We start from the raw sequence: 144179 nt of genomic DNA on the forward strand, positions 1-144179 counted from the left end.
CTGTCTAATTGTATGCATAGCCGGGATTAGAGCCATATGTGGATCACGATCCCGGATAGACTAAAACAGAGGGGCACAGGTGTGATGTTAGCGACTTATACTAAGTTACTGGAGATAGCCTCAGTTAATGGGCAGCACTGTGGCTCAGTGCTGGGGTCCTGGGTTCAAATACCACCCAAGACAACATCTGCAAGGACTTTGTATGTTCTCCCCGTGTTTACGTGGGTCTCCTCTGGGTACTCCGGTTTCCTCACACATTACAAAGACATACTGATAGGGAATTTAGATTGTGAGCCCCATCAAGGACAGCGATGATAATGTGAGCAAAATGCTGCGGAATATATTAGCGCTATTGAAAAATAAATATTTTTATTAAAGGAGGTTTTATGCTGGAAAATAGTGAGGTGATAAGTGATTGGGAGATATGTTATAGCGCTATATAAAAATAATAATTTATTATATGGGTTATGAGAAAAATGATTGGTAATTGAATGTAAAAATGTGAAAATATAAAAATTAAAAAAATAAATATTGAAAATAATGGAAGGGTATAGATGGAAAATGAAGGATAAATTACAAACAATTATTGAATCATGGGAATATGGTAAAAAACTGAGACTAAAGGAATAACAAAATATGCAAAAATAACAAAGTTGGAGAATCAATGGGAAAAATAAAATTAAAGAAAAAGTCATCAACTTTGAAAAGATTATTTTTCGAAAAAAAGGAGGGAGGAAAAACCATACAAGTAAATAAAGAAAAATGAAATAAAAATATAGAATAATGAAAAATAAAAAATAAACTATAAAATGAGAAAGAAAGTTAAAAATAAAAAAATTAAAAAGATAAAAATAATGAAAAAAGGGGAAAATATGAAATGAAAATAAAAATTAAAAAATTAATGTTGGAAAAGATGGATGGAAAGGAGACGACATGTCACTTACCCACTGAGAATATATAAGAAATTGCTCTGGGTGTCAGTCTGAAAAAGTGAAAACCAGGTTAGCAAGAAAAGAAAGGTCAGGCTCACTCACAACTGTACATATCCACCACATGATGTATAGAGTAATATGTAACTTCATTGTAAATTTTACCAGTCATATGGTCCATGGAAGGTTATATAGACCGAGTATTCACGAAATTCGAAGAAAAAAAAAGTGCACAACTTATACCAAAAGATCCAATTCCTTGTTGAGACCCCTAGGAGAGAGGGTTTGTAGTGTGTGTATCCAAAAGGATTCTCTATTCCTTGAGTAATCTCATATGATTGCCACCCCTTCTAGGTGTTTCCACTTGTTCCACTACTTGAAATCTTAGTTGTGAAACCAAATGATTGGCCACAGAGAAATGTGTGGTAGAGGAAGCTATGTTTTTTTTTGCATGTGATCGAAGTCCCAGATTACGGAACTGAAGTAATGTAGGTGGTTCTTGAACAGGTGTAGTGAGCTCAGGCAATCCACTGACAGGAACAGCTTGTTACATTTTGATAGCTGTCATCCACCAGCAATAAAATAAAACTCCATCCCTAAATCTCAATTTAATAGGGTTGACAGAATAGTGTCAAATAATACCTCTAAGACATTGAGGATGACTGAAATGGAGAAGAAATTTCAGGACAGGGGCTATCCTAAGGCAGTCCTGTCTAAAGGAAAATGTAGCTGTACATCATCCAATAGTAAGGATAACACTAAACGGATTCCATTTGTCAGCACTTACCACCCTTTTTCAAAATTAGCACAATCCTCTATTAGGAGACACTGGGGCCTTTTAATTAAGAGCTATCCCTACATTCCAGAGTTCCAGGTTCCCTTTCTCCCCTGTTTCCGTCGTGCCAAGAATATTAAGGATAAACTGGTAAAAGCTGATTTAGGGTCTAGAATGATAGTACCTAAGCAAATATTCTTGCAGACACCGAGGCGGGGTTCTTTCCCTTGTCTTGGGTTCCTCCAATGCAGTAATGTACAAAAAAGGCCCAAGGTGTTTCATCCTCCTTTGGGTAAGGGGATACCCATTCATTGCTTCTATACATGCGAATCTTTGTATGTGGTTTACGTTATTAAATGCCCTTGCGTATTGGCATACGTAGGAGAGACCATTCAAACCGTAAGAGACAGAATCTCTCAACATAAGTCCAATATCAGATGTAAAAAGAATTCATCCTCCCTTACCCTACCACTTTCATGACAAAAATCACAACATCTCACAGCTGAGATTTCAGGTCCTTGAACAGGTCGAGGTGAATAGGCGAGGCCTCAATAGGGTTAAAATGTTGAAGAAGAGGGAAGCTTTTTGGATATTCACCTTACAAACATTAGCACCTCGGGGCCTCAATAGGGACTATGATGTTGCAGCTTTCTTGTAATTAATACATGTCTTCATTGCAATGTTTTTTCTAGGTGGTCACTAACTCTCTTGTTCCCTAGAACCGTTAATATCGCCATCACACTTTGCACTGGGCACGTGCGGCATTTTTTATCGTATAAGTATACACTGATGTCTTGTCTATTTTTTTTTCTGCACTTCTCTTACATTCACTCCTACTGGTATCTCATCGTGTATACTCTACTATAATAACAAATCCCTAACTGGATATATGAGATTTCAACCTTATCATTACCCCCTTCCCATAGTGGACAGCAGCCAATAGTCACCTTATAGTTCACCGTACAAGTTACACTTCCCCACTATGGCCACATCATGCCAGGCTCCTTATTGGAAACAATCGTTTCCTCCCCTCTTTCTTCCCTCCCCCCACCCCCCTTCTGCCCATGATTTAACAGCATTTCCATTGTGCAGCCACACTTAAGCAGCTGGTACACATAATGCAGGCGTACTGGGGCTAGTTCGTCACGTCACATGACTGCAGGGAGGCAGCGGTGCCATTTTCCATTCATTCATGAACACACATTACCGCAGCAGCACGGCTGTGATTGGTTCATGCACTGCTCTTAGACCAGGCAGTGTTCCCCTGCCATTCAGCGTTTCCACGCAGAGCAGCACATATCTCCTCCAGGTCCCGACTTAGGCCTGTTTCACACTTCAGTTTTTTAAATCAGTCAAAATCCTCCACAAAAAGTGAAAATGGCAGATCCGCAAAAAATGTGTAAAAACGAATGCAAGCTGATAGTACAGATCCGTTTTTTTACGGATCCGCTATTCTGATTTTTGTATGGATCCGTCAAAATGCGGATCCGTTCCATCCGTTGGCATCCGTTTTCCCATCCGTTGGATCCGTTTTCTTGCGGATCCGTTTTTCCACACCTCCAAAATGGGATGCTCCCAAATATGATTGGCTCTTGGAGAATGCTCCCAAATGTGATTGGATACTGGAAACTAGGGAAAACTATTTCTAGGGTGTAGTAATTCAATTTATTTGAAAGTTTTTAGAGCTAGTGGCAGCGATGGAAGGAGTTAGTGCGAGTGTGGAAGGAGTTATTGTGAGTATTGACAGCTTCTGTGTGGAATTTGATCTTCACTGCAATCGGTTGGCAATTATTGCTCTCCAGAGGGAGAAAAGAAGAATGTGAATCCTGCGTCTGAGGAGACAACGGCAGTGAATTCATCCGATTAATGCTCAGAGGTTTAGTCGTGGCGTGTTTTCTACACTATACCTGGAATTGAAGGATAACCCTGAAAAGTTCTTCAACTATGTGCGCATGAGGCAGGAATTGTTCGAGATATTGGTGGAGCGTGTTGGAGAACAAATCCGGAGAAGGGACACTTACATGCCATTTTCTATATCACCGGCGGAGCGTTTGATGGTGACCCTTCGGTAAGTTATCTACTTTTTAAAATGTTTCAGATTCTGCAGGCTTTTATTGTTATGTTATGGCTTGTATTTTGTATTAATTTTACTTTTTCCCTTTTTTTTTTTAACCAGATTCCTGGCAACTGGAGAATCCTTCACCTCCCTCCATTACCAGTTCCGCCTTGGGATTTCAACTATTTCTGGAATTGTACAACAGACCTGCCGGGCATTGTGGGATTGTCTACAGGAGGAATACATCCCACAGCCAACACAGGAGAGGTGGCTGGAGATTGCGGAAAACTTTCAACAAATCTGCCAGTTTCCAAATTGCATTGGTGCCGTGGATGGCAAGCATATTCGGATTGTGAAACCCATTGGATCTGGTTCACAGTTTTACAACTATAAGAAATTCTTTTCTATTGTCCTTATGGCCATTGCGGATGCAAACTGCAAATTCATTGCCGTGGACATTGGTGCATACGGTCGTTCAAATGACTCTCAGGTCTTCAAGATGTCCGCTATGGGCCGTCGTTTGTATGGAGACAATTTTGACTTCCCACCTCCAAGACCACTCCCTGGAACAACAGGCCCACCAATGCCATTTGTGTGCGCTGGTGATGACGCTTTTCAGCTTTCCAAACACCTACTCAAGCCATATGGTAGTCGTGGATTGACACACCGCAAAAAATATATAACTATCGATTGACCAGAGCGCGAAGAGTGGTGGAGTGTGCTTTTGGCATTTTAACTGCCAAATGGGGAGTCCTGTTAACGGCCATAAAAATGAAAACTGAGACTGTGGATGAGGTGGTGAAGGCGTGTGTCATCCTGCACAACTTTGTGCTTTCAAAGGAACCTGTTTCCATAGAAGAAAATCTGTCTGAAACCACCTTGTGGGATTATCAGCAGCCAACTTTTCGGAGTACTGGGTCAGTGGCAAGAATGAGGGACACCTTTGCAGATTATTTTCTGACACCAGAGGGACAACTTGACTGGCAAGATGACATGGTATAATTTTTTTTTTAATATACCAATTGTGGGTAATAAGTGTTGTTTTTTTTACCTTTTACACCACTGGTGTACTGTGAAATGTTACCAAGTGTTGGGTTACCAAGCTTTGTGTTAAAGTGTTGTGTTACCAAGTGTTGGTTTTTTTTTTGCCTTTTACACCACCGGTGTACTGTGAAATGTTACCAAGCGTTGTGTTACTAAGTGTTGTTTTTTTTTTGTTTTTTTTTTTTAACTTTTACACTGTGAAATGTTACCAAGTGTTGGGTTAGCAAGCGTTGTGTTACCAAGTGTTGTTTTTTTTACCTTTTATACCACTGGTGTAGTGTGTACTGTGAAATGTTACTAAGTGTTGGGTTACCAAGCGTTGTGTTACCAAGTGTTGTGTTTTGCTTACCTTTTACACCACCGGTGTACTTTGAACCTTTACCAAGAAATAAAGAACAAAAAAGAAACTACATAATAAAGTTCTTTGAAAAATAAAAACATTGTTTATTAGTGGAATTTTTCAAAGTTATTTATTTTAAACCTTTTTTTTGGTATATATGTAACTTTTTTTTTGGTTAAATTTTTTACAACTTTTTTTGGTATAGATTTTACACCTTTTTTTAAAAAAAATTTTTTGGTAGAATTTTTTTTTTTTAACAAACCAAAATTAACATTACAAATGCTGATACTGTTGGGTGGAGATACTATTGGAGGGGTTAACAGGGTTGACCACATCGAGGGGGGGAGGACTGAGAAGGGAGTTGATGAGGATCAGAAGTGAAGGGGGGTTGAAAACATGAGGTTGGGACGGGAGTGGATGGACAGACGAGGTTTGTGGGTACATTGAAGGTGTATGTGGGGGTGGGTATGGTGAGGGCATTGTGGTATAATGCAATGGTGAAGGAAGGTACTGGGAAAAATGGAATGGGGAACTAGAGAAAGGAGAGGGAGTGGTAGGAGGAGGGATGGTTGTATGATGGATGGTGGTGGAAGGATGGACAGGGGAAGGATGGACAGAGGGAGGATGGGATAGGGGAGGATGGACAGGGGGAGGTTGGGATGCTTCTGACAATACTTCCACTAGAGCATTGTGACAGGCTTGCATCACACGCATCTGTTGGTGAGTACTTAAACCTTCCATTTGCCGGACAACGGATTGAAAAAGAATATGTCTCGGCGTCTGGTTTGACTCTAAATTCATCTGTTCCATGTATCTTCTGAGTTCCATGATACTTTGATCATGGTCAACCCAGAAGATAACTGTTGTCCATAAGTGTGGAAACCATGCTGGACAGATGAGTTCAGACTCAAACAGTCAGACAAGGTCATCCTTTCCTGACTCTTCAGACGCTGCCGGCCAGAACCAAAAGTTGGTCGAGATGTTGCGGCAGTGTCTGAGGGGTGGGGAACAGGGTACAAGTCGTCACCAGCAGCTTCATGTGATGAAGTCTGCCCTGCTGCTCCAGTGCTGGTGGAGGGGATAGAGGGACGAGACAAGAGGGAAGGTAGAGAGGGGTCTGATACCTCGATGTGGTCACCGGGGGGCGGTCGCACAAGGGATCACTCCAGAGGGAGGCAACTCAGATGCAGGCTCCCGAGTGCTGCAGATGGTGCTAAAAAAAGAAAAAAATATATTAAAGATAATGATATTTAACTGTGCTGAAAAAAAAATGGTTAAACATGTAAACATTTGTACTACAGAAATGGTTTGTGGAATATTTACCTTCTGGACACCATTGTCGACTGGAGGAACCCCAGGGCTCTGTAGTTTTTATACTGGGTTCCCCGGCATTATCCCGATCCACTCGGGGTGTGGTGTGGTGAAGAAGGGCGTGATGACATGGGAGGTCCTAAAAAAAGACCGCAAACTGTCCTGGGTCTCCCCTGCCTGAATTACTATGCAATGGCAACATGGCCCACCCCCCGAGGGGTTCGGATACTGGCTTGGTATGGAGGAGCTGGAAGAAGACGCCGCCCCAAGAAGGAGGAGCGGAAGCCAGTGGCGGGAAAAGGGCCAAGACAGGAAGAAGAATGCCAGAACACCATCTTGAAAGGAGAAGGGAGGAGGCCTGTGGAGCGCGAGGAGGTTATGCTGGACCTCCCCGGCGCCATGGCTGAAGGCTCCTACCCCGTGTCCGAGATGAACTGCCAGCAGTTGGAGGACGAAATAGCCCAGCTGACACACCGCCTGCAACTGAGGCAGGAAGTGCTATGGACCTTAAAGCTGCAGCGCGCCCAGGAGGGGTCTACACCTGCGGTACCTGCACCACCGGTACCAGCCGCTGCTGCATCGGAATCTTTCCAGGCAGACCTTGTGTACAAGATTATTGGCTTTACACCAGTCACATATTCTTTCCACCTCACTCCGATACAAGTCTTCAGCATTTCCCCTGATTGGTCTCATCAGGGGAAATGCTGAAGACTTGTATCGGAGTGAGGTGGAAAGAATATGTGACTGGTGTAAAGCCAATAATCTTGTACTCAACACTAAAAAAACTGCTGAGATGGTTGTGGATTTTAGGAAAGATCAACATGAGATACTTTCAATCTACATCCATGACGAAGTGGTTCTTAGGGTCACAGAGACCAAATTCCTTGGTGTTATCATCTCATGATCTTAAATGGGGGAAAAACGTGGATGCTGTTATAAGAAAAGCACAACAGAGGATGTTCTTCCTGCGTCAGCTGAAAAGATATGGTTTGTCTAAGAATCTGCTGATCTTATTCTTTAATGCTGTCATCAGATCTGTGATTTGTTCCTCTCTGATAGTCTGGTATGGGGGAACCACTGCGCATGACAAACTCCGCTTACAAAGGACTTTCAGAACAGCAGAGAGAATTATAGGCTCCCCCCTGCCTAAAATCCAGGATCTTTATGATAAGAGTATTCGATCCCACGCATTGAAAATTTCATCCGATCCCTCTCACCCGGGACACTCCTCATTCCAACTACTCCCTTCAGGACGTCGCTTCAGAGTCCCCAAATGCAGTACCAACCGCCATATGAACAGCTTCTATCCACTCTCTGTTCAACAATTAAATCGTCATGTGTAGACTATATACTGTATCTGTCTTGTTAGATGTTACTTGTTGTATCTGTTGTTATATATTATGTTGCCTCTTTGCCACAAAGAATTCCTTGTATATATGTAATATGTACTTGGCGATAATAAATTTGATTGATTGATTGTGGAGTCTGCAACCGCTGCCACACCACCGGTAGCGTATAGTGTACCCTCTCTGCCGCTACCACCAGAGGAGTTGTACACGGCCCTGGGAGCCGAAGCGGAGGAAGAGAAGTCCCCGTCCGGACCTGACGTGGCCGCGCAGGTCCCTCCAGGGACCCCTGCAGACCCGGAGCCGCCATTAGCTCCTCCACCATGCCCTATGGCAAGCAACCAGTGACAGGATGAAGACATCCAAAGTCCAGAGACCCCAGGAGGGGACAACAATTAGTCAAGATGCTTCTTTAAAATAACTCGTCACCCAGGAGGGTATTTGCACCGTTGTGCCTTGTTTCTTATTTTGACCATCATGGTTTAGTTTTGTTTTTTCCAGTTGTTGCCCAGTTGTATTGGCAGCTTCCCCACTTGAACTGTAGAGATCATGAACGCTGAATGGTCCAGAACTGTTATTGTATATATTTTGCACCTCTTTAGGTGCTCTCTCTTGGTTTTACATAGGAATCTCTCCTCTTGAAAGAATTACCTCAGCATAAGAACATTTCCAGACATGTTGGCCAGACCCGTGTCTATTATTTGCACTTATTGATAATGGTTAATATATTTTTGAAACAGAAAGCTAGAAAGTGGTAATGCTTAATGACAGATTTTATAGTGAATGTTTTACAAATGTCGAAGTTTAGTAAACGGTATACTAGAGAAATTTTGAAGTCCAAATGCCTTGAATGTGAATAAAGAATTGAAGTTACAGATGATGAATCAGACACCAGCAGCTGTCATGTAAGAAAGTAAGAGAATGTATAGAGTAACAGAACAGAGATGTGTTGATAGAAAAAGGTGAGTTGATATTGAGTTGCTTCCATAGCACTATAAATTAGGTAGCATAATTTTGAATTTAGATAGCTAGTTAAATCTGTTTGCAATGTTCAAGAAACCGTGCCTCCCACATTGGGAAGTTTAGTATAAGAAATGTTTATTCAGCATTACAAAAATTTGTATGTTCCTGTATTGTCAACTTTGTTTGCCTTGCAGTCCGCGGACATGCTGTGTTTAACGGGGGGAATGTGGCGCCCCTGAGGCTCAGTCGCCACAGAGGTACTGCACCTCCTCCTGAGGTGTGGTGTGCCACCATCCAGGTAAGTTGGAGGATCCTGACCACGCTCCAACACCTGCATCCCACACAACACGGTAGTTCAGCAAAGCCACATTGCGGCTCCCTGCTTGGAGTGTAGCAGAGCACCTTTGGTGGCTCCCTGCTTGGAACACGAAACATGCTTGGAGGCGGGTGGAGTTAGAATACATAAAAGAGCGGGAAGGGTTAGGATTGCGGTCAAGGAGTCAGGGAGTCACTCGGAGAGGAGTGAGGAGAGAAGATCCCGGAGAGAGGGATGGAGGAAGGAGGTGCTGCAGCAGATCTCAGTGACCTGGGTCTGCTGGCTCGGGAAAGGAAAGAAGGAGAAAGACATTGAACTGAAACCTGATCTTCCATAAGAAAGGAAGACTAGTACGGAATGAAGGAGTAAAAGGGAACAGAGGACGTGGGTTAGAGGAAGAACCCTGCCTAGAAGTTCTAAGCGCAAGGCCGGGGCCCGGTCCCCGAGGTTGTATGGATACTAATGGTCCTACAGCAGACACCGGCAGAGTAGTGGGCTGTAAATGCACTACTCCCATCTAAGACTTGGGGGCACAACAGCAACTTGGATAGTGAGCCGGGACTCTGGAGTAAGGAGTCCCCGAAGCAGGTTACAGCTGTCTGCCATACAAGTAGAGTTCTTGGGAACATCTGTCAGGAGGCAGTGATGTGGAAATTTATAGTTGGGTAAATTTACCCCTGTGCGTACTGTGGCCTGCCCAAATTAGACAGAGTCTTACTGAGCGCTCAAAGAAGGAAAGACGCCAGACTTGGTTGGCAGCAATACCTCCCAGCAAAACTCTGCAAGTTTATTGAATATACTTGGTTTTATCAGTTGTACAGAAAGGAGTGGCTACTCATTAACATAGAGGCTTTACTTCTTAGCTAATTGGTCAGTTTTAATGCATAAACATATATGGGCGTCGACCTAAGGTGACTTAAGCATCAGATGATATACTGCTCTTTGTCTTACAATGTCAGCAATGTTCTGATATCGGCTGGCACATCTGGCCTAAACTTCCTCTTTCTATGTCTGGGACAAATATCACAAGACAATGCTATCATAAGATACCATCTGCTCCCCAGACTATCTCATGGGGGGGCAGTAGGTCATTTCCACCAACTAGTTACAAGGTTCAAACTGTGAATATGTATTTGTGTGCATATAAGAATATATGAGTACATGAGTATATAGCAGTATATGGAGTATATAGCCTATAGCAGGCAAGTGAGATCTATATGAAATACATATACATATATATTTCCATAACAGCAGTCCAGTGTAACTCAGTACTGGAAGTACTTCACACTTAAAGGCGCTGTAAGAGGAGACGTTAAGAAAGGCACATGTTGGCGGAGCGTTGGAAGGGAGCATTCCATCTGACCTGGAGGTTAACTGAGTTCCTGACCCGGAGGACACGGCATGGAGGCGGGCACCTGTCTGTACTACAGACTGTGAGTAAAGCTTTGGAACTATAAGCCCTGGTGTCCCCCATTGATTCTTGCACCAACACACCCAGCACCGCTACATCTGGGTACCAGTTTCTACACCGCTTGTGGCTCTCCTCTACCCCCTACATCTACACTGCTCTGGGGCTACAGCTCCACCTGTGGGGAGCTTCACCATCTTGGCTGCAACACACCACCAGCCCCAGAGGATCTGCACGCAGCGCCGGCTCAACATCTCACTTGCCGAACACCACAGGTGGCGTCACAAACTATTCCATATACTACATTCTACCATTCAACTTCCCCTGTTAATTGGGCGCCCAGGGCCACGGACCGGGTCACCGCTGCTGTGACACCTCCCGCCGACACCGGCCCGGTACCGAGTACCTCACGGCCCTGGGAGGGCGACCCACCGGAAATCCGTTTTAACTTTTCGGTTGATGGGGCTGTGTGAGGGCTTGAACTTCTGTACCCAGAGCCAATGTTTTTATTGATACCATTTTGGAGTAGTTGAGATGCTTTGATTACCTTTTATTTTATTTGTAGTGGCCAAAAAAAAGTAATTGTGGCATTTAGAATCATTTTCTTATTACAACATTTAACGTTTCGGTTAATTAATGTTATGTTTTGATAGATCAGACTTTTGCAGTTGTAGCAATACCACATATACAGTGTCGGACTGGAGAACCCAGGGCCCACCAGAGAACATCATTTTTGGGGACCACCATACATTTACTATCGAAATAAAAAAGGCTAAAGTTTGCAATATAAAGGAGGACAGCACTGTGTGCATTAAGATAAAGCATGTGAAAGTGAATATTAGAGATTTCTTTAATTTTTCTTATCTATATATGTATATGGACTACATTGGATTTGATGGATTACTTTGGGCCAACACGGGATCTAGTCAGTTAATAAAATGCTCAAAGGGGATGACGTAGGGTAGACATTTTGTTTATTTTTTAACAACGTATTTTTATTTTTTGTAACACTTTATTATAGCATTAGTAATGGAGGCATCTGACAGTCATCTTTAAATTATTCGTGCTATGATTTAATGTCAGCGAGTATTATAATAATAATACATTTTATTTCTATAGCACCGACATATTCCGCAGCACTTTACATTTCAGAGGGGACTTGTACAGACGATAGACAATACAGCATAACAATCACATAGATCATAACAGATACCAAAAGGAATGAGGGCCCTGCACGCAAGCTTACAGTCTATGAGGAAGAAAAGGTAGACACGAAAGGTGGGTGATAACAACAAGGACTGGCACAAGGTAGAGGCATCGGTGTAACGATTGGCGAGGAATATGATCCTGACTGCAGCATTCAAGACAGATTGGAGGGGGGAAAGTTTGGTAAAAGGGAGACCGATTAGAAGGGAGTTACAATAGTCCTGACGAGAATGAATAAGAGAAAAGTAAGAGTATTTGCGGAGTCAAAGGTAAGAAAAGGTCAAATTCCAGAAATGTTTTTGAGATGTAGATAACAAGAGCAAGCCAGTGATCGGATGTGGGGGGCAAAGGAAAGCTCAGAGTCAAGTATAACCCCAAGACAGCAGGCATGTTGCTGGGGAGTAATAGTGGAACCACACACGGAAATGGTAGTGTCGGGTGTAGGTACATTAGTAGAGGGAGGAAACACAAGGAGTTCAGTCTTTGACAGGTTCAGTTTCAGATATAGTGAGGACATGATGTTAGACACAGAGTTTAGACAATCGCTGGTATTTTATAAAAAGGCAAGCGTGATGTCAGGAGAGGAAGCGTATAATTGGGTGTCATCAGCATAGAGATGGTACTGGAAATCAAATCTACTGATTGTTTAACCAATAGGGGCAGTGTACAAAGAGAAGAGGACGGGACCTAGAACTGATCCTTGAGGAACCCCAACAGTAAGTGAAAGATGAGGAGGAGGAGCCAGCAAAAGATACAGTAAAGGAGTGGTCAGAGAGGTAGGAGGAAAACCAGGAGAGAACGGTGTCCTTGATGCCGATGGAGTAGAGCATAGTGAGGAGGAGCTGATGATCCACCATGTCGAATGCTGCAGAGAGATCCAAGAGAATTAGCATGGAATAGTGACCATAAGATTTAGCTGTTAATGGATCATTAGAGACTTTAGTAAGGGCAGTTTCAGTAGAGTGTAAGAGCGGAAACCGGATTGGCGAGGGTGGAGAAGAGAGTTATGAGAGAGATAGCGGATCAGACTGGAGTGGACCTGGTGTTCCAGGAGTTTAAAGATGTAGGGAAGTTTAGAGACAGGTCTATAGTTAGTGGCACAGTTTTGGTCGAGGGATGGTTTTTTAAGTAGTGGATGTATGATGGCATGCTTAAATGAGGAGGGAAAGATACCAGAGAGAGAGAGAGGTTAAATATTTTAGTTAGGTGAGTGGTGACAGCAGGGGAAAGGGACTGGAGGAGATGTGATGGAAATGGGTCACTGGTGCAAGTGGTTGGGCGAGAAGATGCAAGAAGCCTGCTTACTACTTCTGTGACTGGTTCAAAATCAGAGAGTGTGTGTTTTGTTACCACAAAACTTGACATCCCCTCACTATTATTTCACTGCCTAATGCATAATGTAATCTGGGAAGGAGTTGGTTGCCTCCAGAAACAGGCCATCCAATGTGATAGTTTGTGCCTAAGACAACTGCAAGCCATTATTTTTAGATTAGGAAGTAATGAGTAGCTAAAGACCTTCCCATTCCAAGAGGATCAGTTTTCTGGTGTTGGTTTTGTGTTGGGTGGTTATGAAAATGTGCGGACCAACAGAAAAAATTAGCAAATAGACTAAGTTATTTCACATTTTAACATTTTATCCTGTGCTAGTCTGAAAGGTAAGCAAGGGCTCAAAAAGGAAAAACTTACATGGTTCTTATAAAAACATTAAAATAGATGGCCCCAGTATAGTGGAATACAGACTGCTTGAGTGCATATATGAATAGTTGGGTTAAAATGACTGCAGTAAACTGATACAATCAGGATGGGAAGGTCCATAGATATTGGTCCCTTCACATCCTAAAAACACCAGCCAGCAGTCAATCCAGAGGTGGCCTGTCACATTGAATCATCCAATTCTAAGGGTAACTCAGCTCTTCTCAGTTCCCCTTTGTATGCGTAGTTAAAGAGGTTATCCAGGACTTTTTTTTCACTATGGGCCTAAAAATTAACATACTGTATATATGAACATCTTTATGATGCACAAAATAAAACTACTCGTAGTTTATTGAGAGCTTCCCAACATTTTTTAACTGTTGTAATGGTGATGTCATTGCTTTTAAGGTAAACGTTGTTGAAAATATTCCTCCACAAAAAAGGGGAGGTGACTGATCTCGAATTTTAGAGTGTAAAGAAGCATCTACAATTCTCCAATTAAATACTAGAGTGCCAAATGGCTCGAATATTAGAACAGACTTATCTTAAATCTCTATTATAAAATGATGATCTGTCATATGTCATTGCCTGTCCATTTACTATATAAAACAACCCTTTGTTCTCAAGCATTCATTACAAACTATGACTAAGAACGCATAGTTGGATACGAGTCAGTTTGAGCCCATGCACATCCCAGGGACATGCTATTTTTAAATGCAATTGCAATTTTTAAGATTTTCTAATAAATTAGTTGTTTTTAAAGCCACTGGATTTGTTCCTTGATCTCTCCACAGACAAAGTTGTCTTCATCCTGCTGCCCACACAGGCTCTAAGTTCTGTGCATTACCTGAGGATCACACAAGTGAGCTGGATATATTCCTTTTTTCCCCAAGGGAACAAATGATGTATCTACTGTACATTTTCTGTGTTAGCTATTTAAGTAGAAATGAGGGGACAAAATTGTATATTTATTAGGGTTGAAGGGACCAAGTTATGGATGCATTTATTTGTATATTAAGACAGGAAGGAGGAATGAGGAGATTAAATTATTGTTATGTTTATTGTGAGGCAGTGACCGGTGTCACAGGTAGGGTTCGCTGTCTGTTCTCCCCAGGATGCACCCCGAGGCGTGTTGAGGTCATGACGGGGCATTGCAGTCGCAGGTGTAGCTGTGATTGCAATAGTGAAGCAGTGACCGATGTCACAGGTAGGGATCACTGTGTGTTCTCCCCAGGTTGTGCATGGAGGTGTATGAAGGCCATAGGAGTGCATGGGAGTCACAGGTGTAGCGGTGGCTGCAATGCAGGCTAGACATAATAATAAAAGTAAATGCTAGTCTTGGACATGCTAGTGTCGAAGGCAGATGTAGGGAAAACCTGCTCTTGGATGTTGCGTTGTGAAACAGACTGCAGAATGGTAGTTGTGCAGTTCATTTTATTCCAGGCCTGGGTTTTCCATGTGGCTGGAGGCCACAGGTTTCTTTATTAAAAGCCCTGCAGTGAAAGATTTGGGTGTGTCAGGGCCAGTTTCAGTTTGGTGTAGGTGAGAGCGCAGAGCAGAGGCTCTGCAGACCTTTGACTGTGTAAAAAGACACAGGACAAAGGGAAGCCAATAGCCCTGGCACCCGCACCATACACATCGGTGCTGTCATCCACGGTGACGGGTCTCTGAAGTGGACTGTCTTGTGCCCGGAGGAGAACTGGAGGTAGACTATCCTGTGCCCGAAGGAGGGCTAGCATGTTTAACGGCTGCAAACAGGTGGATATGGTACCTGGCTGTAATCCGGAGGATGTCAAGGACTGTGTACAGCTGTGAGTAAGAGACATTGACAAGGCGGTTCAGTCGACCACGGCCACTGGTAGCAGGGAAGTCCAGCGTGTTGAGTGACTGTAAACGGAAGGATGCTGTGTAGTATATAGTGCGGTGAAATGGACACTAATACTATGCACTGAAATTATATGCACTTATGTGAATTTGGACATTTAATTGCTGTGAAGAAACACATTAAAGGAGTTTTGTGTTTGAACTTTGTGGGTCAAAGCCTCCTCACTGCATAAGTGTGCTACCGCTGTACTACATTATATAGAACCTATACAACGGAGTGGAAAATAGACCACCTCATTTATGTACGCCATTGGTATAAAAAAAGAATAAACTATTTTAGAGAGAATAATATTTGAGGTTTCTCTTTCCCCCATGACGGCACCACTGAGAGAGAGGGATCCGCCCTGAGGGACAGGAAACCTACAGATGAAAAAGGCGGTACCTCTCTCCCACATCAGATGGTTTCCTGTCCCTGACGGGGAATCTACAGCATGTACCTGGAGTCGTCGGAGGATCCGGGGACCGATCCAGACCGGCAATAGGCAGCGGAGCTCTCTGCCTCGGCTGGATCGAGGCCTCGAACAGGCTCCACCATCGGGGTCGGCGGGCCTTGAGGGTGAGTGGGGAAAGGCAGTGAAGAATCCTGGAAGCCTGCTGATCCCAGGAAAAGGGAAAAAAAAAAAAAGGGGGGGGCCTCCTGCAGTTAGTGACGGCGGTCACTACAGGAGAGCTCAGCCGATCTGTCAAGGGGCCGGGCAGATGCCGGCGGTCACTGAGGGCCATTCAGCAGAACCTGCCATACCAGGGAGGTGGGGGCCCACCGAGGACCACGAACCGGGCAGGCCTCTGCAGCACACAGCAAGGGCGGCGGCAGCCACCGGAGCCAGGTGTGCAGCGCCGGGAGGCCGCAGGAACCGGCGCGCGGTACACCGGGGGATGGGCGCGCACTCGCGCCATGTTGGCTCCCTTAAGGGGGCACGTGCGGTGCACCACTGGGTAGTCTCGCGGTGCGCATGCGCGAGACTTCTGGTGGGCCGTGGTACTTCCGGTGGAGCGCAGGTATCCCTGGGAAGGGGGCGGCGGCGCGGAATTTAAAAAAAAAAAAAAAAAATTTTCTAAAGCTTAAAAAAGAGGGAGAGAGGAAAAAAGGAAGCGGTCACCATGAGTGGGAAACCACAGAAGGAGACACGGAGGCGGTCCCCGAAGCAGGGACCTCAGCAAATGCAAGAACAGCGCCAACAGCGCCAGCGTGACTCTTCCCAGCAGCACAGCAGCAGCGGTCACACGAGATCGCGACGCAGCCAAAGCTCCACCATGGTGGCGCAGCCAGAAGTGGATGCAGCAGTGGAGATAATCCCTACGCCTGAGACGGTATCATTTGTTCCACAGGAGGGTGAGTGATCTCCGTGAATGCCGTCTGCTAAATTGCAACTATTAATTTTTTTTTTTTGCAGGGGCGCAAATGCACAACCAAATCTAAACATGAGGAACTACCCCCTAAATGGGAGAAAAAGCTCTGTGCGGCTTGCATAGAGCAGACAGTACTGGAAGAATCCCCAGGGTTTGCCTTAGACCTCAGAACGTTAATAAAAACTCAGGTAAAGATGCCCTTAAGGGCGCCAGGACCTCAAAAAAGAAACGCCGGTCCAGGCATAGATCCCCAGAGTCGAGCACCAGTGAGTCGGAAAATGAACTATCCGACTCAAGTGATTCATCATCCTCCCAATCCTCTTCATCATCATCAGAAGGGGGACGCAGCTGCTTTCCCATTGAGGAGACGGACGCCCTGGTAAAGGCCGTGAGGACAACTATGGGGCTGGTAGACGAACGCCCCAAGAAAACGGCCCAAGATATAATGTTCGGAGGGCTAGAGCAAAAGAAACGGAGAGCTTTCCCGATTAATGAGAAAATCCACTCCCTCATCAAGCGAGAGTGGAAAAAAACAGACAAAAAAGTCCTCCTAACACCAAAGAGGAAATACCCCTTTGACGACCCGGCCTGCTCCTTTTGGAGCAAAGCTCCTAAGTTAGATGTAGCGGTCGCAAAGGCCTCTAAAAAGTTTGCCCTGCCCTTCGAAGACATGGGCACCCTGAAGGACCCAATGGACAAGAAGGCTGAAACCTTTTTAAAAAATGCTTGGGAAGCCGCAGGAGGGGGGCTAAAGCCAGCCATAGCAGCTACATGTACAGCACGGGCCCTGATGGTATGGCTGGACCACTTAGATTCTCAAATAAAGGAGAAGGTCCCGAGAGAAACGATGCAGAGGTCAGTTTCCGTAATGAAGGGAGCAGCAGCATTTCTGGCGGATGCTTCGGTAGAGTCAACCAGACTGGCAGCCAGGACAGAGGCCTTTTCAAATGCCGCAAGACGGGCCTTATGGCTGAAATGCTGGCCAGGAGATTTGCAGACAAAGGTCAAATTGTGCGCAATCCCGTGCGAGGGGGAATTCTTGTTTGGCCCAACACTGGACGACATCTTAGACAAGGCCGGGGACAAGAAAAAATCCTTTCCCGGGTTCCCCAGCCAGTCATACAAACGTCCCTTTCGGAACAGGAGGTTTATGTGGCGGAAACCCCCAAAAGGGAACAAAGAAGTTTGGGAGGACAGAAGGAACAAGAGCAAGGGATTTATGTTTAACAAAAATCCCGACAGCAAGAAACCACAATGAAGGTATTCCCCGGGTCGGGGGAAGATTATCACACTTTCTCCAGGCCTGGGAGAAGATATCCGCAAGTTCTTGGATACTGGACATAATAAAGGAAGGCCTGAGGCTAAAATTCATCTCCCTTCCAAACAACTCTTTTGTAATAACCCCTCATAGGTCGTCAGAAGAGCAACTGGCTCTTCAACAAGAAATAGCGAAACTAAGGGAGAAAAATGTATTACAAGAAGTCCCCTACCAAGACAGGGGCAAAGGCTTCTACTCCCCTCTTTTCCTTCGCAAGAAGCCAGACGGTTCATACAGGGTGATCATAAATCTGAAAAGGCTGAAGAAATTTCTAGAAATTCAGCACTTCAAAATGGAGACGATAAAATCTTGTATAAAAATGCTTCCCCCAGCTTGCTTCATGGCCGCATTAGACTTGAGGGACGCATATTATCACGTGCCTATTCACAGAGACCACAGGAAATACCTCAGAGTGGCAGTGACGATTCAGGGGGAGTTAAAACATTATCAGTTCAGAGCCCTCCCCTCCGGGCTAGCCATTGCTACAAGGGTTTTTACAAAGGTAATGTCAGAAGTAATGGCCCACATAAGAGAGCAAAACATTCTGATAGTCCCATACATGGACGATCTCTTAATAATAGGGGTTACCTCTCAACACTGCAAACAACAATTGGACATAGTAATGAGGTCCCTAATGAGCCTAGGGTGGATGCTGAACTTGCCCAAATCCAAACTCATACCAGGTCAGGTGCAGGAGTATTTGGGGATAACACTAAATTCAATCGAACAGAAATGTTACCTGCCGCAGACAAGGTTCAAAAAATGACACAAATGACGTCCCAAATGATAACTTCCACAAACACTACCCTAAGAAAGGCGATGTCACTGTTGGGATCCATGACAGCCTGCATGCCAGCAGTTCAGTGGGCTCAGAGCCATACTCGGGACTTACAATGGGAAATACTAGATGCAAACAGTTCCTTACACGGAAATTTAGACACGCAGTTAAACATCTTACCAGAGACAAAACATTCCTTGAAGTGGTGGACAAATCCAGCCAACCTAGTCAAAGGGGTTCCTTGGGCATTGACAGCAACAAAGATCCTAACCACAGACGCAAGCCCCTGGGGGTGGGGTGCATATCTAGACAACCAAGTGGCACAGGGGGCTTGGTACCAGGGAAGAAAGTCCGCTTCCTCAAATATGAAGGAGCTCCTGGCAGTAAAACTAGCTCTCATTCATTTTCTGGACTCCCTTCGTTCCCATCACATAATGGTCTTCTCAGACAACCAGGTAGTGGTGGCATACCTAAACCACCAGGGGGGAACCAGATCTCGACCACTAATGGCGGTAACAAAATCCATCTTCCACCTGGCAGAGCACAATCTACTATCCCTGACAGCCCTTCACATAAAAGGTGTAGAAAATCAAACGGCAGACTTTTTAAGCAGGACACGTCTAAAACAGGGGGAGTGGGAACTAAGCCCATTAATCTTCAATCAGATTGTGAAACTCTGGGGCCGGCCACAAATAGACTTATTTGCGAACAGTCAGAACCGGAAGCTGGAAACCTTCAGCTCGATCGATCCCTGGGGGGGGCCCAGTAGCGCTAGACACTTTCACGATACCCTGGGATTATCATCTGGCCTACGCCTTCCCCCCAATATCTCTCATTCTCTTAGTACTGAGGAAAATACTGGAAGACAAGGCAACGGTAGTGGTAATAGCGCCCTTTTGGCCATGGAGAATATTGTTCTCCTGGCTGAGAAGAATGTCCGTAACGGATCCCTGGGTGCTACCAGAAACTCCAGACCTGCTATCACAGGGACCAGTGCATCACCCCCACATAAAAAACCTACACATGACAGCTTGGCTTTTGAGTGGGAGCTCCTAAGTAACAAGGGCTTCTCGTCAAACTTGGTATCCACACTACTAAAAAGTAGAAAGCCAGTAACCACTAAAGCATATGGCAAAGTGTGGAAGAAGTTCATGTCAGTGTCAGGCTCTTACCCAAAGGGCGAAATCCCTGTAGTCAAGATTTTGGAATTCCTACAGAAGGGGTTGGAAAAGGGGTTAGCTACCAGCACCTTAAAAGTACAAGTGGCAGCCTTGGGGGCTTTGTATAACCATGACCTAGCCAAAAATAGATGGGTTAGGAGATTCATTAGAGCCTCAAGTAGGTCTAGGCCGATCCCTCTACACACCACCCCACCCTGGGATCTAAATCTGGTGCTAAACGCACTAACCAAATCTCCCTTTGAACCCCTAGAGAAGTCTCCCTTATAAATATTGTCGCTTAAGACTTCCCTCCTAGTAGCCTTAACTTCGGCCCGCCGCATTAGTGACATGCAAGCTCTGTCTGCCCACGCACCCTTCACGCAAATTCTGGAGGATAGGGTAATTCTTAAAACCGACCAAGCATATCTCACCAAGGTGTCTTCACAGTTTCATAGGACCCAGGAAATCTCCCTACCCTCTTTCTGCCCCAATCCCAAAAACAAAACAGAAGAGGCGTTGCACACTATAGACGTAAAAAGATGCCTGGTCCAATATTTAAAAACCACAAGGGAGTTTAGGAAGGATTGGGCTCTGTTTGTCTGTTTTCAGGGTCCTCGGAAGGGTCAAAAAGCATCGAAGGCCACACTGGCGAGGTGGATAAGAGAAGCCATCACCCTATCCTACTCCTCTTGCGGGGCGGCCATACCAGAGGACGTAAGGGCCCACTCAACCAGGGCAGTGGCATCATCCTGGGCAGAGAAAGCTGGCGCTTCAATAGATCAGATATGTAGAGCTGCCACTTGGTCTTCCCCCTCTACATTTTTCAAACATTACCGTCTAGACTTGACCTCCTCTTCAGATCTCACCTTTGGGAAAAGGGTTCTGGAGGCGGTGGTCCTTCCCTAGATGTACTATCTTTGTAATTCTCTCCGTGGTGCCGTCATGGGGGAAAGAGAAAATAGTAGTTACTTACCGATAACGGTATTTCTCTGATCCCATGACGGCACTCGTACATCCCCTCCCTTTTCACACACAGGTGTGCACATTAGAGTGAGTTAGTTAGCTGTAGTACTTAGCCACACGGTGCCTCTATTAAGCTTAAGTTGAGTAAATTTGATTAATTTTGGATTTTTTATAACCATTTGAGTTGCAGCTGAGAGTTCTGTGTAATGCTCTGTAAACCAACTGATGTGGGAGAGAGGTACCGCCTTTTTCATCTGTAGGTTTCCTGTCCCTGAGGGCGGATCCTTCTCTCTCCGTGGTGCCATCATGGGATCAGAGAAATACCGTTATCGGTAAGTAACTATGATTTTTTTTTTTATATGAACAACCAGCCAAAGCCACTGCATCACCTCTACATCACCTCTACATCATCCCATTCACCTTTAGTCCTCCTTTAAAATGAGTATTCAGTCTAACTATATTATCATAGTTATTAAGGTTGAAGGAAGACTTTAACTCCATCTAATGTAGTTCAACTCATATCCTATCCTAACTTGCCCTAACATGTTGATTCAGAGGAAGGCAAAAAAAAACCCATGTGGCAAACCGTAAGCTTCACATTGTAGAAAAAATTCCTTCCACATACGGCAATCAGACTAGCTCCCTGGATCAACGCAATATTAAGGAGACTATGTATATATCCTGTAATATTATACTTTTCAAGAAAGGCATCCAGTCCCTTCTTAAATTTTAGTAGAGAATCACTCATTACAACATCATATGGCGAAGAGTTCCATAGCTCACTGCTCTTACAGTAAAGAATCTGCGTCTGTGATTATGCTTAAAGCTTCTTTCCTCCAGACGTAGAGGGTGCCCCCTTGTCCCCGTTCCATGTCTGAGAGTACAAAGATAATTAGAAAGGTCTTTGTACTGTCCCCGCATATATTTATACATTGCAATAAGATCACCCCTAAGCCTTCGATTTTCCAAACTAAATATCCCCAAGTGTAATAACCTATCTTGGCATTGCAGACCCCCAGTTCCCTAATAACCTTGGCCGCTCTTCTCTGCACCCGCTCCAGTTCAGCTATGTCATTCTTATAAACCGGAGACTAGTGATGGGCGAGTCCTAAATTACTCAGAATCGCTTGACTCTAGCGAGTCCGAGCCCGGGACTCGCTACTCGTTGCAAGTCTAGCGAGTCCAATGTTAATGAATGGGGAAGCGAGTCTTAGCGAGTAATGTGCGATTTACAAATCGCAGATGTGTCTCGGAAAGCGCTTGCATTGGCGATTTGTAAACCCCACTCGCAACAGTTTGTTGCTGCTGTGTCCGAGTCCAAACTCGCATTTGTTTGTCTTATTTAGCGCCGATGAGGCGAGGGAAGCGATTTTCTCTAGCACACACCATGCTTTGAGCAAACAGGAAATAATCCGAGTCGAGTTGACATACGCACACACACACACAGCAATACAGAGCAATCATGGCCCGTGTCACTGTCAACACGCTGCAGTTGATTGATCTGGTGGAGGCTCGGCCCCTGCTTTGGCTCCCCACTGACCCTGCCTATGGGCATAACATCCAGCGGACTACAGCCTGGAGGGAGATCACTCAAGTGATGTTCCCTGCACTGCTACGGCCACGACCTCGTCCCTTTGCAACCTCTTTTTTGGGAAATTGTGGTTTTTGTGACATTGTTGACAAATGCACAGTCACCGAGATGGAGTTAGGTGGTGCTGTAGGCGTCACTTGCTGGCGGGGTAAGTGTGTGTGCTGACACCTAGTAGTGAAGCTGCACACTAGTCCCTGCACTGTGCACTGCACTGTAAGGCTTGATCCTCCCTGCCTGCCTACAGTCTACACAGTACTCCTCTGTCCTCCTGGTAGCTCTCAGAAGAGCTGTTTGGGTTTAATATAAGGAATCTTGAAGTTTCCCTACACTAACTGACAATCCCTATGATCTGCTCAAGCATCTACCTCACCCTGCTCTATCTCAGATCTCTCAGGAATGTAGAGGAAATGGCGGTGGAAAAGGCTTATATACAGCCTCGCCTCTCATACATGACATTGGCTTCTGTCCATCGTGATGCCTATCATAGTCCTGCCACAACCAACATTACTGAATATGATTGGCTAACATGCTTGTCCATCTAAAAAAGTTTTCTGACCTAACACGCTAGGCTGTCTCGGAAGCTTTGTAGGAACATAACAGATTCTATATTTGCGAGTCCCGAATCCAGTATACAGGACTCGGGATTCGTAGACTCGCTCAGACTCCCTCACAATCGCTGTGTGTTGACATAGGATGTCTTGGAAACTTGTAGGAACATAACAGATTCTGTATAAGCGAGTCCCGAATCCAGTATACAGGACTCGGAATCGTAGACTCGCTCAGACTCGCTCAGACTCGCTGTTGACAGCGATGTGATATAGCGAGTCTAGCGAGTGAGGGAAAAAAAAACTCTGACAAAACTAGGATTGCCATTGACTTGCATTGGACTCGTTACTGTGCGAGTAATCACTGGGAGACTCGCCGAGTAACGAGTCCAGCGAGTCCCTTACTATTCGCCGAGTAACGAGTCCTAGCGAGTAGACTCGCCCATCCCTACCGGAGACCAGAACCGTGCACAGTATTCTAAGTGTGGTCACACTAGTGACTTGTATAGAGGTAAAATTATGTCCTCCTCATGAGCATCTATGCCTCTTTTAATACGTCTCATTATTTTATTTGCCTTTGCAGCAGCTGCCTGACACTGGCCACTAAATGTGAGTTTGTCGTCCACCCTTACACCCAGGTCTTTTTCAGTGACAGTTTTGCCCAGTGTTTTACAATTAAGCACATAATTATTCATCTTGTTTGTTCTACCAAAGTCAATGACCTTACATTTATCCCCATTAAAGCTCATTTGCCGTTTATCAGCCCAAGCTTCTAGTTTACATAAATCCTCCTATAATATAAAATTGTCCACCTCTGTATTGATTACTCTGCAGAGTTTAGTGTCATCTGCAAATATTGAAATTCTACTCTCTATGCCCCTTACAAGGTCATTAATAAATATGTTAAAAAGAAGCGAGCCCAATACTGACCCCTGTGGTACCCCACTGCTAACCGTGACCCAGTCCGAGTGTGCTCCATTAATAACCACCCTTTGTTTCCTATCCCTGAGCCAGCTCTTAACCCACTTACACATATTTTCCCCTATCTCTCATTTTGTGTATCAACCTTTTGTGTAGCACCGTATCAAAAGCCTTTGAAAAGTTCATGTACACCACGGCCACTGCACTCCCTTGGTCCAGTCTGTAACTTACCTCTTCATAAAAGCTTATCAGATTAGTCTGACAGGAACAGTCCCTTGTAAACCCATGTTGATATTGGATCATGAGGTTATTCTTCAGATACTCCAGTATAGTATCTCTTAGAAAACCCTACAGGATTTTACCCACAGTTGAGGTTAAAATTACTGGCCTATAATTTCAAGTTCAATTTTTGTCCCCTTTTTGAATATTGGCACCACATTTGCTATACGCCAGTCCTGTGGTACAGACCATGTTATTATGGAATCTTTAAAGATTAAAAATAATGGTCTATCTATGACTGTACTTAATTCCTGCCATACTCGGGGGTGTATCCCATCCGGGCCTGGGGATTTGTCAATTTTAGTGATTTTTAGACGCCGCCGTACTTCCTGCTGGGTTAAGCAAGTGACATTTAATGGAGAATTTTCATCACTGATCATGTTATCTGTCATGGGATTTTCTTGTGTAAATACTGTTGAAAAAAGTTATTTAGCATATTGGCTTTTTCCTCATCCTCATCCACCATTTCACTCAGACTATTTTTAAGGGGGCCAACACTATCATTTTTTAGCTTCTTACTATTTATGTAGTTAAAGAATATTTTGGCATTATTCTTACTTTCTCTGGCAACGAGTCTCTCTGTCTCAATCTTTGCTGTCTTGATTTGCTTTTTACAGAATTTATTTAATCTCCTGTATTTATTTAATGCCTCCTCACTACCTACTTGCTTTAATTCTCTAAATGCTTTCTTTTTGTCACTTATTGCGCCCCTTACAGCTCTATTTAGCCATAGTGGTTTCCTCCTATTTCTAACATGTTTATTCCCATACGGTATATATTGTGCACAGGTCCTATTCAGGATGCTAATAAACGTCTCCCATTTTCTTTGTGTATTTTTATGTCTCAGGATATCGTCAAAGTTAATTGCACCAAGATCATCTCTCATCCGTTGGAAATTTGCTTTCCTGAAGTTTAGTGTCCTAGTTACCCCTCTACTACACACCTTATGGATACATGAAAACTTATTATTTTGTGATCACTATTACCCAAGTGACCGTCAACCCTTATATTTGATATGCGGTCTGGCCTGTTGGTTATTATTAGGTCTAGCAGTGCCCCCCTTCTTGTTGGGTCCTGAACCAGTTGTGAAAGGTAATTTTCTCTCATAGTTGTCAAAAACCTATTACCTTTGCTGGAACTGCAGGTTTCGGTTCCCCAATGTATTTCAGGGTAGTTGATGAAACCCATAATGAATTCTTGAGTCACAGCTTCATCTATTTGCTTAGGATAATCTCTGTTGCTTCCATTATTTTTGGAGATTTATAACAAACCCCTATCAGTAATTTATTATTTTTTTTCTCCCTCCCCTTATCTCCACCCACAGGGACTCTACATTTTCATTAGATTCATATATATTATCACGCAGGATGCTTTTTAAGGATGATTTTACATATAAACACACGCCTCCCCATTGCTTATTTGTACGGCCATTTCTGAACAGACTATAGCCCTGTAAATTAACCGCCCAGTCATGACTCTCATCCAGCCATGTCTCAGATATTCCCACCATGTCATAATTATGGTCCAACAAAATTAATTTTAATTCCTCCATTTTGTTGGCGAGGCTTCTGGCATTAGTATACATGCACTTTATGTATCTCTCAGTACCTCTATTCTTTCTTAAATTATTAACTGTTCTAACACCACCACCCATGCCACCCCCAATTTCATTATTTGTGCCCAGGTCTCTATCTGCTCTGTCTTCCCCTCCTATAAAAGGAATACCCTCCCCCAGTCCCTAGTTTAAACACTCCTCCAACGTTCTAGCCATTTTCTCCCCCAGCATAGCTGCACCCTCCCCATTGAGGTGCAGCCCGTCCCTAGCGTAGAACCTGTAGCCAACTAAGAAGTCGGCCCAGTTCTCCAGGAACCCAAACCCTTCCTTCCTACACCAATTCCTGAGCCACTTATTAACCTCCCTAATCTCCCTTTGCCTCTCTGGCGTGGTACGTGGTACAGGAAGTATTTCCGAAAATACCACCTAGGAGGTCCTTGCTTTAAGCTTGCAGCCTAATTCCCTGAAATCATCTTTAAGGACCTTCCACCTACCTCTAACTTTGTAATTTGTGCCAATGTGCTCCATGACCGCTGGATCCTCATCAGCCCCTCCTAGTAATCTGTCAACCCGATCAGCGATGTGTCTGACTCAAGCGCCAGGTAGGCAGCACACCGTTCGACGATTCCTGTCTTTGTGACAGATTGCCCTCTCTGTTTCCCTAATAATTGAGTCCCCCACTACCAGCACGTGTCTGGCCTGCCCTGCTCTCCTATTTCCCCCCTTACTGGAGCAGACACTCCTGCAGCGGCTTTCAGAGGACATGCCTTGCTGCAGCAGTGCTACTCCTGCACTGACACTCCCCTCATCTGCCAACTTAGCAAACTTATTGGGGTGTGCCAGATCAGGACTAGCCTCCCTGGTGCTCTTCCCTCTACCCCGCCTTCTAACTGTCACCCAGCTAGCTGCTTCATTGTCCTGTAGCTCCAACCTAGCATCCCCCCTAATCTATCCCATTGAGCGTCTGCTCAGTGAGCAGAAGACTCCTTTCCATATTGTCTATGGATCTCAGTGTTGCCAGCTGCACATTTAGATCCAGTATTTGGGCTTCCAAATGCACAACGTGCTCACATCTCGCACAGCAGTATGCACCTTCGACCTGCTGTTCAAGAATTTCATACATGCTGCAAGACGTGCACTGGATGGCATTGGCAATAGTGGAGCACATCCTAATGGGGATTGCACCAGACAGAAAAGATAAGTAAAAATAAATAAAAAGTATTAATAAAATATAACAGCAATTCAGTAATACCTCCCTTGGAAACTCCCTGAATCCACAGGCACTGAATCACAAGTCACACACTTACCATAGTTCACGCTTACGCTCAGTTCACACTCGCTCAGGCAGAAGATTTAAAGAGGGTTTTTTTTCCCTTGCTTTTTTGCCTTGCTAATTTCCAGTACTTTTATAAATGCACCTTTTATCCCAGAAAAGTTCAAACAATTTTATTGTTATCAAAGTCACAAAACATTTGAATCAGTATTTATCCAACAAGTCTGCATTAAGCAGATAAAAATAAAAATATTCTGTAGTTAAAATAACTTTTATTTCTTCTTTACATGGTGCATAGAATGCATTGGACTGTCATCTATTTTTATGAGATCTTCTTTCCCTTGGGTGTTGTTACGCTGGTTCACTATTTATTGTGGTATGTAGACATATTTGTAGCACTTTCTAAATAGCAATAAAATACTATCAGGTAAAGTAATCACATCAAACTAAGACAGGGCAATGAATTTTCAATGTGGAAGGTATCACTCTTGTCAATTTCTAGAACATCTAGTGTTTAATTTTAGAATTTCTGATCCTGAGACTATCCATTGCCAACAAAAAAAGAAAGCTCACAGGACAGTTGAATGAGGCCGTTTTAAAGCTACGATATTAATATTGATATACAACAAGAAAACACAGAATGACAGATTTGCAAAAATACTCTGCAATAAAAAAGGCAGTAATCAGCAAGTGCTGGATAACAAATACAGGGTATTTAGTCGACACGTTTCTTTGTGCAAAAAAATGTGCACCAAGCTGCTCCACCACATCAAGGTAACCCCTATCGAAGCAGTCCCTATCTAATGTATTAAAAACCTGAACATGTGAACAGTGTCTGATATGAACAGGATTCAGACAGGCCGCTCCCTAGTATGGGCTTGTGGTCTGAGACAGCTCTTATGTGCACGTCACACAAGAGAGGGGTGGGGTCTCCCAAACCATGCTAAGCAAGGAAAAAAAATATTAATATTGATTTGGTATATCTAATTGTCAGTAGAGATACAAAATTCCACAATGCAGTTACATTTATTGAAATTAAAAACACAAAAAAACTGTAAAATATTCCCCCCAGTATGTAGCTTAGTACTCTAAATGCGAGTAAATATGTGTAGGTAGGGTAACCGACAGGGGGGTGACCCGCTTCTTGCCGCAGACAGACATGACAGAGACAGAATTGGTGTTCAACAGGTCCACTTTTATTGGCTGTCCTCCTGACGACCACAGCAATACACCACAGCAGCTTCACACTTCTTCGTACACAAGCCCGGGTACCTTCACTTTCTTTTCCTGTAGTCGTGACGTCCTCCGTGGTTCTTGTCGCTGTGGCTGCCCTGGGTCTATCTACCACAGCGCATCACCAATCTGAGTACGTCGTCCGTTTGGTACCCCAGGTCGTCTCCATCTGTGGCTTCTGTCGTGTGGGCCACCTCCCGTGACCCTCTCAACTGTCAGTCCCTTATGGAGTCTCTTCTCCATCCTCTCTCCTCAGCAGAGCCTCCTATCTCTTGAGCTCCCTTCACTGACTGACTTTTCCAGAACCTTCCCTCAGCCTTTTATCCATCCCGTTCTGGTAACCCCACCCACCATCCAATTTTTTCTACTTTTGCTAGTGCATCATACTTGAATATTTAAGATTATCAAACTACTTTTAATATTAGTCAAAGATAACATAAGTAAATATAAATTGATTTTGTCACCAATGCGCCAGCCACTGTTGACCAAGAAAAACACAAAAGCTTTCCTCACATTTGCCAAAAGCATTGAGATGACCCTCAAGACATTTGATACGATATTCTGTCTGTTTTCATCTTTTTTTAAGGCTACCAATGAATACAAAAAAAAGCAACCAAAATAGAATTTTATCAAGCGGGACCCCAATTAGGTTTCAAACCAGCAAAAAACAGTAGACCCCTAAAATATAACTTTTTTTTAGATAACACTGCACACAAATTTCAGGGTAGTTCTTGTCCCCTGAGAAAATTTTATTGTATCTTATAGATTTTGATATGCTGAACATGAATATGTGCGCTAAAAGTCTGTATCACGTAAGGTTTTTAACCCCCTTCATGACCGGAGCTTTTTTCGATTTTTCATTTTAGTTTTTCGCTCCCCTTCTTTCCAGAGCCATTTATTTTTCCATAAATATGGCCATGTGAGGTTCTTTTTTTTTTTGCTGGATGAGTTGTACTTTTGAACGACACCATTGGTTTTACCATGTCATGTACTTGAAAACGGGAAAAAAATTCCAAGTGTGGTGAAATTGCAAAAAAGTGCAATCCCACACTTGTTTTTTGTTTTGCTTTTTTGCCAGACTCACTAAATGCTAAAACTCACCTGCTATTATGATTCTCCAGGTCATTATGAGTTCATAGACACCAAAGATGTCTAGGTTCTCTTTTATCTAAGTGGTGAAAAAAATTACAAAGTTTGCTGAAAAAAAAAAGCGCAATTTTCTGAGACCCGTAGCGTCTACATTTTTCGTGATCTCAGGTTGGGTGCGGACTTGTTTTTTGCATGCTGAGCTGGTGTTTTTAATTATATCACTTTTATGCAGATAGGTTCTTTTGACTGCATTAAAATTCAATAACAGGCAATGTCGCTGCAACCAAAAAAACGTAATTCTGGCGTTTTGATTTTTTTATCGCTACACCGTTTAGCCATCAGGTAAATTCTTTTTTTGTTGATAGATCGGGTGATTATGAATGCAGCGATACCAAATATATGTAGATTTGATTTTTTTTATTGTTTTATTTTGATTGGGACAAAAGGGGGTGATATGAACTTATGTTTTTCTATTTTTTTATATTTTTAAACACTTTTTTAAACTTTTGGCATGCTTCAATAGCCTTCACAAGAGGCTAGAAGCTGCCATAGCGCGATCGCCTCTGCTACATAGAGGTGATGCTCAGATCACCTTTATGCAGCAAAATTACAGGCTTGCTATGAGCGTTGACCACAGGGTGGCGCTCATAGCAATCTGCCATCAAGAACCATAGAGGTCTCGAGGAGACCTCTGGTTGTGATGTGAACGTAGCGATGACCGCCGATCACGTGACGGGGGTCGTCGCTGCGCGTATTTCCGGACCGGCGTCTGGCAGTGCATTTAAATGCCCTCTGTCCGAGTTTGACAGCGGCATTTAACTAATTAATAGGCGTGAGAGGATCGCTATTCCACTCGCGCCTATTGCGGGCACATGTCAGCTGTTAAAAACAGCTGACATGTCACGACTTTGAGGTGGGCTCATTGCCGGAGCCCACCTCAAAGCGGGGAATACTGCCAGCTGATGTACTATTCCATCAGCTGGCAGTAAGGGGTTAAGAAACGACAGATTATAGTCTACATTATGATGTCTGAGACACTACATACATGTGCATCGATGTCAGTAGCAAAAGCAATTGTTCAAAAGTGTTTTGCAGACGACAGTTGGGTCGCCCTCCCAGGGCTGTGGGGTACTCTGTACCGGGCCGGTGTCAGCGGGATGTGTCACAGCAGCGGTGACCCGGTCCGTGGCCTCGGGCGCCCAAGCAGTGGCGGGGAATGGAAATGGTGGAATGTAGTTAACGGAATAGTTCGTGACGCCACCTGTGGTGTTCGGCAAGGGAGGTGTTAAGCCGACGCTGCAGACAGATCCTCCCGGACAGATGGTGTGGTGCAGCAATGATGTTATAGCCCTCCACAGGCAGGGCTGTTGTCCCAGGGCAGGATAGGTGAAGAGACACTTAGATGGTGTAGTGTTTGGCGCAGGGGATGTAGCAGTGCCAGGCAGACGGATGCAGGAAGGAATGGAGGACACCAGGGCATGTAGTTCCAAAGCTTTACTCACAGTCTGTAGTGCCCGCTTCTGTGCCATGTCCTCCGGGTCAGGGACTCCGCCAACCTCCAGGCAAGATGGAATGCTCCCTTCCAACAATCCGCCAACTTATGTGCTTTTTCTGAACGTCTCCTCTATAGCGCCTTTATGTGTGAAGATCTCCTAGTACTGAGTTACACTGGAGTTCCTCCTGACAGATGTTCCCAAGAACTCTACTTGTACGGCAGACAGCTGTAGCCTGCTTCGGGGACTCTCTACTCCTGAGTCCCGGCTCTCTATCCGAATTGCTGTTGTGCCCCCAAGCTTTAGATGGGAGTAGTGCATTTACAGCCCACTACTCCACCGGTGTCTGCTGCAGAACCATTAGTGTCCATACAACCTCGGGGACCGGGCCCCGGCCTTGCGCTTAGAACTTCTAGGCATGGTTCTTCCTCTAACCCACGTCCTCTGTGTACCCTTTCACTCCTACGCTCCGTACTTGTCTTTCCCTCCTATGGAAGCTCAGGCTTCGGTTCAATGTCTTTCTCCTTCTTTCCTTTCCCGTGCCAGCTGGCTCAGATCACTGAGGCAGCTGCAGCACTCCTTCCACCATCCCTCTTCCAGGGATCCCCACTCCTCTCTGAGTGGCTTCCTCTCTCAGACTCCCCATCTGACTGACCTCCTTATCCTAAAACCTTCCCGCTCTTTTATGTGTATTCTCAACTCCACCCACCTCCCAGAACATTTAATTTTTCCAAGCAGGGAACCACCAAAGGTGCTCTGCTTCTCTCTAAGCAAGGAGCCGCAATGTGGTTTTGCTGAACTACTCTATTGTGTGGGGTGCGAGTGTTGGAGCGTGGTCAGGAGCCTCCAACTTACCTGGATGGTGGGGCACCACACCTTAGGAGAAGGTGCAGTACCTCTGTGGCACCACACTTTCATTTATAATCCATGTCAGATGCTTCTCGAATAAGATTCCAGCAATAGTCAGCCAGCATTGATGTACTCCACTTTCCCTCGTACCTTTTCTCCATCAGCGCAATGTCTTGGTGAAAACTTTCACCATGTTCATAGCTAACAACACCATGATTGGCTGGAAAAAATTCCAAGTGAGAATGTAGAAAATGCATTTTTAGTGACATATTGCATTTCATCAAATGATATGTTGTGAGCAAGTTGTTCATGAGTTGTTCAAAGTTTGGGGCCCTGCTGTTGCCAAGGAAGTTGAAGGTCACATCTTTAAAGGCTCACCATGCCACTTGTTCAGCACCTTGCAAAAGACCATCAAAGCTATGGTCATTCATTATATCTCTGATCTGTGGGCCAATAAAAATACCTTCTTTAATTTTTGCATCACTTATTCTTGGAAATTTCTGTCACAAGTAGGAAAAGGCTTCCGATTCTTTCTTCATTGCTATGACAAAATTCTTCATAAGCCCAAGTTTTAAATGCAAAGGAGGGAGAAATATCTTTGCTGGATCAACGAGAGGATTATGTTTAACTTTCTTCTGTCCAGCAACCAGGTTTTTGCGGAGTGGCCTGTCCTTACTGAAATAGTGCAGTTCTCGTGCACAACTGTCCCACTCACAAATATAGCAACAATACTTGGTATATCCAAGTTGCAGTCCAAGAAGAAGTGCAACAACTTTTAGATCACCACATATGTTTCAGTTATAATTTCTATAATTCATGTGGGTCAACAGTAATTCCATATTCTCATACGTCTCTTTCATGTGTACGACATGTCCAATAGGTGTAGAAGGATAGATATTTCCATTGTGTAGTAAAACAGCCTTCAGTCTTAAAACTGACGAGTCAATGAACAGTCGCCATTCCTTCAGGTCATGTTCGCATCCAAGAGCACCAAACAACCCCAAGACGTTGTTGCAAAACTGTCGACATGGTTGAAAAATTGATTAAGGTCTTCTGGACGACTGTGAAAAACAGAAAGTTTTCTTCCTGGTAATAAGAGATTCCGTTCTTGTAGCCTTGATGACAATAATTCTGCCTGCCTCTTTGGCAATTTCAAATCTCTGACCAAGTCACTCAGATCAGCTTGACTGAACAGATGTGGATTAGATGTAGAAGGCTCAAAGTCTGGATCTGCAGCAGTTTCATTTTCCACTGATATTGTTAGTTCATCTTCGTTCTCCTCCATTGTACATACTTTGGGCGGCTTTCGAACATGAAGACTTTCATCATGTGGCACAGGTCTTATTGCTTAAGGAAGATTAGGATATTCTATTGATTACTTTTTCTTTGCTGAATATCCTGTTACATTTGTAAGGCAGAAGTAGCAATCTGTTACATGATCTCCCTGCTCTCTCCATATCATTGGGACAGTGAACGGCATTGAAGGTCGTGATCCATTCAGCCATGCTCTAAGTATTTCAGTATTGTCTTTTGATTCCTCCCCTGCCCAGGAGATGTGGTACACGGTCAGCCAAATTATTCACTACGCCTGCGCGGAATTTGCATAATAAGTGCTTTTATATGTGTAGATCAGTGATTTATGTTTTTTCAGTGGAAAATTCAGAATATACTGTTTCAGAAAAAGTTAATATATGAGTCTTTAGAATTATAACAGAATATTATAATGTTTTGTATCATTTCTCAAAAATCTTACGTGATAGGAAAAATCTTGGTAACACAGTGATAATCACTAAAACACAAAATTGCAAAAAAACCTATATAAAAAGTCTCATCCTACATATAAAGTTAGATGTGCCTATACAATAGGATTAAGGGGATAAATTGGTGTGCACTCTGCTTAATGCCGAGGTGTTGGTGTAAGGGACTGAGAAAGTCCCTAGAATCAGAGGTCAATATTCACCGCACACTCTTTAGTTAGATATGCAAATAAAGCCATTTATTTACTAAACATCATATGGGAGTAAAAAAGCAATTAAAGGTGACAAAGGTGACCAAAACTCAGAACTAACGGTTCGACCCCCCTGGGTCTTAATCATAGAGTTGCTATAAAGACAAAAAAGAAAATATATATAGATACATAGTTTTATCATAAATTTAATTAAAAGAAGAAGATGAAAAAGTCATATAATAACCATATATGCATTCTTGTATCAAAAATTCCACTGTAGAATCAAAATCAAAGGAATAACATAATTTCCAGTAATCATGGTCTAATCATGATAGTATTCAAGGTGGTAGACTCAAGGACTTACAGTTGTGGCCAAAAGTATTGACACCCCTGCAATTCTGTCAGATAATACTCAGTTTCTTCCTGAAAATGATTGCAAACACAAATTATTTGGTATTATTATCTTCATTTAATTTGTCTTAAATGAAAATACATAAAAAGAATTGTCCTAAAGCCAAATTGGATATGATTCCACACCAAACATAAAAAAGAGGGTGGACAAAAGTATTGGCACTGTTCGAAAAATCATGTGATGCTTCTCTAATTTGTGTAATTAACAGCACCTGTAACTTACCTGTGGCACCTAACAGGTGTTGGCAATAACTAAATCACACTTGCAGCCAGTTGACATGGATTAAAGTTGACTCAACCTCTGTCCTGTGTCCTTGTGTGTACCACATTGAGCATGTAGAAAAGAAAGAAGACCAAAGAACTGTCTGAGGATTTGAGAAACCAAATTGTGAGGAAGCATGAGCAATCTCAAGGCTACCAGTCCATCTCCAAAGACCTGAATGTTCCTGTGTCTACCGTGCGCAGTGTCATCAAGAAGTTTAAAGCCCATGGCACTGTGGCTAACCTCCCTAGATGTGGACGGAAAAGAAAAATTGACAAGAGATTTCAACGCAAGATTGTGCAGATGTTGGATAAAGAACCTCGACTAACATCCAAACAAGTTCAAGCTGCCCTGCAGTCCGAGGGTACAACAGTGTTAACCCGTACTATCCGTCGGCGTCTGAATGAAAAGGGACTGTATGGTAGGAGACCCAGGAAGACGCCACTTCTTACCCCGAGACATAAAAAAGCCAGGCTGGAGTTTGCCAAAACTTACCTGAAAAAGCCTAAAACGTTTTGGAAGAATGTTCTCTGGTCAGATGAGACAAAAGTAGAGCTTTTTAGGCAAAGGCATCAACATAGAGTTTACAGGAGAAAAAAAGAGGCATTCAAAGAAAAGAACACGGTCCCTACAGTCAAACATGGCGGAGGTTCCCTGATGTTTTGGGGTTGCTTTGCTGCCTCGGGCACTAGACTGCTTGACCGTGTGCATGGCATTATGAAGTCAGAAGACTACCAACAAATTTTGCAGCTTAATGTAGGGCCCAGTGTGAGAAAGCTGGGTCTCCCTCAGAGGTCATGGGTCTTCCAGCAGGACAATGACCCAAAACACACTTCAAAAAGCACTAGAAAATGGTTTGAGAGAAAGCACTGGAGACTTCTAAGGTGGCCATCAATGAGTCCAGACCTGAATCCCATAGAACACCTGTGGAGAGATCTAAAAATGGCAGTTTGGAGAAGGCACCCTTCAAATATCAGGGACCTGGAGCAGTTTGCCAAAGAAGAATGGTCTAAAATTCCAGCAGAGCATTGCAAGAAACTCATTGATGGTTACCGGAAGTGGTTGGTCGCAGTTACTTTGGCTAAAGGTTGTGCAGCCAAGTATTAGGCTGAGGGTGCCAATACTTTTGTCTGGCCCATTTTTGGAATTTTGTGTGAAATGATCAATCTTTTGCTTTATTCTCTTTTGTGTTTTTTCATTTAAGACAAATTAAATGAAGCTAATAATACCAAAGAATTTGTGTTTGCAATCATTTTCAGGAAGAAACTGAGTATTAGCTGACAGAATTGCAGGGGTGTCAATATTTTTGGCCACAACTGTATATGGGAACTAAGAACAAATAACAGTAATTTATATAGAGCTTAAAAAATTACCTTAGTCATGGAGTAAGAAGGCAAGAAAGTATAAGGGCAAAGTGGTCCCAAGAGATATGTAAGTACTGTAAAGAATGATAGATAATATCTTAACAGTGTAAATGCGACTTAATATACAGGGTAGGTGTATACAGGTACCTGTCATCTAGGGCAAAAGTGCCTATTATATGAGGAAAGTGTCCCAAAAGTTTTGTAGACCTGTAATAGATCAAAACCCAAAATGAATAAATGTTTGCTGGTGGCTAAGGGAGCAGGGACCGGCCGCTAAGTATGTAACAGAAGGGGTTACCTGTAGATGTATTGTGCAGAAGCGGTGCTCCTGCGCCTTGCTGCTTGCAGCGTGCTGTGAAGGAGTAAGTGAGCGTCTTTTGATATCAGCGGTCACCGCCGGGCCAGAGGTGCGTCATCCGGCCCGGAAGTTCAACAGTGAAGTATGGTAGTGGCAAACCGCGCATGTGTGGCAGTGACTAGGCAATGAGAATGGCTCATTGCACATGCGCCAGGTATACAATGTAGCTAATGTTACTAATGGAAATTTTACAGGGAAAAATGTGGCGGACCAAGTGTTAGGCACAAGAAATATGTACATACATAGGCAACAAGGGCGGCTAATTGCGCAATAAATAATAATAAAATAGAGTTATAATGGCTAATGTTATTTATTTCTTGGGAAAAAATAACGGACCATGTTTTTGGTATGTCAGCCACTAAATTCCTTTAGGAAAATTCCGATATGTCACCAAATTCAATCAACCTGTGCCTTGACCTCCTAAAACTAGTCCTGCATGAAAATTTCTTTCTGTACATGGACACCTATTATGTCCAAATGAGTAGGACTGCGATGGGCTCAAATCTAGCGCCAGCCTATGCAAATGCATTCATAAACCACTTTAAAATTAAGTACATCTATACAAATTAACTTTTCGTACGACATGTCATCAATTACTATCGCTATATCGATGACATTTTTTACATCATTGAGCCACTCTGGGGAGATCTCAAGCGCGCTGTTCATGCTAGACAGCCCAGGAATTTACAAGAACTGCAGGCTTTTTGCCAAGAAAAGTGGGCTGCTTTACCATCTGAGAAAATAAAGAACTTCATCCACAACTACCACAAAAGACTTCAAGCTGTCATTGATGTTAGAGGGGGCAATAAACAGTATTAAGAAATGGTGTATATAAACTTTTGTTTAGGGTCATTTGAATGTTTTGTGTTCTCGTTATGGTTTAAAAAGAGAAAACACAGTAGTTTGACAATAAATGGCTTCACCCAACCACTAACCATGAGTTAAGAAAAAGATTTGGTGTTATCATTCATATTCTCTGATAAAAGGCCAAAAAAGCAAACATTTCTGCTGGGGTATGTAATTTTTTTTAGCACAACTGTATATGCACCTTTATAGATGCTGTCCTTTATTGTCACTCAAGTGTATTTTGACCCTGCCCTAATGCTCATTAATATTTTTTTTAGAGTCTCTGATGTCTGGTACTTTCCTATTCCATTTATTGATATTATAAAATTGTTTATATATCACATGCTGATCTTCGACCAATTGGTAGTTCATTTTAATTATATCACTGTTCCTTTATCTTTCCTTATACATAGGTTGATTTTACGTCATTTGTACCAATGTCTGCTTATTTCACCCTGTACAGTGGATCTCTATACACTTGAAACGGAAGCAATACCTTTATCTGGAAGGTGATTCATCTGTGGTGTTTCGTGGTTTTATTCCACATTACAGTTTCCTTTTTTGTATTGCCCTTATATGTCTTAGTAAATGTGATCACATTCCATTACTTGTTGTCAACTTACTATTCTCTCATCATATACTTAACAATTCATCATTTTATTCATCCATTGTCTTATTATGCTCACCTGTAGTATTCTGTCACTCAGCTTTGATTCATGAGCTTTATAGCTCTTTTCCATAAGTTGTTTCTCGTTATTGTTTTCCCTACTAAAATGTGCTTACCTTATTTTTTACATTTTCTTCACGTTTACTTCTGACACAGATTTGTTATTCCCTATTGATATGCAGTGCATACATTCCACTTTTTTGACTTTTCTACTTCACTTTTTTACTATATTTTTATACCTTATTTTATTATTTATTTTTTATGTATCATCTTTTTTTAATTTATTTATATTTATCATTTTTCCCATCTTATTTATGTGTTGGAGCTGCTCATGTGCACTGACATTGGATTTGCACTACCCATGTGTTTTTTGATTGTGTTTGGCCGGTTTTACATTTGTGCTTGTGTCCGCAACGTTTCTGACGCATACATCAGCATGCATCATGTTTTCCGATCTTTTACGTTGTGGATGCAGGTACATGCGTTTGTATGCGTTCGACCGTGTTTTCTTATGCATGCGTCGTTTTGGGTTGTGCGGCTAACGCAATATGTTGCAATTTTGGAGGCGTCAAATTGCAGCTGCCATACGCATGTGGACGCTTGCGGAACGAATGCGTCTAAACAACGCATTACAGTCTATGGGAACGCATGCATACGAAAGTACATGCGTTCGCTTGCGTTTGTGTATGCATGTACTTTTCTGAGTAAACAAGTCCAGGAACTGGTTTAAGCCACCCCCAGACAAAGATGTATAAAAAGAGGGTGTGGGAACTTATTGTCCAGTACTCTCCAGACTGTGGAAGACATTGAAAGACTCCAGACTGTTTGATCTTTGAAGACACAGAATTTAACAAAATGTGAGTATACAAGCTAATGTCTGTGTGTCTGTTTTTCTCCCTGAAGTCTGTAATCATTTCTGTCTCTTTCTTGCAGCATTCATCACCATGGCCTCAAGCCCAGAGCACACCAGACAGGAGTCTGAAGTGAGTACATTTGCAACTGATTGGTAAGTATTCACAGTACATATGTGACAAAATCATGTATTTTCTTTTACAAAACACTTCAACAAGTGCAGAGGAGCAAGAGCAGAAGCAGCAGATGGAGGTCCAAGTTATGGTGGCAAGATGGCGTGTAAGTTTTTTTTTTCCTTGACTGTTTATATTTTTTCTTGACTGTTTTTTCTCTTTTTTTTGTTTAACTCCCCAACATTAATGTCTTTCTCTCATTTCTCAGTTCCACAACGGGAGGAGGACTACCTGGACAATAACCCCCTGATATCATTAGTGCAGGATCGAGTTGCCTTGTGGACACCCGGGAGCTAGACCACACGGGCATCGTGGTAATTCGGCGGCTGTGGAATGAGGTAGCCTGAGCGATGATGGATGACTGGGACAACGCCATGCCACGAGTCAGAAAGGAATTTCGTAAGTATTGCAATGTGGTCTGATGCATCAGTGAACCTGTAAAGTCTGGGATCACACAACCGTGTGTGATGTCAGAAACTCCTGCAAGTTTCTCACATCACACATGGTTGTGTGATCCTGGCCTAAAGTGCATTGTTTAACCCTTTTTTCCCCTTCACAGTTAATAAAGTCAGAACCTGTTGGCGTTCAATGAAGGTTTGCTTCAACGAGGATCTGACACAGGAGAACCAAGTTTGCAGTGGTGCTGCGGCAAGGATCCGGCACTATAAGTATCACCGGATGGTGGCTTTCCTGAGACCTGTCCTTGCTCAGAGAACGTAAATATTTTTGTGTTGCATTCAATTTTTCTATTCCACAGGAGTTGGCGCTTGTACAATTGTTATTTTTTGGTAGTAATGTTTTTCTTTTCACAGAACCTGGAGCAGCACCCTTGAACCTGGATCGTCCTCTGGAGCGGTCCTTCAGCGAACAGCATCAGAGCAGTTCCAGTCATCCACCATCAATGCAGCAAGTGGGCAGGCATCACAGGTTGGAGAACAGGCAGCTGGTCCTTCAGGTCTTCCCCTGTACCAGGCCTCTGCCTCTTTTTTTGTTGAGTCTTCCCGACAGCAGCAGAAGGCCTCAGACATGACACTCATGCCCGAGTTTCTTCACTTGAGCTCGGTCTTCTAGAATAGCCTGAAGGCTGTGGGAGATAGACTGGATAGCCGACCTCCAGAGACCAGCACACCATTTTTTTTCTGCGATAGAGTGGGGCATGTCGGAACACCTTACACCTGAACTCTGGCATGCCTGCAGTGCTGCTTGTGTTCAGGATATGCAGCAGACTCGGTTCTACCCGTGTAGCCACACATGACATTTCCAACTGCGCCACCAATTATGCAATTTACCTCAATACCTAGTTCTGCTGCATACCCCTGTACAACCACCACCATGACCAGTCCTGCCACACACCACTACAGCACCACCACCATGCAAGGTGCTGCTGAAAGCCACTCCACCACGCCGAGTCCTGCACGGCTGTCCACCGCCACCAACATGCAGAGTCCTGCTCCTGCACGGTCGTCCACCACCACCATGCCTACAGGACCCATCACTCCCACCCTTCCAAGGAGACAAAAAAGCCATCAACAAAGCCATGGAAAACTCAAGAGGAAGAGACGAGAAACGAGGCATGAAAAAAGAACTGTTGTGCTACCTCCACCACCCTCACCTCCCAATATGTCTGTGTTGTCCAATTTGTCGCTCCCTTCCAATGTGTCTCTCCCGTCCCACATCCCATGTTTCCACTCCTAATGTGTCTACTTTGATCCATGACCTCCCAGACCCCACACATTTATTAGGCCCTTCCCCTGGAACCCGTTCATTGCCCACCACTAGCCAATTCTCCCATCTCCACACACCCCCAGGTCCGTAACATTTCCCCCTAATTTTGTAAAAAGTAAAAAAAATTTTTTGTAAATAAAATTGTGTTGTTTTTCCCCTATCACTGCTTGTTCTTTGTCTCTTTCGTCACCAGCAAAACACACTGTGCGCAGTCAACACACATATCGCCGTCTACACACACTGTGTTTTTTGCCACCTCATAGCTCCATGAAACACAATCTTCTCTTCTTTTTCTTTCTTTGATTTACACTGCAGCTTTGCTTCATGTCTCTGTCATGGAGCTATGAGGTGGCAAAAACACAAAGAAGACTGAAAATCCTCCAAAAAATTAAGTAAAAAGAGCACAAAGGGTCAGGGGTCAGCAATACTCACCTGCCCAGGTGTCAGCACTAGTGGACTCAGGATGCTGTGTTTTCTGCATCCTGAGTGCACTAGTTCTGACACACGGGCAGGTGAGTAAAGATATGAGGTGGATAAGCTCCATCATCTCTTCAGTGTGCATTAATCTATTGGCCTACAGATTAATGCAGACTGAAGAGATGATGGCGCTAATGAGAAGTCACCTACCATAGTACTGACAGATAGAACAGGTGTAGTGTAAAGCATGGGTGACATAACCCAATCTGCATGAGTTAGGGAGTGGATAGGTGTTTCACTAGAGTTTTTTTGTCATCAAAACTTAAAGGTACATTTTAACATTCCAGGTCCATAACATTACATGAAATTACAAGAACATTTTACTAAACCATTTCATCTTGCCATGCCACACGTCCAATCTCAGAAATGTATCCCTCATTTAGGCAACTTCCCTTGTTGTCCTCAGAGGGTGATGATGGTAATCTGGCAACAGGTTACGAAAAGGTTCATCAAGTTCGAAGTTTGGTCGCTCTTTAGCCATTATGTAGTTGTGGAGAGCCACACACGCCTTGACCACCTCTTCGACTGCCTCAATTTTGAGATTACTTGCTGTTCCTAAAAGAGACAAGCATACCAAAGGCATACTCAACAGTTCTTCATGCCCTGGTCAGTTGGTAATTAAAAATCCTTTTTCTGTGGTTCAAGTCACGACTGGAATATGGTTTAAGGAGGTTTCCACACATCTGAAAGGCCTCATCCCCAACCACAACAAATGGCATTGGCGGGCCTTCAGTGTTGGGAAGAGGTTGTGGCAGGGGAAAATTTAAATTATTCCCATACAACCGTTGACCCATGTCAGAGTTCTTAAATGTCTGGGAGTCATTACCACAGCCAAATGAACGAATGTCCACAGCGAGAAATCTACAGTCCGCAGCTGCAATCGCCATGCCCATGAGCACTATAGAGAAGTATTTTTTTATAATTAAAGTACTCGGATCCACTTAGCGCCGGTTTGGTAATCCTAATATGTTTTCCATCCAATGCTCCTAAACAGTTGGGGAAATTACAAATTTCCCAGAATTTTTCTGCAGTTTCCTGCCAGATTTCCATGGTGGATAGGGGGATAAATTCCTCACGTAGAACGTCCCACAAAGCCCAGCAGGTGTCTGCAACAATCACAGAAAGCATGGAAACACCAATCCAGAACTGGAAACAGAGCGATGATCGGCTCTCTCCGGTAGCCAGGAATCTGCCAAATAGAGAAAGAAAAAAAAAATATTCATAATAATAATATTTATGACAGGGGTTTTGAAAAACAAAAAGAAAAAAATTAAGTACATTGCACAACAATAATAATTACAGGTGTTTATTTTTAAATATTACGCACCTTAGTGTCACCAGCAGACGTTCCTCAGCAGGAATTGCTCTACAGAGCTGGGTGTCCTGCCTGCTGATGGCTCCTTGCACACGACCCAGCAAATCCCGGAAGCTCTCTTGAGACATCTTCCTGTAGTCAAAATATTTCTCTGGGTTTTCACAGAGATCATTGAATAAGGAGTGGTAGGCTCTACGACTATCCCGGACTTCAACAATGGGGTGTTGCCAAAAGCGCTGACACCGTCTTCTCCATCTTTGTCTTTTCAGTTCTTGCTCACAAGCAAAGGCAAGAAACAAGTTGATATCCAAATCCAGATTCCAATAGAAACTGTCCATGCGAAATTCCATCTTCATGCAGGATACAGCAGCAAAATCTGAGGATTTCATCTGTACAAGGGTCTATAAACAGAAATCCCATGAGACACGCCCATTGGGTGTAGCTTGTGTCAAGGAAAATCTGAAATTTTTTTTGCACTGACAAGAGCCAATAGCTCAAAACACCATGTCTGCAAACTGAGATTCTGATTTGTCTTTTATCCTAAGTCATAATACAAGACTCGTTAAAGGGTTGATTGTGACTTGTAGGATCGCTACTACCAACAGGTGGCGCTATAGAGTTCAAGTCCTCCTTTTCTCTGAAGAGGCAATTTGAATATTATTTTCCCAGAGGAGCATTGCATGGCGAATAAGCCTCCTTACCTTGACAAGCCAGAGCTGGCATGTCACTCTTCACAAGGAGAAACCTTACCCCTTAGACCTCAGTCCAGAGCCTCTCACCTAGCCAAATCAGTTCTCATACTTTGCACTGACGAGAGCCAATAGCTCGAAACACCGTGTCTTCCAAATTGAGATTCTGATTTGGCTTTTATCCTAAGTCATGTTACAAGACTCATTAAAGGGTTGATTGTAACTTGTAGGATCACTACTACCAACAGGTGGCGCTATAGAGTTCAAGTCCTCTTTTTCTCTGAAGTGGCAATTTGCATATTATTTTCCCAGAGGAGCATTGCACGGGAAATAAGACTCCTTACCTTGACAAGCCGGAGCTGGCATGCCACTCTCCACAAGGAGAAACCTTACCCCTTAGACCTCAGTCCAGAGCCTCTCTCTTAGCCAAATCAGTTCTCATACTTTGCACTGACGAGAGCCAATAGCTCGAAACACTGTGTCTGCAAATTGAGATTCTGATTTGGCTTTTATCCTAAGTCATATTACAAGACTTGTTAAAGGGTTGATTGTGACTTGTAGGATCGCTACTACCAACAGGTGGTGCTATAGAGTTCAAGTCCTCTTTTTCTCTGAAGAGGCAATTTGCACATGCGTTTGCATGTATTTTTGCATGCGTTTGTGGTTGCGTGCGATACGCTGCGGACTCAACTGCAAATGTGAACCTAGCCTTTGTCATGGTATGTTGGCCCATATGTTCTTTGCATGCACATCTTTGCCTATATGTGATAACAGAAATCCCAAATGCATATTAACAACCCGGGGTGAGGGCATGCAAAGTCATGCACTCCCAGGCTGATTATACCCGCTCCACAAAATTCATGTGAGGAAAGGAGGACAAGGAGCATCAATGGGGAATATTATTATAATAAGATAGCTTTATTAGTCTAAATACAAAGATTAAAATATGTTAAAAATCTTGTCACAATAGCACAATGTTACCAATCCAATGCAGAAAAAAAGGATCCACCCTAAACACCCCACAAAATAACCCATAACACCCTATATTGACTCATATCAGGACCTTCAAATACCCTTGCGATCCCAGTCACATGGTCACCGGCAGCCAATAACAGTGGCACCTTCGGGGTCGCCGCGGTATTTAAAGGTCCTGATATGAGTGATTCTCTATCCCCTTGAGAAAGTGGCTCTGCATTGCCGCAAAACGCACTTTGGGGTTTCCGATCCCCTCTTAAACCTACTTCTTATATTATCCTGTGGCATCATTGACTATGTGTATATCCATCTTTTTATAGGAATTTGGTGCCTTATTATCTTATACTTCCATATAGGGTTATCCGGTGCATATTATTTTTCCATCTAGCCACTGGGCCATATAGGGTGATATGGGTTATTTTGTGGGGTGTTTAGGGTGGATCCTTTTTTTCTGCATTGGATTGGTAACATTGTGCTATTATGTGACATGCTATTTCAACATGTTTTAATCTTTGTATTTGGACTAATAAAGCTATCATTTTATAATAATATTCCCCACTGATGCTCCTTGTCCTCCTTTCCTCACATCTCTGTCTATATGTCCACTGACTTTCCATTTTCTGGATGTCCCTTCATGCACTTTGTGTTACTCCTGTCATTTAATTGTGTGCCGCGGAGCTGTGCTGTCTTCTCTCCTCTCATGAATATGACTCCTTATGATGTTTTTATCACACGGTCCTGTCACCTAAACTGCTCTCCATCACCCGGAAGTGATTTGCTACTCTTGATCACGGCCTCTAGTCACCTGACTTCCTCTGTCTCCGCCACCAGGAAGTGACTGATGCATTCCAGGGGATGTTGTTTCTCCAATTGATACGCAAGATTGTGCTGCATTCTGGGGTATTTATGATGCTGAGCTATTTGTTCCTATCGTATGCCTCCCTTTCTAATGCAGGACTGTGACATATACTCAACTAATTAAGAGAGGCAGTGCGCCTCTCTGTCATTGGCCAATGACTATTATAAATATCCACCCCTCCAGATACCCACCACCTCTCGATGAAGCTTTCCACAGCAAAACGCGTGTTGTGTGTGGTGGTTCCCTGGCTCTTGGCTTTACTGGAAAATACTACGAGGAGTATACTGTGTTTTTGATTGTTCATATGCACTGTTTTTATATCTGCTCTGTTTCTGGTGTGTGCTGTGCACTATCCACATTTAGCTAATACATCTCTCACTTTATTATTGTTAGTATTATATAATTTATGTTTGGTGCACAGGTTCTCTCTATAGACTGAACATTCATAGTATACTTTGATGGTCTTTTATTATTTATTTCTTATGTACACTTATTATTATTGCCATGTTATCCATATATTACCATCTGTACTCGTATCTTATATAATTATACTGTGCATTCCTCTATATCTATTATATTCCATTTAATTCCAGCCATACCTACCCCTTCATTTCCTGTATTTGTCCCTCCCCGTACATTTGGTTTTTCATGCTTTTCATATTTTTATAAGCCTTGGGATGTTTTACATTTATCATAATAAAAATTAGCTATTTTAACTTTTCTCATAACTGTTGTGCCTTTGGTATTTTTTATCTATCTATCTATCTTTGCACATCTTTATCATCTACAGTCATGGCCAAAAGTATTGACACCCCTGCAATTCTGTCAGATAATACTCAGTTTCTTCCTGAAAATGATTGCAAACACAAATTCTTTGGTATTATTATCTTCAATTAATTTGTCTTAAATGAAAAAACACAAAAAGAATTGTCCTAAAGCCAAATTGGATATAATTCCACACCAAACATAGCAAAGAGGGTGGACAAAAGTATTGGCACTGTTCGAAAAATCATGTGATGCTTCTCTAATTTGTGTAATTAACAGCACCTATAACTTACCTGTGGCACCTAACAGGTGTTGGCAATAACTAAATCACACTTGCAGTCAGTTGACATGGATTAAAGTTGACTCAACCTCTGTCCTGTGTCCTTGTGTGTACCATATTGAGCATGGAGAAAAGAAAGAAGACCAAAGAACTGTCTGAGGACTTGAGAAACCAAATTGTGAGGAAGCATGAGCAATATCAAGGCTACAAGTCCATCTCCAAAGACCTGAATGTTCCTGTGTCTACCGTGCGCAGTGTCATCAAGAAGTTTAAAGCCCATGGCACTGTGGCTAACCTCCCAAGATGTGGCCGGAAAAGAAAAATTGACAAGAGATTTCAATGCAAGATTGTGCGGATGTTGGATAAAGAACCTCCACTAACATCCAAACAAGTTCAAGCTGCCCTGCAGTCCGAGGGTACAACGGTGTCAACCCGTACTATCCGTCGGCATCTGAATGAAAAGGGACTGTATGGTAGGAGACCCAGGAAGACTCCACTTCTTACCCCGAGACATAAAAAAGCCAGGCTGGAGTTTGCCAAAACTTACCTGAAAAAGCCTAAAACATTTTGGAAGAATGTTCTCTGGTCAGATGAGACAAAAGTAGAGCTTTTAGGGCAAAAGCATCAACATAGAGTTTACAGGAGAAAAAAAGAGGCATTCAAAGAAAAGTACACGGTCCCTACAGTCAAACATGGCGGAGGTTCCCTGATGTTTTGGGGTTGCTTTGCTGCCTCTGGCACTGGACTGCTTGACCGTGTGCATGGCATTATGAAGTCTGAAGACTACCAACAAATTTTGCAGCATAATTTATGGCCCAGTGTGAGAAAGCTGGGTCTCCCTCAGAGGTCATGGGTCTTCCAGCAGGACAACAACCCAAAACACACTTCAAAAAGCATTAGAAAATGGTTTGAGAGAAAGCACTGGAGACTTCTAAGGTGGCCAGCAATGAGTCCAGACCTGAATCCCATAGAACACCTGTGGAGAAATCTAAAAATGGCAGTGTGGAGAAGGCACCCTTCAAATATCAGGGACCTGGAGTAGTTTGCCAAAGAAGAATGGTCTAAAATTCCAGCAGAGCATTGTAAGAAACTCATTGATGGCTACCGGAAGCGGTTGGTCGCATTTATTTTGGCTAAAGGTTGTGCAACCAAGTATTAGGCTGAGGGTGCCAATACTTTTGTCCGGCCCATTTTTGGAGTTTTGTGTAAAATGATCAATGTTTTGCTTTTTGCTTCATTCTCTTTTGTGTTTTTTCATTTAAGACAAATTAAATGAAGATAATAATACCAAAGAATTTGTGTTTGCAATCATTTTCAGGAAGAAACTGAATATTATCTGACAGAATTGCAGGGGTGTCAATACTTTTGGCCATGACTGTATAACCTGTGAATTCTATTCTGCATTCTATTCCTGTACGTGTCACACAGGTGACACACAAATGACGCACTCGGATGATGCACTCATACACACGAATGGCACATGAATGATGCACATGGACAAGGATAACACTGGTACTGGTTTTTTCAGTACCGGAAACATCAGGACATGAGAAGAGGGCATTAGGAGAATATCTACAGTGGGTGAAATAAGTATTGAACTCTTCACTAATTTTCAAAGTAAACATATTTCTCTGCCGCCCGATTAATTCATCTCTCTCCTCGCTACTCCTCCGCTTCTCCCCTCTGCAAATCTCTTCACTGGCTCCCATTCCCTCAGCGTATCCAGTTCAAATTACTAATACTGACCTACAAGGCCATCTATAACCTGTCTCCCCCATACGTCTCTGAACTAATCTCCTGATACCTTCCCTCACGTAATCTCCGGTCCTCCCAAGACCTCCTTCTCTCCTCCACACTTATTCGCTCCTCACCCAACCGCCTCCAAGACTTCTCTCAAACAGCCCCTATTCTCTGGAATTCTTTGCCCCAACAAGTCCGACTATCAACCACATTTGGATCCATCAGATGGAACCTGAAAACCCACCTCTTCAAGAAAGCCTACAGCCTGCAATGACCCCGCTACCTCCTTCTCTCTCATCACTACCGGTGATATCATCTCAACCAGCACTGGAACTGCTGCAACCCACCAACCTACTGTCTCCTTCCCCACCATCCTGTAGCATGTAAGCCTGAAAGGGCAGGGTCATCTCCCCTCTGCATCAGTCTGTCATTGTTAGTTTGTTTACTGTAAGTGATATCTCTAATTTGTATGTAACCCCTTCTCATGTACAGCACCATGGAATCAATGGTGCTATATAAATAAATAATAATATTTCTAAAGGTGCTATTGACCTGAAATTCTCACGAGATGTTGTTAACAAACCATTCAATACAATAGGAAAAGAAATCAAACCATAGATGTCCAGAAATTAAGTTATGTGTAATAATGAAAAATGACACAGGGGAAAAAGTATTGAACACATGAAGAAAGAGAGGTGCACAAAGCCATGGAAAGTCATAATTCCAGCTGAAATCTATCAGTAATTACAAAGCAATACTGTTACTTAGTGGAAAATAATATCAGCAAGTTCAACTGTTGGCCTATAAATAAGTGTCTCATTAACAAGGGACCACACATGGAACATCTCATGATGAGTAAAACCCGTGAGATGTATCAAGACCTTTGCAACATTATTGTTGCAAAACATACTGGTGGCATTGGTTACAGAAGAATTTCTAAACTGCTGAATGTTCCAGTGAGCACTGTTGGGGCCATAATTCAGAAGTGGAAAGAACATAATTTTATTTTTAACCGGCCATGACCAGGTTCTCCCCACAAGATTTTGAGAAGGAGTGAAAAGAATTTTCAGAAGAGTTGTCCGAGAGCCAAAGACCACTTGTTGAGAGCTTCAGAAAGACCTGGAATCAGCAGGCACAATTGTTTTAAAAAACAAGCAATAAATAATGCCCGCAACCTAAAGGGTCTCTAAACACACTCACCATACAAGTCTCCATTGCTGAAAGCAAAGTATGGTCAAGCATGTTTAAAGTTTGCTCAACAACTTTTAGACAAGCCTGTGAATTGTGGGAGAATATAGTCTGGTGCGATAAGACCAAAATGGACGTTTTTGGATGTCATAATACACATCATGTTGGAAGTCAAAAGGCACTGCATATCATCCACAAAACAATATATCAACAGTGAAGTTTGGGGGATGGGAACATAATGGTGAGGAACTGTTATTGAGCATACAGCACTGGCAAACTTTATATGACTGAAGGAAGGCTGAATGGAGAAATGAACTTAGACACTCTTGATAAAAATCTTCTGGAAACTACTAGGAATATAAAGATGAAATGAGAATGGGCAGTTCAGCAAGACAATCATCCCATACACACAGACAAGGAAACTCTCAATTAGTTTCAGAGAAAGAAAATAAAGCTACTAGAATGACCCAGCCAATAACCTGACCTGAATCCAATAGTAAATTTATAGCAGGAACTAAAGCTCAAAGTTCTTAGAAGGAGCCCATAGAACCTTTAGAATTTGAAGAGTGTTTGTGTGGCTAATAGGCTAAAATCACACCCGAGTAATGCATCAAAATAGCTTCTCCATACAGGAGGCTTCTTAAAGCTGTCATCACCAACAAGGGCTTTTTCAAAAAGTATTAATTACATTTTAGTAAGCATGTTTAATACTTTTTACCTGTGTCATTTCTCATTTTTCTACATTAAGCAACTAAATTAAAACAAATATTCCCATCTCAGTTATTTATTTGAATCTGTTAAAGTGAGAATCAATAACCAAACAACTCAAAATGTACAAAAATACATTTCTGACATATAAAAAATCTGTGCCCAATATACTCACCATTCTTTTCAATAACAGTCAAAAGACTTAAATCCATGGAGTCTGTCGGTGTCTTAATCTGTTGATGATCAACTTTTTGGGCAGCAACAACTACAACCTCCCAAACACTGTTCAGAGAAGTGTACTGTTTTCCTTCATCGTAATGTGGAGGTCTGTGCCCATTAATGATTGAGCCAATGGCTGATCCATCTGGTCCATCAAAAGTGACTTCTTTCTCATTAGTCCATAAAACCTTTGAAATATCTTTTCTCAGATATTCCTTTGCCCAGCTTTGACATTTGAACATACAGTATGTGTCTTGTTTTTTGATGGTCTGGTGTCAGCCCTCCTCACCATCTCTGAGCAATGAACACCTTGTACTTCTAGTCACTCCAGTAAGGTTGCAGTTCTGGTTTATGACAGCACTGGGATAAAATATGCTCCTGGTCACTTCATGTTTGAGTTTTTTTTTTAAATCTTTGGCAGATAAAGTGCGACTTTTATTCTCCACATGTTCTTGTGACTCTGACTATTTGCAACAAATCTTTCGACGATCCTGTGATCACGGCGCAAAATCTTAGCAATTTCAAAAGTGCTGTATCCCTCTGAAACACATGTTACAATTACAAGACTATAAGACGCACCCCAAATTTTGAGGATGTAAATAGGAAAAAAAAAGTTTTTATTAAAATGGGGTCCATCTTATAGTCCGAATTTACGGTAGCTTACCGGGGGGCAGCAGCATGGAGCAAGGTCAAAGGAGGAGGGTCTCTGCTGCAGGAAGCCCGCTGCTACATGATTGAGCAATTTTACGGGCCTCAGGCAGGGAGGAGGGAGTGTCCAGGTGGTGTGAGGCATCGCCCCACTCCTGCCGCCTGCGACTTCCTGCAGCAGCGACCCTGCCTAATGTGACCTCGCTCCACCGCCATTGCCCCCCATGGTAAGCTACATTCAGATTACAAGAAAATTTTCCTTCAAAATTTTTGGGGAAAAAGGTGCAACTTATAATCTGAAAAACATGGTATTTAAATCTTGTTTTTGTTCCATTTTGGCTGAGGAAAACAAACTGCCTAATAATTCTGCACACCTTGATAAAGGGTGGTGATATTCTTAGGTTACACCCTCCTCCTTGCACAAATTCACATCACCTGATATGCTTCATCTAATAAGTATTCAGGTTTATCCCTTTAGTGACAAGAGCCAAATTTTAAAAATCTGACAGTGTCACTTTATGTGGTAATAACTCTGGAATGCTTCAACAAATTCCAGTGATTTTGAAAATGTTTTTTCGTGACACAATATACTTTATGATAATGGCAAATTTAGGTTGATATGTTTTGTGTTTATTTATAAAAAAAATATCAGAAATTTGACAAAAATGTTAAAATATTTGCAATTTTCAAACTTTGAATGATTATCCCTTTAATTGAGAAAGCAAAACATTAATAAATAACATTTCCCTTATGTCTCCTTTACATCAGCAACATTTGTAAAATGTTGTTTTATTTTGTTAACATTTTAGGAGGTTTAAAATATAACAGCAAATCTTCATTATTTCATGGAAATTTACAACATTATTTTTTTGAGGGACCTATCCAGGTTTGAAGTGACGAGGGGTCCTATATATTTGAAAACCCCCCAAAAGTGATATAATCTTAAAAACAACACCCCCTGACATACTGAAAACTGCTGTAAGTTAGTTTACTAACCCTTCAGGTGCTGTTCAGGAATGAAATCAAAGTGGCATGATAGGAATGAAAAAGTGTATTTTTACCACCTAAATGTCACTAACTTTTGAACAGGCCACTATATACGGCAGACTCTAAGGTCGCTATTTGGCCGTGAATTGCCATGGCAAACATCAGGACCACACAATCATGATCTCTGGGCGCCGATGGGGATAAAGAGGGAGAAACCATATTCTTTTAACCATTTATATGATGTAGTCACTTTTTTTTTACTGCAGCATCTAAGGGGGGTTAAACAGATATGGATGATGCCAACACTGATCGTTGCTGATGCAGCAAGTTGTCAGCTATAGTGTACAGCCAACAGCTGCTGGATTGTCACCTGTATGGGGATGCTAGTCTCTTATATCTCAGGTCAGTTAAAAGACGTATCGACAGTCATTAAGGGGTTAAACAGCTTGGAGTTGGAATATCCTGTAAACATAAAGATAATACAGTCAAAATACTTGTCTTATAATTTGGCACAGTGTATGGTTGGCATAACTGGTATTTACCACTGTATGGTCTCTCTTGTTTTACACTTTGTTTCTTAATTATGTTATTGCATTGCTTGATGTCGTCTAGATTACTACATTTTTTTCTCCTAGAAGTTTAGCAGCAATAACCAGGCAATCTCATATTAAGTCCTCGTTAACACTATCAGTATTTGGTCAGTATTTTACATCAGTATGTGTAAGCCAATACCAGGAGAGGAACAATCAGAGGAAAAGTATAATAGAAACATGTCACCACTACTGGATTTATCACTCACTCCTGGCTTTTGACTTAGAAATACTGATGTGAAATACTGACCAAATACTGAACATGTGAACGCATCCTAAAATGAATTCTGATGGTGAACAAGATACTGACAGACTACAAAGACAGACTATACAATGTCTATTGTCCTATTGCTCTGCCTGTGTGTACACAGAAATTCTTGGTTTTAGTATATTAGTAAAATTTGTACTAATAGGTTGAGAATAGTCGTCCTTCCAAAAAGAGTATCATTTATTCTGTAAGATTTGTTAGCTATATACTTTTGAACCGTAGTATTGAGGACAGAGGAGGTGATAACTAATTATTTGACCAGCGTTAAAAACCAAGTGAAAATCAGAGAAACTAGATTAACAGAATGCGTCATGTACATTCTAGCTGTCAAAAGATGATATAGCACTTTTATTAGCACTGCAAACTCCGTTTGACCTTCATGGAAAATTTACTTTGTTTGGAAAATGTATGATGTTCCTGTTCGAAAATTTGATTTATCAGCATCATTAAGTGTCACCCCTTGAACACAAATTTCTCAACTAGCAGCTATAAATGAAATTTTGAGTTATGTACTTGATACTTTTATAAGTTATTTATATTTTGAAAAGATATTATTTATACACATGAATACTTTAAGTACTTCATATCTGTTAAATCCTAATTTTGTTTTGCTTTAGTAGATTGTCTGTGCATCTCTTTCATTAAATAAAATATAGTAATTGTGAGCTCTTTATGAACTTTACATAATTAGTCAATATCTAGTGCAATTCAGTTTCTAAATGTTTATGAAACAGATGGCATCAATTCTGATCCTAATACAATATAGCGCCCGGTTTTGGTAAATCGTAGTTGTTGTCCCCTACTGAGCACAGCGCTCTTGTCTAAAGATATTGCTTATAATATTTTTTCTTTTTGTAGCGGCATCGTATTCTGCTGCACTTTACATTTCAGAGTACTTCTAAGCAACAATGTTTTACTATAACTCTTTAAAATTGAAACTCTCTTCCTTAACATTATTTACCTTATAATTCGGATTAGAAGACACAGTTTTCCCCCCAAACTTGGGGGGAAAATGGGGAGTGCGTCTTATAATTTGAATATACCTTACTGGCTGCGGTGGAGCAGGGTCCCAGGGTTGCTGCTGGAGGAGGCAAGAGTCGCATGTTGCTGTAGGCTGGGATGAGGGGGTGTTTGGAGGTGCAACACTGCGGGTGTTCGGCATTTTGTGAATGCCCCAGACCCTCACACTTCCATGGTTAACATTGAAGTGGACTCCAGGAAAATGACTGCCAGGGCAGCACATGCACAGATGGAAATCTCGGCACCAAGATCTTGGGAGATGAGTGCTAAGTGGCCATTTTCCCAGAGTCCACCTCAAAGTAAACCATGAAAATACCGGGGCTCCTGGCTTTCACAAAATGTCGGCGGAGCCCCTACACCACCAAAGACTCGCAGCTCGCACATCCGAACACCCCTATCTCCCAGTCTGGGGTACGCAGCATTGCCCCATTCCTGCCTCCGCCAGCAGCGACCCTGGGACCCCGCTTCACCGCTCCCTGTAATAAGGCAATAAGGTGCATGGATTGTAAGAAGCACCACCATTTTATTAGAAAAGGGTTTTTTCCTCCTATTTTTCTCCTCAAAATTTGGGGTGAGTCTTATATTCCAGTGCTTCTTATAAACCACAAAATACGGTAATTAAAAAGACAGAGGTTAGCCACTACTTTATAACGCTCTTTCATGTAAACTAACTGCCAAAGACAAGTTCTTTTATAAATACATTGCTTTTCAAAATCATTCTGTAATCTGAGCTGCTCTTATAGTCACTTGATCTCTTGTTGAAACTCCTCTGGTTCCTGTGATGTCACATCAATTTCTCGCTCTTAAATCTGTGGTGGCATTACAGTTATGTGACTGTTTCTGTGTACATTGCATATACAGTGGCTTGCAAAAGTATTAACCCCACTTGGCATTTTTTTGTGCTTTTCTACTTCACCACTTGAAATGTCACTGCCATGATTCCTCTGCTCAGAGTGTCTGGGACTTAGTGATGGACAGCTCTGTCATCCTATCCTGTGCTGGGGTGTGCTGAGCTGTCGGTGCTTTGATTGACAGCTCGGTTGACCTATCTGACTGTAAGGTGCAGAGATTTCCACAGGTGCTTCATGTTCTTGGTAATTGCCCTGCTATTTAGGCGAGCTGTCTGGCCCAGATCATTGCCAGTCAAAAGCTTTTTCTTAGCTTATGCTCTCTGGTGTGTTCACCTGTACCCTGTGCTGTAAGTTCTGATCTTCTTCTTCTACTGCTGACCTTTGGACTGTGTTCAGACTACCCATTTGTCATTACCCGTTTGCATCTGATATACTGCTGCTGACCTATGGACCATGTTCAGACTACCTGTTGGTCATTGCCCCCTTGAATCTGATATTCTGCTGCTGTCCTTTGAACCATGTTCAGACTACCCGTTTGTTATTGCCCCTTTGCTTATCCGCTATTTCTCTGGTATTCTGACCATGGCATGTGACCTGACTTACAACTTCTTATTTTTCCTTGGTTTACTACGTACTCTCTTGGTATTGACCCCAGAACGTCTGACTGCGCTGATTCATGTCCTGGCCATGGGTTGTGACTAGTGTCACATTCATTGTTTTTTTTTCTTTTTTTTTTAAGGGTTTGCATCAGTTCATGTAAAGAACATGCATACAGCTGTAAACATTCGGCTTTCTTTTTTTTTTGTGAAGCAAATAGGACAAAATAACTGAAAATTATTCACCCCCCCAACTGTTCACCCCCCTACATTGTATAGCCTCATTTTGTGGCAATTACAACTGCAAGTCACTTTGGTTAAGTCTCTGTGAGCTTTCCATATCTTGCCACTAGGATTTTTGCCCTTTCCTTAAGGCAAAACTGCTTCAGCTCATTCAAGTTAGATGGTTTCCTCTGGTGAACAGCAATCTTCAAGTCTGACCATTTTCCCTGTATCTGCTGCAGAAAAACGTCTCCACAGTTTGATGCTGCCACCATCATGTATGACTGTAGAGATAGTGTCATTGGGGTAATGAGAACTGCTGGTTTGGTGCCAGACATAGCATTTACTTTGGTGGCCAAAAAGTTTAATTTTGGTCTCATCTGAGCACAGCACCTTCCTACATACTTTAGGGAGTCTACAAAATGTCTTTAGGCAAACTCAAAATAAACCTCACAATTTTTGCGTATATGGAGTGTACTTCTTATTTGACTTTCATGATTAAATACTCCAGTCTCTGTTTAGGAACTCTGCAGCTCCTTCAGGGTTACCTTTGGTCTCTGCTGCCTCTCTGGTTAATGCCCTCCTTGCCTGGGCTGAGAGTTTTGCTGAGCATCTCTTTCTTGGCAGGTTTGTTGTGATACCATGTTCTATCCATTTGATAATGAATTTGATGGTGCTCCAGGTATTGTGTGTGGTTTTTTGGTTTTTTTTTATAACCCAACCCTGACTTGTACTTCTCAACAACTTTGTCTGTGACTTGTTTGGAGATCTCCTTGATCTTCATGGTGTTGTTTGGTTAGTAGTGCCTCTTGCTTAATGGTATTGCAGCCTCTGTGGCCTTTCAGAAATGTTGTGTATATACTGACAGACCAAGTGGTCAGAGGATGCTCTACTCTGATAGCCCAAAACCGCATGGACCAGGGCTCATCCCATTGAACACCTGCTCTCCTTTTATTGTGGGCATAATACTACTTAGACAACACAGGGTGAAGGTAAAACAGTGTGTCAATAATTTATTGAACCACAAAATAGGCAAATTACACATAGAACAGTACCAACAAAATACTATGATGGTGCAAAATTACAGAGTCTCACCTTTCTGCTGACTCGCTAGGATAAGAGCAGCTGTGATTTCAAAGCTCCCTGGATCTACCACCTCAATCTGTGGCACGCACAAAGATGAGGTAGCAACAAGCTTAAGAAGCTGACTGTCCATTGCGGTACAAGGCCAGGTGATCGGAGGGTCACAACCTGGATTTTTCAAACCTCTCCGTGGATCCAGTTGACTGATATGTTCCAATCCTGGCTTCCCCAAACATATCCATGGTGTCACATACCCCGTCTTGAGTGACACAGCCAGCAGGCCGGTAACTGATACAACAGGATGCGGCACGTGTAATTGTCCTATGTGACGGGGCCCGCAGGCCGGTAACTAATACAATAGAATAAGACAAGGGAATAGGGAAAACCTGGGTAACAATAACAATGGTGGCCCTGGGATAGGGAACGGGGAAGTGGAGACCGTCAGTGTCTCTACACTCCTAACGTTCCCTAGGCCGGAACCTAAAAGCCCTGACTCACCCTGCACCTAAACCCTCACTAGGGAATTGGTCAGTGCGGAAACTAATCCCACCACTGCACTAAACACACATAAGGAAAAGTGACAAAACAGAGGAACACCACTTAGCTTTGCTCTGTTGCTTACACTCCCAGCAACAGAGCCCACCACCTGCGTGCATCTTTTCCTCCACCAAGTACAACATCTGGGTGCACTGTCCAGCAACGGAGTCCAGCACCTGAGTGCAGCTGTCCAGCAACGGGGTTCAGCATCTGAGTGCAGCTTCAGCAAAAGAGTCCAGCAACTGAGTGCAGCTCTACACCATAGCTGCCACTCCACCAAGCTTTGCAAGAATTCTTCACTGACCCCATAGCTGCCACTCCACCATGCTTTCCACGAACTCCTCGCTGAAACCATAGCTGCCACTCCAGGACTCTGACTGAGTTGTCCTGGACTATTCTCAGCACCATAGTGCAGCCTTGGAGCAGAGTCCACACCTGCATGCAGATGTCCAGAAACAGAGTCCAGCTTTTCTGCCAGAGTCCAACATTTTGAGTCCAGCTTTCCGCAACCGAGTCCAGCATCCTGAGTGCAGCTCTACACCATAGCTGCCACTCCACCAATCCATGCCAGCCCTCCTTGCAGACACCATAGCTGCTACTCCAGCACTCTGACTGGGCTGCCCGTGACTCTCCTTCAGCTCCATTCTTTACCCAGGCTTGCTTGCAAATGAGGAACTATCACCAACAGTGATTAGCACACCTGATACTCTTTTATAGAGCAATCACACCTGTTACATAATCACGTGCACAAACTAAGGTAACCAGAGTGCAATGACCCTAATGGGAGATTCTGATTCTTTGGATCTCTGAATCTTTGGATGTCCTGTTGCAGAGAGATATCCCACTTATATAGTCCACAACTGTTGTCTTTCAAGGCATCATCCAGAGGTCAAGAGGAAGATGTGATGAGATTAACTTGCATTGTTTGCGTATTTAATCAATTTGCATATTTTGTCCTCTGTTTTGCAGGTCAACAAACTACCTGGCCTGGACAATGTGTAATCATACACGCATCCCCTCAGCAAAGCATCCCAGCAGCTAAGCATCTAGAAGAAGCGGTTAATCCATGGCAAGGAATTAACATCCATCTTCTCTATTCTCACAGGTATAGAACTTTGCTTGCTGTCTATCATCTACTGCCTTGTTATCCTGCAACAACTTTAATGGTATAGAACTCTGCTTGCTGTCTATCATCTACTGCCTTGTTACCCTGCAACAGCTTTAATGGTATAGAAATTTGCTTGCAGAATCCTTGCTATAATTCATCTGTTGCATTGTACTCAATACTCACTGCTGTATATCCATGGCTGGTGTCACTGTAGATATTATCTTGGGAAAGGTGTTATAGCATAGAGTTGCAGACAGGACTAGTGTCTTTGATCATCTATCCACCCCCTGGTGTGTTGAGCAGCTGCTAATTTATCCCAAACCAGTTCCCACAATCCCTCTCACCAGACCCTATAATGTGGCCTATAAATGTAGAGGCATTCTAAGGGGTGCATGCAGTGTGGGGGGTGCCTGCATGCATCCCAGCAGCTAAGCATCTAGAAGAAGCAGTTAATCAATGGCAGTTAGTCAGGGCAGGAGACAGGTAACCCACACTTTGCTCTCCCTTTTAGCCTTGTGATTTATTTCTATCCTCCTATGTTCCCTTGCCATCCAAATTCACTGCCCCATCCCCCCTCCATCATGACTCATACACATTATCCCCTCTATACTTCCCTCTCCCATGTACAACTCCCATGCATGTCTCACCTTCCTGAAAAACCTCAGCACATCTTACCCAAACAAAATTTCTTACAATTCCAATAACTACTTGCTCTTTATCTTGCTACTCCTACTGAATCCAGGGGACATCTTCCCCAACCCTGGTCCAACATCCCCCAACCTCAACCCCTACCCTACCTCATATCAAAACCTTACTAACCTTATTAATATTAGTTGCATTCCTTCATCTTCTTTTAATTGTGCCCTCTGGAATCCACGGGCTGTATGTGACAAACTTCTTTTCCTGCACAATTACTTTTTAAACAACTCTCATAATCTGATGGCCCTCACTGAAACCTGGATTCAGGATTCTGACACTGTTTCCCCTGCTGCTATTTCCCATGGTGGCTTACAATTCTCCCATTCCCTGAGAACTACAAACAGACTTCGTGGTGGAGTTGGCATACTCCTGTCTCCACAATGCACTTTCCAGGTCATCCCCCCCAGTTCCATCACTCTCATTCCCTTCTATAACAGTATGTTAATCCTTTGTAGCAGGGGCGAACATTGACAGTTTGGGTCCCCTGTGCATTATATGTGTTTGAGCCCCCCTTCATTTGTGGTGACCAAGCTACAGCCATATATGTATAATCTCCTCTCATTATGTATATTACCGACCCTTATTACACAGTGCCCCCTCTTGTTATATTCAGCACCGTCCCTTACATATTGGATTCTCATTATTTTTGTTATTTAATACACCCTGTTCTTGATTACACACCATCATCTCTTGTTAGATATAAGTTGCAATAACTCCTGATGGAGAATGGGAAAGCTTCTTTTCTAATAGAAAAGGCTGATGGACTGGACTTCTAGTCACCAGCTGCTCCATCAGCAGTCATTTTATATTTAAAAGGAGAGCACTCTATGTAATAAAAAGAGGGTGCTGTGAATAACAAAAATAACAAGAATGTGCTATGCAAGAAACAGTGCTATACATAACAAGAGATGATACTATGCAATAATTAATTTGACAGCGCTGTACATAGCAACAAAGGACATGCATAATAAGAGACTGCACCATACATAACTAAAGAGGATGCAACGTAATAAGGGATGGTGTTATTTATAATAAAATAGGAAGCTATGTAACAAAAGCATGATCTATATATAACAAGAAAGTACACTATATACTAAGAGACAGCGCTATACATAACAAGAAACTACACTATATGCTATATGTAACACAAAACACTATGGGACTGTGCTATACATACAGTAATAAGGCTACATTTCTGTAACTGTGTGGAAGTGTTGTTGTGCTGCCTAAATTTTTTATCAGACAGCATACAGACTCACTGAGTAAGGCTGGTAGGCATACTTGCGAGGAATACGGATGAGTGCTATGCGATAAAACATTGCATAGCACTCGGACCGCTGTTAATCTATGGTGCAGCTCCCATCACCGTTTTTTTTTTCTCGTCTGTATTAGAAATGCGAGTGAAATCGCAGCATGCTACGATTTTCTGTGTATCTCGGCTAAGTCTCGGCAATGAAAGTCTATGGGTGCGAGAAAAAAAATCGCATAGCACTTGCACCATGCGAGTGCTGTCCGATTTTTACGCATCGGTGTCCTTTGAAAAGCCGGCAATTCATGTGCGGCTCCAGTAAAATCACACTGCCAGCTTAGAAAACAGTAGATATTTACACATAGTGTGTGTGTGTGTATATATATATATATATATATATATATATATATGCACAGTGTGTGTGTGTGTATGTGTGTATATATATATATATATATATATATATATATATATATATATAAAGCTCAATGTGTGTATGTATGTATGTGTGTATGTCCGGGATTGGCATCTGCACCGTCGCAGCTACAGCCACAAAATTTTGCACAGTCACATGTCTGGACCCCGAGAGCGTCATAGGCTATGTTGTGAGGCGAAATTTTAACCCTGCGCATTCCAATTCACCAAACAATTTGGCCTATTATTCTTATCATTTCTATGGTGTTATTGTCCTTCTGTAAAACTGGAAATAACACAATTTATTACTGTGCCAACACAGACCACCCTCTGACACAGACTGCAGGGGGAGCCCAGTATCACACAGGATAGGATTAGATACACGGCTCAGCAGTCAGTATCACACAGGATAGGATTAGACACATGGCTCAGCAGTCAGTATCACACAGGATAGGAATAGATACACAGCTCAGCAGTCAGTATCGCACAGGATAGGATTAGATACACAGCTCAGCAGTCAGTATCACACAGGATAGGAATAGATACATGGCTCAGCAGACAGTATCACACAGGATAGGATTAGATACACGGCTCAGCACACAGTATCACACAGAATAGTATTAGATACACGGCTCAGCAGACCGTATCACACAGAATAGGATTATAGGATTAGATACACGGCTCTGCAGTCAGTATCACACAGGATAGGATTAGATACATGGCTCAGCAGTCAGTATCACACAGGATATTATTAGATACACGGCTGAGCAGTCAGTAACACGCATGATAGGATTAGGTACACGGCTCAGCAGTCAGTATCACTGTTACGCGGGGCTTAGGTCAAAGAAGGCTGAAATACCCGGGGCCCCTGCGGAGTCCCTCCAACTAGGGAAAACCCTGTCTGACCCTCAACCCAGGGTTTTTGCTAATGGTGCAAATGCCTGAGCCTCCAACCTTTCCTTATCTCCTGCTCAGCCCTAAGCTGAACCCTCCACCCTCCAACCAGTGAGTCGTCAAACCACCAAAGCCCACACAGTAATGACAGACAGGGAGAACTTAAACCGCACCGCGCCGCATACACACAGGACAATACCGTAATGTGAACAGGGCAAAACAAAACACAAATATAGGAAGGCGAAAAGGTAACGACGGATCATACGCCACCAGCTATGAATTTCTCTCTCCAACACCTCCTCTCCAGACCGGAACCACTTGGCATAAAACACAAGCTATAATCGGCGACGCCCATAGGCCAGCACGACTATTTAAAGACCGTGGGCGTGACCAAACATCCCACCTGCTTTCCAGCTAGATTAACCCCCAATAACCTGAGTAAAACCAAGCCGGCGCCACTGAGGCTATAGTGGACGGAGATGGAACTACCGCTGCCTGCCGGACGCTGTGGAGTGAATAGCGTCCGACATGACAATCACACAGGATAGGGTTAGATACACAGCTCAGCAGACGATATCACACAGGATAGGATTAGATACACGGCTGAGCAGTCAGTAACACAATAGGATTAGATACACAGCTCAGCAGAAAGTATCACACAGGAGAGGATTAGGTACACAGCTCAGCAGACATGATCACACAGGATAGGGTTAGATACACAGCTCAGAAACAGGATGTGCCAAAGGAGAGGACATTTTCATTCCAAGAATTCCACTCATTCCATCTGATTTGTTTTTTGATTTTAAACGCCTCCAGTTTCCAGTTCAACTGCTATTTGCAATGTCCATTAACAATACTCAGGGACAGTCCTTGAAAATAGTAGGGATCGATTTGCAATCTCCATGCTTTTCTCTTGGTCAACTTTACGTGGTTTGTTCAAGAGTTGGAACTGCCAAAAATCTGTTCATCTTTGCACCGAAAGGAAAAACCAAAAATCTTGAATGAGTTGAAAATAGAATACTATCAATACGTGGGTAATCATTTAGTTAATTTGTGTTGCAAATCTGTAGTGTTGAATATATGATGTGAAATGTTTTTATGTGCAATATAATCATTATAATTTGTTATAACTAACCACAGTTGGTTACTATGCTCAGGCAAAGCCAGGGTCTTCAGCTAGTTTATTTATTTATATATATACAGTCATGGCCAAAAGTATTGACACCCCTGCAATTCTGTCAGATAATATTCAGTTTCTTCCTGAAAATGATTGCAAACACAAATTCTTTGGTATTATTGTCTTCATTTAATTTGTCTTAAATGAAAAAACACAAAAGAGAATGAAGCAAAAAGCAAAACATTGATCATTTCACACAAAACTTCAAAAATGGGCCGGACAAAAGTATTGGCACCCTCAGCCTAATACTTGGTTGCACAACCTTTAGCCAAAATAACTGCGACCAACCGCTTCCGGTAACCATCAATGAGTTTATTACAATGCTCTACTGGAATTTTAGACCATTCTTCTTTGGCAAACTACTCCAGGTCCCTGATATTTCAAGGGTGCCTTCTCCAAACTGCCATTTTTAGATCTCTCCACAGGTGTTCTATGGGATTCAGGTCTGGACTCATTGCTGGCCACCTTAGAAGTCTCCAGTGCTTTCTCTCAAACCATTTTCTAGTGCTTTTTGAAGTGTGTTTTGGGTTATTGTCCTGCTGGAAGACCCATGACCTCTGAGGTAGACCCAGCTTTCTCACACTGGGCCCTATATTATGCTGCAAAATTTGTTGGTAGTCTTCTGACTTCATAATGCCAAGCACACGGTCAAGCAGTCCAGTGCCAGAGGCAGCAAAGCAACCCCAAAACATCAGGGAACCTCCGCCATGTTTGACTGTAGGGACCGTGTTCTTTTCTTTGAATGCCTCTTTTTTCTCCTGTAAACTCTATGTTGATGCTTTTGCCCTAAAAGCTCTACTTTTGTCTCATCTGACCAGAGAACATTCTTCCAAAATGTTTTAGGCTTTTTCAGGTAAGTTTTGGCAAACTCCAGCCTGGCTTTTTTATGTCTCGGGGTAAGAAGTGGAGTCTTCCTGGGTCTCCTACCATACAGTCCCTTTTCATTCAGATGCCGACGGATAGTATGGGTTGACACCGTTGTACCCTTGGACTGCAGGGCAGCTTGAACTTGTTTGGATGTTAGTGGAGGTTCTTTATCCAACATCCGCACAATCTTGCATTGAAATCTCTTGTCAATTTTTCTTTTGCGGCCACATCTAGAGAGGTTAGCCACAGTGCCATGGGCTTTAAACTTCTTGATGACACTGCGCACGGTAGACACAGGAGCATTCAGGTCTTTGGAGATGGACTTGTAGCCTTGATATTGCTCATGCTTCCTCACAATTTGGTTTCTCAAATCCTCAGACAGTTCTTTGGTCTTCTTTCTTTTCTACATGCTCAATGTGGTACACACAAGGACACAGGACAGAGGTTGAGTCAACTTTAATCCATGTCAACTGGCTGCAAGTGTGATTTAGTTATTGCCAACACCTGTTAGGTGCCACAGGTAAGTTACAGGTGCTGTTAATTACACAAATTAGAGAAGCATCACATGATTTTTCGAACAGTGCCAATACTTTTGGCCACCCTCTTTGTTATGTTTGGTGTGGAATTATATCCAATTTGGCTTTAGGACAATTCTTTTTGTGTTTTTTCATTTAAGACAAATTAAATGAAGATAATAATACCAAAGAATTTGTGTTTGCAATCATTTTCAGGAAGAAACTGAGTATTATCTGACAGAATTGCAGGGGTGTCAATACTTTTGGCCATGACTGTGTGTATATATATATATATATATATATATATATATATATATTACATAGATGGATAGATAGAAGAAAAGCAGGTAATTCATATGCGGTGTACATTAAAATCACACTGACAGATTAGAAAAGAATAGATATATACATATATATTCTATTATATATATATATATATATATATATATGTATGTATGTGTGTGTATATATATATATATATATATATATATGTATGTGTGTGTGTATATATATATATATATATATATATATATATATATATATATATATATATATATATATATATATATATATTAACGTTCCACACTGTCTGTGGACGGGGATTACTCACTTTGCAGGCCCTGGAGGTAAACACTGCCACATTCAGGATTAAAATGAGTCCATTCAGTTTATTATTTATTCATCAGCATGCAGCAGCCATTACACTGTCTGTTACACATTCACCTTTACCAAAATGAACACAGTCTCTCACTGACCCCGATCAGCACAACACGGTCTCCTGTCCTCTACCTGTTGGTGTCGGCCACACAGGTTCTGGGATCCCTCTCATCCGCAGAGGTATCCCATAAACATCAATACACAGTCTCTTCCTCACAAATACTTCTCACTGACCCCGGTCAGCATAACTCATGGTTGTCAAGACCGTTACCTGTTGGATTGGCCACACGGGTTCTCGGATCCCTCTTAACCTCAGAGGTATCCCATAAGCATCATTTCAAACACAGTCTCTTTCTGACCCCTGTCAGCATAACACGGACTCCGTTCCGTTACCTGTTGGCCACGCAGGTTCTCGGATCCCTCTTATCCTCAGAGGTATCCCATAAATATCTCTCACTGACCCCGGTCAGCATAACTCACGGTTTTCAAGACTTTTTTGGCTCAGACTTGCCAGCTGTGCTTCTCCGGGCTATGCGATGTCCAGCCTGGAAACATGGGAGCTCTGTCCAGGCTGACAGACTCCCAACACACTCTCACATGTGCAACACACCTTCCTTAGATAGCTGTAACCACTCCCAGTTACCTATCACATGGCTAGTCACATGATCATGACATCATTACAGGTCCTCAAACTTCACAACCACACACATAACTTCAGGCACAACGGGGTACAGTGAGCCCCCCTCACCACGGAGCAAGGTAAATGGGTAGCGCAACCCTCTCAACTCTCAGAGCTACCCATAGCCTGGACCCAAATGTAAACAAATACTACTTAGAACTTGTGCACACTTAAGAGAAACCACTCCAGGCTACATCACAGGGAGCTGCGATCCCTGTGATACATATTTCCAATTAACTATATGACCATTAGTATCTCTAAGATCCGCCAATTCTGACACATAACCTTGCTCATCCCACTGCCCTGTAGAGGTGACATATGGGGTAATAGTTGGGGGGTTGATATCACCTTTCAGGTGACATCAAGCCCCGAGATTAGTAATGGAGAGCCATCAATAAGACGCCCCTATTACTAACCCAATAGTCAAATTGTAAAGAAAACACAGACACCCATTAAAAAATCCTTTATTTGAAATAAAGACACAGACTCCTTTATTATTCTTAATTAAAGCATACTTATAAACACACCTAATCCATGCAAAGCCCTCGTTCTCCTGTAATAAATATAAAATAAAAAAGCAACAATATACCATACCTGTCCGTTGCTGTATCCCACGCCGTAATCCATATCTGGCGGATATACATTTTTCAACCTTGGATGGTGCTAAGATGCGACCATCCCGGCTGAAAAACCACTGATGAATGAGGAGATGTTGCCAGAGCAGCCTCAGTAATTAGTGCTGATGTCACTGAGTCTGCACTCCCTCACAGCCTGATCCCCACTGAACTCTGTAGCGTGGCAAAATACCAGTTCATTTTCCCATGCTCCAAACTTCAGTGCGGGTCAGACTGTGAGGGACTGTAGCATCAGTGACAACACTGCTATTCACTGAAGCTGTTCTCACAGCTGGGCTGAACTGCAGTAGCTCTACTGCTCTACTGTGACCCCTGCTCTTCACTGAGAGGTCATCTTGTGGGCATGCCCAGTAGCACGGCGAGAGGACTTAGCCTCTGGAGTGGTTCCCTGCAAAGCAGGTTGCACTACCTTTGCTGCACCAGAGGTGGCAGCAACATCCAGACTCACAGAGCGGGTCTGAGTAGGACGCCTGGATCGCCGAGATTGCTGAGCAGAACCCTTAGCGGTCGGAGGGGAATGGGAGACCACTGGATGTACGGCTCTGGATTCCTGTTGTGCAGAGTCAGAAATCCGACGCCTAACATTACCCCCCTCCTAGGGCCCCCCCTTTGAGCCTCACTACGCTCAAAGACCGCGATCAGGAGTGGCGCATGGATATTCTCCACCGGCCCCCAGGTCCGAGCCTCCGGTCCATGACCCTTCCAATCCACCAAATAAAATGTTTTGCCACGGACAATACTGCGTCCCACAATGGCATTAACCTCGAACTCATCAGACGACAAGTCTGATGACCTGACAGATGACTCGGAGAACGGGGCCATATGAACTAGTTTGAGGAGGGACACATGGAAAACGTCCGAAATGGCTAAGTGTGGAGGAAGAGCCAGGCGGTAGACCACAGAGCTGATACGCTCGAGAACCTTAAAAGGTCCAATGTATCGCGGCGCGAACTTGGGGGACTTGACTCGCAGCTTGATATTTCGAGTAGAGAGCCACACCATATCGCCAGGGGAGAAGCTTGGAGCGGGTCGCCAATGTGTGTCGGCGGACGCCCTCATCCTTTCTTTAGAGGCCCAGATAGCATCCTGAGTGCGATCCCAAATGTCGCAAGCCTCCACTGCCCAGTCTGCCACCCTGGAGTCAGCGAAGAACACTGGCATCAGGACAGGGACGCGTGGATGTTGGCCGTAGTTTAAAAGAAAGGAAGTCTGACTAGTGGAATCGGCCACTGCATTATTCAGGGCAAACTCAACCCATGGTAGCAAGGATGCTCAGTCATCCTGCCTGGCAGAGACAAAATGCCGTAGGTACGTGACCAAGGTTTGGTTGACTCTTTCAACCAAGCCATTCGTCTCGGGATGGTAAGCGGAGGACAGATGTAGCTCGATGCTGAGTAAACTGCAGAGCTCCCTCCAGAACCAAGGCGCGAACTGGGGACCTCAATCACTAACAATTTTGTCCGGCATTCCATGTAGGTGGAATACGTCTTTTATGAACAGTGTGGCAAGACCACGAGCGGAAGGCAACTGTGCGAGTGGCCCCAAATGCACCATTTTAGAAAAATGGTCGGTGACCACCCAGATGACTGAACTGCCACCGGACTTGGGCAAGCCAACCACAAAGTCCATGCCAACCATCTCCCAAGGTCTATCCGCCACTGGCAGGGGATACAATAGCCCCGCTGGCCTCTGTCTAGAGGGTCTGTTCCGTGCACACGAGACGCATGCCTGTACGTATTCCTTGACATCTCGAGCCATATGCGGCCACCAGTACGACCTAGCCAGGAGTTCTGTGGTCCGTTTATTGCCAAAGTGACCACCCACCCTGGAGGTGTGTGCCCAGGTGAGAACCTCTGGCCATAGCTGAGGAGGCACCAAGGTCTTGCCCGGTGGCACTGACTCGAGAACAACTGGGGCCACGGTTGCAAAACTCTCCGGCGGGAGAATTAGCCGAGGCTCAGCGTCTCCTTCCTCCGCGGAAACCACCGAGCATGAGAGAGCATCCGCACGGACGTTCTTCTCTCCTGAGAGGTAGTGCAGGGTGAAGCGGTAGCGGGAAAAGAAGAGCGACCACCTAGCCTGACGAGAGTTCAGGCGCTGAGCCGTCTGCAAATTGACCAAATTTTTATGGTCTGTATATACCTGGAAGGGAAACCGAGCTCCCTCCAGGAGATGTCTCCACTTGGAAAAGGCCAACTTCACTTCTAGCAGCTCCCTGTCTTCGATGGAGTAATTCTTCTCCGCCGGTGAGAAGGTCTTAGAGATGAAGAAGCAGGGATGCTTCCGACCTTGAGCATCCTTCTGGAAAAGGACTGCTCCTGCACCGAAGACTTAGCCTCTGGAGCGGTTCCCTGCAATGCAGTTTGCGCTACCTTTGCTGCACCAGAGGTGGCAGCAACATCCAGACTCACAGAGTGGGTCTGAGCAGGACGCCTGGATCACCGAGATTGCTGAGCAGAACCCTGAGCGGTTGGAGGGGAATGGGAGACCGCTGGATGTACGGCTCTGGATTCCTGTTGTGCAGAGTCAGAAATCTGACGCCTAACAGTCTGCTAGCTCAACAGTTGAACGGTCTCCACCCCCTGCATCTTCAAACAAGATAAAGTCCCGGCCCCTCTCAAAGGGATACACTAAATTTGGTGGGATACTACCACCTTGGCACTCAATCCTTTTGGACCCCTCAATTACCACTCTGTCCACCGTAGAGTCCACAGTGACCCTATGGTGGCAGCGAACCTTGATCTTTTTCTCCGTCAGAGAGACAACGAGAGGAGTTCCTGTCAGAGTCACCTGACTCTTTGAGCCCAACCGTCTACAGACTCCTTCCCGATGCATCACGGTACACAGCTGCTGCCCGTCATTATCCGGAAAGAACGTCCCACATTCTGAAAAGTCATATACTCACACTGCCGTTCCCCAGACATGTCCACTCAGGTAACCAGTGCTGCCCCTTCTGGAAACTCGTCCCTTTTCTGGACCACCCCGACTTGGGTCACCGCCCCCCTGTGGAACTCCACCCCCTTTTGGGTTACCACCCCGATTTGGGTCACCGCCCCCTTTCAGGATTTCCCCATGTCCTTTCTACAGGTCTCCTTAGACCACAGTTCACACCAAAACAGTTTGTCTTTTACAATACCACACCAGCTCCTGCTGGCACTGCCACAGCTCCTGCTGTCACTGATCACCAACACCTCCGGCTGCTGCTCACACACAGCTGCTGGTGTCACCTTCGTAACCCCACCGAGTTACAGCAAGCCGCTTGTCATCTTCGTAACCCCGACGAGTTACAGCAAGCCGCTTGTCACCTTCTTGACCCCACTGAGCCACCGCAAGCTGACTTGAAAGGGAAAAGAAAAAAAACACACAACACAAAAACTCATGTGTCCTGTCTGTGTGCTATTCAGGACATCCGTCTCCTCCTGAGACTGTCCAACACACAGGGCGTACCGGGTGCTATTCAGGGAGCCGACCCTCCTCCCAGGGTTTCCCAACACAATGGCCTCACCAGGTCCAGGGGCTCAGTGGGTGCTATTCAGGACATCTGTCTCCTCCTGAGACTGTCCACTACTCACACCTCACCAGGTCCAAGGTCACAGCTTGTGCTCCAGGGATCCGATTCTTCTCCCAGAACCTCCCAACACTGACCCTCCAGGACCTTGCACAATGAACCCTCCAGGTACACAGTCTTTCTCAATGACCCTGGTCAGTACAACACAGACTCCTGTCTGTTACCTGTTGATATCGGCCACACAGGTTCTCGGGTACCTCTTATCCACAGAGGCACCCTATAGCAATCCACAGTCTTTCTCTGACCCCGGTCAGCATAACACACTGTTTTCACGACCGTCACCTGCCAGCCATGCAGGTTCTCGGACCCCTCTACCGCAGAGGTTTCCTATAAATCTCTTCCACTGACCCTGGTCAGCATATCACACGGTTTCCAAGACCGTCCGCCCTCCTGGCTCAGCGTTGCCAGCACTGCAACATGTGCTTCTGGAAACCATTGCCCTTAGCAACCGAATATTGCAGTCCTCATCCATTGCCCCTAGCAACAAGGCTACAACACTGCCCGCATTCTCCACCAATTGTAAGGTAGCGCTTGTCATTCCGGTAGGGGATACTCGCTAGGCAGCTGATAAATCAGGTCCTGCACAGGTTTTTCATAAAACATTACCATAGTCCATGCAGTTTATTATGCAGCATAAACCATCAATATGCAACAGAAAGTTCATATCCAAACAGCATAATGTCCATGACAGAGCTCCGCTCTGTTATCCCTGTGGTCACACAGGCTTTGTTATGTCCGGTACGCAGGCTCTCTAGCCTCACAGTTACCCCCTGTCCGGGTTACCTCATTGCTGCTTCTCAGTCCTGACGTTGATTCCCTCTCCTGGGAACTCTCAGACACATGCAGCCATTTCCATTGGATCACATGGCTATGACCTCATCGCTTGTCCTACAACCATTCACACACATACACTTTACTATGGCGTTCTAGACACACGCCCCTGGGTGGATTTGTAGGTGATTGATCCCACCTGGCTCACAAATCACCTGAAGGCTTCTCCCTAACACATTGAGACAGAACATCAGCAGTAGCTCTGCTGATCAGCACATAATCAAGCCTTCATCCCAAGGCCACCCACCTTGGGGTACATAATGGTCCTTTAGCATCCTACTCCTGTTACCACACAGGATATGCCTGTACACCCGTCATGGGATACCCACACAGCACCCCCTAGCGGACACAGTGGTCACTACACCACAAGATATATAGATATGTTTTTTGAAGAATATTCCATTTTAAAACGATGTGTCAATAACAGAGAACTGCTGTATGTAAAAGCTCATGTTATAATTGCATTGCAAATGGATTACATATGGATCACCATACGGAGAACACTCCTACGATTCTCACCTGTCAAAATCGGACGGATTTTTTTTTTTATATATGTTGAGTGTGATTCCGGCCTAGGTCCTATTCTGAGACTGGGGTCAGACCAGCGTATGGCATTATTATTATACATTTATATAGTGCCATTTATTCTATTTCATGGCGCTTTACTGGGAAAAGGGGAAATATAGACAAGTACAATAAACATTTGCCAGACAAGGGACACACAAGTACAGAAGGAGTGAGAACCCTGCCCGTGAGGGCTCCCAGTCTACAGGGATGGGTGAGGATACAATATGAGAGGGTAGAGCTGGTTGTGCGGTGGTTCAGTAGATCAAGGATCATTGCAGGCTGTAGGCTTGTAGGAACAGGTGGGTGTGTTGCGGCACAGAGTTCCAGAGTATGGGGGAAGCAAGGGAGAAGTCTTGTATGCGGTTGTGGGAAGAAGAGATGAGGGGGGAGTAGAGAAGGAGATCTTGAGAGGATCGAAGGTTGCGTGCGGGTAGGTACCGGGAGACTATGTTACAGATGTATGGAGGAGACAGGTTGTGGATGGCCTTTGTATGTCATGGTTAGGGTTTTGAACTGGAGCCTCTGGACAATAGGAAGCCAACTGAAGGGCCTCGCATAGGGGAAGGCTGGGGAATAGTGGGGAGACAGGAGGATTAGTCGGGCAGCAGAGTAAAGGATAGACTGGAGTGGTGCCAGAGTGCTGAAGGGGAGGCCAGAGAGTAGGAGGTTGCAGTAGTCAAGGCGGGAGATAAGGGCGTGCACTAGTGTTTTGTGGTTGAGGAATGCACGGATCGGGGAAATATTTTTGAATTTGAGGTGGCAGGAGGAGGCAAGGGCAAAGATGATGAATTCTGTTTTGTCCATGTTCAGTTTGAGAAAGCGAGCAGAAAAGAAGGCTGAAATAGCAGACAGACATTGTGGGATTTTGGTCAGTAAGGAGGTGAGGTCATGTCCAGTTTGGTAGATCTGCGTGTCATCGGTGTAGAGGTGGTACTGCAAGCCGTGGGATTCTATGAGCTCTCCCAGGCCGAAGGTGTAGATGGAAAAGAGTAGCGGTCCGAGGACTGAGCCTTGAGGAACACCGATAGACAGGGGGCGAGGTGAGGAGGTGGTGTGTGAGAGGGAGACACTAAATGTTCAGTCTGTTAGGTATGAGATCCAGGATAGGGCCAAGTCTGTGATGCCAAGGGATGAGAGAATCTGCAGCAGGAGGGAATGGTCCACGGTGTCGAAGACAGGAGACAGGTCCAGGAGAAGGAGGACAGAGTAGTGTCGCTTGCTCTTGGCAGTTAGTAGGTCGTTAGTGACTTTAGTTAGGGCAGTTTCAGTTGAGTGATGCGGTCGGAAGCCAGATTGTAACCAGTCAAAGAGGGAACAGGAGGAGAGGTGGGAGGACAGTTCAAGATATACATGCTGTTCCAGTAGTTTTGAGGCGTAAGGGAGTAGAGATATCGGGTGATAGTTAGACGCAGAGGATGGGTCGAGGGAGGGCTTTTTGAGGATGGGTGTGATTGAGGCATGTTCAGGCTCGTACTGGCCCATAGAGAAACAGGGGAATCTCCCGGTGGGCCCCTGTGCAGACAGGGGCCCCCAATCCCACTGTAATGGCAGTACTAGTCATAATTCACATGTTTTACTCTGTACAGAAAAAAGCAGTATCTTATCATTCATTAATCAAACTACCTAGTTTATTATTATATAGAGATATAGGTAAATTTGTGACTGAGGATAGTGTAATATTTGTATGCAGGTCAAAAGTGGGCCCCCAAAGTCAATGTTACAGGTGGGCCCTTGGCACCCCAGTCCGACACTGGGCATGTTTGAAGGATGAGGGAAAGACACCATTTGTAAGTGAAAGGTTGAAGAGGTGTGTTAGAGTTGGAATGAAGACTGTGGCAAAGTTAGGGATGAGGTGGGATGGGAGCGGGTCAAGCGCACAAGTGGTTAGGTGTGATCTTGACAGGAGGGTGGAGAGCTGATCTTCTGTCATGGTGGAGAAGCTGGTTTTGGAAGAACAGGGCTGAGCGGCTAAGAAGAGCATTGGGGGCTGCGGGCCAAAGCTTTCTCTGATCGCATCGATCTTCTGCTTAAAGAAGGAGGCAAAGTCTTCAGCAGAAATAAGAGAAGATCGAGGAGGTGCTGTGGGACAGAGTAGAGAATTGAAAGTGTTGAAAAGCTGTTTAGAGTTGTGAGACAGTGAAGATACGAGTGATGCAAAGTAAGTTTGTTTTGCGGCAGAGAGCGTATACTAGAAGCTGGCAAGAGACTGCTTGTATGCATTGACGTGCTCGGTAGAAGGGGTACTCTTCCATGTCCGCTCAGCGGCCCTGGAAATCCGTCTCAGTTATTTGGTCAGGATGGTCAGCCAGGGCTGCCTGTTGATTGTACGAGTTTTGCTCTGCGTGAGGAGTGCGTCCAAATTAAGTGTTGCTGTTATTGTGGTGTTATAAGAGGTGGTAGCAGCATCTGTGTCATGAAGGGAAGCTATGTCTGTGAGAGGGAGAAGGGACACAGAGAGTGATTGTAAATTGAGGTGTTTGAGATTTCTGCAAGGGTGACCAAGTTTGTGGAGTGGGGGTTGCGCAGTCGGAGAGGAGAGGGAAGTGTTGTGAATTCACTTTCTGGCCTACTTCTGGTTGCTGGTCAAGGTAGTGGAGATGGTTGTATTGACAGAGGGGGTCGCGAGTTCTCTTTCCGGGCTCGCTCTGGTGGTTACAGGAGTTAATGGAGCTATTCTAATTAACAGAGGCCTGCCACCTGATTATGAGGAAGACGATTGGACATTAGGAGTTTCTAATGGTGATTTTCCTGCCTCCTGAGGTCTTAGTTTCCAGCTCAGTTCCTGCTTGCTCAAGCTAAGTGTTCTTTTGCTATTGTTCACATTTGATTTGATTTTGTCTATTTCAGTTTTGTGTATTCAGCCAGCCCTGGCTGGGGCTGTGCTGAATTTCCAGCCTTATGTTATTGTTTGTGCCAGTTTGTTTTTGCCCCTTATTAGATTGGCCTCTCTTTGCTCTGTTTTCAGAATATACCAGAGTGCTGATATAGTGGGCGAAGTCTAGTGACTTCATTATTTTTTCTATCAGACGTGTTGGGCATTTTTTGCAGGTTTTTTTGCGTGATTGCAGACAGTGGCTTTCCTTTCCTGTCCTGTCTAGTTAGTTTGGGCCTCATCGTTGCTCAGCCTATTTTCCTACCTGCGTTTGTGTTTTCATCTTGTCTCACTGAAAATATATGTTTGGGGGCTATCTATTCCTTTGGGGTCAGCTCTGGGGCAGTTTAGATTTCCCCTTTCTTGCTTTAGGCTTATTTAGTTCTCCAGCTGTGTCGAAGCGTCTAGAATCATCGTAGGTACGCTCCACGGCTACTGCTAGTTGTGTGGATAGGATCAGGGGTCTGCAATCCACTTAGTTACCAACCTCTCTGGTTTTCTGTGGGTTAGCTTGGTCTTGCTTTCCTCCTTGGTGACCGAATCATAACAGGGAAGAGAATGTCATTAGGTTGTGGTCGGACAGGGGGGAAGGGTGAGTTAGTGAGATTAGTGAGGGAACAGAGACGGGTGAAGATAAGGTCCAGCGTGTGACCATCTTTGTGAGTGGCCACAGAGGACCATTGAGTGAGGCCAAAGGAGGCAGTCAATGATAAAAGTTTAGAGGCAGGTGAGGTGGAAGTGTCAGTGGGGATGTTGAAGTCGCCCATGATGATGGTGGGGATGTCAGCAGAGAGGAAATGGAGTAGCCAGGTGGTGAAGTGGTTGAGAAAGGTGGAGATGGCTAGTTCTGGGTGCCGGTAGATGACAGCCAGTTGGAGGTTGGAGGGGGAATAGATGCGGATGGAGTGCACCTCGAACGAGGGAAGAGTAGCGGAGGGTGGAAGTTGAAATGGGGTAAAGGAGCAGGTATTGGACAGGAGCAAGCCAACTCCTCCACCACGTTTGTTGCTGCGGCGAGGGGTGTGAGAGAGATGGAATCCGCCATAGGAAAGCGCAGCTGGAGAGGCTGTGTCAGAAGGAGTGAGCCAGGTTTCAGTGATGGCAAGGAAGGAGACATTTTTGGTGATAAAGAGGTCATGGATAAACGACAGCTTATTGCAGACAGAGAGTGTGTTCCATAAGGCGCCAGGTAAGAGGACCGGAGGAGTGGGTGCTGGATGAATAGGTATAAGGTTATTATGGTTGCAAAAACATGTAGAGGATCATGGCAGGATGTTAGAAATGAGTGTGGGGATGTGTTGAGGAGGGCCAGGATTTGGGGATACGTTCCAGCAATGAGTAGTAGCAGACAGAGTGTTAGAAGGTGGGAGCAGGATAGGACATGATGTGGTCGCGTGTGTCTGGAGAAAAATGATTGTATGTGGAGGATCAGTTCTGAGGAGAAGGTTAGGTGGTTGGGGAGGATGGAGGTGGAAATGACAAGTTCCTTACTAGGTGGAGGGATTACAGGAGATCGGACAAAATAGAGAAGTATGGGGGTGAAAGTGATAAGAAACCAAAACATTGTTGTGGTTATCTATTCTGTTACCTTTCAGTCAAATTCCAGTCCAATTCTAGTCTAATTCACAGTAGTGTAATTAGAAAGCTGTAATTTGAAAGATGGATTTTAAAAGATACATGGTCAGACGTATGGCCCTGAATATATGTGCAATTGAGAGGGGTCAGCTGTGAGGAGGTTGTGGGCGAGGTTGCTGACAACTTTATCTTCCAAAAGGTAGGGGAGAAAACAAGGGGAACTGCTACCTTGGATCTAATCCTTATAAACAGGGAGGAAATGGTTGAGGGGGTAAAAGTGGCTGGGACCCTAGGAGGTAGCGACCATGCTATTTTAGAATTTTGGATAACTAGAGGAGGAAGACTTGTGAAGACTCAGACGTCAAGGTTAGATTTCAGAAAGGCAGATTTTAAGGGATTCAGAAAGAGAATTGGAGGGATCCAATGGCTGGATATCCTTAAAGACAAAAATGTCCAGGAAGGATGGGAAATCTTGAAAAATGAAATTCTCAAAGCACAATTGTTAACAATTCCGAAAAGAGTGAAGAATAGGAAGCATTTAAGGAAGCCAGGATGGATGAACACAGAACTTAAGCACATGCTAAAAAGGAAGAAAAAAAATGTTTATTAAATGGAAAGAGGGAGGCATATCTAAAGAAGAATATAATGCTGTCTGCAGAACCTGCAGGGCACAAATCAGATTAGTAAAGCTGACAATGAATTGAGGCTTGCAAGAGATGTCAAAAGCAATAATAAAGGATTTTGGGGATATGTCAAAAGTAAAAGAAAGGTCAAAGATGCTATAGGATTTTTACAGGATGAAAATGATGAAATGGTAAGACAGGATGTTGAGAAGGCCGAACTTTTAAATTCCTATTTTGCATCTGTTTTCTCTCAGAAAGGAAATGTAACATCAACTGTTCTTCACTGTCCTATTAAGGGAATAGAAGAATCCAGGATATCTATAAACAGAAAGATAGTGAGGAAACACTTAGCTAACCTAAATGAATTCAAGTCTCCAGGTCCAGATGAATTACACCCCAGAGTACTGAAGGAGATAGCAGAAGAAATTTTGGAACCCCTCTCCATAATCTTTGAAAATTCTTGGAGAACAGGAGAAGTCCCAGAAGACTGGAGAAGAGCAAATGTTGTTCCTATCTTCAAAAAGGGGAAGAAGGTGGACCCAGGCAACTATAGGCCGGTGAGTCTGACTTCTATACCAGGAAAGATCTTTGAACAAATTATTAAACAACATGTATGTCAGTACCTGGATAAGAATGAAGTGATTAAACAGAGTCAGCATGGGTTTGTAACTAATAAGTCATGTCAGACTAACTTAATTTCCTTCTATGATGGAATCACTGATTGGGTGGATCAAGGAAATGCTGTAGATATAGTATATCTTGACTTCAGCAAAGCATTTGACAAAGTATCTCATACAATCCTTATTGAAAAAATGACTAAGTATGGAATGGACAAGGCAACTGTTAGGTGGATTCATAACTGGCTTAGTGATCGGACCCAAAGAGTGGTCGTAAATGGCTGCACATCCAGTTGGAAGAATGTCTCAAGTGGGGTACCACAGGGCTCTGTCCTGGGCACTGTATTGTTCAACATCTTTATCAACGATTTAGATGAAGGAATTGAGGGTAAACTGATTAAATTTGCTGATGACACAAAGTTAGGATGGATAGCTAATACTAGAGAAGAGAGAGGATTCAAAAAGATATAAATAAACTGGAGAAGTGGGCAGCAACTAACAAAATGGTTTTTAACAGGGAAAAATGCAAAGTACTACATCTGAGCAATAAAAATGAAAAAAGAATATACAGAATGGGAGGAATAGGGCTAAGCAACAGCACATGTGAAAAAGACTTGGGTATACTAATAGATCACAGACTAAATATGAGTCAACAGTGTGATGCAGCAGCAAAAAAGGCAAATGCAATTCTAGGATGTATTAACAGAAGCATACAGTCTAGATCACGTGAAGTCATTATTTCCCTCTACTCCTCTTTGGTCAGACCTCATCTGGAATGTTGTGTCCAGTTTTGGGCACCACATTTTAAAAAAGACATCAACAAACTGGAGCAAGTTCAGAAAAGAGCGACCAGAATGGTGACCGGTCTGCAAACCCTGTCTTATGAGGAAAGGTTGCAGGATTTGGGAATGTTTAGGTTGCAAAAGAGAAGACTGAGAGGAGACTTAATAGCTGTCTACAAATATCTAAAGGGCTGTCACATTGAAGAAGGATCAACTTTATTCTCATTTGCACAAGGAAAGACTAGAAGCAATGGGATGAAACTGAATGGGAGGAGACACAGATTAGATATTAGAAAAATTTTTTGACAGTGTGATCAATGAGTGGAATAAGCTGCCACGAGAAGTGGTGAGTTCTCCTTCAATGGAAGTCTTCAAACAGAGGCTGGACAAACATCTGACTGGGATGATTTAGCGAATCCTGCTTTGAGCAGGGGGGTTGGACCAGATGGCCCAGGAGGTCCCTTCCAACTCTACGATTCTATGATTCTATGATTGCCCAGACCACATGTTCTGACTCAAAGAGAGGTGATGAAAAGGGGAGGGGAGGGATTGACTACTCAGGTATGCATGGAAGACACAAGAGGAATGAATACATTATGGATAAAAAAAGCAGTGCAATACCAGAGCAGGAATATATGCACTTCATATACACACACAAAGCAGGATGCAATAAGCGAATGACCCTCAGCTCCTGCTCTGCTGCGAGCGGGAGCCGAGTGTCATGCGCCTGTGCTCAGAGCCTCTTGCACAGAGAGGAACAGAGCACAGCTGCGTAGGAGGTGGAGAAATGAATTTCTCCATCTCCTCCATTGCAGGGGTCAGCGTAAATCGCACATCACTCAGATGATATCTGAGTGATGTGTGTTGTCTCACTCGCACACAGACTTATATAGGTGTGAGTGAGCTGAGACTCGGCATGTTGAAAATGGCCTAGAAAAAAAAAATGCTGATGAGAGCTGCCCAATAGATGAGTACTGGTCCGAGTGCTATGCGATGTTTTATCGCATAACATTCGTCCGTATTCATCGCTAGTGTGACCCCGGCCTGATCCTCAAAATTGGATCAGAAATAGACTTGATCTCTGAGTCTCACAGACTTAATTCTCGGATTTCTGATTTTCACGGATACATGAATGGATCTATGAATCTGTAAATCTGTGTGCCATCTGATAAAAAAATATGGCAGCTCAAAGACATATCACGCAAATGTGAGAATGTGGTCTAAGAGAGGTTATTTTATAAGTAACAGAGTTACTCGAAGAAATAAAGAATTAATATATACTGTATTTTTCGGATTATAAGACGCACTTTTTTCACCAAAATTTGGGAGGAAAATGGGCGTGCGTCTTATAATGTGGATATACCTTACCGGCTAAGGTGGAGCAGGGTCCTTGGGTCACTGCTGGAGGAGGCAAAAGTGGCGCATTGTTGCAGGCTGGGATGAGGGGGTGTTCCAATGTGCGCCGCTGCGGGTGAAAATGGCTGCTGTGCTCTGTGGTGTGGGGGGGCTCCACTAGCATTCTGTGAAAGCCCAGAGCCCCCATTCATATCCATTACTGAGATGCGGTGTTAACCAGGAAAATGGCCACTAGGGGCGGTGCATGCTCAGATTGAGATCTTGGCAACAAGACTTTATCACGAGATCTCGAGAGACGAGATCTCGGCTCAAGAGATCTCGTTGCCAAGATTTCAATCTGCATGTGCCGACCCCCCGAAGGCCATTTTTGTGGAGGCCACCACATCGCAGTAATGGATGTGCGGGGAGCTCCGGGCATTCACAAAATGCTGGCAGAGCCCCCTGCATCACAGAGCACCGCAGCCATTTCTACCCTCGGTGGGGGTGGAACACACCCTTATCCCAGCCTGCGGCCTGCAGCAACGTGCCACTCTTGCTTCTGTAGTAGGTGTGCCAACCGGGGGGTGGTCCCTTTTTCACCGCAGACAGACTTGAGACAGACACTGACGTGTGTTCAACAAGTCCTCTTTATTGGCCGTCCTCTTGACGACTGCAGCACCACACAGCAGCTGCACGACACCTTCCGCACACAGGCCCAGGTACCTTCACTTTCTTCCTTTTGCTAATTGACGTCCCTCATGGCTCTTTCACTGTGGCTGCCCTAGGTGTTATGAATGAGTCACCGAAGGAGGAAAAAACAAAAATACAAGCTAAGTCCAGAAAACTGGAGAGGTTGGTAGCTATCGGATTGCAGACCCCTGATCCTATCCACAACAACTAACAGTAGCCGTGAGGGGTTCCTACGATGCCCTAGACCCCTCGATCACAGCCGGAGGACTAAATAGGCCTAAAGAAAGAAAGGGGAAATCTAAACTGCCCCAGAGCAGACCCCAAAGCAATAGTCAGCCCCCAACATATAATGGCGGTGAAGCAAGATGAAAACACTAACACAGATAGAAAGATAGGTTGAGCAAACTATGGGGTCCAAGCTAACTAAAAAGGACAGGATAGAAAAGCTGCTGTCTGCAATCCGTAAAAAACCCTACCAAAAAATGTCCCAACCGTCTGATAGGAAAAACAGGCCCTGAAGTCGCTAGAACTTCAAAAAGACTATATCAGCACTCAGGTAAATTCTGAAGACAGAGCAAAGAGACAAACTGATCAGAGACAAAAATGGAACTCAGCACACCCCCGACCGGGGATGGCTGAACTCCAAAAAAACAAGGTAAACAAAACAAAACTAATAAGTTCAAAAGCAGAGCAAAAACTTATCTTTGGAAGCAGGAATCAGACTTGTCTCCAAGAATCCAGCAGAGAAATCACCAGCGACTGTTGAAATAAAGAAGAAATTTTTATACGCAGCTGGAACTAATTGCTTTTTCCTATTGATTACACGTCAGTCCAGACGGAGTTCCGAGGTCTGCGGTGAACACTTGGTGAGCTGGCTTTTTGTTTGTTTTCAAATCAGCCTCACTACCTTCCTTCACCAGAAGAGGGAGTTCATCAGACATCGACGGTGAAGGGGAAAATGAACTCACAACAGTACCTCCCCCTTGAGGAGGGGTCACCGAACCCTCATCCACGCCACCAGGGCGATCAGGATGGGCCCGATGAAAGGCACGAACCAATCTTTCGGCATGAATATCGGATGCAGGGACCCAAGAATTATCCTCCTGGCCATAACCCTTCCATTTAACCAAATACTGGAGTCTCCGTCTAGCCAGGCGAGAATCCAGTATCTTCTCCACCTCATATTCCACATTACCTTCAACCAATACCGGGTCAGGAGGTGCCACCACAGGAACTACTGACTCAACAAACCTCTTTAACAGAGACTTATGAAACACGTTATGGATCTTAAATGTAACAGGAAGAGCCAATCGAAAAGAGACTGGATTAAGAATCTCCAAAATCTTGTAAGGTCCAATAAATCTAGGTTTAAACTTTGGAGAAGCCACCTTCATAGCAATATTCTTTGATGACAACCAAACCATATCACCCACCTTAAACTGGGGACCAATGGTCCTATGCCGGTTGGAAAACCGCTGGGCCTTTTCCTGGGAGAGAGACAACTTATCCACCACTTGGTCCCAGATCTGGTGCATTCTCTCCACCACAGTGTCAACACCTGGGCAGGCAGAAGGCTCCTCCTGCCCTGAAGAGAATCGAGGATGAAACCCAAAGTTACAAAAAAAAGGTAACATCAAAGTGGCAGAACTAGCTCTATTATTTAAAGCAAATTCGGCCAAGGGCAAAAATGAAACCCAATCATCCTGATCAGCAGAAATAAAACATCTCAAATACGACTCCAAAGTCTGGTTTGTTCTCTCCGTCTGCCCATTGGTCTGAGGGTGAAACGCAGAGGAGAAGGACAACTGAATTCCCAGCTTGGAACAGAAAGTCCTCCAAAATCTAGACACAAACTGAACTCCTCTGTCCGATACAATGTTCTCAGCAATCCCGTGCAAGCGAAACACCTGTTGCAAAAACAAGGGCACCAACTCTGAGGAAGATGGCAACTTAGGGAGTGGTACAAGATGGACCATCTTAGAGAATCTATCACAAATCACCCAAATAACAGTCATTCTCTGAGAGACAGGCATATCAGAGATAAAATCCATTGAAATATGGGTCCATGGCCTCCTGGGCACCGGCAAGGGCATCAACAACCCACTAGAGCGAGAACAAGGTTTAGACCGAGAGCAAGTCCCACAGGACTGCACAAAATTCCTGACATCACGAGACAAGGTGGGCCACCAAAAAGACCGACTCACCAAATCTCTAGTACCAAAAATACCTGGATGACCAGCCAATGCAGAGCAATGAACTTCAGACATCACTCTCTTCCTCCACTGGTCAGGAACATACAATTTTCCAATGGAACAACGCTCAGGTTTGTCCTCCTGAAACTCTTCCAGAGCACGTCTCAAATCGGGCGAGATGGCAGAAAGAACTACCCCCTCACCTAAGATGGTAGCAGGCTTGGTCACAACAGGAGAATCAGCAAAGAAACTCCTAGAGAGGGCGTCTGCCTTGACATTCTTAGTGTCCGGAAGAAAAGAGACCACAAAATCAAAACGTGTGAAAAACAAGGCCCACCTAGCCTGTCTAGGATTCAAGCATTTGGCCGACTCCAGTTAAATCAAATTCTTGTGGTCACTAAGGACCACGACTTGATGTTTAGCTCCCTCCAACCAATGTCTCCACTCCTCAAATGCCCATTTCATGGCTAACAGTTCCCAATTCCCCACATCATAGTTACGTTCGGATGGGGAGAACTTTCGGGAAAAGAAAGCACAGGGATTCATTTTAGATGTTACAGGATCTTTTTGGGACAAAACAGCTCCTGCACCAATCTCAGAAGCGTCCACCTCTACCTGAAACGGGAGTGAGACATCAGGTTGCCGCAAAGCCGGAGCAGAAGTGAACCTTCGCTTCAGCTCCTGAAAGGAAGAAACAGCCTCCGGAGACCAAATCAGCACCCTTCTTAGTCAAATCAGTCAATGGTTTTGCAATACCAGAAAACTTAGCTATAAATTTATGATAAAAATTAGCAAAGCCTAAAAATTTCTGGAGGGCCTTCAAAGAAGTGGGCTGTACCCAATCATAAATGGCCTGTACCTTGGCTGGGTCCATTTCAATAGTTGACGGAGACAAAATAAATCCCAAAAATGAAATCCTCTGTACACCAAAAAGGCATATCGATCCCTTGACATACAGGGAATTCTCCCTCAAAATCCGGAACACAGTCCGAACATGTTCCACATGAGAGTCCCAATCCTTGGAAAAGATGAAAATATCATCCAGATAGATGATCAAAAATTTATCCACCAAGTCTCGGAAAATATCATTCATGAAGCACTGGAAGACAGAAGGGGCATTAGTGAGCCCAAAAGGCATCACCAGGTACTCAAAATGTCCCTCCGGAGTATTAAACGCCGTCTTCCATTCATCCCCATGCTTAATGCGAATAAGATTATAGGCCCCCCTGAGGTCAAGCTTTGTAAACCAGCAAGCACCTTTAACTCTGGAGAATAGATCAGAAATCAGGGGTAGCGGATACTGATATTTAACAGTAATTTTGTTGAGGGAACGATAGTCAATACAAGGCCTTAATGACCCATCTTTCTTAGCCACAAAAAAAATCCAGCACCTAAGGGTGAAGAGGATGGTCTAATATGACCCTTCTCCAACGACTCCTTAATATAGGATCGCATAGCCTCGTGTTCGGGTACAGATAAATTGAAAAGTCGACCCTTGGGGAAATTTACACCCAGGGCTCAGCTCAATTGCACAGTCATAACTCCTATGAGGAGGCAAAGACGCAGACTCATTCTCACTAAATATATCATAATAATCAGCCAAATATTCAGGAACATCATGCGACTGGGGAGAGGTGGAGAAAACAGGAGCATCACTAAGGGCACACCGACAACCCCAACTCACCACAGACACAGATTTCCAATCCAAAACTGGATTATGGATTTGCAACCAGGGAAACCCCAGAACGATGGTATCATGCAAATTATGCAACACCAAAAATCTGCAATTTTCTTGATGGTCTGGGGCGACCCGCATTACCACCTGGGTCCAAAACTGAGGTTTATTCTTCGCCAAAGGAGTAGCATCAATACCCCTCAAAGGGATAGGCATCTGCAGAGGTGTCATAGGAAACCCACAACGTTTATCAAAATCCAAGTCCATCAGGTTCAGAGCTGCTCCCGAATCCACAGAAGCCTTAGCGGAAAATGTGGACAGGGAGCAGATCAGATTAATTGCCAGAAGAAACTTAGGTTGAACACGACCCACAGCAAATGTGTGTGCAAAACATTTCTCTTGTTTAGGGCAGACAGAAATAATATGCGAAGCAACACCACAGAAGAAACAAAGCCTATTACGCCTTCTGAACTCCTGACGTTGCGCCCTAGACAAAACTCTATCACATTGCATAGGTTCAGACATTTGTTCAACAGGTGGCAACACCTCTCGTGCGGTTTTGCGTTCACGCAAACGCCGATCAACCTGAATGGCTAATGACATAGAATCGTCAAGACCAGAGGGAACAGGAAATCCAACCATAGTATCTTTTACGGTTTCTGACAAACCCTTCCGAAAGAGAGCTGCCAAGGCACCATCATTCCAGGTAGTAAGGACCACCCACTTTCGGAATTTTTGACAGTACAACTCTGCAGAATCCCGACCCTGGCTCAATGCCAACAGGGCCTTTTCAGCCTGATCAATAGCATTAGGTTCATCATACAACAACCCCAAGGCCTGAAAAAATGCATTCACATCAGTCAAAATAGGATCATCAGGTTTCAAAGAAAACGCCCAATCCTGGGGATCGCCGTGCAGCAAAGAGATGACAATTTTAACCTGCTGCGCGGAGCTCCCTGATGAGTTAGGCTTCAAGGCAAAAAATAATTTACAATTATTCTTAAAATTCAAAAATTTAGACCGTTCCCCAAAAAACACATCAGGAGTAGGGATCTTTGGTTCAGCAGCATGTGAATGAGCAAGATAGGCGGAAATTCCCCGCACTTCAGCAGTGAGCTGCTCCACATGATCATACAATTGCTTAATCTCCATTGAGAAAAAACTCCTCCTGCGGCCTCAGAGAAATAGAGGAAAAAATATACACAAAAAAACAAAAAAATTCTGACACTTTTTCTTTCTTTTTATTTTTTTTTTCCTTTTTACAATTCTCTCCTGCTACTGAGTACCCTAGAATCTGCGGTATGGCTGGTGATTCTGTTATGAATAAGTCACCGAAGGAGGAAAAAACAAAAATACAAGCTAAGTCCAGAAAACCGGAGAGTTTGGTAGCTATCGGATTGCAGACCCCTGATCCTATCCACAACAACTAACAGTAGCCGTGGGGGGTTCCTACGATGCCCTAGACCCCTCGATCACAGCCGGAGAACTAAATAGGCCTAAAGAAAGAAAGGGGAAATCTAAACTGCCCCAGAGCAGACCCCAAAGCAATAGGCAGCCCCCAACATATAATGACGGTGAAGCAAGATGAAAACACTAACACCGATAGAAAGATAGGTTGAGCAAACTATTGGGTCCAAGCTAACTAAAAAGGACAGGATAGAAAAGCTGCTGTCTGCAATCCGTAAAAAACCCTACCAAAAAATGTCCCAACCGTCTGATAGGAAAAACAGGCCCTGAAGTCGCTAGGACTTCAAGAAGTCTATATCAGCACTCAGGTAAATTCTGAAGACAGAGCAAAGAGACAAACTGATCAGAGACAAAAATGGAACTCAGCACACCCCCGACCGGGGATGGCTGAACTCCAAAAAACAAGGTAAACAAAACAAAACTAATAAGTTCAAAAGCAGAGCAAAAACTTATCTTTGGGAAGCAGGAATCAGACTGGTCTCCAAGAATCCAGCAGAGAAATCACCAGCGACTCAGAAGGGCGTCGGCTGCCTTATATCCAATCAGAATTTCCTGTTACCCAGTCATCATCTACCAGATCAGGTGTTTGGTAATCAGCCTCACTACCTTCCTTCACCAGAAGAGGGAGTTCATCAGACATCGACGGGGAAGGGGGAGAAAGAACTCACACCTAGGCCTACCACCACAGCGCTTCACCTGTCTGAGTCCGTCCGTCTCTGGTACCCCCGGCCCTTCTCTGCCCTGCAGTCCTCCTGTCAGGGCCACCCCCCTGACTGTCTTCCTCCTCAGTCCCTTCTGGACCTTCTTCTCTGTCCGTCTCTCCCTTCAGTCTTCTCCTCTCCTGAGCTCATCTCCCTGGACTGGCTTCTTCTGGAACTCTCTACCCCTTCTTATATTCCCTCTCTCTGGGAATACCCCTCTAGATCTCCTGTAACCCCGCCCCCATGACTGCAGTTTTGTAGCCTTAAACTGATGTAAAGCCTCACTGCTCTCTGCTGCCATCTTGTGGTCAAACTACAGTATTACACCTTCTGTTTCTGCTGCCTCTTGTCTCCTCCTAGTGGTCAAACCCAGTACTTCACCATCCTTCTCCTATTTCTAGCTGTCTCCCACCTTCAGATCCAGCAATCCACATCAAGCACACTGTACATTACCCTCCTGCTGCAGACAGGTCCATAGGTCAGTCCACTTCCCCTACACATCCTCCAGCAGCGACCCTGGGACCGTGCTTCACTGCAGCAACCACCCCTGGTAAGCAATAAAATGCATGAATTATAAGAGGCACCACTATTTTATTAAAACAAGATTTTTTTTCTATTTTTCTCCACAAAATTTGGGGTGCGTTTTATAATCCGGTGCATTTTATAATCCACAAAATAAAGTACATCCGGATGGCTTACGGCTGACGTCTCGTCTGATTAGAGCCATATTCTGTTGCTTCTTCTTGTCAACATCTTCATGTTGTCACATTGATCACTGCAGCCCTGAAGATAATGAGGTCACTTATATTGTATACAAATATATGTGTCCTGAATAAAAATCCCCCCACTCTGCGCCCCTGAATACAAATATGTACCACACCTTTAATATACTATTAGCCATGCACCATTCAAAATATGATAAGCCAGCACTGTGCCCCCCCATTAACTATAATCTCCACCACCCAATAAATTTAAAATTAATCGTATTTTTATTTCTTTTTTTTTATCTGCACAGATGTCATGTGGAAAAAATGCTATAGCTTATAGTGTAATGAAATTGAATGAGATTTCTGGAATCTCATGCACACATTGCTTATTTTTTTCCTTGTAGATTAAAATTTGCATTGTATCAATTTTTGCTGTGTTTTTGCAGCATATTTCACTGATTCTAATGAGTGGGGAATAATATTCAACAACAAGATATGTAAAAAACACAGCAAAAATATGTATGTTAAGCAGCATTTTTCCTTCCAACACATCAGGATTTGCTGCAGAATTTTCTGCTGCAAATCTTGAATGTGTGCACATAGTCTTAGTCCCTGTTGTTTTTCTCCCCCCCCCCACACACACAGAAAATGTTATCAGGGTCTTATAGTAAAATGGAGGAGTGATGGGTGAGGTGCTTAACAAAATTCGGATCAGGCCTCCACCTGCATGTTGGTCAGATGTATGGGCCCTTCTGACATTCTCAATTCTATAAAAACAAATGTGTTCATCTCCCATATAATGATGTCCTTCATCCTGATCCCCCTATTGGGGATAATGTGCTATTTCTTGGACCCCTTTCTAGAGTTAATGAGCTGCATCCTGGTCCACTTCCCGGGGATAATGTATCCCAACCTGGTGGCCTTCCTGGAGATAATGTTCCCCATTCTCGTCCCCTACCTGGAGTTAATGTGCCGCATTGTAGTCCCCTTCCTGGGAATCATGAGTGATAACCTTATTCCCTTCATGGGGATAATTTGCCCCATCTTGGCCCCCCTCTTGGGGATAACAAGCCATATCCTAGTCCCCTTTCTGATGATAATGTGGCCCATCGTGACCCCTCATCCTGGAGATAATGTGCCACTCCCTGGGGATAATGAGTCTCATCCTGGTCCCCTTCATGTGGATTATGTGCCCTCTCCTGGGGATAATGTGTCCCATCCTGGTCATAATGTGCCCCTTCAGGGGGTTAATGTGCTTCATCCTGGTCCCCTTCCTGGGAGTAATGTGTCCTCACAAGCAGAAATTATGTCAAATCCTGGTGCCCTTCCTGGAATAATCTGCCCGTTCCTGGGTATAATGATCCCCATCTTAGTCACCTTCCTGTTGGCAATGTGCCCCTTCCAGGGGATAATGTGTCCCATCTTGGTCCACTTCATGGGTTAAATTGCTGTATCCGGGTCCCCTTCCTGGGGAAAATGTTCCACATTCTGGTCCCTTTCTTGGGAATAATGTTTCCAATCCTGGTGAATTTCCTGGGAATAATTTGCCCCATCCTGATCCCCTTCTTGGGTATACTGCATCCCATCCTGGTCCCTCTCCTGAAATTAATGCGCCCCATCCTGGTCCCCTTCCTTGGGTTAATGTGCCAAATCCTGGACCACATCCTCTGGCTAATATGCACCATCCTGGTCCGCTTTCTGGGATAATGTTGTGGTGGGCCACTGTCGAGGCACTAGATGTTGCAGAATGGCCAGCTGGGGAATGTAGTCCCACTGGGAGCAAATAATGATGTCATGGTAGCTGAAGTGGGTCACTGGACCCCTCAACACTTCCCTTGTGTCCACAACAATTGTCAATAGTGGGAGGTGTCTTTTGTGGATGGTATAGGACCCCCCCGGTGGCACTCCTGTATTGGTGGTATCTGGATGCAGGGTTTGGAGCGCCCATGGTGTTTGTGCAATCTCAAGCAGCCAGACACGAAGGTGAACTTGAAAACAACAATTTTACTGAAAGAGGTAACGGGTACAGACTCTCTTAAATGCAAAGTTCACAGTATATTGTGCATATGAAAATAATAGTTCTCTCCTCATGAGACAAGCGAGGTTATGGCTTCTCAGGGTGGCTGGAGCAGAGTTCTCTTCACTTGCTATTAGAGGAAGTGCTATGAACAGTCCAAAAAAATATTACATTGATGTAGGGACCTTCACAGATTGGCTCTCTGTGGAAACACACTGAAGTGTGGAAGTACTCACGGTTTCGAGCCTATATTCCCTATCGCAGGGGGTAGGTTAAACAAAGTCTGTAGTGAGGCAGCCATGTGGATCTGATCCTGGCTAGTAGCAAACAGGAAAACCAGCGTACAGGAGAGCACATGTGCAGTGTTATCTCTTCTGAGTAGTAGACTTCACTCCTTTGTGGAGGAGATTATGTGGAGAAAAATGTCCCCTCAGCATGGACTCGCATGGAAAACTATGATGGGAGAATAAGTGTTTGCTCCCTCCGTCAGCTTGAACCACCCAAAACTGGAAGTTACCTTAGGAAGAAGTGAGTGTCCTGATCTGGGAGTTACCTCAGGATGTCTGTGTGAGGACTGAGCTGGGAGGCTCTTCCCAGACGTTTCTATGGCAGCTTGCTGTGAGGAGAATAATCACGTAACTTTCATATACACATTGGCCAGTAGATGGCAGCAAAGCACATTTATGAGTCATCAGTATACAATGCAATGTATTACATTTTCTAACTCACAGTGCCCAAACTAATTCTGACACACTGGAACAAATCTACTGCCACACGACAACTGCCTCATTCAGCAGCAGTAGAATGGGTAAAGGGATTCCACAAACTCCCCCTCTTAAGAAAACCCGTCCTCGGCATACTGTTGGAGGATGAAGCCTTTTAGAAATTACAAAGTTAGGAATACAGACGAAAAGTGCTATGTACAAGTGCATGGCAAAATGGAATAATTGCTACTAGTAAAACAAACGTAGGATGTCAACATGAGAAATATTCAAAGGATTGTTGGGATAGAGTCTCTAGGCATTTGATGTAAATGTCCATACTTAAAAAAATTACAATAGTAGATAAACATGAGCATAAACAAAATTCTTAGTAATAATTATAATACTGATGCATGTAAATGGGGATAATGAAGTTTAAGATTTCTTGGCTTTGTGAGCCAGGCACAGTCCTTGACCTGTTTATTAACAAAAAAAACACATATAAATTTGGCAAATCTGAGTATGTAAATGCCAAGAGGGCATATGATTCAATAAGGATATATGGTGAAGTACCTAGTCCCTGTACCGAGCAGGTAGGATACCTTTTGTACTCCGCTCAGAGCATCTTAAAGGTACTATCCATTGACTGGAGATCAGTTCAGGTTCTGTAGTCTCTTCAGGTGGAAGAAAAGTATTCTCTGTTGTGGTAGGAATTAGTGATAGGCAAGTAGCATCATTGCTTGGGTCTCCAAGCTGAATACATATGGGAATTCCCTAGAAACAGACATTCTACACATGTAATCAGCCTTTCTAGTAGTTGCGAATCATGCAGCTGAGATGACGAAAATGAAATATCCGAGAACGCCAAAATACTCGAAGACCACTCGAGCATGCTCGGGGAAACCCGATCAACGAGTATACTCGCTCATCACTAGTAGGAATGAACTGATGATAGCCAGGAAACACAAATTGTGGAGCAAAGATAAGTTCAGTGAGGCTCGGCAGTCTTTGGAATTAATCTAGAGGATTTTGTGTTCCAATCAAAGGTGATTTGGGTAGTGATGACTCCCTCAGGAGTTCTACCCTGAGGCACAGTTTTAGGCGATTTCTGTGTACTGTCTGGGGTTTACAATCAATTTTGGATATCTCATACACATTAGACGATGGAAAGGGTATACTAGTTATTGTGTACGGTTCAACTTCCCAAAGTATATCCAATTTTCCAGTGTGATGGTTGTTTCGAAGCCAGACTCGGTTGCCAATTTGCAAGGGCTTGGCATGGGTATGTTGATTAGTCTTCTTGTCTTCTTCGTACTTCCTCCACATGAGAATCAACAATTTCCTTGGCTTCTGCCTAGGGTCTGCAGTTTTCAATCAGCCATTCCGTCTGTGGAAAAGGATAAATGGCGTCAGGTACTTATGCAACTAGAGTCAAATCTGATGGCAACTGGCCTTGCTGGCAGAACATCAGATAAAATGCAGTATGACCAGTTGGGCAATGGGTGGTGGTTTTGTAGATGTGGGCAAGATCTTTCAGAATCTCAGGCCACTCAATCCCTTGGTGGGAGAAGCGGTGCACAGCTTACCGATGATGACTTGGTTTACACCAGGGGTGACGAATTTTTTTCTGCCAAGGGCCATTTGGATATTTATACCATCCTTCGGGGGCCATACAAACTCCGCCCACAAAGTATATCCTGACTCTGGGACTGGTGTCAGGACTTAATCTTTCATAGCATGCCCTTCAGTGTTCAGTAGTGAACACTGTGTGTGTGTGCTAACAGCGCAAGAAGAAATTAAGTAGCTGGTGGCAGTCAAAATACAACTCCCTGCCAAAGCACTGCAGTCCCTGAGAATCTGCCCGGGGGCCGGATCAAAGGTCATTAGGGGCCGTAAATGGCCCTGAGGCCTGAGGTTCCCCAACCCTGGTTTACACTTTCCGTTCACATAATTCATTACCTTGTGGATGGTAAGCGGTGGTATGCAGTTTCTTGCAATCTCTGTACTTGCACAGCTCGTGGAAAAATCAATATTCAAAGGCAGGTCCACGATCAGTGAGGATGTGGTCTGAACACCCATAGTGTTGGACGAACTCAGTATAGAAAACTTCAGATGCAGTTTTGGCTTTAAGTTCTTTGTTAGGAGCAATAGCGGTAAGTTTTGTGTAATAGTCCATATATAGCCAGAGCAAGTTGTACCCAATTTCACATGATCAAGAGTAACAATTTCTCCTGTTTTTTGTGACTTGATAGGGTGTAGGGGTGCTTTTTAATCACCGCATCCATCTTTTGTGATGTTACATGCAGGACATTCTCGGCACCAACTTTCAATGTCTCCTCTCATAACGACCCAGTAAAACCTTCGGCGGATGGTATCTTCAGTTTTCTGGACACAAAAATGGCCAGAGTGATCATGGTAGGCTTCAACGATGACCCGCGCATCTCTTTGTGGAATGAGTAATTGGTGAAACCTTTCGCCTCAGACAGGGTCCAAAGTGTCTCTCATTATGAGCCCTTTATGGACAAATAGACATTTTCTCTGTCTCCAGAGGCAGGTGAGTTCCTCATCGTAGAATCATAAAATCTTAGAGTTGGAAGGGACCTCCTGGGCCATCAGGTCCAACCCCCTACTCAAAGCAGGATTCGCTAAATCATCCCAGTCAGATGTCTGTCCAGCCTCTGTTTGAAGACTTCCATTGAAGGAGAACTCACCACTTCTCGTGGCAGCTTGTTCCACTCATTGATCACTCTAACTGTCAAAAAGTTTTTTCTAATATCTATTCTGTGTTTCCTCCCATTCAGTTTCATCCCATTGCTTCTAGTCTTTCCTTGTGCAAATGAGAATAAAGTTGATCCTTCTACAATGTGACAGCCCTTTAGATATTTGTAGACAGCTATTAAGTCTCCTCTCAGTCTTTTACTTTTGACATATCCCCAAAATCCTTTATTATTGCTTTTGACATCTATTGCAAGCCTCAATTCATTGTCAGCTTTAGCTAATCTGATTTGTGCCCTGCAGGTTCTGCAGACAGCATTATATTCTTCTTTAGATATGCCTCCCTCTTTCCATTTTATAAACATTTTTTTCTTCCTTTTTAGCATGTGCTTAAGTTCATCCATCCTGGTTTCCTTAAATGCCTCCTATTCTTCCCTCTTTTCGGAATTGTTAACAATTGTGCTTTGACAATTTCATTTTTCAAGATTTTCCATCCTTCCTGGACATTTTTGTCTTTAAGGATATCCAGCCATTGGATCCCTCCAATTCTCTTTCTGAATCCCTTAAAATCTGCCTTTCTGAAATCTAACCTTGATGTCTGAGTCTTCACAGGTCTTCCTCCTCTAGTTATCCAAAATTCTAAAATAGCATGGTCGCTACCTCCTAGGGTCCCAGCCACTTTTACCTCCTCAACCATTTCCTCCCTGTTTATAAGGATTAGATCCAAGGTAGCAGTTCCCCTTGTTTTCTCCCCTACCTTTTGGAAGATAAAGTTGTCAGCAAGAGAGGATAAGAATTTCCTTGACCTTTTAGTTTTACCTGAGAGAGATTCCCAACAAATGTCTGGATAGTTGAAATCTCCCATGACAACTATGTCATATTTTTTGGAGAACTTGGCCATTTGATGCATAAAGAGTTCATCCATATCTTCAGCATGCACAGGTGGCCTGTAGTAAATGCCTACAATGGTGTCCTTTCCATTGTTCTGTCCATGTATTCTTACCCAAACAGTTTCCACAGAACTCCCAGTATCTGAAGCTTCAATCTCTGTGCAGATATACGCATTTCTAACATACAATGCAACACCTCCTCCTCGTTTATCAAGTCTGTTTCTGGCAAATAAGTTGTATCCTTCTAGTCTTGTATGCCAATCATGTGTATTGTCCCACCAAGTTTCAGTGATTCCAATGGCATCATATTTCTTTTCCTGTGTTAGTAGTTCCAATTCTCCTTGTTTGTTGCCCATGCTTTGTGCATTAGTATAGAAACATTTTAGTTTGTGATTGGTTTCTCTTTCTCCAATATTTTTATTAATTAGCTTCTTTTGTCTTTGTTCTTCCTTTCCACTTCTAATAGCAGAGTTCTCAATAGCATTTGTCAGGTGTATGGCTTTTTCTGGTCTTTTGCTTCCCTTCCCATGTTGTTCTAGTTTAAAGCTCTCCTTACAAGTGTAGTAAGGCGACCTCCAAATACATGTTTTCCAGTCTTCATAATGTGCACCCCATCTCTAGCAAGTAGTCCATTGTATAGTTAATTCACTCCGTGATCCAGAAATCCAAATTGTTGCTGACGGCACCATCGACGTAGCCAGTTGTTCACCTGCAGAATCTTATTCCACCTCCTTGTTCCATGGCCATCCACTGGGAGGATGGAAGAGAAGACCACCTGCGCTCCCAGTTCTTTCACTTTCTTGCCTAAGTCTTCAAAGTCTCTGCAGATGGTTTCCAGGTCGCTTCTTGCGGTGTCATTTGTCCTCACATGTAGTAGCAGGAATGGGTAGTCATCTGAAGAGTCCTGATATCCTGTCAGACACATCTTTAATTTTTGCACCTGGAAGACAGCACATTTCTCTTGAAGTTATATTCGGTCTGCAGATAGTGGCCTCTGTTCCTCACAACAGGGAATCCCCCATGACCACCACTCTCCGTTTCTTCTTCACAACATTTTTCTTTCTCCATCCCAGGAGGACTCTTAAGGCGTACAAGGATGCTGTTTGTGGGCAAAGTCTTATCCTGATGTATTTCTTCATCGTTTTCCTGCGTGAGAGCCTGATACTGGTTCCTGAGAAGTATGGGTGCTGACTGCCTCCTGATCCTCCTGCTTCTCTGGGTCACATGTCTCCATTCCTCTGTTTCTTCAGGTGCACTTCGAATTTCTTCTCTTTCTGTAACATGAAGAGATAATTCTGCTCTGTCTAAGAACTCTTCACCTTCCTTAATGATCTTCAACGTAGCTAACCTCTCTTCGAGATTTTGCAACTTTTCCTCCAACAGGGACACAAGCTTGCATTTGTGGCATGTGAAGTTTGGCTTTTCCACAGGTAAGTCTGTGAACATGTAGCAAGAAATGCAGCTCACCAAATGGCTCCTGGCCTCTTCCATATTGAGATTTCTTTCGGCGCGCAGTTTTCCGATTTCCTCTTTTCAGCTGCAACGGCCAAAACCCAGTGATCGTTGAGCTCGCGGAGACTCTTCACTTATCCCAGAAGGCACTGGGAATATGCAAATGATCTCCTCAGGACTCTTCCCCTGGTTTGATGATCAGGATGAGCTTATGGCAGCTGGGTTGGAACTCTTCCAGTAGTAAAGAAGTCATGGAGTTCTCCCAGGACTCTGCTCTCTTCTTGTAATTTCTTCCATAGTGAAGGTTCTTGAAGAGGTTCGTCAGGTGGTTTGGGATGAGATTCATCCTTTTCAGCAGAGACAGTGATGACACTCTGTTGGGTAAACCTTGAGTAGAAAGGAGTCATTTCTACCTCTTCCCAGATGTCATCTCGGGGTGGTTCTTACAACTCATCGGCATTGACATTTGATTTACTGCGGTATTTGACTGTGAATTTGTAGTTCGCTAGGCGTGAAGCCCGCCATTGTGCCATGGTTCCTAGCCGAGCAGTATCCAGGTGTGCTAGCAGATTATTGTCTGTGTAGACAGTGAAGGGCGTGGCAGCCAGGTAATCTTTGAATTTTTCTGTTCCAGCCCAGACAAGTGCAAGCTTGGAACTATAGCTGTTATCATTCTTCTCAGTTCCTCTGAGGCTGCAGTTTTGCATAACAAATCACACGCTCCTTGTTGTCCTGGACCTGGGACAAAACAGCATCTAGCCCTTGGAGGCTAGCATCTGTATACAAAAGGAATGGCTGAGTGTAATCAGGATAGGCCAGAATAGGTGGTTGGGTAAGAAGGGTCTTCAGTGTTTGGAATGCTTGTTCTTCACAATTTGTCCAGTCTACTGGAAGCCTTTGGTTGTAGTTTTCCTTGGGACATCCCCATAGCAACACAATAAGTGGGTCAGATACTTGAGCAAAGTGAGGAATAAAGCGGTGATAGTAACCTGCAAATCTCAAAAAGTTGTGGACTTCATTTGACGGTAGTTGTCATTCTCCAGTTTTGACGGCATCAATTTTGCCTGGGTCGGGTTGTACCCCTTCCATGCTTACCAATTGTCCAAGGTAGTTGACTTGAGGTTTTAGCATGTGGCATTTGGAGTGCTTGATTTTGAGGCCATGTTTGATTAGTGTCTTGAAGACTTCAGACAGATGATGATGAATGTGGTCTTCATTAGTGATGGGCGAGTAGCATTGTTGCTCGGGTCTCCTCGAGCATGCTCGGGTGAGCTCCGAGTATTTTGGCATGCTCAGAGATTTAGTTTTTGACGTCTCAGCTGCATGATTTGCGGCTGCTAGACAAGCTGAATACATGTGGGATTTCCCTAGTAAACAGGCATTCCACACATGTAATCAGCCTGTCTAGCAGTCGCAAATCATGCCGCTGAGACGCCGAAAACTAAATCTCCGAGCACGCCAAAATACTCAGACCACCCGAGCATGCTCGTCGATACCCGAGCAATGCGTATACTCACTCATGCCTAGTCTTGATATGTCCGTGAATAGACAATGACATCATCAAGGTAAAGGAGGACACTCTGGAAATTTTTGTGGCCAAGACATCTCTCCATTAGCTGTTGGAACGTATCAGGGGCATTGCAAAGGCCAAAAGGCATTGTGGTGTAGTGACCACTGTGTCCACTAGGGGGCGCTGTATGGATGTCCCAGGAGAGTGGATGAATGGCAAGATACTGAATGACCGTTATGTATCTCAAGGTGGGTGGCCTTGAGATGGAAATTTATGTGTGTGTTAATCAGCAGTGATACTGCTGAGGTGCTGGTTCAATGTGTCAGGGACTAGTTACCTACAAACCCACCCAGGGGATGTGTTTACTAACGCTATTGTAAAGTGTGTGTGAAGGACCTGTGATGAGGTCATAGACATGTGACCAGGTGGGTGTGGCTACGGACCATATAAGGTGGCCAGGATAGGTCACATGGGTGAATGCTGGGACCCGGTTGGTCCAGTGTGGAAGGTCCCGCTGAGATGGAGCTTCCTGGCTAACAGCCTGTGAAGTGGCTGAGGTGAAAGGCCTGCATGTGTCTGAGAGTTCCCAGGGGAGGGAATGAACGTCTGCAGTCAGCTGAAGCAGCCATGAGGAAACCCGGACGTGGGTGAGATATGTGAGGCTAAAGAGCCTGTATACTGGACATGGTACAACCTGTGTGAACACAGGGTTTACAGAGTGAAGCTCTGTCATGGACGCTCTGCTGTTTATATGAAGTTTTGTTGCTGCTGTGGGTTTATGATGTTGAATAAACCACATGGACTATGCTTGTTTTATGGAAAACCCGTGCCGGATCTGGTTTTGTGGCTGCCAAGCGAGTATCCCCTACCCGAATGACAGCGCTGCCTCACAGCATAAAGTTAAATTCAAAAAGCCCCATTGAAGTGGTAAAGGTAGTCTTCTCTCTGTCCTCTGGCACCATGGGAACTTGCCAGTATCCGCAGGTTAATTCAAGGGTAGAGAAGTAGGAGGCAGATCCGAGAGCAGTCATGGATTCTTCAATTTGTGGCAAGCAGTAGGCATCCTTGTGTGTGATGTTGTTCAATTTGCCGTAATCCACGCAGAAACGGATGGAGCCATCTTTTTTTTTTCACAAGGACCAGCGGTGCAGCCCAAGGGCTTTGACTTGCACTTATGACTTCAGCCTCTTTCATGTCTTAAAGCATTTTCTTGACAGGCTGATACTTCGCAGGTGGTATGGGATGATGTCACTCCTTGATGGGAGGATGATCACCTGTGAGGATTCGATGCTGAATCAGAAATCTTACCGAAATCCAAAGGGTGCTTATTGAATGCTTGGTGATGATGCTTGGCAAGGTTCAGAATTCTTTCTACTGGAGTAGTGGCATCTCCCATATTCTGCTCAGTCCACAAGGGGTCTGAAGTAGCTTTCTTACTGTCTTGGGCAGCTTGGGTGGAATTTTGATTAGCTGTTACCTCACTTGAGATGATGTCATCTGATGAGAGTTGAGATTAGCGTTGAGTGAATATCTTCAGTTCCCCACTTATTCGGCAAGCTATAGCAATTGCCGAATAAGCTACAGCGGGAACACGGCTTCCTGGATTGCAGCGACTGAACAGCTGATTGCCACCACAACTGCATGTGTCACACCTGTGTCTCTGTCAGAGCATGCATGGAGAGCCTGTTTGCTGGTCTCTTCGTGTTAGGTGTCGAGTTCCAGCAGCAGCACAGCAGGAATCCAGAGCCTCATATTCTACGGTCTCCCATTCTTCATCGACCGCAGGGGAGCTTGCTCAGCAGCCCCGTCATTCCTGACGCTCTGCCCAGACCTGCTCTGTGGGTCTGGCTGTTGCTGCCACCTTTGGGTCAACAATAACAATGCAGGCTGCTCAGCAGCAAACCGCTCCGGTGGCTAAGTCCTTCCGTCGCTCCACTGAGCATGCTCACGAGACGATCTCCCATTGGAGATCGGGAGTCACATGCACAGGTCCTTCTCCAGATCTGATTGGTCCATCTCAGGGATCTGGAAGCTTTCAGAAGGTCCCGGCTATAAAAGGTTTGCATGGCCGCTCGGCCATGCGCTAGTATAGACTCTAGTTGCTGTGTGAATGATGACGGATGTATGGACTTGCAAATGACTCATTAAGATTCCCCTCCCTCTGATATTATGTGTGGGGTTAGGGAACTAGTGATAGTCAGCGCCAGTCAGTGGCAAGCTACAGGCCACAATACGTATCCTCCACAATGCTAGCGTCCGACAGTGCGCCTGCTACCGGGCATTGTCGTATAGCGGCAGTGTCTGTCGCCGCGCTGCAGTCAGCAGTACTCCTTGGCTTCCGCGGTTGCTTACTGCATGTAAGCACTAACATGTCGTTTGGTGCTGGGTTGCTGGTCGCTATGAGAGATGGGAAGGCTACCCACATACCTCACATCTGGGTGTGGTTACAGCTTATGTAATGGAGGCTGTTGTTTGGCACATGGTTTGTGTGTTGGGAGGGAGCAGGCCTCCTGTTTGTGTGGCTCCAGACCGAGCTGGCATGCTGGACATTACCCCCAGGCATGAGGAGCAGAGCCCTGATAAGAACATTTATGGGTTTTTTTTGCCTGCTCTAAAGGCTGTTTACCTTTTCTTGGTGCTTCTGGGAATATGAAACAAACCCACATGAACATTGAAAGGAACCTGTTGTGAGTTCATTTTCTCCTTCATTACTGAGGCCCGAGGAACTCCCTCTTCTGGTAAAGAAAGGTAGTGAGCCTGATTATCAAACACCTGAGGATGATGATGATGACTGGCTGAGTGGAGTTACTGACTGGATATAAGGCTGCCGACGCCCTTCTGCCCTGCGGGTGATTTCTCTCTGGGATCCTTGGAGACCAGTCTGAATTCCTGCTCCTCTAAAGCTAAGTTTGCTGCTCGGCCTTTTGCTTTGGTGCTTTGACTTTGTTTTGCTTTGTTTTTCTGGATTTCTGCCATTCCTGCTGGGGTGTGCTGAATTCCTTTAGCTCTGTCTTCTGAAAATACCTGAATGCTGATTTAGTTTTTGAAGCCTAGCTGCTTCAGGGCCTTTTTCATATCAGCTTGTTGGCTTATGTCTTTGATAGGGTTTTGGCAGATTGCAGACAGCAGCCTTCCTGTCCTTTCCTATCTAGGTAGTTTTGGGCCCCGTCTTTGCTCAGTCTATCTTTCTGTCTGTGTTAGTATTTTCATCTTGCTTCACCGTCATTATATGTTGGGGGCTGCCTATTGCTTTGGGGTCTGCTCTGGGGCAGTTTAGATTTCCCCTTTCTTTCTTTAGGCCTATGTAATTCTCCGGCTGTGATCGAGGGGTCTAGGGCATCGTAGAAACCCCCCACGGCTACTGCTAGTTGTGTTGATAAGTTCAGGGGTCTGCAATCTGATAGTTGCCAACTTCTCTGGTTTTCTGGACTTAGCTTGTATTTCTGCTTTTGCCTCCTACGGTGACTCATTCATAACAGAATCACCCGCCATACCGCAGATTCTAGGGTACTCAATAGCAGGAAAGAATTGTAAAAAAAAAAAAAAAAAAAGTGTGTATATTTTTTCCTCTATATCTCTGAGGCCGTAGGGGGAATTTTTTTTTCTCTCAATGAAGATAAAGCAATTGTCTGATCGTGTGGAGCAGCTCGCTGCGGAAGTGCAGGGAATTTCCGCCTACCTTGCTCATTCACATGCTGCTGAACCAAAGATTCCTACACCTGATGTATTTTTTGGGGATCGGCCTAAATTTTTGAATTTCAAAAATAATTGTAAATTATTTTTTGCCTTGAAGCCTAACTCGTCAAGGAGCTCCGCGCAGCAGGTTAAAATTGTCATCTCTTTGCTGCGTGGCGATCCCCAGGATTGGGCGTTTTCTTTGAAACCAGATGATCCTATTCTGACTAATGTGAACGCATTCTTTCAAGCTTTGGGGTTGTTGTATGACGAACCTAATGCCATTGATCAGGCTGAAAAGACCCTGCTGGCATTGAGCCAGGGTCGTGATTCTGCAGAATTGTACTGTCAAAAATTCCAAAAGTGGGCAGTACTTACTACCTGGAATGATAATGCCTTGGCTGCTCTCTTTCGGAAGAGGTTGTCAGAAGCCGTAAAAGATACTATGGTGGGATTTCCTGTTCCCTCTGGTCTTGACGATTCTATGTCATTAGCCATTCAGGTTGATCGGCGTTTTTCGCGAACGCAAAGCTGCACGAGAGGTGTTACCACCTGTTGAACAAATGTCTGAACCTATGCAATGTGATAGAGTTTTTTCCAGAGAGCAGCGTCAGGAGTTCAGAAGGCGTAATAAGTTGTGTTTTTTCTGTGGAGATGCCTCGCATATTATTTCTGTCTGTCCTAAACGAGAGAAACGATTTGCACACACGTTTTCTGTTGGGGGTGTTCAACCTAAGTTTCTTCTGGCTATTACTCTGATCTGCTCCCTGTCCACATTTTCCGCCAAGGCTTTTGTGGATTCGGGAGCAGCCCTAAACCTAATGGACTTGGATTTTGCTAAACGTTGTGGATTTCCGATGACACCTCTGCAGACGCCTATCCCTTTGAGGGGGATTGATGCTACTCCTTTGGATAAAAATAAACCCCAGTTTTGGACCCAGGTGGTAATGCGGGTCACCCCAGACCATCAAGAAAATTGCAGATTTTTGGTGTTACATAATCTGCATGATACTATTGTTCTGGGGTTTCCCTGGTTACAGATTCATAATCCAGTTTTGGATTGGAAATCTGTGTCTGTGGTGAGTTGGGGTTGTCGGTGTGCCTTTAGTGAGGCGCCAGTGTTTTCCACCTCTACTCAGTCGCATGATGTTCCTGATTATTTGGCGGACTTTTATGATGTATTTAGTGAGAATGAGTCTGCGTCTCTGCCTCCTCATAGGAGTTATGACTGTGCAATTGAACTGAGCCCGGGGTGTAAATTTCCCAAGGGTCGGCTCTTTAATTTATCTGTACCCGAGCACGAGGCTATGCGATCCTATATTAAGGAGGCGTTGGAGAAGGGTCATATTAGACCATCCTCGTCACACTTAGGTGCCGGTTTTTTTTTTGTAGCCAAAAAGGATGGATCATTAAGACCTTGTATTGATTATCGTGCCCTCAACAAAATTACTGTTAAATATCAGTATCCGTTACCCCTGATTTCTGATCTATTCTCCAGAGTTAAAGGTGCTTGCTGGTTTACCAAGCTTGACCTCAGGGGGGCGTATAATCTTATTCGCATTAAGCATGGGGATGAATGGAAGACGGCGTTTAATACTCCGGAGGGACATTTTGAGTACCTGGTGATGCCTTTTGGGCTCACTAATGCCCCTTCTGTCTTACAGTGCTTCATGAACGATATTTTCCGAGATTTTGTCGATAAATTTTTGATTATCTATCTGGATGATATTTTGATCTTCTCCAAGGATTGGGATTCTCATGTGGAACATATTCCGACTGTGTTCCGGATCTTGAGGGAGAATTCCCTGTATGTCAAAGGATCTAAATGCCTTTTTGGAGTACAGAGGATTTCTTTTTTGGGATTTATTTTGTCCCCGTCAACTATTGAAATGGACTCGGCCAAGGTACAGGCCATTCACGATTGGGTTCAGCCCACTTCTTTGAAGGCCCTCCAGAAGTTTTTGGGTTTTGCTAATTTTTATCGGAAATTTATAGCAAAATTTTCTAGTATTGCCAAGCCATTGACTGATTTGACTAAAAAGGGTGCTGATGTGTTAAATTGGTCTCCGGAGGCTGTTTCTTCCTTTCAGGAGCTGAAGCGAAGATTCACCTCCGCCCCGGTTTTGCGGCAACCTGATGTCTCACTTCCATTCCAGGTAGAGGTGGATGCTTCTGAGATTGGTGCAGGAGCTGTTTTGTCCCAAAAGGATCCTGTAACATCTAAAATGAATCCCTGTGCTTTCTTTTCCCGAAAGTTCTCTCCATCTGAACGTAACTATGATGTGGGGAATAGGGAACTGTTGGCCATGAAATGGGCATTTGAGGAGTGGAGACATTGGTTGGAGGGAGCTAAGCATCAAGTCGTGGTCCTCACTGACCACAAGAATTTGATTTACCTAGAGTCGGCTAAGCGCTTGAACCCTAGACAGGCTAGGTGGGCCTTGTTTTTTACACGTTTTGATTTTGTGGTTTCTTTTCTTCCTGGAACAAAGAATGTCAAGGCAGACGCCCTCTCTAGGAGCTTCTTTGCTGATTCTCCTGTGGTGACCAAGCCTGCTACCATCTTAGGCGAAGGGGTAGTTCTTTCTGCCATCTCGCCCGATTTGAGACGTGCTCTGGAAGAGTTCCAGGAGGACAAACCTGAGCGTTGTCCCAGTGGAAAGTTGTATGTTCCTGACCAGTGGAAGAAGAGAGTGATGTCTGAAGTTCATTGCTCTGCTTTGGCTGGTAATCCAGGTATTTTTGGTACTAGAGATCTGGTGAGTCGGTTTTTTTGGTGGCCCTCCTTGTCTCGTGATGTCAGGAATTTTGTGCAGTCCTGTGGGACGTGCTCCCGGTCTAAATCGTGTTCTCGCTCTAGTGGGTTGTTGATGCCTTTGCCTGTCCCCAAGAGGCCATGGACCCATATTTCAATGGATTTCATCTCTGATATGCCTGTCTCTCAGAGGATGACTGTTATTTGGGTGATTTGTGATAGGTTCTCTAAGATGGTTCATCTTGTACCACTCCCTAAGTTGCCGTCTTCCTCTGAGTTGGTGCCCCTGTTTTTACAACAGGTGGTTCGTTTGCACGGGATTCTTGAGAACATTGTATCTGACAGGGGAGTCCAGTTTGTGTCTAGATTTTGGAGAACTTTCTGTTCCAGGCTGGGAATTCAGTTGTCCTTCTCCTCTGCTTTTCACCCTCAGACCAATGGGCAGACAGAGAGAACAAACCAGACCTTGGAGTCATATTTGAGATGTTTTATTTCTGCTGATCAGGATATATGGGTTTCATTTTTGCCCTTGGCCGAATTGGCTTTAAATAATAGAGCTAGTTCTGCCACTTTGATGTCACCTTTTTTTTGTAACTTTGGGTTTCATCCTCGATTTTCTTCAGGGCAGGTGGAGCCCTCTGCCTGCCCAGGTGTTGACACTGTGGTGGAGAGAATGCACCAGATCTGGGACCAAGTGGTGGATAAGTTATCTCTCTCCCAGGAAAAGGCCCAACGGTTTTCCAACCGACATAGGACCATTGGTCCCCAGTTTAAGATTGGTGATATGGTGTGGTTATCATCAAAAAATATTGCTATGAAGGTGGCTTCTCCTAAGTTTAAACCTAGATTTATTGGACCTTACAAGATTGTGGAGATTATTAATCCGGTCTCTTTTCGTTTGGCTCTTCCTGTCACATTTAAAATCCATAATGTGTTCCATAAATCTTTGTTGAAGAGGTTTGTTGAACCTGTTGTTCCGGGGGTGGCACCTCCAGACCCTGTATTGGTTGAAGGTAACATGGAATATGAGGTAGAGAAAGTACTGGATTCCCGACTGGCTAGATGGAGACTCCAGTATTTGGTTAAGTGGAAGGGTTATGGTCAGGAGGATAATTCCTGGGTCTCTGCCTCTGATATTCATGCCAAAAGATTGGTGCGTGCCTTTCATCGGGCTCACCCTGATCGCCCTGGCGGCGTAGTTGAGGGTTCGGTGACCCCTCCTCAAGGGGGAGGTACTGTTGTGAGTTCATTTTCTCCTTCATTACTGAGGCCCGAGGAACTCCCTCTTCTGGTAAAGAAAGGTAGTGAGCCTGATTATCAAACACCTGAGGCTGATGATGATGACTGGCTGAGTGGAGTTACTGACTGGATATAAGGCTGCCGACGCCCTTCTGCCCTGCGGGTGATTTCTCTGTGGGATCCTTGGAGACCAGTCTGAATTCCTGCTCCTCTAAAGCTAAGTTTGCTGCTCGGCCTTTTGCTTTGGTGCTTTGACTTTGTTTTGCTTTGTTTTTCTGGATTTCTGCCATTCCCTGCTGGGGTGTGCTGAATTCATTTAGCTCTGTCTTCTGAATATACCTGAGTGCTGATTTAGTTTTTGAAGCCTAGCTGCTTCAGGGCCTTTTTCATATCAGCTTGTTGGCTTATGTCTTTGATAGGGTTTTGGCAGATTGCAGACAGCAGCCTTCCTGTCCTTTCCTATCTAGGTAGTTTTGGGCCCCATCTTTGCTCAGTCTATCTTTCTGTCTGTGTTAGTATTTTCATCTTGCTTCACCGTCATTATATGTTGGGGGCTGCCTATTGCTTTGGGGTCTGCTCTGGGGCAGTTTAGATTTCCCCTTTCTTTCTTTAGGCCTATGTAATTCTCCGGCTGTGATCGAGGGGTCTAGGGCATCGTAGGAACCCCCCATGGCTACTGCTAGTTGTGTTGATAAGTTCAGGGGTCTGCAATCTGATAGTTGCCAACTTCTCTGGTTTTCTGGACTTAGCTTGTATTTCTGCTTTTGCCTCCTACGGTGACTCATTCATAACAGGAACCCTCATGAACCTTCCTTCTTCCTCCTGTCACACCTGAGTACCACCCCTACAATTGGTGCTAGACTACGGGCATCAGTCCAGGAGGTACCTGGGAGGATTGCTGTGGATCGGTGGGTCCACAAACTCTGGGCAGCTAGCTGTGGATCGGCGGGTCCATCTACTCTGGACGGCTTGCTGTGGATCAGCAGGACCATGAAATCTGCAGACCTGAGGCTTGCATGTAGAGACATGCAAAGAGGTGCGGAGCCTTGCAGAGCTTTGCAGATCGGTGTGGAGCCTTGCCGTGCAGAGCTGTGTAGAGCTGTACAGAGAGGTGCGGAGCCTTGCGGAGTGGTGTGGAGCCTCGCTGTGGAGAGCCAGCAGCTGCAGCAGGAGCTGTGGCAGCACCAGCAGGAGCTGGTGGGGTGTTGCAAGAGGATATTGGTGGGCCAGGTCGTGCAGTCTCTTAAAGGGCCAGTGCAAGCCCAGAGATATATCAGTGTACTGTGCTAACTGGGGCCTGAGGGGGCAATGGGGAGTCCACAGGGTGCACCCCAAAGGGGGTTGTGACCCAAGGAGGGATGATTGCCTGAAAGGGGGTGGAGTCCAAAAAGGGGGCAGTGACCCAAACAGGGAGGATTGCTCAAAAGGCGGTGGAATCCCAAAAGTGGGAGGTGACCCAACCAAGGATGGCTGCCCAAAACGGGGTGTAGTCCAAAAAGGGGCAGAGTATCTAAAGGCAAAAGCCGTGGCGAATGCACTGATGGACTGTTGTCGGGAACAATGTTCGAACAGCACATGTCCTGTACGGAGTATCCATCTGACAAGACGTCACAGAGGTGTTCTGTGGAAGTCAACGGAGAGAGCATGACTGGACTTCTAGACTCAGGGAGCTTGGTGACCCTGGTGAGCGCCACACTCCCTACCTATCTCATTCCTGGAAAAAAGATGGAAGTCCACTGCATCCATGGGGTTGCTAGGGTGTCAAGGATAATCATTGAGACACCCACAATTATTAACAGCCATGACAGCCCTGTAGTCCTGGACTTACCCTACCCAATTATGATAGGCCGGGACTTTAAATTCTTTTGGGACTTGTGGGAGGAGTAGGTATTGCCCCCTAAGGTCATTAGTCGAGAGTTAGGGGTGACCAACAGTGTGACTATTGGAAACAGGGCAGCTCCAGGAAAGGGGTCCGATACCTGCTTAAGTGGGGACTTGTTGTTCCAGGGTGATAGGGTAAGTGCTGGTTACTCCCATTCAGACTGTGACTCTAACACATGGGAAAAAGAGTGCTGTATGGTGGAGCCGGGTACAAATGGCAAGTCTTCCTCTCATCGCCGGGTACACGGCAGCCGCAGAAAGGCAGGACATGCTACATCCTCTGAAAAGAGGACTGAAGAAGAGACAGGGTCAGGTGCAAACAAGGTTAATGTCTTTGATAAGGAGGCCATCTTGCCTCTTACAAGCTCCAGCAAAGAGGTTGTCAATGATGTGCTAAAAATAAAACTGATATTCACATTATTATTTTGGCACAGCCATACTGTTAGCTTATGCATTGAATGCAAATCCCACTCTTCAACAAAATCACATGCACCCCACTAAGCCTTTGAACCAATGTACTCTATGGACACAGGAAAACCAAGCTCACATTATTCTTTTGACAGTGCCATACGGTTAACCTACGCATTGAATGCACCAAATTCTACCCCACCCCAAAAAGCCTTTGAACTGACGTACTGGATGGACACAGGAAAACCAAGTTCACATTATTATTTTGGCACTGCCATACTGTTAGCTTATGTGTTGAATGCAAGGCCCATCCTGAACCAAATTCTAACGACCCCCAAAAAGCCTTTGAACCGACGTACTGGATGGACACAGGAAAACCAAGTTCACATTATTATTTTGGCACTGCCATATTGTTAGTTTATGCATTGAATGCAAGGCCCGCTCTGCAACAAAGTCACAAGCACCCCAATAAGCTTTTGAAACCACGTACCAGATCGCCACAGGAAAACCAAGTTCACATTATTATTTTGTTACTGCCATACTGTTAGCCTATGCATTGAATGCAAGGCCCGCCTTGCCACAAAGTTACACGCACCCCAATAACCCTTAGAAACGGCATACTGGATGGCCATATGAAACAAAAGTTCCCATTATTATTTTTTTTTTGTTACTACCATAAAGTTTTCCCATGAAGTGAATGCAAGGCCTTGCAAAAATTTGCACGCACCACAATCCTCCTTGGAAGAATTGCGGAGGAGGGCCTCATAAGAGTGGGTCTCCTATACTTGGAATGCCCATACACTAAATGTATGGGCTGACAAACATTTCCCCCTGGGGGGTACACATCAACATAGTGTGTAAACTTTTTCTTTTACGGGCATCATAAACATCCTGGAAAACAGTAACGTGGTTTCCTACACCTTTGCTGCTGGGAAGATGCAGGCTTTTAGTAAAAATATGGAGGACGAATCGCTGGATGAAGTGATCAGGAAAAGGGGCATGGTGACGGCAGGAATGGGAATGTACAGGATTAATAACAGTGATGGCTATGGGAGGTATGAGATCCAGGATACAGCCTACAATGATTAGTCGCTTAGCCAACACCAATTACTAGAATGTGTTTCATGCCCATCATAAGATCGGTGTAACAGATGCCCGTCTGAAGCTTGGCATAAAAGATGCCCATAAGAAATAGGTTGCCAAAGACGCACGTGTCCGTATGAAGGGCAAAGTGCAACATGCTTGTGAGATGCTGAATTAGAGAAAGCAGAACAGTGTTGGAGGAAAAAAAAACAAACTGATGGATGCTGGTGAAAAACTAAGTTTAAAGAGGAGTGCACCAGCTGTAACTATCAACACACCGAAGGCACAAGGTTCTTCATCTTCACCCATACATATTACCAAGAATATCCAAATGTCACAGCCAAAAACTATTTGTTCCAGTGTAATGAACACTGTTAAAGAAATGTCAATAAACGTAGTTAACCACAAACTGGGGAAACAACAGATTTCCTCTTTACAAGATATGGACGATGATGGTATTGATTACGACTTTGAACTTTACCACAACCTCACCAAGAAGATGAAGATCACAGCTGCAAACAATGTGCAAAAAATGCCATGAATGTCTGGAAATTCTTTGTCTCTTGGGCAAACTTTACCTCTTACTAAAATGTTACAGAATGATGCATAAACAGCTCCCATGTCTACTCAGCAAGACACTTCGCCAATCGACAGCTTTATTGCACACAAAGTCTCTAATCAACGTGTCAGGGACACTTGTCACATAGGAGGCCAGCTCATCACTAGGGCCCACTCATAAATAGTCTGTCTTTAGCTTTTTAGAAGGCACAAAAGCGACCAATTATAATTTGCATCCAAGAATCACAGAGGAAGATATCATGGAGCTTTTCTGTGTATGCGGTGTCAAGAAGCGCACCTGCTTGTTGAGTTCGGGAGTTGCAGAGTTTGTGCTTGTAAGAAAGGAAGATGCAGTTGGTGCCTACAAAAAACACTTCTAAGACTAAGTGACACCCCATCAAAGAAAGAAGGTTAATGTCATAGAAACACAAACTCCTCTTCCTCCAGTGTTGCTTCAAATCCTCCAGCTAATGTTGATCCTGATTAAAAGGACTCTTTACATCCTCAGGGTCATCATCAGTCATCAAACTACCTGCATTTAAGATTAAGCTCTGATGACACCAATACAACTTGGAGACTGTAATTACAGAGATTCACAATTCACATATGTGCCCAGAGATTCCTTTTAAAAAATTTATTTTTGGTATTTGTTTAACGCTGGTGATGAACACCAGCAGGTAGCTGATGTTTAAAGGAGTCTGGCAACCAACTTTGGACAATTTATTCTGTTCACAGCATTGTAGTACAGTTCACCTTTGTTGTGGTGCAGTTGCTTTATTGCATCAAGAATTTCTGTTTTCCACTTGCTGTAGCATTGTGATACAGCACAGTTATGGTTCTACTGTTCTGTCAAGGGAGGTTACATAAATGTTGAATAACTTCTTTAAATGTATTCAATAATCTGTTTCAACTTAAAAGATAATATTTTTTATTTGGTAGCTTTAACATTTGGATTCCTACAAATGGATCTCAAGACATTCATATTCCAGTAGATGGGGGGAGAGGGCATTACTAAGTGTCCACCGACTGTTCTAGAGAAATAATTTTTTTTATGACTAATTAATGTTTCACACTGCAAAACTTTCATTGAGAACTGTTCAATCGTAGGCCATACTCATTGACCTGCGGCTGAAGCATTTTGTGATATCTGTGATCTGAAGACAGCGAAATGCTGAAGGGAGAGAGTTCATGGTAATAGTGATCTAAATACAGATACAGTATGTGTACGGAGGAATGCTGGAAGGACATAGATTGAGAAGTGGCCGGAGCAAGCCTCCCAGCCCCCCCCATAGGAGGCATAGGCGGAGGCCAACATGACGGGTGAGTTGGAAGGTTTTAGTGGGGGGGAGGGGTTAACAGGGAGGGGAGTCAGGGGGTATTTAGGTGAGGGTCAGGGGTGTGCCCTCCCTCTGTTCCTGCTCTCCCAGCACCGAAGCAGTCCCACCCCCATCATCCACTTACCGGGATGTCAGGAGTTGAAGAGGCCCTGGATCCTCCTGCGGGCTGCAGCGCTGGGGCAGCCTCCTGGATGGCTGGAGGCACAGGTTGCTGGCCTGTTCCCAGGTACCCCCGGGCAGGCCGATGAGAGAGAGCGCCGATCAAGGCGGGTGAGGCCGCCAGAGCGGCTCTAACCTGACACCGCTCCCCGGGCCTCGCGTCGCCACAGGAGCCCCTCCCGGGACCCTCCAGGTCACGCAATGCGCAATCGCCCTTCCAGCGCGTCGCGGCCTGGGAGGAATCCGCGGGTGCGGCGAGGCCATGCGGCGGTGTCTGGGCCTTCGCCTCGATCCAGAGAGGGGGCGGAGCCAGCGCGCACCGGGCACTGGGCTTCTCCTGCTCCTTCGGGGGGCCGCGGCGTGGACGGGCACGATGTGCGGCCTGCCTCTCCAGCACCAGGGAAGTCGGCCGCCAGCAGAGTGGCGGCCTGTCGGGCGGCAGGACCTGTGTCGTTGTCCCCCAGCAGTGGGGGTCATCGTTTCCTGCGGGGGGCGCCGCTGTGCGGGTCCCGCAGCTGCGACTACCTCTTACATTGGCTCCAGCAGTCCCAGCTCTGGGGAGGCTGCGAGTGCGGGAGGCAGCATGGCGGGGTTGACGCCGGCTGCAGGAAGATCCAGGGGCCGGAGGATGATGTCGGCTCCCAGTTGTCCTGGGGGGCCCAGGACGGCCAGGTGCGGCGGGACGGCACACTGCCAGGAGCTCCTGGCGGGGGGGTGCCAGGAGACGTCTGATTTCGGGGTACCGCAGCCGGGATATCTCCAGGGGTTCTGGCTTCCCGCCCGGGTCCTCCCTTGGGGGGCCACCATCACGGCAGCGAGTCCGCTACTGGGAGTCGTGAGGTCCGCGAGGCTTCGGGGGATCCAGGAGTTCCGGCTGGAGGGTATACAGCCCCCTCGCAGCCCGGTTAGTATGCGTCCATGTCCCCTGTTTGTCACCCATTTTTATCTTCGTCAGTGGTGGAAAGGGGGCCCTTGGCTGAGGCTAGTGGTGTTGGGGTGGGGGCTGGGTGGAGCAGTACAGGGTCGGCCGGGGAAGTGTGCGATATGCTTGCGGACGTGCGTAGTGTGCTGTTACGCCTGAGCGGGGCTTTGTCAGGTCTTCGCCGGTAGCAGCGTGGGTCGCATCATGGGGTCGGTGGGTCAGTGCGGTCTAGAGTCGGGCCCCCGCTTCAGCGAGCCAGTGTCCGTGTCAGTTCGAACCGACAAAGAGAGGGAGTGTCCTGTGCATTTAGATGATCGGGCGCATGGCGAGGTGTACGTATGTTTTGAAGGTTCATTGGGGGTTCACTTAAAAATAGAAGTGGAAGAGCGATCTTGGAAGTTTGAGTATGTTGTAATATTTTCACTGCTGCCTTTGGAGACGTTTAATTTAGACAAAAGCAAAAAGGAGGAAGCAGAGGGGAGGGGGAGGTAAAGCGCAGGTGGCGTTTGATTCCTCAGACGTTTGGGAATTGGCAGCAAGCTTTTGGCGAGCATTGTTGGGGAACAGGCCCCTGACGATTGCTCGGCGCCTTTTTGTTATCTGGACGATATAGGTGAGGCTTACAGAGTGTATGGTGGTCAGGGTGGCTGCGGTATGACGAGCAATTCCGTCAGAGGACGGCTGTGCATCCGGCTATTCGCTGGGACCAGAAAGATATTGGTTTGTGGATGCGTGTGATAGCGCACAATAAGTTTGGGAGCTCCTTTCATGGGGGAGCTGGAAGCCTCAGCCAGAGGTACGCACAAGGCGGGTGTTGGCTGGCAGTTTAATGACGGCCAGTGTAAGTTCGGGGCTAATTGTAATTCAAACACCTCTGCTCTAATTGTAATGGATCCTCACATTGAGCGTCAAAGTGTTTCAAACAAGGGAAGTCTAGAGCCAGGTGCGGGAATTCGCAAGGGGGAGACTCCTGTGAATCTGGAATGGATGGCTCCCTATCTAAATAGGTACCCTGATAGGGAAAGAGTGGGTTTGTTGTATTCAGGTTTTATGGAGGGTTTTCACATTCCGAGTCCTCCGTTTGAAATCCCGTTCGTTTTGAAAAATTTGCGCTCAGCTTTGGTGGAGCATTCCACAGTCGTTTCTGAGAAACTCAAAAAAAAATAAAAAAAAAAGTTTTGTTGGGCCGCATGGTGGGCCCTTTTGTTTACAAGCCCCTTCTTTTCGGATTTGGTGGTTTCCCCTTTGGGGGGTGGTTCTGGAGAAGGAGCCGAATAAGTTTCGGCTCATTCAACATTTGGCTTACCCGTGTGGGAGATCTATTAACGATGGTATTGATCTGGAGTTTCGTTTGGTGGTATATTCTTTGCTTGATGAGGCGGCTCGGTGGGTGCGCAAATGTGGTCGTAGTGCCCTTATGGCAAAGACTGATGTCGAATCCACTTTTCGTTTACTACCAGTTCATCCTGACAGCGTGACGCTGCTGGGCTGTTTTTGGGAAGGCGGTTTTTTATAGATAGGTGTTTTACTTATGGGTTGTTCGTTGTCCTGTGCGTACTTCGAGGTGTTAGTTCCTTTCTCGAGTGGGTTGTGTGCGACGTTTCCGGTTTCGACTCAGTATTCATTATTGCACGATTTCTTGTGTGTTTGGCCGGCTGATTCATCGCGTTGTCTCAGGAATTTGAAAGCCATTGAGTGGGTGGCGGATCACTTCGGTGGCCCGTTAGCGCCCGGGAAAACGGAGGGTCCTAGCACGTGTTTGCGTTCCCTGGTGATCGTCATCGATACAGTTGGGGAGTTCTGGTTGCCTGAGGACAAGCTGGTGGATTTGTGGTCTGATGTGGTCCGAGCACGTCGCTCGAGTAAAATATTGTGGCGTGATCTTTAGTCGCTGTTGGGGAGCTTGACTTTGCTTGTCGGGTTATGCCGAGGGGTAGGGTTTTTTTTTCGCGTAGGTTGGCTAGCGCTACTGCGGGGATTCGGGCACCCCACCATCTTTTGTTGGGTTGTCGGTGGAGCTTAGGGACGATTTGCGATCTGGGAGTCCTTCTTGGAAGAGTACAGCGGTCGTTTTTTGGTAATGGTGGAGGTGGTAGGTAACGATGCATTGGTATTGTTGCTGGATGCGGCTAGTGGGGTCGGTTTTTGGTGCCTATGTCAGAGGGCAATGGTGTGCGGCTCCTTGGCCTGACACGTGGGTTTCGGCCGGTCTGGTGTGCAACATCATGTTATTGGAGATTTTTCCGATGCTAGTGGTGGTGCATTTGTGGGGGTGGGATTTCAGGAACCTGCGTGTGCGTTTTAATTGCAACAACGTGGGCGTTGTGAGCGCGATTAATGGTCTTACCGCGTCGTCCCCTCCAGTCGTTCGAGTTTTTGCAGCAATTGGTGCTATTGTGTTTGTTTTAGAATGCACTTGTGACCGCGGTGCACGTGCTTGGCGTAAGGAACGGGTTAGCTGACTCTCTCTCTTGTTCGCAGCGGGATTGTTTTCGTTCTTTGGCTCCGGAAGCAGTGATTGATGGGCTAACTTGTCTGGGGGAGCGGGGGAGGGTGGCTTACGGGTTGCAGAGTCGCTGACTGAATTGTCTCTGGCACCAAGAACTTGGGAGGCTTACCGGGCAGTGTGGCGGCTGTGGGGTAGTGGTCCTTACGGCTTGTCAAACTAGTTGGGTCGGGCTTGATCTGGAGGGATTGTTGTTGTCCTGGTTGGGGCGAGGTGCGAGCGAGGGTTGGTCGCGTGCAAAGGTAACGCGCTTGTTAGCAGGTTTGTCTTTTGGTTTTCGGGAGCAGTGTTTTGACGTAAACAATTTTTGGTCAAACAGGCGGCGAAAGGTTTCAGGGGTGATTTAAGATGGCCTGTATCATTTAATCTGCTGGAGCAATTGGGTCAGGTTCTTGAGTCGGTCTGTTCGGATCGATGGATGGTTGTGTTGTTTCGCCTGGTCTTCTCGTTTGCATTTTTTAGGGCATTGCGGGTTGGGGAGCTTGTGTCGCCTAATAAAGTCGATGGGTGGCTTGTTAGCCAGGTGTACGGTATTGACCTCACAGGGGGTTGAATTCTGGCTGTGAAGGTCTAAAACGGTCCAGCCTGGTAAAGGCCGGCGAGTTGTGTTGGGTGGCGTGTTCATCCCAGTTTGAGCGGATCCTTTTTGTGCCATGCAGACGGGGGGTAGTTTTCCCGGTATCAGTTGGGCGCGGTTTTTCAAAAATCCATTTGGTGTTGGAGGATAGATGATTCTCGCTTTGCTTCTCATTCATTTAGGATGTGGGCGGCGACCGAGGCGGCAGCACGTGTTTTGGGTCCCTCTTTAGTACAGCGCATTGGTGGGTGGAGGTCTAATCGGTGCCGTAGATGTGTTCGGCCTTGATTTGAAAAAGGGGGGGTGGTTTGGTTGGTAGTGGCCATGGGGTCGAACAGGTGTTGAGTGGATTGGGTACAATTTATGCTGTAAGTATGTCTTTCTGCTAGTGTTGTTTTGCGTGTCAGGCGCTGGACCGCTGCTGGTCTGGATTTTGGTCACTCCTTCCTATATTGGGGAGCATTGCGAGCCGATGTGAGGAACGAAGGCAGACAGCTGGGGATTCCCAGGACTGTGGTGGTGGTGCGGTGGCTCGGTTTCAGGGGCCTGGTGTGGCGAACGGTGTTGCCAGAAGTCCACGAGTGCGTTCGGTTGGACTGGGCACCAGATGGTCTCATTATTCACGATGGGGGGTAACGATCTGGCGGTTCGGCCTTTTCGGGAGTTGGTCAAGGACATTAAGCAGGATTGCTTATGGTTGTGGTCGTTGTATCGGGAGATCACTATTGTGTGGTCTGAGATTGTGCCACGCAGGCGTTGGTGGTCTATGAGATCATTGGAGAGGTTAATCGGGCCAGGAAAAGGTTAACAGAGTGGTGTTTGTTTCTATTGTTAGAAATGGGGGTGATGCCGTGCGGCATTTCAACTTGGAAAAGGGCGAGGGTGATTTTGGTTGGTGGACGGGATCCATTTAAATGCGGTGGGTTCCGATATTTGGGCCCTCGCCCTTCAGGATGGTATAAAGAAGGCCGTTGCATGGCGGGTTGGGGGCGTCTCGGGTCATTGAGGTGTTCAAGGCCCCCTCGTTGTGGTGGTTTTGGAGGAGGGGGGAGTCCTTGAAGTCGGTGGAAATTGGTTGTTGGAGACTCGGTGTGTTGGGTCTCCTCCGTTAAAAGGTATGCTGGTCATGATCAGGTGAAAGGTGGGTGGGGAGTTTCCGTTGGAAGTAGGCAGATCTCCAAGTAGTTCGTGGACAATATCTATTGGTGTGCTGGTGCTCCTGAGCCTGTGGGGTAACGGCTGGGAGCAAATGGACGGGGGTTGTTCACAGTATTTTGGATTACTTCACCATGATCTTTGTGGCTTCAAGGACTCCTCCTTTCAGTGTTCAAGTCATTGTACTTATGATATTTATGATACAGTGTTTATTGTTGTTTTGTTGGTTTAATAAAAGGCTGCTGTGGCCATAAAAATTCCAAAGAAAATGCTTGTGTCCGTGTCTTAGTGGTGCTGGTGAGGTTGTGGGGTTTTTCCATGGTCACGCAGGGGTAACGGGGAAAGCCAGGATGCTGGTCTCCCCTGAGGTAAACCAGTTGACAATACCAATGTCAAGAAGTGGCCGGAGCAAGCCTCTCAGCCCCCCCCTTAGGAGGCATAGGCGGAGGCCAACATGATGGGGGGGTTGGAAGGTTTTAGTGGGGGGGAGGGGTTAACAGGGAGGGGAGTCAGGGGGTATTTAGGTGAGGGTCAGGGGTGTGCCTCCCTCTGTTCCTGCTCTCCCAGCACCGAAGCAGTCCCACCCTCCCTCCCTTTTTGTCAGCCTGGAGCGTTATTTTAATTTTGGGTCATGGCGGTTTTGGAGGAGGGGGGAGTCCTTGAAGTTGGTGGAAATTGGTTGTTGGAGACTCGGTGTGTTGGGTCTCCTCCGTTAAAAGGTATGCTGGTCGTGATCTGGTGAAAGGTGGATGGGGAGTTTCCGTCGGAAGTAGGCGGATCTCCAAATAGTTCGTGGACAATATCTATTGGTGTGCTGGTGCTCCTGAGCCTGTGGGGTAACGGCTGGGAGCAAATGGACAGGGGTTGTTCACAGTATTTTGGATTACTTCACCATGATCTTTGTGGCTTCAAGGACTCCTCCTTTCAGTGTTCAAGTCATTGTACTTATGATATTTATGATACAGTGTTTATTGTTGTTTTGTTGGTTTAATAAAAGGCTGCTGTGGCCATAAAAATTCCAAAGAAAATACTTGTGTCCGTGTCTTAGTGGTGCTGGTGAGGTTGTGGGGTTTTTCCATGGTCACGCAGGGGTAACGGGGAAAGCCAGGATGCTTGGTCTCCCCTGAGGTAAACCACTTGACAATACCAACGTCATGGCTTTTTATCAACTTCATCTGCATTTTAAAATTTTTATGTAATGCTAGCAATTAAAAAAGGTACTCTACTGTTGACAGGGCGAAGTGACATACCACAACTATCTATTTGCTCTTCCTGTACAATCCTATAATTTTTTAATAATTGATATTTATTTGTACTCCTGATTGGGAGTGGGGAGGAGACACAAGAAACGATAGGTGAACTCTGCTGAGACCACAAACATCCCTTTGCAAACAATAACGTGGCTGTTGCATCACAAAACACGTTCACCCAGGTGTTCTAGTGGTGGTGTCTGAAGAGATGTGGAGGATGTGTCGTATCCCACTAAGAAGCCATTTCTATGGGATACTATATAATGAGTTTTCATATAAATGCTTGCCATTTTTATGTGGACTGGGCATTTCAAATACATTGTGAGACCTGCTGACAGGCAGCAAAAAAAGGGTTAATCTTCTCCTCCCTGGCTTAAAGGGAATCTGTCACCCCTTTTTTGAGATATCATATAATGATATTATTCATTTGTTTGTTACCTAAGTATTGTAGTCATTTTTTTCCCCCTTGTCCCCGCACCTTTGATGCATAAATACCTATGTCAGCAGCTGCACATTGAAAAGACCATTTGCGCTTGTGCAGTATGCTTTGCCCAACTGTGGGCAAAGCATATAATCGCTATTGCGCATGCGCCGGTATTTTTCCCGGCGTCTATGACCCGGAGGTCTTCATATGCATATGAAGACTTCCAGGTCATAGACGCAGGGAAAAATACCAGCGTATGCACAGTAGCGATTATATGCTTTGCCCACAGTTGGGAAAAGCATACTGCGCAAGCACGAGCGGCCTTATGAATGCGCAGGCGTGATTAAACAACGCCATCTTTTAGTATTACAGAGGAAATTACGTCAAGCAAGCCAAGGTGGGGGAGAATAAGCCACACCCATCGGACCGGACCGCAGCGATTTCCATAAATCTGAAGTGTGATAACAAAGGTATTTATGCATCAAAGGTGCGGGGACAGGGAGGAAAAAAATACGACTACAATACTTAGGTGACACACAATTGAATATCATTATATGATATCTCAAAAAAGGGGTGACAGATTCCCTTTAACCAGGTTACAGCTCAGTTTTAACCCCTTCATGACCCAGCCTATTTTGACCTTAACCCCTTTCTGCCATTAGACGTACTATCCCGTCCATGTGCCCTGGGACTTAATTCCCAAGGACGGGATAGTATGTCTAATGCGATCAGCGGCGCCCACATAGTGAGCGCCGCTGATCGCGGCCGGGTGTCAGCTGATTATCACAGCTGACACCCGGCACAATGTGTCAGGGGCGGTCACGGACCGCCCCCGACACATTAACCCCTTGTACACCACGATCAACCACGATCGCGGTGTACCGGGGGTTAAAGGGAAGCATCGGCAGGGAGGGGGCTCCCTCCGTGCTTCCCTGAGCCCCCCACGGCAGCGCAATGTGCAGCGCTGCTGCGGGGGACTCCTTCCCTACAGGCCCCCGGATCCAAGATGGCGAGGGGGCCTTCGGGGGTCTGTAGGGAGCTGACTTCCTCACTGCCTGCAAAGCGCAGGCATGAGGAGGTCTGCAGAACTGCCTGTGACAGATTGCTGATCTGTCACAGTGATCTGTGATGTGACAGATCAGCGATCTGTCACAGGACAGTGATGTCCCACCTGGGACTATGTAATAAAGTAAAAAATAATAAAAAAAAGTGTAAAAATAATTTTTAAAAAATCGCTAAATAAATTAGTAAAAAAAAAAAAAATTATTCCCCAATAAATTCATTTTTTGAAAATAAAAAAAAAACAATAAAAGTACACCTATTTGGTATTGCCGCGTCCGTAGCGACCCGCCCTATAAAACTGTCCCATTAGTTAACCCCTTTAGGGAACCCCTTAAAAAATAAGAAACGAAGCAAAAAATAATGATTTATTATCATACCACCAAACAAAAAGTGTAATAACGCGTGATCAAAAAGACAGATATAAATATCCATGGTACCGCTGAAAATATCATCTTGTCCCGCAAAAAACGAGCCACCATACAGCATCATCCGCAAAAAAATAAAAAAGTTATAGCTCGCAGAATAAAGTGATGCAAAAATAATTATTTTTTATATAAAATTGTTTTATTGCAAAAAACCGACAAAACATAAAAAAACGACCTAAATGAGGTATCACTGTAACTGTACTGACCCGAATAATAAAACCGCTTTATCAATTTTACCGCACGCGGAACGGTGTAAACGCACCCCCCCAAAAGAAATTCATGAAATGCTGGTTGTTGTTCATTCTGCGTCCCAAAAATTGGTTTTAAAAGTGATCAAAAAATGTCACGTGCCCGAAAATGGTATCAATAAAAACGTCAACTCGTCCCACAAAGAATAAGAGCTCACATGACTCGGTGGGTCAAAATACGGAAAAATTATATCTCTCAATATGTGGTGATGCAAAAACTATTTTTATAATAAAAAGCGTCTTTTAGCGTGCGACAGCCGCCAAACATAAAAACCGCCATAAATAGTAAATCAAACCCCCCGTTATCACCCCCTTAGTTATGGAAAAATAATAAAATAAAAAAAATGTATTTATTTCCATTTTTGCGGTTAGGGTTAGAGCTAGGGTTAGGGCTAGGGTTAGGGTTAGGGCTAGGGTTAGGGCTCAGATTAGGGTTAGGGGTGTGTTGGGGTTAGGGTTGGAGTTATAATTGGGGGGTTTCCACTGTTTAGGCACATCAGGTGCTCTCCAAATGCAACATGGCGTCTGATCTCAATTCCAGCCAATTCTGCGTTGAAAAAGTCAAATAGTGCTCCTTCCCTTCCAAGCTCTGCCATGCGCCCAAACAGTGTTTTACCCCCACATATAGGGTATCAGCATACTCAGGACAAATTGCAAAACAACTTTTGGGGTCCAGTTTCTCCTGTTACCCTTAGGAAAATAAAAAATTGGGGGCAAAAATATTTTTGTGGAAAAAAATGATTTTTTTATTTTCACGCCCAGGCGTTATAAACTTCTGTGAAGCACTTGGGGGTTCAAAGTGCTCACCACACATCTAGATAAGTTCCGTGGGGGGGTCTAGTTTCCAAAATGGGGTCACTTGTGGGGAGTTTCAATAGTTTAGGTACATCAGGGGCTCTCCAAACGCACATGACACCCGCAGACCAATCCATCAAAGTCTGCATTCCAAAACGTCACTACTTCCTTTCCGAGCCCCGACGTGTGCCCATACAGTAGTTTTCTCCCACATATGAGGTATCAGTGTACTCAGGACAAATTGTACAACAACTTTTGGGTCCAATTTCTCCTGTTACCCATGGGAAAATTAAAAAAATTGGAGACTAATTGATCATGTTTGTGGAAAAAATACGATTTTTTTATTTTCATGCCTGGGCATTATAAACTTCTGTGAAGCCCTTGGGGGTTCAAAGTGCTCACCACACATCTAGATAAGTTCCTTAGGGGGTCTAGTTTCCAAAATGGGGTCATTTGTGGGGGGTTTCCACTGTTTAGGTACATTAGGGGCTTTCCAAAGGCAACATGACACCCAGACCATTCCATCAAAGTCTGCATTCCAAAACGTCACTACTTCCTTTCTGAGCCCCGACGTGTGCCCATGCAGTAGTTTTCTCCCACATATGGGGTGTCAGCGTACTCAGGACAAATTGGACAACAACTTTTGGGGTCCAATTTCTCCTATTACCCTTGGGAAAATAAAAAAATGGGAACTAAAAGATGATGTTTGTTGAAAAAATACGATATTTTTATTTTCACGCCCGGTCGTTATAAACTTCTGTGAAGCACTGGGGGGTTCAAAGTGCTCACCACACATCTAGATAAGTTCCTTGGGGGGTCTAGTTTCCAAAATGGTGTCATTTGTGGGGGGTTTCCACTGTTTTGGTACATCAGGGGCTTTCCAAACGCGACATGGTGTCCGATCTCAATTCCAGCCAAAAACGTCAAATGGCGCCGCTTCCCTTCCAAGCTCTGCCATGCGCCCAAATAGTCATTTACACCCACATATGGGGTATCAGCATACTCAGGACAAATTGCACAATAACTTTTAGGGTCCTGTTACCCTTGGTAAAATAAAAATTGGGGGTGAAAAGATGATTTTTGTGGAAAAAATATGATTTTTTAATTGTACCGCTGTACGTTATAAACTTCTGTGAAGCCCTTGTGGGTTCAAAGTTCTCACCACATATCTAGATAAGTTCCTTGGGGGGTCTAGTTTCCAAAATGGGGTCACTTGGGGGGGTTTCCACTGTTAAGGTACATCAGGGGCTCTCCAAACGCGACATGGCATCCAATCTGAATTCCAGCCAATTTTGCATTGAAAAAGTCAAACGGCGCTCCTTCCCTGCTGGGGTCTGCCATGCGCCGAAACAGTGGTTCCCCCCCACATATCAGGTATCATCGTACTCAGGACAAATTGCACAATAACTTTTGCAGTCCAATTTCTCCTGTTACCCTTGGTAAAATAAAAGAAATTGTACCTGAAGTATTTTTTTAGTGAAAAAAAGTTAAATGTTCATTTTTTTTAAATATTCAAAAAATTCCTGTGACGCACCTAAAGGGTTAATAAACTTCTTGAATGTGGTTTTGAGCACCTTAAGGGGTGCAGTTTTTAGAATGGTGTCACTTTTGGGTATTTTCTATCATATAGACCCCTCAAAGTGGCTTCAAATGTGATGTGGTCCGTAAAAGTAAAATGGTATTGCAAAAATGAGAAATCGCTGGTCAATTTTTAACCCTTATAACATCCTAACATAAAAAATTTTGGTTCCAAAATTGTGCTGATGTAAACATGTGGGAAATGTTACTTATCAAGTTTTTTGTGTGCTGTATGTGATTTAAGGGCATAAAAATTCAAAGTTGGAAAATTGCGAAATTTTCGCCAAATTTCCATTTTTTTCACAAATAAACGCAGGTTATTTGAATGAAATTTTACCACTAACATGAAGTACAATATGTCACGAGAAAACAATGTCAGAATCACCAGGATCCATTGAAGCGTTTCAGAGTTATTACCTCATAAAGGGACAGCGGTCAGAATTGTAAAAATTGGCCTGGTCATTAACGTGCAAACCACCCTTGGGGCTTAAGGGGTTAATGACCTGGCAATTTTTTTGCAATTCTGACCAGTGTCCCTTTATGAGGTAATAACTCAGGAACGCATTTGAGGCTTTTTTTTGTGACATATTGGACTTCATGTTAGTGGTAAATTTAGGTCGATAATTTTTGTGTTTATTTGTGAAAAAAATGGAAATTTGGCGAAAATTTTTAAAATTTCGCAATTTTCAAATTTTGAATTTTTGTTCTGTTAAACCAGAGAGTTATGTGACACAAAATAGTTAATAACTAACATTTCCCACATGTCTACTTTACATCAGCAAATTTTGGAAACAATTTTTTTTTTTAGGAAGTTATAAGGGTTAAAAGTTGAAGTTTCTCATTTTTACAACAAAATTTTCAAAACCATTTTTAAGGGACCACCTCACATTTGAAGTCACTTTCAGGGGTCTATATGGCAGAAAATACCCAAAAGTGACACCATTCTAAAAACTGCACCCCTCAAGCTACTCAAAACTACATTTAAGATGATTATTAACCCTTCAGGTGCTTCACAGGAACTAAAGCAATGTGGAAGGAAAAAATGGACATTTTAATTTTTCCAACAAAAATTTTATTTTAGCATCAAGTTTTTCATTTTCACATGGGTAACAGGATAAAATGCATCTTAAAATTTGTTGGGCAATTTCTCCTGAGTACACTGATACCTCATATGTGGTCATAAACCACTGTTTGGGTGCACGGCAGGGCTCAGAAGGGAAGGAGAGCCATTTGACTTTTTGAATGGAAAATGTGCTGGAATATTTAGCGGTTGCCATGTCGCGTTTGGAGAGTCCCTGTGTGAATAAACATTGGAGCTCCACAACGAGTGACCCCATTTTGGAAATTAGACCCTCCAAGGAACTTATGTAGATGCATAGTGAGCACTTTGAACCCCAGGTGCTTCACAAATTGATCCGTAAAAAAGTACTTTTTTTCACAAAAATTTTCTTTTAGCCTCAGTTTTTTCATTTTCACATGGGCAACAGGATAAAATGTATCCTAAAATTTGTTGGGCAATTTCTCCTGAGTACACTGATACCTCACATGGGGTCATAAACCACTGTTTGGGCGCACGGCAGGGCCCGGAAGGGAAGCAGCGCCATTTGACTTTTTGAATGGAAAATTAGCTCCAATCGTTAGCGGACACCATCGTCGCGTTTGGAAAGCCCCTGTGTGCCTAAACAGTGAAAAACCCCCACAAGTGACACCATTTTGGAAACTAGACCCCTTAAGGAACTTATCTAGATGTGAAGTGAGCACTTTGAACCCCAAAGTGCTTCACAGAAGTTTATAACGCAGAGCAGTGAAAATAAAAAATCATTTTTTTCTTCAAAAATGATTTTTTAGCTCGCTATTTTATATTTTCACAAGGCTAACAGGAGAAATTGGACCAGAAAAGTTGTTTTGCAATTTGTCCTGAGTACACTGATACCCCATATGTTGGAGGAAACCACTGTTTGGGTGCATGGGAAAGCTCAGAAGGGAAGGAGCGCCAATTTGGAATGCAGACTTTGATGGAATGTTCTGTGGGCCACATGTTGAGTTTGCAGAGCCCCTGATGTGCCTAAACAGTAGAAAACCCCCACAAGTGACCCCATTTTGGAAACTAGAACCCCCAAGGAGCTTATCTAGATGTGTAGTGGGCACTTTGAAACCCCAAGTGCTTCACAGAAGTTTATAAACGCAGAGCCATGAAAATAAAAAATCTTTTTTTTTCCTCAAAAATGATTTTTTTAGCCCACTATTTTTTATTTTCCCAAGGGTAACAGGATAAATTGGACCCCAAAAGTTGTTGTCCAGTTTGTCCTGAGTATGCTGGTACCCCATATGTGGGGGGAACCACTGTCTGGGCGCACGGCAGGGCTCAGAAAGGAAGGAGCGTCATTTGACTTTTTGAATGGAAAATTAGCTCCAATCGTTAGTGGACACCATTTCGTGATGTGCCTAAACAGTGGAAACCCCTCAATTCTAACTTCAACCTTAACCCCAACACACCCCTAACCCTAATCCCAACCCTAACCACAACCCTAACCCCAACACACCCCTAACCCTAATCCCAACTCTATCCCTAACCACAAGTCTAACCCTAATCCCAACCCCAACCCACCCCTAACCATAATATTAACCCTAATTCCAACCCTAACCCTAATTCCAACCCTAACCCTAATCTTAACCCTAATTCCAACCCTAACTGTTGTGAATTTGCTTTCTGGCCTACATCTGGTTACTCTCTGGTGGTTACTGGAGGTAATGGAGCTGATCTGATTAACAGAGGCTTGCCACCTGATAATGAGGACGACGATTGGAGATCTGGTTTTTCAGACTGGATTTAAGACAGCTGACTCCCTCTATCCTTGCTGGTGATTTTTTTCCTGCCTCCTGAGGTCTTAGTTTCCAGCTCAGTCCCTGCATGCTCAGCTAAGTGTTCTTTTGCTATTCTGTTCACATTTGATTTGGTTTTGTCTATTTCAGTTTTGTGTGGGTCAGCCAGCTCTTGCTGGGGCTGTGCTGAATCACCATCCATATGTTACTGCTTGTGCCAGTTTGTTTTTGTCCCTTATTAGATTGGCCTCTTTTTGCTCTGCTTTCAAAATATTCCAGAGTGCTGATATAGTGGGCGAAGTCATGCGACTTCAGTATTTTTGCATCAGACGTGTTGGAATTTTTGCAGGATTTTTTCTGTGATTGCAGACAGTGTCTTTCCTTTCCTTTTCTGTCCTGTCTAGTCAGTGTGGTCTCCCTTGGTTTGCTCAGTCTATTTTCCTACCTGCGCTTGTGTTTACATCTTGTCTCACCGACAATATATGTTTGGGGGCTATCTATTCCTTTGGGTTCAAAGTTTCAAAAAAATTATATAAAACAAAAGACTAATTCAAATGGGGCTCACAGTGTCTATTGTAACTCTGTTAAAAGTTCAAACTTTATTACAAAAATACCAAACGCTTAATAACTAAAGGCTAAAATTATCATTGCATCATACCAAACAGAGATGAACACCACTGGGAGGTGCCTTCCCCTGCACTGGCTAATATCTCCCTACCTATCAGCGGAGGTTGGAGCCCTAGGACCTGCGCAATTGGCCCCCCACTCAACGACGGCTCACCCTGCTACCCCTATAGGGCCCTATAGTGGCAGGGATGTGATAAAGAAATGAAATAGGTAGGTGAGAAAGAAAGAGGTGTAATTTCTAATTCTTGGCTTGAATTGTAGATGGTCAAAATTCTACGTTCTTAAATAAGGATTGTCGATTTTTTTTTCTTTTATGTTGTTATTCGATATATGTTATTCTATGCCTATTTGTGGGTTCTCTAGTTTTTTAAATTTTTTTCCGTACCTGTACAAGGTTGTTTATTCCCCACTCCCGTCCCTCCCTTCCTACCTTCCTTTCCATACCCTGTTTATTTCTAAAAAACCAATACAATTATTTGAAAACAAAATTCTACGTTCTTCTTTTCCAAAAGTCGGGTCGAGCAAGATTGTCCGATTATAGGGAAAAGTCGGGGTCGTCCCGAAACACGAAACCCAATGTAAGTCAATGGGGAATAAAAGTCGGCAGTGAGAGGAGGACAGGAAACACACCTACAGTGCCCATTTGAATGCCAAAAGCATCAATTCTTCTTACTTAAGCTTGTCAACCTTAATTAACTTCATAATACAAGTTACGCACTGAAAAATGGGGGTTATTTGGCTGAAGTTGTGGGGGGGTAGGGCTGGCTCCAGGTTTTCATGTGCCCTGGGAGAAAGAGCGCCCCTTTAACACATACCACAACTCATCATGCTCCGATACGGCAGAGAAATAGCGGTATAGTACAATGAAAAATACTTCACTTTTTACATCTCATGACGAGGCCCATCTATTTCTCCATACAGAATCATTGGTCCCATATAATGTTTGAAACAGTATATGATGAGCTCAACATAATGCTACAGTATATGTTGGTCCCCATGGATGAAGCTCCACTGTCTTATGGGCCCAAATAATGCTCCAAACATAATGGGCCCCATTTCTAATGCTCTAGTGTATAATGGGCCCTGTAAATGCTGCTCCAGTGTCTGATGTCCACCTTTGGAATGTTCCAGTGTATGGTGGGCACCATCTATCATTCTCCAGAGTATAGTGCTCCCCAAAAATTGCTGTCCCAACATTGAAAACAATCAAATAAGTCTCCTCGCTAGGGAATCCCTGTACTTGTCTGGACTCCTCGTCGTCCCCATCTTCCATCTCACTGCACAGTATGTCAACTTTGCAAGTGCTGTGATCCTGAGCAAGCAGGGGGGGCCCACTCGTTGGCGACGGCACTGGCACAGGGCCCCTGATAGTACGGTGGTGTGTCTGATGGCGGGTGGGCCGAACCTGCACTTTCATCTGCAGCTTCCTCTTTGTCACCGTGTAAGATGGAACTGTATATGGGAAGGGTAACCTGAGTTTCATCAGGGTCAGATTCAGGCCGTGTAGCATGCGAGGGGAATGTAGTGGTCTGGGTCAATGTACCAGCAGATTCATCGAGCAGTGGCTGGGCATCAGTGCACTTGTGTCGCCCCCAGGAGTACGGTCGCCACAGTGGCATTACCTTCTTCCTAGGGAGTGTGATGTCATGCTTGGGAGCAACGAAGGATCTCTCTAGCAGGTTAACTGATTGGGCAGCGTTATTCCCACGAGTCATGACCCTCCAAACAGCGTTCATGAAGGCAAAGTGTTTGTTTTACGTGGGCAGTATGGTTGCAAAGCTGAACCTTAAAGGAATGTCCAGAAGGGCACCACCAGGAGTGGAGCCTACGGTTAAATTCGACTCCACCTGGGAAACCTCAACCATGCCAGCTACAGAACAGATGCACACATTGCAAGCTTAATTCCGTTAACGAACGAGACTCCGTCATGCCCCGCGGTCCAAGTCCAGCTTACTAGAGGGACATGTGAGACTCTGGCACATGAGATTGGCCAATAACTGGTGTGTCATGCCATTACATGTCCGTGGCTGCATGTGCGCTACACTGAAAAGGCCAGCGTTTGTCGCTTACAGGTGCAGATAACCCGCTGAACAATGTTAGTGATGGGGATCACTGATGACAATTATTACCCGCGAACAATGATTTCCCAGTAAGTGCAGGTCAACCGCAGTTCCGGAATTAGGCCTAACCTTCATTCCTGAAAAAATGAAAAACTTACGTGTGCAAACCACAGGTGCTGTAGCTTGCTTAACAGCTCACCAGCCGTTCTCACTCCCAGTATGGATTGCACGTGATTGCACAAAGGTTAGAAAGGGTACCGTATCCCCAGATAACATGTATGGATAGCGTACACATTCAAAATATGTCTATACATCAGGAGGCAGGCTCAGACGGTGTTAGGCCCAGTATGGATTGCACGTGATTGCACAAAGGTTAGAAAGGGTACCGTATCCCCGGATAACATGTATGAATAGCGTACACATTCAAAATATATGTCTGTACATCAGGAGGCAGGCTCAGACGGTGTTAGGCCCAGTATGGATTGCACGTGATTGCACAAAGGTTAGAAAGGGTACCGTATCCCCGGATAACATGTATGGATAGCGTACACATTCAAAATATATGTCTGTACATCAGGAGGCAGGCTCAGATGGTGTTAGGCCCAGTATGGATTGCACGTGATTGCACAAAGGTTAGAAAGGGTACCGTATCCCCGGATAACATGTATGAATAGCGTACACATTCAAAATATATGTCTGTACATCAGGAGGCAGGTTCAGACGGTGTTAGGCCCAGTATGGATTGCACGTGATTGCACAAAGGTTAGAAAGGGTACCGTATCCCCGGATAACATGTATGGATAGCGTACACATTCAAAATATATGTCTGTACATCAGGAGGCAGGCTCAGACGGTGTCAGGCACAGTATGGATTTGACGGCCCAGATTACACAGCGGAGGAGCAGGGAGAGGTAAAGATTGCAAATGCTGGGGCCCTGTCCAAGCAAGGGGGGCCCACTCGTGGGCGTCGGTACTAGCATTGGGCCCCTCATAGTACGGCGGTGTGTCTGACGGCGGGTGTGCACCACCACCGTCAGAGACACTTGATTGCACTATGGGGGACCCTGTGCCAGTGCCCGCGCCCAAGAGTCGGCCTACCCACCTGTCCAGGGCAACGGCACTCGCACGGTGTCGTGCTCTAGGTGGTGACCCCGGCCATGGGGGGGGAGGCAGCACAGTTAGGGAGTTTTAGAAAGTGGCATATGTTGATGTTGGACATTCAGCTGATGCAAAAGGCGAAATAGGTCAAGTCCCAGGAAGAGGTGGACCAAAGCAAGCCATTTTTCTGTCACCCTATGTGTCATCAGGGGAAGGTGGGACAAAATCCTTGGAAACCCATGCATGGTTCATTTTAATGAAGGTTAGATCATCCACATTTTGGGTTGACAGATGGGTCCTTTTTTCTGTCAGGATTGATCCAGCTGCACTGAAGACTCTTTCCGATGGCACACTTGCAGCTGGGCAAGCGAGCTCCTGTAAGGCATATTGGGCCAATTCAGGCCAGGTGTCCAGTTTAGCGGCCCAATAGTCAAAGGGGAATGACCTGTGTGGGAGAACATCGATATGGGAGGAAAAGTAGTTTGTAACCATAGTTGACAACTGCTGTCTCCTGTCACTTTCCATCGATGCAGTATTACCAGTTGTGTGAGCGGTATTTGAAAAATCAGTCCACAACATTGTCATGAAACCCCTGTCTCCAACGCCACTTCTGCTGTGTGCACCACGAACACCTCTGCCAAGCTGCCCCCGGCCCGTACGGCTCGTGTGAGAACCATCACCGCTGCTGTGTGCTGGGAATGCCTCAAGCAACCGATTTACCAGAGTTGCTTGTTTATTAGCCAATATTAGGTCAAGGTTCTCCTGTGGCATGATGTTTTGTAATTTGCCTTTATAGCGTGGATCCAGGATGCTGGCCAACCAGTAGTCGTCATCGTTCATCATTTTGGCAATGCGTGGGTCCCTTTTTAGGATCTGCAAGGCATAATCTGACATGTGGGCCAATGTTCCCGGTGTCAATGATGCACTGCGAGTGCTGGTTGGAGGAGCACTTTCTGGCAAATCCACATCCCTCCAGTCACGCACAAACCCTGTACCAGACCTTGCCACGCCAACATTTTCACTTGCCCCACGAGATGCATCCTCCTCCCCTAAGTAATCATCCCCATCATCCTCCTCTTCTTCCTCCACCTCGTCCAGGAGAGGTCCCTGAGCAGACAATGGCTGAATGTCATCAAGGATTCCCTCCTCCTCTTCCTCCTCATCAACATTGGCTGCAGACGCCTGCTCCTTAAGGTGCGTCAAAGTTTGCATGAGCAGACGCATAAGTGGGATGCTCATGCTTAGGATGGCGTCGTCTGCGCTTACCAGCCGTGTGCATTCCTCAAAACACTGAAGGACTTTACAGAGGTCTTTCAGCTTCGACCACTGCACACCTGTCAAATCCATGTCTGCTCTCAAAGTGCCTGTCCGTGTATCCTCCCACAAATGCATTATGGCCTGCCTCTGCTCGCACAGCCGCTCCACCATGTGCAGGGTGGAGTTCCACCTTGTTGCAATGTCGATAATGAGGCGGTGGTTGGGAAGGTGGAGCAATCGCTGCAGCTTCTGCATACGAACGGAGTGTACAGGCGACCGGCGGATGTGCGCGCACAGTCTTCGCACCTTCTGGAGCAGGGCTGTTAACTCCGGATAATTTTTGAGGAAGCACTGCACCACCAGGTTCAAGGTGTGAGCCAAGCAAGGTATATGGCTGAGTTTTGAAAGGGCTATGGCTGCCACAAAATTACGGCCGTTATCACTAACTACCTTGCCTGCCTCAAGGATGTACACTGCCCAGCCATGACTCAGTTTGTCGCTGAAAGTACTCGGCCAGCACCTCGGCGGTGTGTCTGTTGCCCAAACCCATCATCTGCAACACAGCCTGCTGACGCTTTCCACTAGCTGCTCGATAGGGGGACACATCGTGTGCAACAGTGGCAGCTGCAGATGGAGTGCTCGTACGACTGCGCTCTGTGGACGAGCTTTCGCTTCTGGAGGAGGAGGAGGAGGAGGGTCGAAAGCCTACAGCCAACTGTTTCCTATACCGTGGGCTAGGCAGCACTGTCCCACCACCGCTGTCCCCTGTGGACCCTGCATCCACCACATTAACCCAGTGCGCAGTGATGGACACGTAACGGCCCTGGCCATGCCGACTGGACCATGCATCAGTTGTGAGGTGCACCTTTCCACTCACTGACTGCTTGAGTGCATGGACAATGCGGTCTTTCACATGATGGTGGAGGGCTGGGATGGCTTTGCGAGAGAAGAAGTGGCGACTGGGTAGGTCATAGCGTGGTACTGCATAGGCCATGAGTTCGCGGAAAGCTGTGCTTTCCACCAACCGAAAGGGCATCATCTCAAACGAGATTAGTTTGGCAATGTGGGCGTTCAAACCCAGTGTACGCGGATGAGAGACTGAGTACTTTCTTGACCTACTCATAGTGTCTGGGAGGGTGAGCTGGACTTGAGAGCTGCATATGGTGGAAGTAGCGGTGGACAGGGCGGACTGAGAGAGGGTTGATGATGGTGATGGAGTTGGTGTTCTTTCTGATGGCCTAGAATCAGTCTTTCGTTGATATAACAGTGGGATTCCCTGACTGCTGTGGCCTTGCAACGACACCTCAACATTTGCTGCTGTGCTAACCGGTGGGCTTACAGTGGGGGAAACAATGTAGCGTTGCTGACTACCTTTGCTGTGATCAGTTGCACATGTGGCACTTGAGGTTTGGTGTTGTGTCCACGCTTGCAAGTGCATGCTGGTTAAATGTATAAGCATGCAACTGGTATTCAAATTTTTCAGATTTTTCCTTCGGCTAAAGGTCTTTGTGCACTTCTTACAGATAACCTTGGCCTGATCATGAGGATTTTGGTCAAAAAAAGCCACACTGCACTCTTCCTACTTTGGCAGACATTTTGCGGCCTAGCACACTGTGATCTTTTGACCCTCTGGACAAGCTGTCCAGCAACTCTTTTGATGTTTGGAACCTGTCTTTGGAGTGCTCCGGGCCTGCCAGATAACAGCTGTTGCGATGTCGATGTCTGCTGTGGATGCTCCTCATCTGAGCTATTGGAAGCAGCACCCTCTTCCCCCAATGGATGCCAATCTGGGTCAACAACTGGGTCATCCATCACCTCCTCTTCTATGTCATGTGCACCTTCTTCTGTGTCACCGTGTATGGTGGTATAGTGTGCGGGAAGGGGCACCTGAGTCTCATCAGGGTCAGAATCTGGCTCTGTACACTGCGAGGACAATGTAGTGCTCTGAGTGAATGTACCAGCAGAATCATCCATCAGCGGCTGTGCATCAGTGCACTCCATGTCAGATTCATCTTGGCCTGGGTAATTCACCATTTCACTTGATAATCCAGGCATGGTATGTGAAAACAGCTCCATGGAGTAATCAGTAGTATGGCCTGCGTCATCCTTCAATCTTGGTTGGGGTGAAGGACACAAGGAAAGGTGTGGTTCATGAACATGAGCCTCCAATGACGACTCAGTGCTTTTACTTTTTACAACTGAAGAAGAGGAGGCGATACATTGCTGACTCAGCCTCCAGCTCTAAGACAAAACTTTTTCCTGATGCTCTGGCTTTAAAAGCGGTTTGCCAACTCCTAGAAAACTAAGCGTTCGAGGCCTTATGTAGCCAGACGATGACGCAGGCTCAACACCTCCTGCATTCGGTCCTATTTTGCTCTTGCCACTACCATCAGATCCACCACCAACACCATCATTACCAGCTGCCAACCCCCGCCCAATTCCACGGCCTCTTCCACCAGCCTTCCTCATTTTTGGTAGAAATGGAGACAAAATCCAACAAACTATATAGTAATGTAAAACAAGGTACAAGGTGTCTATAGGACAGGGGAGATTTTGAATTTCTGCAGACACTTGTGGAAACTGGACACTTTTGGATTGTGTGAGGCCCACTGATATCTGAGCGCTATGTCACAGGCTCGATGGCACAGCTGTGACAAAAGTGACGAGAGGATAAGGGAGATTTTGAATTTCTGCAGACACTTGTGGACACGGGACACTTTTGGATTGTGTGAGGCCCAATGAATATCTGAGCGCTATGTGACAGGCTCGATGGCACAGCTGTGACCAAAGTGACTAGAGGATAAAGGAGATTTCGAATTTCTGCACACACTTGTGGACACTGGACACTTTTGGATTGTGTGAGGCCCAATGAATATCTGAGCGCTATGTGACAGGCTCGATGGCACAGCTGTGACAAAAGTGACGATAGGATAAGGGAGATTTAGACACTTGTGGACACTAGACACTTTTGGATTGTGTGAGGCCCACTGATATCTGAGCGCTATGTCACAGGCTCGATGGCACAGCTGTGACAAAAGTGACGAGAGGATAAGGGAGATTTTGAATTTCTGCAGACACTTGTGGACACTGGACACTTTTGGATTGTGTGAGGCCCAATGAATATCTGAGCGCTATGTGACAGGCTCGATGGCACAGCTGTGACCAAAGTGACTAGAGGATAAAGGAGATTTTGAATTTCTGCACACACTTGTGGACACTGGACACTTTTGGATTGTGTGAGGCCCAATGAATATCTGAGCGCTATGTGACAGGCTCGATGGCACAGCTGTGACCAAAGTGACTAGAGGATAAAGGAGATTTTGAATTTCTGCACACACTTGTGGACACTGGACACTTTTGGATTGTGTGAGGCCCAATGAATATCTGAGCGTTATGTGACAGGCTCGATGGCACAGCTGTGACCAAAGTGACTAGAGGATAAAGGAGATTTTGAATTTCTTCACACACTTGTGGACACTGGACACTTTTAGATTGTGTGAGGCCCAATGAATATCTGAGCGCTATGTGACAGGCTCGATGGCACAGCTGTGACAAAAGTGACGAGAGGATAAGGGAGATTTTGAATTTCTGCAGACACTTGTGGACACTGGACACTTTTGGTGTGTGAGGCCCAATGAATATCTGAGCGCTATGTGACAGGCTCGATGGCACAGCTGTGACCAAAGTGACTAGAGGATAAAGGAGATTTTGAATTTCTGCACACACTTGTGGACACTGGACAATTTTGGATTGTGTGAGGCCCAATGAATATCTGAGCGCTATGTGACAGGCTCGATGGCACAGCTGTGATAAAAGTGACGAGAGGATAAGGGAGATTTTGAATTTCTGCAGACACTTGTGGACACTGGACACTTTTGGATTGTGTGAGGGCCACTGATATCTGAGCGCTATGTCACAGGCTCGATGGCACAGCTGTGACAAAAGTGACGAGAGGATAAGGGAGATTTTGAATTTCTGCAGACACTTGTGGACACTGGACACTTTTGGATTGTGTGAGGCCCACTGATATCTGAGCGCTATGTCACAGGCTCGATGGCACAGCTGTGACAAAAGTGACTAGAGGATAAGGGAGATTGGATTGCTTTTAAAAAAGCAGTTTGCAGAGCAGTGGGTAAACAGCAATGCCAGCCTGTCAGGAAGCCTTAAAAGGCAGCCCAACAACCAACACCACTGATACACCACAATATAGCCTCCCCTTGCACTGCACACACAGTGACTGGTGTGTTGTGCAGGCCAAATCGCTAGCAGCAGAAGCAGTTTTTTTTTCTTCTCAGCAGGACAAAAAAAAAAAATTGGGATTGCTTTTAAAAAAGCAGTTTGCGGAGCAGTGGGTAAACAGCAATGCAGGAATGTCAGGAAGCCTTAGAAGGCAGCCAAACAACCAACACCACTGATACACCACTATATAGCCTCCCCTTGCACTGCACACACAGTGACTGGTGTGTTGTGCAGGCCAAATCGCTAGCAGCAGAAGCAGTTTTTTTTTCTTCTCAGCAGGACAAAAAAAAAAATTGGGATTGCTTTTAAAAAAGCAGTATGCGGAGCAGTGGGTAAACAGCAATGCAGGAATGTCAGGAAGCCTTAGAAGGCAGCCCAACAACCAACACCACTGATACACCACTATATAGCCTCCCCTTGCACTGCACACACAGTGACTGGTGTGTTGTGCAGGCCAAATCGCTAGCAGCAGAAGCAGTTTTTTTGTCTTCTTCCCTGCCTAACGCTCTCCCTACAGAATCAGCAGTAACCTCTCCCTATACTGAGATCGGCAGAAGTAAGATGGCGGTTGGCGTGCACGCCCTTTTATACCCCCTGTGAAGCCCACCAAAGCAAGCCAATCATTGCATGCCCTTCTGAAAGATGGTGGTGACCCCTGCCTATGTCATCACGTTGCCCACAGTGTCCGTGGATCCTGATTGGCTGAAAAAGAGCGCAAAACAAACTTTTGAAACGCGACTTTGGCGCGTAAGTCGCCGACCTCGTGGCCGACCTCATCCTAGGGTCGGGTTTCATTTTATGAAACCCGACTTTGCCAAAAGTCGGCGACTTTTGAAATTTTTCGACCCGTTTCGCTCAACTCTAGTGGTTAGTATACAACATCAGTGTTTCCCAAACTCCAGTCCTCATGGTCCCCAGGGGTCATGTTTTCAGGATTTCCATAGTAAATAGAAATCCTGAACACATGATCCGTGGGGACCACGAGGACTGGAGTTCGGGAAACACTGGTTTACATCAAGCAACCAGTACTGTATATACTTACGCTCTTTAATCTGGGCCCGAGCATCGAGGTTCTCCCAGCGGTCCACAAGGAGCGAACAGATTTCCTCCCAGAGCCATCGGATAACTATCAGGTCAGCATGGCGCGGTCAGCCATATTCCATAGCGGCTTCCTTTCTCTGACGATATCGATGAGGTGGTCCACATCTATTCCTCCATCCTCACCGTCAGAGTCGGGAGCATGCTGTGAAGGCTGTTAAAGTAAAAGAGAACAATAGCAAAATTAGTCACCACACTTTAAGACATGAAATAAAAAGTGTACCAAAATTTAACTTAAATATTATACTTACACGCTGGTGACCGCCGCGTTGCTGTCGCCGACGACCCTGGGAGGCACTGCGAGGACCTCTTGGCCGAGCACCAGATTGGGAAGACTAAAGAAGAAAAGAAAAAAATGTATGTGTTTGGATGTTGGCATATTTGTTTGCTGTGTGATGTCTGCGGTACATTGTTTTCTATGTGTTGTGTGTAGTGTGATGTTGTGTTTCTGCGTTTGATGAAAAAATCTTACCAATTGTTTGCCCACTCCAGGTGTCTGTCCACCTCTTCCTTCTTCTTCTGGGAGCTCCTCTTCAGCTTGTGATTCCTGTTTTGAAATAAAAGGCAATGAATAGACATATATTACAGAGATGATGGAATTTGGAAATAAAAACTTACCATCAAACGCTGACGATGCGAGGGAGGGCTCCCAGAAGAAGATGTGGTGTCCTCTTGCTGGCCAGACTCCATGGCTGTGGGTGGTGCTGCCAGTGCTGCTGCTGCTGCATCTCTTGGGTGGCTGTTGAATAAAGAGAAACAAAGGGCCAATGAATATCTTGATATTTGTCTCCGGCGGGTCCGGCTTTTTCGCCGGAGACAAAAAAAACGTTACAGTTGCCGTTTTTTCCAGACGCTGGATTGCGACACATTGCCGGATCCGGCGAAAACCGGACGAAACGCAAGGCCATCCGGCGCGATCCGGCGCAAATGCAAGTCAATGGGGGGGGGACCGGATCCGGCATTGCATTTCGCCGGATCCGTTTTTTGTCAAAAGAGCCGGATCGCGCCTGACGGCGAAAACCTGATATGTGAAAGAGGCCTAACTATCATTATGGTTGTATCAACTTGGGGATTCTATTTTTGTCTCCATGGTCATATTTTGTGCTATACTATGGACATTTTATAATATGGGAATGGACCTGAAAGAGCACGTTGATATATATCAAATATTTCTAAGAGAATATTATTAAGAATGCGGGCTTCTATGGTAAAGGAGATCTATAATGTATAATGTCCGGTATGTGTGATATACATGAATATGTATATGTGTAATTATGTCAGGAGTAGTGTTGAGCATTCCGATACCGCAAGTATCGGGTATCGGCCGATACTTGCTGTATCGGAATTCCGATACCGACTTCCGATATTTTTTCAATATCGGAAGTCGGCATCGGAATCGTAAGTTCAAAGTTGATTGACAGCCGAAATGACGTCATCATGATGCGCCGTGTGTGCGCATCATGATGCGCCGTCATTTCGGGCCTTCCGGGGGTCTCTGCCGGCCTGCCGGGGGGCTGTGCCGGCCTGCCGGGGGGCTGTGTGGACTGCCCGGGGTCTGTGCACCCTGTGGGGGTCTGTACCGGCCTGCCGGGGGGCTGTGCTGATGTCCGGGGGTCTGTGCAAGCATCGTCCGATGGGACTACAAGTCCTATCTGGCGATGCCTGCTACCATGACAGTGATTGACACATTAGCCAATGATGGGACAGTAGTAGTCCCATCATCCGGCTAATGTGTTAAATGTTAAAAAAAAAAAAAAAATATATATATATATATATATATATATATATATATATATATATATATATATACTACATACATACTACATACATACTACATGCATGCTACATACATACTACATGCTACATACATACCACATATATACTACATGCATGCTACATACATACTACATGCTACATACATGCTACATACATACTACATGCTACATACATACTACATATATACTACATGCATGCTACATACATACTACATGCTACATACATACTACATATATACTACATGCATGCTACATACATACTACATGCTACATACATACTACATATATACTACATGCATGCTACATACATGCTACATACATAACACATATATACTACATGCATGCTACATACATACTACATGCTACATACATACCACATATATACTACATACATACTACATGCATGCTACATACATACCACATACATACTACATACTACATACATACTACATGCATGCTACATACATACTACATGCTACATTCATAACACATATATACTACATGCATGCTACATACATACATACCACATACATACTACATACATACTACATGCATGCTACATACATGCTACATGCTACATACATACTACATATATACTACATGCATGCTACATACATACTGCATGCTACATACATACTACATACATACTACATACATACTACATGCATGCTACATACATACTACATACATGCTACATACATACCACATATATACTACATACATACTACATGCATGCTACATACATACTACATGCTACATACATACCACATATATACTACATACATACTACATGCATGCTACATACAATACATACATAGACATACAGTACATATAACATAGAGTAACATACTTACCAATACTTGTCACATTGTTCCCCGAAGCCATTGTCTTTTACGGAATAAATATTAACATAACAAACCACAAAAATACTCACCCATGATCCGAAGCAGTCCACGAGTGTGTCCCACGACGATCTTGGGTAGAGAACTCAGCATCAGCTGATGCTGCCGTTCTCTACGGGCTGCAGGAATCCAATGACGGAAGGTAGGTATCCTTCCGCACTGTATTCCTCCGCCACTTAAAAAAAAAAAAAAGTCCCTAGTCTCACTTTATGCCATTGCTGTGTGGGAAATTCTCATTTCGGGCCTTCCGGGGGTCTCTGCCAGCCTGCCGGGGGGCTGTGCCGGCCTGCCGGGGGGCTGTGTGGACTGCCCGGGGTCTGTGCACCCTGTGGGGGTCTGTACCGGCCTGCCGGGGGGCTGTGCTGATGTCCGGGGGTCTGTGCAAGCATCGTCCGATGGGACTACAAGTCCTATCTGGCGATGCCTGCTACCATGACAGTGATTGACACATTAGCCAATGATGGGACAGTAGTAGTCCCATCATCCGGCTAATGTGTTAAATGTTAAAAAAAAAAATATATATATATATATATATATACTACATACATACTACATACATACTACATGCATGCTACATACATACTACATGCTACATACATACCACATATATACTACATGCATGCTACATACATACTACATGCTACATACATGCTACATACATACTACATGCTACATACATACTACATATATACTACATGCATGCTACATGCTACATACATACTACATATATACTACATGCATGCTACATACATACTACATGCTTCATACATACTACATATATACTACATGCATGCTACATACATGCTACATACATAACACATATATACTACATGCATGCTACATACATACTACATGCTACATACATACCACATATATACTACATACATACTACATGCATGCTACATGCTACATACATACCACATACATACTACATACTACATACATACTACATGCATGCTACATACATACTACATGCTACATTCATAACACATATATACTACATGCATGCTACATACATACATACCACATACATACTACATACATACTACATGCATGCTACATACATGCTACATACATACTACATATATACTACATGCATGCTACATACATACTGCATGCTACATACATACTACATACATACTACATACATACTACATGCATGCTACATACATACTACATACATGCTACATACATACCACATATATACTACATACATACTACATGCATGCTACATACATACTACATGCTACATACATACCACATATATACTACATACATACTACATGCATGCTACATACAATACATACATAGACATACAGTACATATAACATAGAGTAACATACTTACCAATACTTGTCACATTGTTCCCCGAAGCCATTGTCTTTTACGGAATAAATATTAACATAACAAACCACAAAAATACTCACCCATGATCCGAAGCAGTCCACGAGTGTGTCCCACGACGATCTTGGGTAGAGAACTCAGCATCAGCTGATGCTGCCGTTCTCTACGGGCTGCAGGAATTCAATGACGGAAGGTAGGTATCCTTCCGCACTGTATTCCTCCGCCACTTAAAAAAAAAAAAAGTCCCTAGTCTCACTTTATGCCATTGCTGTGTGGGAAATTCCCACACAGCAATGGCATAAAGTGAGACTAGGGACTTTTTTTTTTTTTAAGTGGTAAGTATGTTACTCTATGTTATATGTACTGTATGTCTATGTATGTATTGTATGAATGTATTGTATGTAGTATGCATGTAGTATGTATGTAGTATGTATGTAGTATGTATGTAGCATGCACGTAGTATGTATGTAGCATGCATGTAGTATGTATGTAGCATATATGTAGAATGTAGTATGTATGTAGCATGCATGTAGTATGTATGTAGCATGCATGTAGTATGTATGTAGCATGCATGTAGTATGTATGTAGCATGTAGGATGTATGTAGCATGCATGTAGTATGTATGTAGTATATATGTAGCATGTAGTATGTATGTAGCATGCATGTAGTATGTATGTAGTATGTATGTAGCATGTAGTATGTATGTAGCTAGCATGTAGTATGTATGTAGCATGCATGTAGTATATATGTAGTATGTATGTAGCATGTAGTATGTATGTAGCATGCATGTAGTATGTATGTAGCATGCATGTAGTATGTATGTAGCATGTATGTAGTATGTATGTAGCATGCATGTAGCATGCATGTAGTATGTAGCATGTATGTAGTATGCATGTAGTATATATGTAGTATGTATGTAGTATGCATGTAGTATATATGTAGTATGTATGTTACATGTAGTATGTATGTTTCATGTAGTATATATGTAGTATGCATGTTGCATGCATGTAGTATATATGTTGTATGTATGTTGCATGTAGTATATATGTAGTATGAATGTAGCATGTATGTAGTATGCATGTTGCATGTAGTATATATGTAGTATGCATGTTGTATGTATGTAGCATGTAGTATATATGTAGTATGTATGTAGTATGTATATATGTAGTATGTATGTAGCATGTAATTTTTTTTTTTTTTTTTTACATTCAACACATTAGCCGGATGATGGGACTACTACTGTCCCATCATTGGCTAATGTGTCAATCACTGTCATGGTAGCAGGCGTCGCCCGATGGGACTTGTAGTCCCATCGGACGATGCCTGCACAGACCCCCGAAGCCTGCACAGCCCCCCCGGCAGGCCGGCACAGCCCCCCGAAGCCTGCCCAGACCACCGGCAGGCCGGCACAGCCCCCCGGCAGGCCGGCACAGCCCACCGGAGCCTGCACAGACCCCCTGGCAGGCCGGCACAGCCCCCCGAAAGGCCCGTACAGACCCCAGAGAGGCTGTACAAGGCAAAAACAGGGTTTTTCTTATTCCGATACCGGAAGTCCCATAGACTTGAATGGGACTTCCGGTATCGGAATCGGCGATACCGATACTTTTTTTTAAGATCGGCCGATCCATTCCGATCCGATACTTTGAAGTATCGGACGGTATCGCTCAACTTTAGTCAGGAGTTGCACATTCTTCCGCAGTGTGCCATTTGCATACACCTATATTCATTGAATGTGCGTCTTTCTATACCATTGTACTATCAACACATTGTTACCATATGTGCACATTGAGCATGCGCGGTCTGCTGCATTCGGACCTGTGCATTGCAAAGTGGGTGGGAACTTAAGGTGATGTCATGTGGAACGTCTGTCTCCACTATTAAGAAGTCCTGGAGCGCGCGGGAATGCTGGGCATGTGCATTGGACATGATTCGTGTGAAGGATCATATCAAGTCCTGCGCATTTTTGATATAGAACCTGTGACGACATGGGGCATGCGCGGTCTGGTGATTGGGCACAGGCGCTTGGTGATCTATGTTCAGACCTGCGCACTCTGCTTTACATGACGACATGCATGGAGAGTCTGGACATTTCCGGCCATGGTACGCAATCAGCTGACACGCACGCTGTGTCAGCTGTTCATTTTCTATAAAGGGTGGTATTAGCATCACTGACTCCAAGCATCATACCAATGGGGACTGTACCTGATTATCGATAAGGCATCTTATACATCACATAAGCTAAGTACTCCGTTTCATCTTGCTCCTGATGAACCTCAATAAGAGGGGACTAATTGGAGTTCTATCGCCAAGATTTGGGCTAGTCTCAATCATTTAACCTAGGGGTATTTTGTTTGTTGTATAAGCTATCTGAATGGGTACCATTTTTATCAATCAGAAAGTGTCATTGATCTATATATTGGTCATTGCAATCCATATACTATAAAGATGTCTAACTGTTTGTGCTACAAGTTGCAGGATTGAGTGTAACAATTTGTATATATACGGTTTGGTTTGCAGTGATTTTGGTAACGTATGCACTGGGGTTTCTTTTGGATTTCAGGCCCATAATCACTTATGGACTTGTTGGTTTGCGACATGCCTTTTTGTCTGTGTATCTTGGCTCAAATAATTGTGGGTATAAATGAATTGAAGGAATATTTTACATACCAGTTCTACAGGAGGCGATTAGATCGGTTTAGCGATCAAATGTTTATTATATATTTCCTTGAAGAAAAGGGCTATGCAGGCATTCACAAGAAGAAGAAAGTTCGTTCAGCACACCAGCATAAATGAAAAAAACTTTATTAGGCTAATATGCCATATTGAAATGCAAAAAACACCTGACGCGTTTCTTGTGCACAAAGGCACCCTTAGTCATAGGTGAAATATTACAATAGCTATGATTGGCTGTTTCACTTTTAACAGCCAATCAGAGCGATTGTAGCCACGGGGAGGGGACTAATTTACTCCCCCTGGGGTGAAGTAGAAAGGGTCCTGTGTGTGCAGGTTGGGTGACTTTTCAGTGACCCCGATCACCCGACCTGCAGGGGGGCTATTAATTCATGACGCCACATAGGCGTCATGGGTCGGATTGTCACCGACTTTGCCTCCAGGATATTTTTTTGGTTGTGTCTTAGAGTAGTTGATCACACAATTTTTCTGCCCCTCCGCCAAAGAAAAAACAGGCAAGATATTTGAGAGTGGACTGTCTCCATCAGATGCCTCATCTATCTGTGGGCTACAAATTGTGGCATTTGAGTCCTCCATTGAAATGTTTTTCCTGTCTCTTAAGTTATTGCCACCAGTTTGATGAAAAAAACTTTTTTACCTACAGGCCAGATATTTTAAACTGTGGGTTTCCCACACACGGATAACATAAGTTTCCTCCAAATTCAGCCATTGTGAGTGAACGTGGAAAATAATGTAATACATTTAAAATGGCCAAGATGTGTGGCAAGGGACGGGGAAGTGGACGTGATGGTGCATGCTGAGGCTGTGGGCAAGCTGAAATTGGGCAACACCAAACACCCACATCTTCTCGCTGGACCTTCCTGTCACAATTACTAGGGAAATTCATCAGCACAGCACGAATTGAACCCTGAGCAGTGTCAAAAGGTTGTTGGTGGGATAGCGGATAATGCTTCCAGTTACTTTGCCACCACCACCAGCACCCTGTCTTCCACACGGTCAAGTCTGAATAGCTGTGAGTAAAGACCGCAAATTCCTCACCCTGATCCTCCTTCCTCCCACCATGCCGATTGCCCGTAGACAACTGATCCCACACTTGGACACTCCCAAGAGCTGTTCACTTTACCATTTATAGATTCGGGCCTCCCGCATGATACACTTGAAGCGGGGCAAGATGATATCACATGTAGTGCTGCCCAAATATTTGAGCAGCCATGGTCACACGAAGGCAACGGTGGAAATGTGTCACAAGAGGTGGATGATGTTGAGACACAATTGCCAGAAAGTCAGGAGGAGGACCAGGGTGCGGAAGTGGGAGACGAGGTGGTGGATGATATTATTATTATTATTATTATTATTATTATTAGTCATTTTTATAGTGCCATTTATTTCATGGCGCTTTACATGTGAAAAAGGGGCATACATAGACAAATACACTAAACATTAGCAATACAAGGCACATGCAAGTACAGGAGAGAAGATCCTTCCCAAGAGGGCTCATGTTCTATAGGGGATGGGTGTGGATACACTAGGAGAGGGTAGAGCTGGTTGTGCGTTTCAGTAGACTGAGGATCTCTGCAGGTTGTAGGCTTGTCGGAAGATTTTGTTCTTCAGGTTCATTTTAAAAGTTTCCGTGGTAGTCGGTAGTCTGATGTGCTTGAGTAGAGAGTTACAGAGTATGGCTGAAGCATGAGAGAAGTCTTGTATGCTGTTGGGGAAGAAGAGATAAGAGGAGAGTAGAGAAGAAGATGTTGAGAGGATCGAAGGTTGCGTGTAGGTAAGTCCAGGGAGACCATGTCACATATTTTTGGAGGAGGCAGGTTGTGGATGGCTTTGTATGTCATAGTTTTAGGGTTTAGAGAGGACAGGCTGGGGGTTAATGGGGGAGACAGGTGGATTAGTTGGGCAGCATAGTTTAGGATAGATTGTAGTGGTGCAAGAGTGCTAGAGGGGAGGCCAGAGAGGGGAGGGGGAACAGATGATGATGGCGGCGGCCGATCGGCGCCATCAGTCGTGGCGGCGGATGATCGGCACCGTCACTAGGTGGGAGGGGGTCTGATAGATGTCTCCAGCCATGGCAGATGCTATTGCAGCATCGGCCATGGCTGGTTTATAATATTTCACCAAATTTCATTGGTGAAATATTACAATAGCTCTGATTGGCTGTTTCACTTTTAACAGCCAATCAAAGCAATTGTAGCCATGGGGGGGGCTAATTCACTCCCCCTGGGGTGAAGTAGAAAGGGTCCTGTGTGTGCAGGATGGGTGACTTTTCAGTGACCCCGATCACCCGACCTGCAGGGGGGCTATTAATTCATGACGCCACATAGGCGTCATGGGTCGGATTGTCACCGACTTTGCCTCCAGGATATTTTTTTGGTTGTGTCTTAGAGTAGTTGTTCACACAATTTTTCTGCCCCTACGCCAAAGAAAAAACAGGCAAGATATTTGAGAGTGGACTGTCTCCATCAGATGCCTCATCTATCTGTGGGCTACAAATTGTGGCATTTGAGTCCTCCATTGAAATGTTTTTCCTGTCTCTTAAGTTATTGCCACCAGTTTGATGAAAAAAACTTTTTTACCTACAGGCCAGATATTTTAAACTGTGGGTTTCCCACACACGGATAACATAAGTTTCCTCCAAATTCAGCCATTGTGAGTGAACGTGGAAAATAATGTAATACATTTAAAATGGCCAAGACGTGTGGCAAGGGACGGGGAAGTGGACGTGATGGTGCATGCAGAGGCTGAGGCTGTGGGCAAGCTGAAATTGGGCAACACCAAACACCCACATCTTCTCGCTGGACCTTCCTGTCACAATTACTAGGGAAATTCATCAGCACAGCACGAATTGAACCCAGAGCAGTGTCAAAAGGTTGTTGGTGGGATAGCGGATAATGCTTCCAGTTACTTTGCCACCACCACCAGCACCCTGTCTTCCACACGGTCAAGTCTGAATAGCTGTGAGTAAAGACCGCAAATTCCTCACCCTGATCCTCCTTCCTCCCACCATGCCGATTGCCCGTAGACAACTGATCCCACACTTGGACACTCCCAAGAGCTGTTCACTTTACCATTTATAGATTCGGGCCTCCCGCATGATACACTTGAAGCGGGGCAAGATGATATCACATGTAGTGCTGCCCAAATATTTGAGCAGCCATGGTCACACGAAGGCGACGGTGGAAATGTGTCACAAGAGGTGGATGATGTTGAGACACAATTGCCAGAAAGTCAGGAGGAGGACCAGGGTGCGAAAGTGGGAGACGAGGTGGTGGATGATATTATTATTATTATTAGTCATTTTTATAGTGCCATTTATTTCATGGCGCTTTACATGTGAAAAAGGGGCATACATAGACAAATACACTAAACATTAGCAATACAAGGCACATGCAAGTACAGAAGGAGAGAAGATCCTTCCCATGAGGGCTCATGTTCTATAGGGGATGGGTGTGGATACACTAGGAGAGGGTAGAGCTGGTTGTGCGTTTCAGTAGACTGAGGATCTCTGCAGGTTGTAGGCTTGTCGGAAGATTTTGTTCTTCAGGTTCATTTTAAAAGTTTCCGTGGTAGTCGGTAGTCTGATGTGCTTGAGTAGAGAGTTACAGAGTATGGCTGAAGCACGAGAGAAGTCTTGTATGCTGTTGAGGAAGAAGAGATAAGAGGAGAGTAGAGAAGAAGATGTTGAGAGGATCGAAGGTTGCGTGTAGGTAAGTCCAGGGAGACCATGTCACATATTTTTGGAGGAGGCAGGTTGTGGATGGCTTTGTATGTCATAGTTTTAGGGTTTAGAGAGGACAGGCTGGGGGTTAATGGGGGAGACAGGTGGATTAGTTGGGCAGCATAGTTTAGGATAGATTGTAGTGGTGCAAGAGTGCTAGAGGGGAGGCCAGAGAGGGGAGGGGGAACAGATGATGATGGCGGCGGCCGATCGGCGCCATCAGTCATGGCGGCAGATGATCGGCACCGTCACTAGGTGGGAGGGGGTCTGATAGATGTCTCCAGCCATGGCAGATGCTATTGCAGCATCGGCCATGGCTGGTTTATAATATTTCACCAAATTTCATTGGTGAAATATTACAATAGCTCTGATTGGCTGTTTCACTTTTAACAGCCAATCAAAGCGATTGTAGCCATGGGGGGGCTAATTCACTCCCCCTGGGGTGAAGTAGAAAGGGTCCTGTGTGTGCAGGTCGGGTGACTTTTCAGTGACCCCGATCACCCGACCTGCAGGGGGGCTATTAATTCATGACGCCACATAGGCGTCATTGGTCGGATTGGCACCGACTTTCATGACGCCTGCATGGCGTCAAAGGTCGGGAAGGGGTTAATATGTATAAGGTATCAGGCCTCCGGCATATTTTTTTGGTTGTGTCTTAGAGTAGTTGTTCACACAATTTTTCTGCCCCCCCGCCAAAGAAAAAACAGGCAAGATATTTGAGAGTGGACTGTCTCCATCAGATGCCTCATCTATCTGTGGGCTACAAATTGTGGCATTTGAATCCTCCATTGAAATGTTTTTCCTGTCTCTTACTTAAGTTATTGCCACCAGTTTGATGAAAAAAACTTTTTTACCTACAGGCCAGATATTTTAAACTGTGGGTTTCCCACACACGGATAACATAAGTTTCCTCCAAATTCAGCCATTGTGAGTGAACGTGGAAAATAATATAGTATATTTAAAATGGCCAAGGTGCGTGGCAAGGGACGAGGAAGTGGACGTGATGGTGCATGCAGAGGCTGAGGCTGTGGGCAAGCTGAAATTGGGCAACACCAAACACCCACATCTCGCTGGACCTTCCTGTCACAATTACTAGGGGAACGCATCAGCACAGCACATATTGAACTCAGAGCAGTGTCAAAAGGTTGTTGGTGGGATAGCGGATAATGCTTCCAGTTACTTTGCCACCACCACCAGTACCCTGTCTTCCACATGGTCAAGTCTGAGTAGCTGTAAATCTAGTCCACAAATTCCTCACCCTGATCCTCCTTCCTCCCATCATGCCGATTGCCCGTAGACAACTGATCCCACACTTGGACACTCCCAAGAGCTGTTCACTTTACCATTTATAGATTCGGGCCTCTCACACGATACATTTGAAGCGGGGAAAGATGATATCACATGTAGTGCTGCCCAACTATTTGCAAAAACGGCGTGAAAGTGCAATGAAGACTGCGCTTGCTTCTGGTGGAGTACAAGGTTCTTTATTCAGCCAACGCGTTTCCTGAGCCTACTGGCTCACTTCATCAGGGCAGATTACATTGAAAGATAGTGAAACATTCTTATAGAGAAAAAAAAAAAAAAGGGAATTGGCACCAATGCAGGGTTAAATGACATCAACAAAGGTCAAAGAGAAAAAAAACAAAACTCAAAAACAATGAAATTTTATTACAAACATAAAAACACTACAATAAAAGTGTATTAAAATGAGAAAAAATATAAAATTATGCAAAAATAAAAATAGAACAGAGTGCTATGGATCACGGGGTAAAAAGTGGCTAAGGTTAATGAAAAAAGGGGGGGAGGGGTGAGACCTCAAGGAGTATTAGAACCTGGCTC

This window comes from Dendrobates tinctorius, unplaced genomic scaffold (genome assembly GCF_039654945.1).
Source record: "Dendrobates tinctorius isolate UK_male_01 unplaced genomic scaffold, ASM3965494v1 ptg000102l, whole genome shotgun sequence".
Lineage (NCBI taxonomy): Eukaryota > Metazoa > Chordata > Amphibia > Anura > Dendrobatidae > Dendrobates > Dendrobates tinctorius.